Here is a 114,107-nt window from a genome sequence, read left to right on the forward strand (position 1 = left end):
CCTGAGCTCTGGGTCCAGAAGGCAGTGGCAGCTCCAGTATTCTGTTCCTGTAGAATAATCGAAACTAAACCTGCTTCCCTAAGAAAAATTTAAAATGTAGTCTTTTAACTAAATCGGACAGGACTAGTCTCCCTAATTTTTTTTCTAAGGTGAGGATTTGCTAGGTAAGAAAAGAACAGTCAACCTGGCATAGGTCTGCTATGAATATTGGGGTACATGGATCCTTTCAAATTATGGTTTTCTCCAGATATCAGTATATGCCCAGGAGTGGGATTGTTGGATCAAATGGTAACTCTATTTTTAGCTTTTTAAGGAAACTCCATACTGTTTTGCATATCTAATTAGATAAATTAGACTTCATAAAAATTTAAAATGTGTGTGTTTCTAAGGACAAAAGGTGAAAAGACAACCTACAGAATGGGAGAAAATATTTGCAAACCATATATATAAGGGATTTGTATCTAAAATATGTAAGAACTCTTACAACTCAAAAATAAAAAGGCAACCCAGTTAACAATGGGCAAAGGATCTGAATAGACATTTCTCCAGAGAAGATACACAAATAGCCAATAAGCACATTTAAATATGGTCAACATCATTAGTCATCAGGGAAATACACATCAAACCCTAATGAGATAACTCTTCACACACACTAAGATGGCTACAATCAAAAAAATAGACAATAGCAAGTATTGGCAAAGATGTAGGAAATTGGAATGCTTATGCATTGCTAGTAGGAATATAAAATAGTGCAGCTGCTTTGGAAAACAGGCAGTTCCTCAACAAGCTAAATACAGAGTTATTGTATGACCTAGCAATTCCACTCCTAAGTATATACCCAAGAGAATTTAAAACATTTCTACACAAAAACGTGTACACAGAAGTTCACAGCAGCATTATTTATAGTAGCCAAAAAGTGAAGACAACCCAAATGTTCATCAACTGATTAATAGATAAACAAAATTTATATTCTTTTTTTTTCTAAATAGTTTTTTTTTGTTTGTTTTTGGCTGCGTTGGGTCTTCGTTGCTGCGCGCAGGCTTTCTCGAGTGGCGGCGAGCGGAGGATACTCTTTGTTGTGGTGCGCAGGCTTCTCCTTGCCGTGGCTTCTCTTGTTGCAGAGCACAGGCTCTAGGTGCGTGGGCTCTAGAGTGCAGGCTCAGTAGTTGTGGTGCACGGGCTTAGTTGCTCCGCAGCACATGGGATCTTCCCAGACCAGGGCTTGAACCCGTGTCCCCTGCATTGGCAGGCGGATTCTTAACCACTGTGCTACCAGGGAAGTCCAAAATGTATATTCTTACAACAGAATATTATTCAGTCAAAAAGGAAATGAAGTACTGATACACATGCATGAATGGCCATGATATACATTATGCTAGTGAAGGAAGCCAGACACAATAGGCCACGTATTGTATGATCCCATTTATATAAAATGTCCAGAGTAGGCAAATCCAAGGAGATAGAAAGTCTGTTAGTGGTTGCCAGGAGCTGGGAGGAGGAAGAAATGGGGAGTGAATGCTAATGAGTATGGAGTTTCTTTTTGGAGAGATGAAAATTGTCTGGGATTAGATAGTGATAGTGGTTGTACAACGTTGTGAATATACTAAAAACCACTGAAATTTACATTGTAAAGTGTTGAATTTTATGGTATCTACATTATATCTCAAACCAAAAAAACTGACCTTTATCAGATGACTTACAGGGGCAACCAGGTAAGAAACTGTTTGTCACCCGACCAGGTCAGAAGCCAAGAATTTCATTTTATTTTTAATTATCTTTATGTAACTTTTTTTTTAATTTATGGAAGAGATATAAGGTTTCCTTTAAAAATACATTTACATTAAAAAGTGAAGACAATATAAATAATAGTATTAAAGAAAAAATTCAGTAAATAATGTACGTGGCAAACCTTGAAGTTTGGAAAAGTCTGAGTGTTCTCTACTGAGCATTTTTCAAACCCAGTAATATGTTTAGATTAATAATGAAGTAAGACTTAATATACCATTCAGTTCCCAGTGCCAAGTATCTCTTTAAATTAATCCTTAGATAGGTTCTTTAAAGTACAATACTTTCTTCCAATACTATTTCCAAGAAAATTTTCGGGAATTTGCTCCTTATTTACCCACAGATTTTTCCAAGGTTCCTAAACTGTGCAAGCTGAGGTGGCTTGGAGCATCATGGGAGAAACATTGATACTTGACATCTTTTGGATACCATGCAAACTTCTAGTTCCAGGTAATTGTTACATTAGATAGCACCACATTCCCTTTGATGATGTATCTTTGTGAAGCTGGGTTTTGGGCCATTGCTGTGATAAAAAGCTAGTACTATGCAAAAATCAATGTGAAAAAAATGAGGATGGCAGTGTCCAACATGATCCCAATTTTGAGAAACTGCAGTGCCCAAAAGGCACACTCATTCCATTAGTAGGTAATTTAAGAATGAGGTAAAAATTATCCCTTTGCTTTTCATTTGTGTTCTTTTTTTTCAAATGGCTACAACAGTTGCTAGAACCTAACTACTTAATAAATTTAACTGTTAGGTATTTCTTTTGGCCAGGGGACTCCATGAAAAAATTACTGAGATAGGGCTCCCCTGGTGGCGCAGTGGTTGAGAGTCCGCCTGCCGATGCAGGGGACATGGTTTCGTGCCCTGGTCCGGGAGGATCCCACGTGCCGCGGAGCGGCTGGGCCCGTGAGCCATGGCCGCTGAGCCAGTGCGTCTGGAGCCTGTGCTCCGCAACGGGAGAGGCCACAACAATGAGAGGCCCGTGTACCGCAAAAAAAAAAAAAAAAAAATTACTGAGACTAAAGATGCCATAAACCAAGAAAGTTTGGGAAGCTCTGAGTTATTTATTTCTCCATATATTAAATACGCTCCAAACTTTCCATAGTTCTTCAGTTCTCATGTAACATCCCTCTGATACACCAATCAGTATGTTAAAGGATCAGTCTCTCGGATTGGGGGTGTATATGTAGGAACACCTCTTGATAGGAAATGATTGTCTTCAGTGCCTGCCTTAAAGGTAACAGGTAAAAGAGAAGCAGTTAATCTTCCCAGTCTAACAAGCAGTCATATAGGTGCTAGGGAGGGAAAGATACACTACCCCCTAACTCCCGAGGGTCACTTCATAAACCATAAAAGTAACAGTGAGATAACAGAACCACTCAACACATTTTTCAGTCAGGAGTGCTCACCTGTCTGGACCAGAGAATTCAATACCATCTACCTCCCCCTGCCAGAACATCCCGGGTAAATCATGCTACTCCTGACTCCTCCTCTCAAATTTTCTACCCCAAAAAGAGCTTTCTATAACTCAGACCCCAGCTGCAGTTACTGTACTAAAGTATACAGTATGTTATGGGCATATAAATCCAAGGCATTACACTGTGATTGTTACTGCATTAAATATGTACTTCTATAAATATGTTTCCATAGTTATAATACCAAAACTATATTTAGAATTAATAAATAATGAACTTCTTTCCATTTGTAATCATTTAGCCCCCTCACAGAAATTTGGAAAAGGACTGAAAATCAAATACTTAAAGTTTCTACTCCTGAAGCAAGACACAAATTAATCAGAATACCCTTTTAAAAATGTTTAAACCAAATTCATATACACAGCATATATAAATGTATAGCACATTAACACATACTTGAAAGTAGTTTGCCCATAATCAAAACTTTATTGAAAAACTGACACCAAAATAAGAGAGCGCTGTTGTATACCTTACAAAATTAAACATAATTACATTATCTTGGTAGATTAACTGGAATTACTGAACTGATAAGGCTTTCTGCGATAGAACACAAATTCAGGAAGTTGTGTGGATCATTAGTGTTGCTTTCTTCTAAATGAACACCCTGCAAAGGAATCACAAGAGCATATTAAACACAAGTCTGTTCTATCTTTGGTACAGAGATTTAATGACAAAAAATACTTTTTACGTAAAAGCTTAAGTTTTAGAAATACTAGAGTAATATTCATATACAGGTTATTTATTTTTTATACCAGAAATTTGCTAAAAGATATCTTTTATATTTGAATTTACTCTGATGTGACTGTCACTCCCTGTTCTCAAATGTTATAAAGGAGTTCAAGAAAATAATTTTGATTAGAGTTCATTTCAGATCTTTTAGGAAAATTCTGGTACAGATGCACCCTTTTAATCTGTCAGCACATGGACACAAAATTCTAAACTCATGGCATGATATAAAGGTTTTGGCAATCTTGCAAGTACATTTTTAAGAGCAATACTGCATTTAAATATTGAGCTAATTTCACAGTTAGATCTCACGAAGTCACACCAAATAGATCTCGGATTTATTGCCAATCCATTTATAACTGTTCCAATGAGAATAACATGGAATTCACAGCTCCCCAAAATACCACAAGCAAATTTCAAGTATCACTATTGAACTGTAAATCTCTAAGTACTACTATGGAAAATTATATACATATGTATTATTTTTTCTTCACAAAAGTGAAAGAATTCAAATTAGACCATATTAATCATAAGTAGTTGCTCAGAAAAATCAAACCTCTGACATTTTCATTATAGTTATCTGTTGCTTAGCTAGCAATGATTAAAACTATCTTAAATCATATGTACGAAATACATTTGAAACAAAATATTTACAGGAGAAATTTTTAAATCCTATGTTTTTAGATATCTTATGTATTTATTCTTTTGCTCCATTCTGATTTATGTCTAACATTCCAAGTCAAGCAAACTGACTACATACAACAGAATCAGGTGCTCTAAACTAAGAAAAATAATAGATAAAGCAATTCTTTGCAAAGTCAAGAGTACAAACTTATCTAATTGAACAGGGCACTCTTTACTAAAAGAGCAATGAAAGATGAAAATTATTTTGGTAATTATGAATTTAAGATTTCTTTTAAACTGATTTTTAGTAAAGAGAGAGGTTTTAAAATCATAAAATCTGATCACTGGGTTAGAAAATACCAAATGATTTACCTTCTGTGAGTCTGGCCTTTCCTCCTGTCGGCTGGCACAACACGGTTGAACAACCTACACAAAGCACCACTGTCTGAGCATGGCTGAAAACCGTGGTAATCTTGTAGCAGCCTGAAACAGGTAAGTGTTAAAAGTGAAAAGCAGAAAAAAACACAGTACCTGTTCAACATATTTCTAGTAAAGACCTTGTAAAAGATTAGGAACTTCAGTGCTGTGCAGTAGCAAGCCACATATTTTACAAACTCTTCTAGTAGCCACATTAAAAACAAGTTTCTTTTAAAGGTGAAATTAATAATATATTCTGCTGAACTCAGTATTTCCAAAATATTATCATTTCACCATATAATCAAAGCCTTTTTGTTTTCGATGCTACATCTTCAAAATCTGGTGTATATTTCACACTTAAAGATACAGCATAAAAATAAAAAACAACATACAGCATGGTGACTACAGTTAATAATACCATATTGAATTATTTATTTATTTATTTATTCTGCGGTACGCGGGCCTCTCACTGTTGTGGCCTCTCCCGTTGCGGAGCACAGGCTCCGGACGCGCAGGCTCAGCGGCCATGGCTCACGGGCCCAGCCGCTCCGCGGCATGTGGGATCTTCCCGGCAGGGGCACGAACCTGTGTCCCCTGCATTGGCAGGCGGACTCTCAACCACTGCGCCGCCAGGGAAGCCCCATATTGAATATTTTAAAGTTGCTAAGAGAGTGTATCTTAAAAGTCCTTATCACAAGAAAAAAAATTTTTGTAACTATGTATGGTGACAGATATTAACTAGACTTATTGTGGTGATCATTTCCCAATATATACAAATATGGAATCATGAGGTCACACACCTGAAACTAATATAATGTTTTATGTCAATTATACCTCAAGAAAAAAAGAATGAGAATTTTTCCATTTTGACTAGCCACATTTCAAGTGCTCAGTAGCCACATATGGCTAATGGCCACCATACTGGACCCCGCAGCTTTACACTGAAGAATCAATATACTTTTCATTGCATCGTGAAAAAGAAAACTTATCATCTGAACAGCTTAAAGACTTAATAAGTTAAATGTCACGTCCCCTGTGGAGTCCCATCACACACGCCCCCCCCCCCACACACACCCAAATGTTTCTAAAGTGGTTTATTATGGAAATAACCCTTATGACATTCCAGTTCTGTAATCCCACTTCGGGACCTAATATCGAAACATACACAACACACTATGAGCAACCCTTACAGAAATCCTGTAAGTAATCCTTACAGAAATTTTCCTTAGGAAAGGAGTTAAAGTTTGAAATTTTACCTGGACATTTTACATCCATAAAATAAGAATTTGGACTTTGAACCAGCCGTTTCTTTTTATGTTTTTTCTTTTCCTCTTCCAAGGAAGGATGCAGTAAATCTCTAGCCAACTGAATAAAGAAGCACATTATTACTACTAGAATGATACCACAACTCTGGCCGATTTAACCATATGTGAAATATACATGCAAAAATAGGAATAACAGTCATATTCAGCAGAGACAACACTTTAGATGTTACTTATTTTAAAGCCTGTTAACTTTCATCAACACTTTTTATAATGCTTGTGTTCTCCAAGTTCCGGTTAAGGGGAACGATCAGGAAACATGTGGTAAGGTTAGCTCCGTTCTTCTTAACTAATAACAATCGCCAGTGAAAGTAAAACTGTGGTGCTAAGTAAGAACGTGATCCGGACCCTGGACCCGCTGAGAGTAGAAATCGCTGAGGTAGACCCGGCGAGTGCCAACACCGAGGTGATTTCTGCCCCCAGGGTTCAACATCTGATAAGAACTCTTAAGTGGCTGAGGCGAGACGGTCCTTGATAGTTAACTTGTAAGGCAACTGCGAAGACAGTTTTCAAAAAGGAAACAAGTAGGAAATCTCTTCCGAGAGAAGGCACAGGGGGCAAGACCCACGAAGCAAAAGGAGAGCAAGAAGACTTCAACGATCACAGCCTCGCGGGTTCCCACCGAAACCCAGGAGGGCTGACTAAGGTACCCGGGGAGCTGTCCCCTCCCAGCCATCGACTCCAGACTGCACCCAGGGCGGCGCCGGGTCCTCCCAGCTCCACGCCCAGGCAGGGCCCGACTTGCCGCGCCGCCGGGCAAGTCCCAACAAGTTAGCCACGCGCGAAAGAGCCGCGGGATCCGAGCCGCCGAACCGCGTTCGGTAGGGAGCCCCGGGGGTCCGCGAAGCCATCGAGCTAGCCCGCCCCTGGGGCCCCTCGGCCTACAGAGAAGGCAGACACAAACGCGAAGCCCGAAAGTAAACAACTCACAGGCATGTTGATCCTTTCGCAAGCCCAGCCCGTGCAGATCTCTAAGGCGACACCCCTAGCAAGCAGCACGCGACCCAGAGCGCGGCGTCAACTTCCGGGATAGAGGAGGCTGGGAGGAGCGGAGCTGCGGGCCCGTTGACTCTAGGCGCTCCTCTCGGTGGTGAGGGCTGGCTCCGGCCGGGATCCGCGGGTGGCGGGCGAGGGGAGGTGCTGAGGCGCTCGCCCATTCGAGTTCCGAAGCCCGCGAACCTAACGGGCTCCTGGGCTAAGGTCGCCGGCCCCAGGGCTTCGCCCTGGGCAAGTGGTGCCTGGGGCCAGGCTCAGGCGGTGCACGCCCGGATGTGAAGCCCCTTCGGGCTTCGGGAGCGCCGGCACCGCTGCAGAGCGGACCCGGCTGGGCACGCTGGGTCACTTGTCGTAGGTCCCGCCGCCAAGCCTTCCGCTCTCGGCTGCCCTGCGGGCGGGCACACGGGCGGTGCCTCTGTTCTGTTCTTTTATGTATTAAAAACAATATTATTAATTAAAACCATTAACACGTACCAGCGAGATTATGAAAGAGGCTCGTTTACTTGCGCATCCTGCTTCCAAGGTACCGGTACCGGTTATTAAGTTCTTTGCGGGATGTAGCTGTGCCTTGGGTTTGCTTGGCCTTGAAAAAAGTTTTTAAGAAGCACCGGTTCGCTGCCGTGCTTAGTTCTTCGTGTGGCTCCTTCCTGTCCTCCGTGGGTCACACTTTCCAGAGCAGACAGCTGGAGCCTGAAAAAAACAGCGAGTGTCGCCGATGGCCAGACTTGATATATTTTTGATGAAGAGGACCATCCTGTGAGCGCGTGTGGTCAAAAGCTAAGAAACCAAGGAGACGCTTCATCAGAAAATTGTCCTACGTAGACGTTCTCGATCAACTTTTATTTCTCTTCGAAAAGATAGTACATGTGTAATGTACATTTTGGAAAATGCAGAAAAACAGAAGAAAATTTAAATCACCATCCAGAGATAAGCATTGTTAATATTTTGACCTTTATCATTCCAGACATTTTTTTATTCACTTGCATGTAGGTTTGTTTTGGGTTTTGGTATTACATAATTGGTATCATCTTGTACATATTCTTTTATAGACTTGATCCCCTCCCCCCACAACTTACTGTATAATGAACATCACTCGATGTTATTACATGTTCTCCTACACTATGACTTTTAATGGGCACATAGCATTCATCCTGTGAATATATGTCCTTATTTCATCCATACACTATAATAGACATTAGGGGGACTTCCCTGGTGGTGCAGTGGTTAAGAATCTACCTGCCAATGCAGGGGACACAGGTTCAAGCCCTGGTCCAGGAAGATCCCACCTGCTGTAGAGCGACTAAGCCCATGTGCCACAACTACTGAGCCTGAGCTCTAGAGCCTGCGAGCCACAACTACTGAGCCCACATGCCACAACTACTGAAGCCCACGCATCTGGACCCTGTGCTCTGCAACAAGAGAAGCCACCACAATAAGAAGCCCGTGCACCACAAGGAAGAGTAGCCCCCAATCGTGGCAACTAGAGAAAGCCCACGTGCAGCAACAAAGACCCAACACAACCAAAAATGATAAATAAATAAATAAAATAAAAATTCTGTCTGGAAAAAAAATAATAAAGTAAAATAGACATTAGGGCTGGGTTTTAAATACTTAATATTTAAAATATTAATTAATATTATATACTTTCAGACAGATAAGTATATGGAATAATACAATTGTGTATGCAGAATCATGGCCCCCAAAGACTTCTTAATCCCCAGGACCTGTAGTTATATGGCAGGTGGGAATAAGATTGCTAATTAGCTGGCTTTAAACTAGGAAAATTATCCTGGATTATCCTTAAAAGTGGAAGAGAAAGAAAGAGAGAGACATGTGGTGATGAAAGAAGAGCCTGAGAGATGCCATGTTGTTGGCTTTGAAGATGGAAGAAGCGGGTGGTGAGCCAAGGATTGTAGGCAGCCTCTAGAAGCTGGAAAAGACAAGGAAATGGACTCTCCCCTAGAACCTCCAGAAGGAACACAGCCCTGCCAGTGCCTCAGTTTTTCTCCCACTGAGACCCAGGTCAGACTTTGAACTACAGAACTATAAGATAACAAATTTGTGTTGTTTTATCTATTTTTATCATTTATTTATTTATTTATTTGGATACAGTTGACATGTCACATTGTATAAATTTAACGTATACATGTGTTACTCCGATATATTTATGTAATATGGTTGCCATTGTAACAATAATTACCACATTACATTCTTACAATATTCTATGTTCAATAAACTGTACATTAACTCTTTATACACAAATGATAAAAAATCTGAAAGAGAAATTAAGGAAACACTCCCATTTACCACTGCAACAAAAAGAATAAAATACCTAGGAATAAACCTACCCAAGGAGACAAAAGACCTGTATGCAGAAAACTATAAGACACCAATGAAAGAAATTAAAGATGATACAAACAGATGGAGAGGTATACCATGTTCTTGGATTGGAAGAATCAACATTGTGAAAATGACTATACTACCCAAAGCAATCTACAGATTCAATGCAATCCCTATCCAACTACCAATGGCATTTTTCACAGAACTAGAACAAAAAATTGCACAATTTGTATGGAAATACAAAAGACCCCAAATAGCCAAAGAAACCTTGAGAAAGAAAAACAGAGCTGGAGGAATCAGGCTCCTGGACTTCAGACTATACTACAAAGCTACAGTAATCAAGACAGTATGGTAAGTATGGTATTGGCACAAAAACAAAATATAGATCAATGGAACAGGATAGAAAGCCCAGAGGTAAACCCACGCCCATATGGTCACCTTATTTTTGATAAAGGAGGCAAGAATATACAATGGAGAAAAGCCAGCCTTTTCCATAAGTGGTGCTGGGAAAACTGGACAGCTACATGTAAAAGAATGAAATTAGAACACTCCCTAATACCATACAAAAAAAAAACAACTCAAAATGTATTAAAGACCTAAATGTAAGGCCAGGCACTATAAAACTCTTAGAGGAAAACATAGGCAGAACACTCTATGACATAAATCACAGCAAAATCCTTTTTGACCCACCTCCTAGAGAAATGGAAGTAAAAACAAAAATAAACAAATGGACCTAATGAAACAAAAGCTTTTGCACAGCAAAGGAAACCATAAAAAAGATGAAAAGACAACCCTCAGAACAGGAGAAAATATTTGCAAATGAAGCAACTGACAAAGGATCAATCTCCAAAATATACAAGCAGCTCATGCAGCTCAATATCAAAAAAACAACAACCCAATCCAAAAATGTGCAGACCTAAATAGACATTTCTCCAAAGAAGATATACAGATTGCCAACAAACACATGAAAAGATGCTCAACATCACCAATCAGTAGAGAAATGCAAATCAAAACTACAATGAGGTATCACCTCACACCAGTCAGAATGGCGATCATCAAAAAATCTATAAACAGGGCTTCCCTGGTGGCGCAGTGGTTGAGAGTCTGCCTGCCAATGCAGGGGACACGGGTTCGTGCCCTGGTCCGGGAGGATCCCACATGCTGCGGAGCGTCTGGGCCCGTGATCCATGGCCGCTGAACCTGCGCGTCCGGAGCCTGTGCTCCGCAATGGGAGAGGCCACAACAGTGAGAGGCCCGCATACCACACACACACAAAAAAATATATAAACAATAAATGCTGGAGAGGGTGTGGAGAAACGGGAACCCTCTTGCACTGTTGGTGGGAATGTAAATTGATACAGCCACTATGGAGAACAGTATGGAGGTTCCTTAAAAAACTAAGAATAGAACTACCGTATGACCCAGCAATCCATTACTGGGCATATACCCTGAGAAAACCGTAATTCAAAATGTGTCAAATACCACAATGTTCATTGCAGCACTCTTTACAATAGCCAGCACCTGGAAGCAAACTAAGTGTCCATCGACAGATGAATGGATAAAGAAGATATGGCACATACATACAATGGAATATTACTCAGTCATAAAAAGAAATGAAATTGAGTTATTTGTAGTGAGGAGGATGGACCTAGAGTCTGTCATACAAAGTGAAGTAAGTCAGAAAGATAAAAACAAATACTACATGCTAACTCATATATATTGAATCTAAAGAAAAAATGGTTCTGATGAACCTAGGGGCAGGACAGGAATAAAGACGCAGACATAGAGAATGGACTTGAGGACACGGGGAGGGGGAAGGGTAAGCTGGGATGAAGTGAGAGAGTGGCATGGACTTATATACACTACCAAATGTAAAACAGATAGCTAGTGGGAAGCAGCTGCATCATTTGGGGAGATCAGCTCGGTGCTTTGTGACCACCTAGAGGGGTGGGATAAGGAGGGTGGCAGGGAGGCACAAGAGGGAGGGGATATGGGGATATATGTATACATATAGCTGATTCACTTTGTTATACAGCAGAAACTAACACAACATTGTAAAGCAATTACACTCCAATAAAGATGTTTAAAAAAATCTTTATGGCTATTTTAGTACTCGTTACAAGTTTGTACCCTTAAACACCATCAGTCTTATACCCCCACTCCCCATTCCTTGGTAACCACCATTTTACTGTGTTTCTTGGGGTATTTTTTACAAGTTTGATTTTTTTAGATTCTACATATAATATACAGTACTTGTCTTTCTCTGTGTGGCTTATCTCTCTTAGCATAAGGTGCTCAAGGTCCATCCATGATGTTGCAAATAAATTTGTGTTGTTTTAAGCCACTAACTTTATGTAGTAATTTGTTACAGCAACAATAGAAAATGAATACAATAATGAAGACCCCTCTACCCACCGCCCAACTCTGTCAAATATAACACTCAATACTCCATCCCCACAATTTTTCACTATTAAAATAACACTGTAGTAGCATTCTTGTAGATAAGTCTTGGTGTCCATCCTTGATCATTTCCATAGGATATTCCTAAAAAGGAATTGCTGAGTCAAAAGTTATGCACATTTTAAGATTTATAATATAAACTGCCAAATTACCCTCCGGAAAAGTCAAACCAATTTACAATCCAGATGTAAATATCTGAGAATGCCCCTTTCTTCACAACCTTGACAATACTGGATATTGTTTTTCCCTATCTCAGTCAATCCAAAAGAAGTAAATGGTATTTTGTCATAATATCATGTATTATGGAATAGTAAATGAAACTTTGCTGTAAGTCTTCGATGAAAATTGAGAGTAGTTGTTTGCAAGTGTCTGGACTTGTCACTGTCTTCCCCTAATTTGAGGGAGAACGTTGTGTTGTCAGCTCTCTTGTGAGCCAGATGCAGACATTTTAGAGACCCATGCACATTCTCTTTCTCAAAAAAATTATCTTACACTATCACTACAAATTACAAAAAAAAAACCTGTAATAACAAACAGGTGTGAAAGACTACGCTCATGGTAAACACTGAAAATGTTTAACTTTTGGAAAAGCTGACTATGCTGTCTTCTCATTTCCCCATAGAGTAGTAAAAAAAACTTCACCATCTACTAGAGTTTGGGAACTATTCTCTGGAAAGTCTCCAAACACATGCAGGGATAAGACTGAGTATTAAAGGAAATTCACTTTCCTGTAAGCTCTTTAATCTCTTCTTCCTACCTAAGATTTCAATTCTTTGCACATAACTATCCTTTTCCCTCCCATTTTTTATTGTAGTAAAATACACATAAAATTAGCCATCGCAAAACATTTTTTATCATATTTCACTGTTGTCTTCATTAATATTTTTCAAATGCTTATTGGCCATTAGCACTTCTAAAGTGAGATGATCATCTGTTTCTTCTCTATGTATCCTCCTAGATTAAGGATATTAACCACTGATCATAGATACTGCAAATATTTTTCCCAACTTTTTTCCTATTAATTTTTTGGCAATTTTTTAATCATAGAGGAATTTATATATATTTAAAATCTATAATTTTTTTCCTTTTTGCTATTGTGTTTAAACAGGCCTTGGCCCCCTTAGGATCAGCTAAATATTTGCCTATGCTTTCTTTTAATGCTTTTGTTGTAGTATTTATTCTTTAACTTTTTAATTAACCTGGAATTTTTTTTTCTTGACGTGCAGCTCAGCTTGCAGGATTTCAGTTCCCCAGCCAGGGATAGAACCCGGGCCATGGAAGTGAAAGTTCAGAATCCTAACCACTAGCCCACCATGGAACTCCCTAACCTGGAATTTATTTTGGCACTTGATGTGTAGTAGGTCTCAGAACAATTTCTAATCATCAGGCCTAGTTATTGCTTCAGTTACTTAACCAATGCCCAGTACAGTCACATTGTCAAAAGCCTTCAACTTCTGAGACACTGTAATAGTGTGAGAAATAAAACTCAAGGTCAAGAAGACCTGGACTCTATTTATAACTCTGCCTCCTCGTCCAAAGCTCAGTTTCTCCTAACATGTCCCCAGGCCCTTGCACTGATGGCAGATAAAGGGACATGCAGGCAGGTGCAGGGACACAGAGTCCCTTTGCCTTGGCAGCCTACTCTCAGGGCCTGCACAAGGAGCTCCTGCCTGGCTTCCCAAAGGACTGAGAAGTGCCAGTTGAAATTCTGTGTGTTGGGGACTTCCCTGGTGGCACAGTGGTTAAGAATCTGCCTGCCAACGCAGGGGACATGGGTTCGATCCCTGGTCTGGGAAGATCCCACATGCCACGGAGCAACTAAGCCCGTGCGCCACAGCTACTGAGCCTGCGCTCTAGAGCCCTCGAGCCACAACTACTGAGCCCGTATGCCACAACTACTGAAGCCCGCGCATCTAGAGCCCGTGCTCCACAACAAGAGAAGCCACCGCAATGAGGAGCCGGTGCACCTTAACGAAGAGTAGCCCCCGCTGTCTGCAACTAGAGACTTTCCATTTGTTCTATCTGGCCAGGTCTGAGAAGGTGCTGCTGAACCCTCCTTTTCAGCACTTCACCGTAGAAGTGTGCGGCCATTGCCACCCCCTTCCTCCTTTGCCAAATTTCAGATGCTGGGAAAAGTCACAGGTGTTCAGGGTGAGCCAGGAACCCACTGATGCTAAACTTCAAGCCGGCCAAAACCAGTTCTAAATAGGTCAGTTAGCCACTTTCCCCTAGGTTGGAGTTCCTCAGGCTTGTGTCCTCCTTTTCCCAGAAAGATGGTCAGAGGTTTAGTTTAGTCTTGACTTTAAGAAATTCAGGGTGTGAGGTAGGGCCCTAAAGTTAACTTTTCTTACCCCTGCCTTTCTAAGTATTTTTCTGAGAAGCTCAAAGAAATCCATGTTGTCAGCAAAACTTTAACAAGGAAGCATTCTTTTTCTCTTCCTTCTATTGTCCACCTGTTGGCAGGTTGCAAAGCACGTGTGGCTTATTCTCAACACGTTCCTGAAAGCAGCAGAAACTTTTTTTTTTTTTTTTTTTGCGGTACGCGGGCTTCTCACTGTCGCGGCCTCTTGTTGCAGAGCGCAGGCTCCGGACGCGCAGGCTCAGCGGCCATGGCCCACGGGCCCAGCCGTTCCGCAGCATGCGGGATTCTCCCAAACCAGGGCACAAACCCGTATCCCCTGCATCCGCAGGCGGACTCCCAACCACTGCGCCACCAGGGAAGCCCCAGCAGCAACTTCTGAAACCCACCTCTTGTCTGCACATCAGTTCTCCGACAGGTTCACAAACATTATCCCCAAACTTCTGCTGTTCAGGTTGCGATTCATCTGCCACTCATGAGGATCCTTGACACTTCAGGTAAGCTCCAATCTTAAGGGGTAAGAGTCTCAGATGCAAACGCTGGTGTCATTTTCTTTATTTTCCATACCAACTTAATTTCTGAATGAGGCTGAGCCCCCGTTGGGCTGGTACTATAGACCAAATGTTTGTGTCCCTCGCAAAATTCATATGTTGAATCCTAACCCCCAATGTGATGGTATTGGAGGGTGGGGCCTTTGGAAAGTGATTAGGTCATTAGGATGGAGCCCTCATGTTGGAATTGTTGTCAAACCCAAGTTCGTGTGCCCGACACGCAGTGAGGCCAAACAAACTGAAATGTTGGAGTTGGGAGCAAAGAAAGGTTTATTGCAGGGCTGAGCAAGGAGAACAGGTCGCTTGTGCTCAAAAGACCTGAACTCCCCAATGCTTTCAAGGAAGCATTTTTTTTTTATCTTTATTGGAGTATAATTGCTTTACAATGGTGTGTTAGTTTCTGCTTTATAACAAAGTGAATCAGTTATACATATACATATGTTCCCATATCTCTTCCCTCTTGCGTCTCCCTCCCTCCCACCCTCCCTATCCCACCCCTCTAGGTGGCACAAAGCACCGAGCTGAACTCCCTGTGCTATGCGGCTGCTTCCCACTATCTATCTACCTTACATTTGGTAGTGTATATATGTCCATGCCTCTCTTTCGCTTTGTCACAGCTTACCCTTCCCCCTCCTCATATCCTCAAGTCCATTCTCTAGTAGGTCTGTGTCTTTATTCCTGTCTTACTCCTAGGTTCTTCATGACATTTTTTTCCTTAAATTCCATATATATGTGTTAGCATTCGGTATTTGTCTTTCTCTTTCTGACTTACTTCACTCTGTATGACAGACTCTATGTCCATCCACCTCATTACAAATAGCTCAATTTCGTTTCTTTTTATGGCTGAGTAATATTCCATTGTATAAAGGCATGGTGAGGGAGGGGAGTCACAGGGTGTGTGAATCGAAGAATTGTGGTTGATGGTGAGGTAACAGGGTGGGGTCACAGGGATCAACATTATCAATCCTTAGGCTCCAGTAGGTCTGGGGGCTAAGTGCTCATGGTCATCAAGTAGTTAACTTCTTCCATTTGGTGGTGGTTTTAGCATCTGTAAAACACTCAGGAAATGTGCATCAGATATTGTTATCCAGGTACTTCAGGGAGGAACTAAAAATTCTGTGACTGCCATATGGCTGTTTGACTGTTTAAATTCTTAGCAGTTCTCCTGGCCCAACTGCTATTTTTGTCATTACATGTTCACATCCTTTCAATCATTAATTCTTGAGGCAGGCCTTTGTGACTCAGGGAAGGCCCGGGAGACTACAGCTTTTCTACAAACAAGAGGCGGGGGGAGGACATTGCGGGGGTGGGGGATCTGTTCAGGGAAGGCGCCTTCCCAGGTCCTACTCCTCACTCCTGTCGTGTAAGGACACAGAAGTATGCCATCTGTAAACCAAGAAGCAGGCTCTCACTAGACACCAAGTCTGTTGATGCCTGGATCTTGGACTTCCCAGCCTCCAGAACTGTAAGAAATAAATGTCTAGTGTTTAAACTACCCAGTCCATAGTATTTTGTTATAGCAGCCCAAACAGACTAAGATAGCTGGCCTGGCGAACACTTCACCTCATTCTTGAGGATTGTGCTAAGTTTCCTATATGTGTCCCCCACCAGGTCTGTGCCCATCCTTCACCCTGCTCTGTGCCCGGGAGGCTGACTTTGATGGGCCGTATCAGCTGGCTTCTCTTGCCCTCTAGTTTCTAGACCCCTTTTGAATGGGTCATCTGTGATCTGCCAGTATCCCCTGACAGCATATGCTCCCCTTTTAGTCTAGAAGGCTTTGCAGATGGGGTCCATCTGCTTCTCAGTTGTCAGTCTAACCAGGTCACTGCACAGATGTCTACTGTCCCTGTCTGTGGAACCCTTCAGGTTTGACAGGTCATGGCTCCTCCTATTTGTTGCTTTAGATGGATATGAGAATCTTAAGGGAGACGGCCTAGGTCTTGGCTATGCAGATCTTTGCCAGTTTGTGGACCAGCAGCATTGGGATCACCTAGGAACTTTTTGGAAATGCAGACTCTCAGGCCCCATCCAGACCTACTGAGTCAGAACCTACATTTTAACAAGATCCCCTGTGATCTGTGTGTATATCCTAGTGTGAGAAGCCCTGGCCACCACACAGCCACTCTCTCTGGAGTCTTCCTACCTCCCCCATGGGGCTGTGGGGAAGCCAAACCCAGATTCCTACTACTCCAGGGTAGCAAATCAAGGCTATTTATCTAGATTGGAGCAGGGAAGTTCCCCACCTCTCCTGTTTCTCCAAGATACTTTGTTCATTCTAGCAAATTTTGTTCTCTCTTATCATGTCAAGGAACCCTTTAAGTCAATGATACTCAAACTTGATTGCTCATTAGAATCACCAAAGGAGCACCCTAGGTCAATTAGAGTATTTGGGGGTGGGACCCAGGTGGCAGTGTTTTAAAAACTCCCCAGGTGATTCCAAGAGGAGCCAAGGTTGCGAGTTCTCTGGAGGGCTTAAAAATTTCAAAAGCAAAGTCCAGGAAGAACTCCAGGCTACTTTTGCTTAAAGGTAGAAAGAGGGAAAAATACAGAGACAGAAACATCACTAGTTAATAATTCAGAACATCCAGGCTCAGTAGCCACGTGAGCTGTCCCGGCAACATCTTGCTGGTCTTGATGGTCAGGTCTCTGGTCTTCTCCTCATCTCTCTGGCTACTTCCTGCAAACCCTCTCATGATCTGCTCAAGTCTCCAGGGGAGAAAGTGAGCTCCTTGGAAGCCAGGTGCTCTTTCAAACTTTATTGTCTTCCCACAGCTCCTAGTGAAGATGCTGAGGTCAGCATAAATTTATGCAAATATAATCGCTCCCTTTTCTGAACTCCTGCAATGCTTATTGCCTGCGTTAATCGTTTCTCAATAACCACCGCTGTCTTGTCTGCTTTTCCTTTTTACTCTCTCGTACTGCAAATTCACTTTCCTTATGTGTATGTGTCTCTGTCTTCTCTTCCCTAAAAGCCCATAGGCTTCTGAAAATCAGGATTTGGTCTTATCTCCCCCATGCCTACTACAGTGCTTAGTAAGCACAGAACTCTGTCCATTGAGTGACATACTCAGCAGAACTGACTTGTGGTCACTCTTTGAGGACTGTTTCCCTCCAGGTTTATCTAGAACCCTTTTTTCTGGTCATAACTTTACTAGGTTCTTTTTTTTTTATTGAAGTATAGTTGATTTACAATGTTGTGTTAATTTCTACTGTACAGCAAAGCGATTCAGTTATACATATATATCCATTCTTTTTCCTATTTTTTCCATTATGGCTTATCACAGAATATTGAATATAGTTCCCTGTGTTATACAGTAGGAACTAGGTTCTTCTTAATGCATGCCTTTGGTCTTTCCTCTGCCTTGATTGGTGTGATGAAAACATCAAAAGACAACCTAATTCCAGCTAAGTCTCCATTACTTGTTTCTAAAATTGGGAAAATAATTCTATGTCATTGTAGGGTTAATGAGATATTACAGGGAGCTCTGCCCTTAGAATGTATGTAGAAGCAAAATAAATGAAAATCATTCGGGCTTTCCATTAGATAAAAGCTGCTTAAAAGGCTAATAGGTCAAAGGGCTCAAAGTATTAAGAAGAATGGTGCTGTATTTATTCACATTAAAAAACTGATTCAACTATTTATGGAATGTCTGCTATATACAAAACAGTAGGCAATGTAAACCCTGTTTCCTAGGAGCACAGAAACTTTTTAACTCTAATAGCCACTTAACCACTTGAAGTTGTTTCCCCATCTGTAAAATGAAAATATACCTATTACATAAAGTTATATGAAGATAAAATGAGAGAATGCTTGTAAGGTACATAGTATACTGCGAGTGCTCAATAAATGCCGACTATAATTCCTGGAGCTTGTTGATGATAAAGAAACCAGTTGGCCCTGGGAATCTTGGGCTGATGGTGATTTCCCTCATAACAACACGTACAATGAGAAGTTTTTACAATAGTTCTGCCTTAAGGAAGATTACGAATATGGTCCATCTGCAGAAAATACTTGCTGGAGTCTTACCTTTGAATCAAAAGCTGAGAGATTGTTCTTTCAAAATCCAATAGGTGGCACAAGGAGTACTGGCCAGCGGAGAGCTTTATCTTCCCACTTCCAGAGGGCCTTCATCTTGGACATGTCTTCCTAGTCTGTCACATGGTCGCTCCACAAGTAGCTGTGCATAATAGACTTCAAATATACAGACCATGGTTATTATGGGTTTTCCTTAAAGAAAAAAGAGATGTGGTCTAGAAAGCAGTTGAGAATGAGTCCAGTTTTTCCCAAATACTTTCCCCTAAATATTCCACTCATCTGAAACTAGTTAATTACACTAAACTACTTAAATTCCAAATTGCCCTTATATGAAAGTTAAATACCGTTGTCTATAAATGTATTTCTTATAGAGACACATGGTCCAAAAATCCAGTAGAAGGTCTGTCATCATTATTAACAGTGTCAGCTCTGTCATCAGTGGGTGGTGTGGATGCTAAAGCAGTGGGCACTGGTCGATGAGCTGGGGGAGTGGGGGAAGATGGACTGCCATATTTGCTAATTTCTGTAGCTGTTTCCACCATGGCCAATTTCAAGTGCTAAGATGAAGTCCCTTACACAGAGTAGGGAAGAGATGAGCACAATATCCTGATTAGGTAATGCCGAAGTCTTATTTTAGAAATACTTCCATTATCATCAGAAGTGCTAATAAAATACCCATATTGACGATTTGGGGCTTCCTTTTTTCTTTCCTCTGATCAAAAAGCAGAGAGTGGGAATGAAAAATCGGAGGAAGAATGGACTACTAGACTCACCCAAATTGAATGATTGGCCTTAAGTAAAGAAGGGGTGACCTGCTTGATCGTTTTACCCACCTGAGCTCGACACATAACAGAGTCAAAGCTCTATAAGGTGTAGCTCTCTGACTTGCTATTAAAGAGGTAATATATTAAATACAGAATTTCATGTTAGGAAGGGACAATCCACTCCAGTTTTAGACAGCTCTAATTGTTCCTTTGTATCATGTCAATATCTGCTTGCTTCTATTTACAATAGCCAGGACATGGAAGCAACCTAAGTGTCCATCGACAGATGAATGGATAAAGAAGATGTGGCACATATATACAATGGAATGTTACTCAGCCATAAAAAGAAATGAAATTGAGTTGTTTGTAGTGAGGTGGATGGACCTAGAGTCTGTCATACAGAGTGAAGTAAGTCAGAAAGAGAAAAAACAAATACCATATGCTAACACATATATATGGAATCTAAAAAAAAAAAGGTTCTTATGAACCTAGGGGAAGGACAGGAATAAAGACACAGACGTAGAGAATGGATTTGAGGAAAAGGGGAGGGGGAAGGGTAAGCTGGGACGAAGTGAGAGAGTGGCATGGACATATATACACTACCAAATGTAAAATAGATAGCTAGTGGGAAGCAGCTGCATGGCACAGGGAGATCAGCTCGGTGCTTTGTGACCACCTAGAGGGGTGGGATAAGGAGGGTGGGAGGGAGATGCAGAGGGAGGGAATATGGGGATATATGTATGCATATAGCTGATTCACTTTGTTATACAGCAGAAACTAACACAACATTGTAAAGCAATTATACTCCAATAAAGATGTTAAAAAGAAAAAATCTGCTTGCTTTTAACTTAAATTCACTTATTGAGGTTCTGGCCTAGAGAAAGAACATAGAAAATATATGTCATTCATTTTCCAAATGACAACCCAGAGCTAATTGAGGATGGGGTTTCATTTCCTCTTTGGGTTTACTTCTCCAGGGTGAATATCATAGGCTCCTACAAACAGTATTTGCTGTTTCTCGTCACCCTTTTCATGTTTCTCTGGACATGCTCCAATTTGCCCATATCCCTCTTAAACTAGGCCCAAGGACTGAACACATGTCCTGCTCAGAATAACAGGGAACCACTATCCATCTTGTTCTTATCATCACATGTGTATCTGTACAGCCCAGAATCGCATAAGCTTTTTTGGCAATGCAATGGCATCACACTCTTGATTTATATAAAATTATAGCTGACTAAAATCCTACGTCTGGGCCTCCCTGGTGGCGCAGTGGTTGAGAGTCCGCCTGCCGATGCAGGGGATACGGGTTCGTGCCCCGGTCTGGGAGGATCCCATATGCCGCGGAGCGGCTGGGCCCGTGAGCCATGGCCGCTGGGCCTGCGCATCCGGAGCCTGTGCTCCGCAACGGGAGAGGCCACAACAGAGAGAGGCCCGCATACCGCAAAAAGAAAAAAAAAAAAAAAAAAAAAAAAAAAAAATCCTACGTCTTTTTAACTGTTATTAATCCTCATATCCCTTATGCTATAATTACATTTTAAGAAATCTAAGTCCAGTGAATATACTAAAAACCATTGAATTGTACCCTTTAAATCAGTGGGTTGAATGATATGTGGAAATCTCAATAAGCTGTTAGAAATATAAGTTCAAGAAAGAAAGACAGATGTGTTTTATTAAATGCTAAATTTGGTGAGGACTTTCCTGGCAGTCCAGTGGTGAAGACTGCACGCCTCCAATGCAGGGGATGCAGGTTTGATGCCTGGTTCGGGAACTAAGATCCCACATGCTGCGTGGTGCAGCCCCCGCCCAAAAAAATAGCTACTATATTTTGACAGGCACATTATCTCATAATATAATTCTTTCAACAATACCTTATACCTTTGAGTCCTACAGGCATTAAGGAACAGGTGCAAGTGGAGGAGCAAGGATTTGGACTCAGGTCTGCTCGGGATGCCCATGTTCATGTCATGTTCATTCCACCATGCCACCCTGCCTCCCTACCACCTTGCTGTGTGCAAGGCTTTGTGATTGGTGCCCAGCTGAAATCAGTGGAGTAGGTCTGCCAGGCAGGCAGAGCTGTAGGACCACATGGGTCCTGAGAGGAGTAACAGGTGACATGATAATTGAGAGAGATTCAGTGTTAGAAAGACCTAGAAGGTAGCAAAAGGTAGGTGTCCCATACGTGGAGCAAATATGATTATTGGCAGTGGTGAAAGTGGGGGTGGGGGAATGGGAGAAACAGTGGGAGTGACCCAGACTGGCAGTGTGGGACAGACAGGACAAGTGGCAGTTAGCAAGCTCCCAGCTCGTTCTGCCTTTCAGGGGTGTTACCTGGAGAAAATAGACGTAAGCAAGTTAGAGTCCTGATTTTGAAGAGACCAGGGTTCTGGTCAGGTTATGGAGGTAGGAGCTAAAGCCTGAGGAATCAAGGACTCAGGCTCTACAACAGGGAACTAGAACAGGGACTCGATGCCTGGTTGAAGGCAAAAGCCCAGAGGCCAGAACCAGGGCATTTGATCAGAGCAGGACAAGTCACAGGATATCCTAACTTTATCCCCTGAACTACTGAAACAGGGCTCCTTAAAGCCTTCAGCTAGAGACAGGATTGGGCCCTGAATCTGGGGGAGGGCCAAAGCTATAGATGAGTGTCAAGTGGCACAGTGATGGGGACTGATAGCTCCTTAGAAGAGACCGGTGCCTGTCGCGTTGTGTTTTGCTTTGTTTCCTGCAACATGCATGACCAATGACAGCTGTACGTACATGTACCCCTTTAAAAATATTCAGGGTTAGACACAGTTCTGGGTGTGCCATCTATAATGCCGGCTGCTTCCTACTACACAAAAAAGCATTTCAGGAAGTGACTAGGAGAGAACACTGTTTTGGAATAACTATGAATCTGTTCTATTCAGTATTATCATCAGCAAAAATTACCTGTATGCATGTCTGATTTTGACAGGCCAGTGTGATGGGATCCCCCTGGGTGGGCATCCCCATGTGGACCCCGCCTGGTGTGGCCTCTCTCTCTGTGCCAGCCCACTCACTCAGCCAAGCCTCCTTGGGTTTCATGTAACAGATACAGTTCAAGCTTGCCTGAGCTAAAACAGAGAGTGGACTGGACATGGGCCAGAGCCGGAAGGGCAGCTGGGCCTCAAGGGGGTTAGAACAAAGCCCTGAGAGGCCCATGGGAATGCAGAAAGCTATTCTCTTGCCACCTCCCCTTTTCTCCCAGGGGCGACCTGGTTTCTCATCTCTACTTCTCCCTGACGTTTTTAGTCATCTTTTGCTACATTCCAGTTTTTTCTGCCTCCCAGAGTACATCGTGAAAATGGCCATGCCAGCCCCTTATTGTATGCTGTCCTAGATCTAGGGCCAATAGTGACTGACCAGAAGGGCTGTGTCCGCATTCCAGACGTCCTGCAGACAGAATCTCAGCTTGGGTCAGGAGTGTCTCCTCCAATCAGCTGTAGGCACTTGGGGTGGTAGTGACTCCTGGGGCCCGCTCCTGTGGAAGCGGATGCACAGAAGCTCTTTAAAAAGGAGGCATAGACTGAACGAAGACCCCCTAAGGTGCCTACTCCCTCCAAACTGTTGTCAAGGCAGCCAGTGGCTCTAAGTCCTCCCGTTCAGGCTGCCTCACTGTAGCTCTGCCTTCTCCCTGAAACACTGAACAGTACCTAAATATAGTTTGTTAAGTGAAAAGGCCTTCATCATGAACTTCACTGATGATGAATGTCTGCAACAAAAACTTTTTTTTTTCATGTAGAATAATCAAATCTAGGGACCACACATTAAGGGGAGAAAACAGTTTAAACAAAAGATCCACCAAGGACATTGGAAATGAGCCTGTTTACAAGGATCTACATTGCCTAACGATATATTTTACAACCAACAGAATTACTTAGGCATATGTACAAGTAGTTAATTTGCAAAGTGCCTTTTTAAACAGCCCTCAAATTATGTCTGAATGAAAACTATCTTATTCATACTTCTCTAGGTATCCAAAGAATAAAACCTGAAATCAGAGACTAGAAGCAGAAAACCTGGAGGTTCTGACTTACATGGGTTCCTGCTTCAGATTAATAAGGTAACATTAATGGAACCATGGGACAGTTTACTAAATCTGAAGGCTGTACTCTTAGGCTCTGAGAGCAACCAAGACTCCTTCCCCTATAATCTCTAACGATGAGGATGAGGAGGAGGAGGAGGAGGATGGTATTATCTGAGCACTGATTTTGTGCCAGGCACTGTGCTAAGCACTTTGCATAGATTATCACATTTAACCTTTATAACTTCTCTATGAGATAGATTAGGGGTCCCCAACCCTGTTAGGAACCGGGCCTCACAGCAGGAGGTGAGCGGCGGGTGAGCGAGCGAAGCTTCATCTGTATTTACAGCCGCTCCGCATCGCTTGCATTACCGCCTGAGCTCCGCCTCCTGTCAGATCAGCGGCAGCATTGCATTCTCATAGGAGCGCGAACCCTACTGTGAACTGCGCATGTGAGGGATCTAGGCTGCGCGCTCCTTATGAGAATCTAATGCCTGATGATCTGAGATGGAGCTGAGGCGGTGATGCTAGCGCTGGGGAGTGGCTGCAAATACAGATTATCATTAGCAGAGAGGTTTGACTACACAGAGACCATAATAAATCAACTGCTTGCAGACTCATATCAAAACCCTATCAGGGAGTGGCAAGTGAAAACACGCTCAGGGCTCCCACTGATTCTGCATTATGGTGAGTCATATAATTATTTCATTATATATTACAATGTAATAATAATAGAAATTAATTGCACAATAGATGTAATGTGGTTGAATCATCCCGCAACCTTTCCCCCACCCTCCGCTCCACATCCCACTCTGTGGAAAAATTGTCTTCCATGAAACTGGTCCCTGGTGCCAAAAAGGTTGGGCACCACTGGGATGGATAGTATTATTTTCCCCACTTTATAGATGAAGAAACTAAGGCACCATGCTAGTCAAGGTCCCACGAATGGTAATTTGCAGAACAAGCATATAAGCCCAAGTCTGGCTGAAGCTGAAGACCTTAACCAATATAAAATACTTAGATCGTCCAACAAGAAATTTTTGTAAAAAATTGAAAACGAAGCTCCCTAATGGACAGTGGGAGTTCCTATCATTTTTTTTATCTCACAAGGAGTTTTCATTTTCAATGCACCTGAACAAGTTGTTGGGAGTTTTGTTTTTGTTTTTTGTTTTTGTCTCCTATATGGAAGGCACTGATGTCAAGGGCAATGCAAAAATGATTACGACCCTCTTGGGTTTCTCAAGGAGCTCAAGGTCATCTAATCCTTAATAAGAGGCTGTACAAAATAGTTAGAGCGCTGAATACGGTGTCTCATCCCAGTAACATCCTAGCTCTAGGAGATGAAGGGAAGGAATGATCATGTCTACTAAGTATATAAAAGTTACGATTTGCTGCTGTTAGCTGAATCATGTCAGGGAACAGAAATCCCCTGTTAGCCAAAGTAATCAACAATTCTCAGGTGTGATTCTCAGCAGAACCAGTACAACTTCTGGTTAATCATGTACACGTGTCTTTAAGTGAACTGTGGGTTGTGATCCTTATGAATAAGACGCAAGACTAACGGAAGAAATGGATCCTAGACAGGATTGATCCTTGTGGCCTGTTCTCAGTAAACACTGTCCCTGAAGAAAACACCTCTGCTGTGAGCTGTCAGCCAGCAAACTGAGGCAGGGACAACAGGGAGAAGGGCAGGGGAGATCTTTGGAAAGAGCTCTCCCCTCAACGTGACACTTTCAATCTCAAGGATCTTTCCAGAACAGTCCCAGGAATAAATGGGTACACCTGTTCTTTGTACTTTGATTGCAGAAACCAGTCCATCATCTGCCGCCAGCTGGACCCAGTGGATCTCAGTGCTGCCTGCCATCAGAAATCTGAACCATGCACCGATTGCTTGCTCTGTGCTCCACTTCCATGACCAAACCCTGCTTTCTGTTCAGGTAAGGCGAGCCCAGCTGTGTTTTTCTGCACCCCTGAAGTCTGCAGCGGTCTGTGATCAGGACGTAAAGTCTTATCGATGGTAGTGGAAAGCAGGATGCACTCCAGATTTTGGATAAAATAGCTCCAATGCTCCTTTTCATTTATATATGACTTTACATGACAAAGCCCATCACAATCATCATTAATTAAACCCGCCGCTTGGTGCCCTCTGAGGCAGGGCTGAAATAGGCTGCTCATTTTACAGCTGACAAAACAGATAGCAAGGCTTAGGGGTTCGCTGAAGTGAAGTGGTGTTCAACCGAGGAAGCCTGCCCCAATTCCCTTTCTAGTTCATTCTTTTTGGCCTGGAAGAGGCCTTCAAAGTGCGCAGCTCTTAACTCCAAACAGCTTAAGGAAGTCAGCTGGGAAGAGTTGCTTGGCAGGGGAACGGCAGCTGTCACAACCAGAGCACAGTGTGGGGCTTGAATTCTTTGAAAACAGCCAAGTCATATTTTTCTGGCTCTCAGTGGATGTTAAACACACATGCACGTAAGGTTTCTCCTGCCAGGCCAGAGAGCAGGCCAGGAAATGTGGGCAGTTGTAGCAATGTCACATTTGACCTGGTGGAAAGCCGCCTACCCACTACCCACACTTCACCCGTCTCTTACCAGATCCTTTATATTAAAATTTTAAATGAACTCAGAATTGAACCTATTCTAAGAGCAGGCCTAGTCCCATATTTGTGGGATGTGGGGAACAGGAAAAATGGAGGCCCACATATCATGTGTCTAAATATAAAAAAATTATAGCTGAAGCTAACAAGTTAGCCTTAACAGGCCAGTTAGCCTTTCCTACCTTGACAGATATATGTTTATAATGACCTATAAAATCAGTTTGATTGATGCAAAACTCCTCAGAGCTCCACACCAGAATGTGGTGGTTCCAGGAAAGCACTTTTGGCCTGGCCTGATGTCATTTCCCACCCGCAGGCCTGGCCCATATCATAAAAGGCCTTATATACACACGACGATGATCCCACCCCACATATGTTCAAGCTCCTGCCACATTGGCACCCCCTCACAGCCACCGCTTTGGGCCTGTGGTACCACACCAATGGCACAGTCTCCCTTTGGAAGGGTAGATCAGGAAAAGAGGTTCATACCAGTCCTGGAAGCAGGGACTTTGGCAGGGAATTCTGGACCTAAAAGCAGGGCAAGGCTCTGAGTGAATAAATCACTTGGCCTGTGGATTCCTCACCCAGTGAAGAGGAATGACCAGAAGAGAGCAAGAGTAGGGCTCTTTATTAAAGAGCGGGCCCCAGGGAGGGGCCTCTTGCCAAGACCTAAGAGCAAATGCTATCTGGCCAAATAATAAATCAGCCAAAAGTGTGAGTTAATACTGGAGACAGCACAAATCTGGATACCATAAATAATTTCACTTCAGCTACAAGGCACAGAGGCATGAGCTGTTTCAAGTGTTATGTCTGCTGCCTCCCACAAATAACTTACTTACTCTGGGCAGTAGGCATGGTCTCCAGTAGGTGTAAAGGCCAGAAACCAAATGAATAAGCTCTGTAATTAAATACTTTACTCAAGAGGCTGAGCTCCCATAAAAAAACAGTTACCAAAGCTCTAGGTGGTGACCCTAGGTTGGGTACCCCTACTATTGCCTCCCCAAAATGGACCAAGTGGGTAGAAGGAGAGATTCCCCGGGCCCCTGGGCGTGTGCTGCATTGCTCTTTGTGGAGAGGTCCTTGGGTCAGCCGAGGTTTCGAGGAGCCGTGGGACAAAACAGATCCCTCTGTCCACATCGTTTCCCTTAGAGTCAGAGTCATGATCCCAGTCCTGGGGCTTGAGATGCAAAGAGGTTAACATTACAAGCTCCCGTAGTAACTCATAGATCAACTTTGTTTAAATTAATGATTTACAACATTTAATTTTAAGGGAACCATGTCCACATCTAAAAAGTATTTTTATCATCAAATTCTCAAGGCAAAAGATGTAAATAAGGAAATGTGTAAGATGTATATTTTGATGCTAATTTGTGGCTGTGCTCTATGTCAATGGTAACAGCATTGAATTCTGGATTCTTTTTTTTTTTATTAATTAATTAATTAATTAATTTGTTTTTGGCTGTGTTGGATTTTCGTTTCTGTGCGCAGGCTTTCTCTAGTTGCGGCGAGCGGGGGCCACTCTTCATCACGGTGTGCGGGCTTCTCATTGTCATGGCTTCTCTTGTTGCGGATCACAGGCTCTAGACACGCAGGCTCAGTAGTTGTGCCTCACGGGCTTAGTTGCTCCGCGGCATGTGGGATCTTTCCAGACCAGGGCTCGAACCCGTGTTCCCTGCATTGGCAGGCAGATTCTTTTTTTTTTTTTTTTCTTTTTCTTTTTTTTGCGGTACGCGGGCCTCTCACTGTTGTGGCCTCTCCTGTTGCGGAATACAGGCTCCGGACGCGCAGGCTCAGTGGCCATGGCTCACGGACCCAGCCGCTCTGCGGCATGTGGGATCTTCCCGGTCCGGGGCACGAACCTGCGTCCCCTGCATCGGCAGGCGGACTCTCAACCACTGCGCCACCAGGGAAGCCCTGGCAGGCAGATTCTTAACCACTGCGCCACCAGGGAAGCCCTGGATTCTTGATTCAAAGGCTTTAGTCCAACCTTCTCTGACAGCACTGTTCCTAATATATGAAGGACATATTTCCTTAATGATCTTTCGATGGTGGTTATATAAATTAATACATCAATTTTTTTTCTTTTAAAATGGAGATAAAAATAGAGCCCAAATCAGAATAAAAGAGTCAATTCACACCATCACATAGTGGTCACATCTGTGGAGTGGACAGACAGGTCCTCTTCCTGCCCCTACAGCCTTCTCCCCCACAGATCTACTATCTGTTCAGACAGACCCATTCTGTAGAGCCAGGGATAATCTGTGTGCCTATACTGACCCCATTTCTGGTTGTCACTTGATAACATGGCCCATCTACTTTTGTGTTGCCACCCACACAAGTATCCAACTTCCTGAAGGCATGCCCTCAGCCTCCCCACCACAGTTCAAGTTTCCACATTATCTGATCCATCCTCCTCGCCCATCCAGATCAGGTGAATTGTATGTCCAAAGAAGGTGATGTGGTGCTGTCAATAAGACCTTGCTGGAATGGTACAGTCCTGTCATTGAATGAGAAGAATGACTCTCAGACAATGCTGATGGCTGCTAGTAATACCTGATGTCACTGATATCGAGGAATGTAACCTTTCATTTATCCAGAATAGTTAGGGAACAGGGAGTTCTAATATACTGGATAATCTGCTTAACTATAGACTACCAGTTTTGAAAGAAAAGTAAACTAATTTGGAAAGAACTATAAATAACACAACAGCACATTATTGGCAGATCATAATTTTACCTGGCATTGTAATTATTTACAAGTGTGCTCCACCTCCCCTGCAGGGCCATCAGCTTCTCTCTGGTTTTTTTGGCCCCGCTGTGTGGCATGCGGGATCTTAGTTCCCCAACCAGGGATCGAACCTGCACCCCCTGCATTGGGAGGGCAGAGTCTTAACCACTGGACCACCAGGGAAGTCCCACCACCGGCTTTTTTTTTTTTTTTTTTTTACCATCCTTATTGGAGTATAATTGCTTTACAATGTTGTGTTAGTTTCTGCTGTATAACAAAGTGAATCAGCTATATGCATACGTATATCCCCATACCCCCTCCCTCTTGCACTTCCCTCCCACCCTCCCTATCCCACCCCTCTAGGTGGTCACAAAGCACCAACTAGCTATCTGTTTTACATTTGATAGTGTATATATGTCAATGCTACTCTCTCACTTCGTCCCAGCTTACCCTTCCCCCTTCTGGTGTCCTCAAGTCCATTCTCTACGTCTGTGTCTTTATTCCTGTCCTGCCCATAGGTTCATCAGAACCTTTTTTTTTTTTAGATTCCATATATATGTGTTAGCATACGGTATTTGTTTTTCCCTTTCTGACTTACTTCACTTTGTATGACAGACTCTAGGTCCGTCCACCTCACTACAAATAACTCAATTTCTTTTTATGACTGAGTAATACTCCATTGTATATATGTGCCACATCTTCTTTATCCATTCATCTGTCAACCACCATTGGCTTCTGAAGAGATGGTCTGGATCAGTTTCATCTTTATTACCCTTATAGTACCTGGAGAGTTGCTTTATATATTGTAGGTGCTACAAATTTTTTTTATTAAATGAAAATATAGTTGACCCTTGAACAATGTGGGGGCTTGGGGTGCCTGACCCACACAGTCAGAAATCTGCATATAACTTTTCACTCCTCTGAAACTTTTCCCCCTTGAGGGGCTGTTAAAATATCAAGGGCCATGCAGTTTTGTAGGACCGCTTTTTCATCGTAGAAACTTCTGAGTTCATTAGACTGACAGCCTGATTACTGTTGTTAAGGCTTGCTGGGTAAATTTTGTTAAAGCCTCTATGTGAGTGATGATGACGTCCTCTCTGTTTGATTTCTATTTTTTTTTTTCTTTTTTTGGCCACACCATGCAGCTTGCAGGACCTTAGTTCCCTGGCCAGGGATTGAACCCCAGGCCCACTGCAGTGAAAGCTGAAAGCACCAAGTCCTAACCACTGGACCACTGGGGAATTCCCCTCTATGTTTGATTTCTAAAAGCATTCCTCTCCTCAATGGCCAAAGCAGATGTACAATGCATGTTCTACAGGCCACAAAACAGGCCATCCTGGTCAGTAAAGTTTAAGTTAAACCATGTATAAGCCAGCATGACTTCCCCATATCTCAATATGAAGATTTTTTTTTCATCATTTCCCCTCTTGATTGAAAGTCTTTCAATAGACAAAAAAATTTGTCCCTTGATGCCAGGATGGTTGCTGCCTGCCCTGGGTTCATCATGTCTCTTGGTGCTAAGCCTCCTTTTTGTTAATATATAGATATTCTTCTAGTTATCCACATTGGGGGAAGTTAATCAATATTGTGAACAGGCTCAGAGGTATGTTAATGGGGAAACATTTTGTAGGTTATATGTACATTTATCCATTATACCAAATTGTAACACAAACATTGTACATGTGCTTATAGCAGTAGACTTAAAGCAAGCAGTGATACATGTCATGAGTAGTTACACTCTGTGATAACTTCACTAGATAATTTTCTTTTCCTCCTGAACATCAGGGCAAACATATGGCTAACACAATAACATTCAATTTTGATAGGGCCTTGACATGGGGCATCTGATCTTCTTCTAAAGACACATTGTTGTGATAAGCTTCAGAAACAAAATTAGAGTGTCTTTTTAGCAATTCATTTAAAATTTACAATTATGTAACGTAACAATAAGTAGCTCTCTGGGAGGTGAGTCTCAGGCAGTAAATACAGACCTCAATTAACAAAACTTGATTTTAGTATCCACTGAAACATAATTTTTCTCTAAAATTACCTTCATTTTTAGCAAATGTAGCCAAATTAAGACTAATTTGTTTGCAAAATAAGTCTGATTAATTGATTACTTAGGCTCTTTTAAGTTGGCTTGGCTGGAGCTTTTCATAAGGAATCTCAATTGAACTTTTGAAAGGTCTCTTAAAGCCAGGAAAGCCATGCCATGGGCCTGTCACAGATTTCACATGAAATATTTATAGATTTGAGTGAATTCCGCCCTTTTCAAGGTCCCCAAAATACCTTGAGGTTCCTGTACCTTTTAGGTGGTGGCCTTCTTTATTTACCTGATAATGCTTCTGGGAACTTAAGAATTTATAATTTTTGGAGGGATCAGGTAGAAAAAAAAAACACAAATGTTCCTGTTTTACTTCCAAAGGTATAATTTACCAAATTGCTGTTAGTCATAATTAGCTTGAGCGAAAGGGTTTCTTTATATCTGGAAAACACAGATTAAAGCCAGTAACATTTTAGACAAAAACCATAAAAATTATAACCATATTCATTAGTTCACTCAATAGCTAATCCTTTTTGTTAACAGTTTTATGAAGCCATCAGGTTTTCATTAAGATGTTTAAATTTCTTACCCAGTTCAGTGGTATGATCAGAAATTTATCAGAGACCTGTACTTATCAAAACATCCTTCCTAAGAATCTTCTTGAAGATGAAGCACTTTTGCAAAACATCAGAGTATAACAATAACTGTCTGTAAATGACAAGACTTAAAAAGGCGTGATTAACACCTGATTACAATGTAATTGACAAAGAATGTTGGTTACTGCTGTGACATGTGACATACAACATTTAAAGATAATACCTAGAATTACGACAGATAACATTATATACCAGGACATATCCAAATTTTAGAAATTTCTTATAATTTCTAGAGTGTCTATATTAATAATATATTAATAACATTTATCCCTACAGTATAACCTGAGAAAGCTTACCACTCATTTGACAATGCTTCCCATGTAATTTAACATACCAAATAATCCTAGTTAATTTAATATCTTTCTCTGAGGTGCTTCAGGGGTCCTCTGAAGCATCATAGTTAGCTGGAGGTCAAAAGAACTTCAGTTAGAATTTGATATTTGGGGGACTTCCCTGGTGGTCCACTGGTTAAGACTCTGCACTTCCACTGCAGGGGGCACAGGTTCAGTTCCTGGTTGAGGAACTAAGATCCCACAAACTGTGTGGCATGGCCAAAAATTTTTTTAAAAAGAATATGATATTTGGGAATTCTGTCAAAAATATCAAAAGGGGATGGTGGAGTCAAGATGGCATACTAGGAGGATGCAGAATTCACATCTCCTCACAACTAGGGCACCTACCAGGCACCGGTGGGGGACCACAGACACCTAAGGGGACAGGAGGAACCCCCAGCGACCGGGTAGTACGTGGGGCGTGAGGGGAGTGAAGTGGGGGGAGAAGTGGAGGTGGGATGGGACTTGTGCCCATGAGGGGCGGCTGGGGGAGGGGAAGGGCTCCCACGCCCAAAGGGGGAAATTGGGGGACCACTGGAAGGACAGAGGATCAAAAGGGAACGTGGCCACACTTCCCCTGCCCACTTGGGCCCCCAGGAGCCTGCTGAGATCTGGGGCCTGATCCTCTGCCCACCGAGGCCCCCTCCTGCTACGGGTCCTGAGGGAGTGGGAGGGAGGGAAGGGGAAACAAAAGTAAAGGCCGGACCTCCGGGACCGGCACCCCTGAGGGGCAGCTGGGGGAGGGAAGGAATTCCTACAGCCAGCGGGACCTACCCACGGTTAGGGGCCCAGCGGCGATGGGGGAGACCCTGGGGGAGATGATGGGTGAGGGGTGCAAAGGACTGGAAGGGAACGCGGCCAGTGCTTTCCCTGTCCACTTAGGCATCACACCACGGGCTCCCGGGCCTAATGCTCTGCCCTCGGAGCCTCCCTCCTGCTGCACAGAGTCCAAGCCCCGCCCCTACACCCCCACCCAGGGCCCCATCTCTACACTCGGAGACATATGTGCACTCCAGCTGCGCTGGGCCTGAACCCCACCCACACACCCTCACTCAGGGCCCTACCACCAAACTCTGGAACCCCACACTCCAGAGGCCCTCCTTTCCACATGCTGCCTCTCCTCTTCTGCGCAGGTCCTAAGCAGAGGCCCCGCCACCCACCTAGGTCCCGCCTCACCCTAAACCCTGCCCCTGCCTAAGTTCCACCCCCACCCCCCCTAAACTCCATCCCCATAGCCAAGGCTTTTTTTTTTTCTTTTCTTTTTTCCTCTTTTAGATTGGGTTTTGTTTCACCTTGTTGATTCATTGTTGTTGATTCTTTTATATTTTTATTTTTCCTAATAAATCTTTTATTTTTCTAATTTTATTTTATTCTTTATACTTTATTAGTGATCTCTCCTTTTGGCTTGTTCTCCCCCTCCCCCCTTTTTGTTTTCTTTTTTCTGTTGTGGTTTTATTTTACCTTGTTGCAGTTGTTTCAATTATAGTTTTATTTTTCCTAATTATTTTTTATCTTTCTAATTTTTTGTTTTTTATTCTTTGATATTGTACTGCTCCTTTTTTTCTTTCTTCCTTTTTTTTTTTAACTGTGCCATGAAGCTTGCGGGATCTTGGTTTCCAAGCCTGAGGTCGGGATTGTCTGACAACTCCTCAGAGTCCAAGCTAACCTGGCCAGACTGTCACCCAAAAGCTGGGTTTGCCTCTTGGAGGGTGTCAGGTCAAAAGACACAACAAAACCAAAGACCAGGAGAAGGAAGGATTTATTACTGGGAGCAAGGAGAACACTGAGGATCTTTCCCAAAGCAGTATCTTCCTGAACAGCAAAATTAGGGAATTTTTAAGCTAAGCATACATGCATATTCATGAATGGGCTTAGGTGGTAGGTAGAGTCCAAGCTTTAGTTGATTGAAGTCATGAGGGTCAGAAAAAGTCAACCCTATCATCCTTTAGATTCCAGTTGATCTGGTGGTTGAGTGCCTGAGGGGGGGATTTAAGTTTTTCAAAATAGCTCAAGATGGTGCTTCAGGCTAGTCTTTACCATTGAAATAGAACTGGGAGTCTTTACAATTTGTTATCTTTGCTATTGTTTCTTCTCTTGCCTAAGTTTGTCCTTTTGTTCTCTTAAGATCATTATTACTGAGACCTGTTCAAGGACAAGTACTGTTGCCAGGCTCAGATAACAAAATGGCTTAGGCCAAAAATGGCTTCTCTTATGTCAAGAAAGCCATGCCTGGTTCTCTTTCTCCAGGGATCCCCTACCCTATCTGCTTACTGGACAAGATTAACTGCACAGTTCTTGAGTCTTTCTTGCTCCCCTGTTGAGATGGGGACAGAAGCTGATTTGTTGGGTGAATGCCACTCACTTCTTCAAAGGGACCCTCCAGATCAAGATGTCTGGAGTAGCCTCTGAGTCTGACAAGTGAGTTGAGGTGCATGGACCTGACAACTCAGGCACCAAGAGGGATTCTCCTATGCCCTTGCCTGCAGGTCCCCAGCAACATAGAGCTGGGAGAACCCAAAGGGGCTAGGCGAGATGTCCCTGCGTGGTCGCCAAAATTTTTACCAAAAAACTGTGTTGGCCTCTTGGTGGGGGTCAAGCCAACAGATACAACCAAGCCAAAGATCAGGAGAAGGAAGGATTTGTTACTTGCAGCAAGTAAGGAGAACACTGGGGATCTTTCCCAAAGCAGTGTCTCCCTGAACAGCAAAATTAGCAAAGTTTTTGTTGTTGTTGTTGTGTGTTTTAATATGTATTTATTTATTTATTTTGGCTGTATCGGGTCTTAGTTGCAGCATGTGGGATCTTTGTTGTGGCATGCAGGATCTTTCGTTGCAGCATGCAGGCTCCTGGTTGAGGCACGTGGGCTTCTCTCTAGTTGTGGCGTGCGGGTTCTAGAGCATGCAGGCTTAGTTGCCCTGCAGCATTTGGGAATCTTAGTTCCCTGACCAAGGATCAAACCTGCATCCCCTGCATTGGAAGGCAGATTCTTAACTACTGGACCACCAGGAAAGTCCCAAAATTGGTGACGTTTTAAGCTGAGGGTACATGCATATTCATTCATGAAGGGACTTGAGCAGAGAATTCAGCATACAATTGGGGGTTGACAGAGTCCAAGCTTTAGTTGATTGAAGTCACCAGGGTCAGAAAAGGTCAACAGCATCATCCCTTAGGTTCCAGTTGATCTGGTGGTTGAGTGCTCCAGGGGAGTTTAAATTCTACAAAACAGCCCAAGAAAGTGCTTCAGGCTAATCCTTACCATTGAAGCAGAACTGGGAGTCTTTACAACTGATATATTACCTTTGCTATTGTTACTTCTCTTGCCTGATAACAGTCATTTGCTCCTGCATTCTTTTGTCCCTTAAGATCATTAATTACTGAGACCAGTTCAAGGACAAGCATTGTGTCCAGACTTAGATCACAAAATGGCTTAGGCCAAAAATGGCTTCTCTTATGTCAAGAGGAGCCATACTTGGCTGTCTTTCTCCGGGGACCCCCCTACCCTATCTGCTTACAACACTAGACATCAAAAATGAAAAGATAATGTGAAAAAGAAATTCATATTTATTTACAGATAAAATGATTCATGCATTGATAACAAAGAAGGAACAATATGATTGCTTTATGGTAGCCTAGTGTAATTGATACTATTGCTTCACTGTAACTTAGCATATACCCACATGAATGGTTATACCATTTTTATGGCATACAGTATTACAGTCATATTCATACTATAGTATTAGAAACATTGTTATATATTTTTAAAAACCACATACCCGTGATGATAGGCAGATATGCAGTTTCTCCAGTTACGAGAGAGAGACAGAGAGAGAGGGAGGGAGAGAGAGGCATACTATATGGTCATGTAATTCTTTGAAAGCAAAGTTATGAAACAGTAAGAAAACTAACATTAATTTTGTATTAAATATCACTCACTGGGCTTCCCCGGTGGTGCAGTGGTTGAGAGTCTGCCTGCTGATGCAGGGGACACGGGTTCGTGCCCCGCTCCGGGAAGATCCCACATGCCGTGGAGCGGCTAGGCCTGTGAGCCATGGCCGCTGAGTCTGCGCGTCTGGAGCCTGTGCTCTGCAACGGGAGAGGCCACAGCAGTGAGAGGCCCACGTACCACAAAAAAATAAATAAATTAAAAAAAAATAATAATAATTAATAAATATCACTCACCTCATGCTTACGTAAGGATAGGCTATCTACTTAAAGTCTTGCACAGGATGTTCTATATGTATATTTTTGGATATTTATTGAAAAAAATCTGCATGTAAGTGGACCCATGCAGTTCAAGCCCATGTTGTTCAAGGGTCAACTGTATAGAACACATACTATAATTTATCAACATGACTTAATCCTTCTTTGAAGGATTAAGGCCCTCCAGGATCACACATTTCTTCAGGCTTATTATTATGTGTTTTATCTCTGGGGATGTTTATAGGCCAAGTGACGAAAGCAGAATTCTGTAATGACTGGAAGACAGAACTTGATGTCCACTGACTCATTCCAATTCTAAGTCTATGTGCATGTGTCTCAAAGTCAAATATAGAAGTGATCCCATTTATTACTACCTAAAAGAAACACCACATCACAGTGCAATTGTTTATGAAAATAGGTTACAAATAAGGAGCGTTAACCAGCTTCTGATTATAAACCTTAACCAGGGCAAGGAATGTATCTTAGAGATCTTTGAAAAGGTAGGCTATCATTAATTAGTACCATTAATATGTTATTACCAGGGTCCTCCCCCACCCCCGTCGGCCGGGGTGCTCTAGATGCTGCACGGAGACCCCCTGCGCCCCTGCGAACATGGTGCTGGAGCATGCGGGCCGTGGTCTGCAGCCTGCACACCATCTCTGCACCCAACGCGCCTTGCTCGCCGCTTCCTTGGGTACTGCGGGCGGGCGCCCTTCGGGCGCTGCGCACTGGCCACAATCTGCTGTCGGTGCGTAAATTCACAAACATGAATGGGTAACAACAGAAAACAGTGTTGGGATAGTGCGAATCCGCAATTTTGCACAGGAAGCTTTGGGAGATGTTGTTTACTGTAGTCTGCCTGAAGTTGGGACAAAATTGAACAAATGAGGAATTTGGTGCTTTGGAAATTGTGAAAGCTGCTAGTGAACTCTATTCTCTTATCAGGAGAAGTAACTAAAATTAATGAAGCTCTAGCAGAAAATCCAGGACTTGTCAACAGATCTTGTTATGAAGATGGTTGGCTGATCAAGATGACACTCAGTAACCCTTCAGAACTAGATAAACTAAGGAGTGAAGAAGCATATGAGAAATACATAAAATCTATTGAGGTGTGAAAATAGAACCTCTAAATATACTAGTTTGAAACAAACAAAAATATGTTATTACCATTATTTTATTAAAGCCTAATCATCAGATTATAATCTACTAATTAATGCAAACATATTTATCATTATGTGCCTGATATATGCCAAGCCCTGTGTTAGTCATTAGGGATACAATGTAAATATAATTCATGCCCTCAAGAAATTTAAGTAATTCACCTTTAAAACCATTTTATTGTGCAGATCATTTTACAGAACTTTAGATGTCACTGTTACAGAGCTTTAGATGTCACTGTAAGAAATTAGCCTGGGCGTGATGGGACTGTCTAACACATCCTATAACTCACTCAAAATATAGAATAATAGAAAAGAAAGAATGCGAATGTTAGCTTAATTACTTAATATTCGCCTTTTTTTCTGAAAAACACAGCATCCAGAATGTTCCTTTAAGGATCTAGTCTTTTGCACTTGCAGAATTCTGGGTGAATTTGCTTCTGCACATAAAATGATTTTCATTTCAGTTAGTACAATATCTGCCAGTCCCCCAGGACTTGAGGGTAAAGCCCCAGGTGGGAGGGGAACAGCCATCACATTGCCCCCACCCCTTGGCTGGCCTTTCTGTGGGTGTGATGGTGACAGAGGCAGCATGAGGGAGCCCTGCCCTGGGAGTCAGGAGAAACCAGGAGACAGAGACAGGTGCTCTCAGTCCAGTGTGTCAGGCACTCTGCTAACGGATGCTGCCTTGCTTCTGGACAGCTTCTTGTAAACATGCTGATTCTCATCGTGACAGGAGGACTTTACAGCTTAGATCTTCATGTCGAAAACTAAGGGTTTAGGTTACATCAGAGTTTCCCAAATTAAATTCCGCAAAACACAGGTCCCATAAGATATTTCTTCAAAAAGCAGCCTGGGGCAGCAGTGTAGGAAAAGCCGCCCACCACACCCAGTGGTGGAGAGTCACAGGCACAGCAGCATATGAAGGGTTCAGAGAAGCTGTACCTTCAAAACACTTTGATAGAAGCATTTCTCAAACGAGTTTGACCATGAAACCCTCTCTTCTAGTTTCACCTACTAACATCTGCTGATTCACTTAGTATTCTGAGGTACAAACTTTGGAAACACACAACGATCTCTTAAACGCATTGATTTTATAGCATCTTAAACCAGAAAATAGTCTTAGAAATCAGAGGGCCATGAGGTTAAGATCTCATAGCTAGTCAATGGCCAAACTAGGTCCCTTTCAGTTGCCAATTTTTCACATTCTATGTGCTAACAATCACAGTGAATGAAATTTTACTGTGAGGAAGTTTAGAAAAAGCGTCAGTAATTGAAATCTACAGATAATCTTAAAGCTCCAGGGTTTCCACTTTTGGTGAAACTCTGTTGTTTGAAGTTACTCCTGATGAAGCAAAACTAATGGTGTGTGTCCATAGGCTGGTGGAGATGCTACTGAGCAGAGAATTATCCACAATTCAAGAAGCTAATGAGAATGGGGGAAGGAGAAACAAATGGCACTAAGTCCAAAGCCAAGGTAATTAGCTCCTGGGTGACTAAGAGTAAATTATCTCTTTTTTTGATACTGAGCTCAAGGAGATCCTTGGCTTTTTTTTTTTTTTTTTTTTTTTAAGTACTGAGTCATATATTCCTTTGGTGTCAGAACTAAGAAAAGAGAACCGATGCTTGCTACACTGACCTCAATGTCCTGTGCTCTGGATAGTGTCTCCTTAATGCCAACTCAAAAAAGCCTCACACATCACTTCACAATGGTCTTTGCCTCTACTTAAAGGGACAAAGATAATTTTAGGCTTCAATTTCTTTTCATGCCATTTGCTTGAAAAGAATTCTTTAAGTTGGTGGCTAAGTAAACAACAGTATTCTCCTAGCAGTGAATTGGCTGTCCCACAATCCCAACTGTAGTGTAGCCTAACCCCAAAGTAATTAAAGAACCAAGCGATTTGCATTCTTTTTCTATAAAACTACTCTTGAGTAGCAGATGGCAAACACAAATGATTTGCTCTAGAGACATATGGAAACCTCTCTGTTTCGTAAAAGCCTCAATGAATATTAAACGCCGAGTGATGTCACTCACTGCAGAAATAAAATGTTGTGATAATCCCCCAAACAGGCCTAATTAGGCCATACAGCTACTTGAGTTTCAGAAAGTAATAGGAGGGAAATTACTATGTGATTGGGATTTCATTAACAGTTCTTCTTAATCTGAATATTCATCCTGGCCCCAAAGAATTACCTATTCAGCCTTATTTCTTCAGCATTCTATTAGATTGTACCATAATTTATAATTGTAAATCTTAAAAATGAGTAATCAAAGAGATCTGCTTGATTTCATGTTAACTCTTCAGTTCTGACTGAACAGCAAGAGCAAAAATTTTGAGAGAGATAGGGTGTTTTATCACAGGTTTGGGAGCATTCAATGTGCTTCCTGATAAACTCCATTTTATAAGCCCTTGCTGCTGTTAAATTGGTGGTGGGAGTGAAATCTGTGTTTAAGGTTATTCAGGAAATGATTATCCATATTAAGCAGGAATTGGAGGCAGGAATCTGATTGAATATGGCTCAAAATACAAAGGAGAATTTCATTTTTCTCTTCATCCTGTAGATTGGCAATCCAATAAGTTGTTGGCAACCCAGTAACTTGTTCTCGTCACAGAAAGGACTGAAACTTTGCACTCTTTGGAAAGAGAGAAGTACTGATAACTGAGTCATAGGATGAACTGAATGCTTTTTAGAATAAGGAACTAGGTGTCTTGGGCTCCTTTCCAGCCCCACACTCTGCCTGGCCTCCAAGGCCTCCTAGGCCTGTTGATGAATCTCCTCAATTCACTAGGGTGTTCAGTTGGCCTTGGAGACCAAAGTCTGTAAGACCAGAACCCCTAAGGCAGATCTCAGGACATCTGTTAGGAGCTTGGGTTCAAGAGCCAAAGGATTTTATAGACAGAAATGGATTCTCTAGTCCAGCCTCTTTCATTTTACAAATGAGGAAACTGAGGCACAGAAGGGTTGTTGTCCTCTTTTAGGTCACAGAGCTAGTTAGGGGCGGAGCTAGGAATGGAACCCAGGTTACCTGATACTTTGTCCAATCTTCCTTCCATTACAAAATCCCAGGACAGGCTTGTCAGGGCCTGATAGAGAATTTAGAAAGTTCAAGGCTATCGAAGTGTTTAACCTTAGCTGGTTGCTGAAGTGGGGTAGAAAAGGGACCAGGTGTCTAAGTGCCTGTGTTAATTCTAGCTTTGGACCATCCATCACCTCCTCAAGGAAACAGTATTTCTCTCTTGCCTCTTCTTTCCAGTTCAACATCAATCCATCTGTTTAAGAGAAAGACAAGTCAGAATTTTCCTGGATTCAGCCCCATGACCTCTTCAGAAATTTCAACATAACTGAACACAATATGAATATCTATATGCATTTGACACTGAAACAGGTTGTAGTTTTCATTAGTTGCTTCTACAGCCTTGTTGCCTCCTGTCTTCTCTATTTCTAACAGGATCCTGTGATTTAGGGTGAGTTTGACCCTATATTCAGCTCGAATGACTTAAGCCAGTTGGCTTATGCCATTCTCTTGGACCCTAGGATTGGTTCACGGAAGGGCAGTCAGGGCCCATGGAACTGAATTCTAAGGTATTTATTTGAACTCCTGAGAAAAGGGGATTCTTTACATTCTGCTCTCTTTGAATCTAGGTGTCCCAGGAGTTTCAGCAAGACATTTTGCAACCACATAAGGCCGGTCAGTTGAAATCAGTGTTACTTTGAGGAAGCATTGCTAAGAAACCAAGGGAGAGAAACCAGGTCCTGGGCATGTCATTTGAGCTGCCGGATCACTCACCTGTCGCTAGTTCTAGATATGATTATTTTAGTATATGATTAAGTAAATATTTTTATTATTTAGCCATTTAGTATTCTATTATTTACTGCCACACGTATCTCAATACCTCTTATGATGCTGATTGTGAGTTTCATAACATCTTGACTTTGCCATTGAATCAAAGTCCATTTTAAAGTTGGTTCCAAAAGGCTTTCTTTAATCACTCATTCTAACAAGAAACTCTACCCAAAGCACATAGTACTTACTGTGTATGTGCCTTATTTGACACAAAATCCTACATAGCAATGCCCAAGCTAACGAAAGGAATGAATTTCACTAACATATTTTATTGTCAAAAACTTCATTATTAGAGAAAGAAATAATACAAGTGTATTAGAATAGATTCCTTCCAATCCACCCTATAGTAGAGTAAATTTCATGTCGCCATTTTTTGGTATTATCATGTCCTTTTTCTTTAATTTTTACATTCAGTGGAGATACGCAAAATATTTAACAATCAGTTTGGCATAAGCACTTGACCTGTCAGATTGGATGTCTGACCAATCCGAATGAAAAGCCAACCAATCAGAACAGACACCTGACCCACCAGAATAGATGAAGTGTGTGTCTGCCAGATATCTGCCTCCCACTTATCACTGAACTTTTCACTTGTGGGATCTCCCCTCAATTACCTGGGAAGCAAACTGAGGGCAGGGACCACATGACAGATACCTTTGCATCCTCCAGGTAGGCCTTGCTGAGCTGGTTTCACAGTGTGAGCTTGCTTGAGTAGACATTATTCAACCAGTGATTGCTCAGGAAACGTCAGTGGGTGGAAAGAGTACAGTGTGTCCCTCTCTGATGAAGATAATTGTAGAATTATCCCACTGGATTATCACTAAACAAATAGCATGGTTTGGGATGACAGACAGTTGATAAGAGAAATTGGTATTTTTGAGGAGTTATCATTCAATATGGTCTTGACAAGCTAGAGAAATAATATATAATCACACTGATTTTTTAAATATAACAATAAATAGTATACTTACAAAATGAATAACATATAAATACAAGGTAAAGTACGACCAGAAAGGTATTGGTGAGGCTAAAAATACCTACGTCTTATAGCAAATAATAAACTGAAGGTGTCCCAGATGTTTTATAAATACTTAGACTGGGGACTTCTAAGTCCCACTGGGTGGTCCAGTGGTTAAGACTCCACGCTTTCACTGCAGGGGGCACAGGTTCTTTCCCTGGTCAGGGAACTAAGATCCTGCATACCATGCGGTGTGGCAAAAAAACAACAACAACAACCTAGACTTCTGGCATGATAGTCAGATGTTCATTCATTCGCTCAACAACTGAGTACCTACTATGTGTAAGGCATCATTCTAGGCATGCTGGCGACACAGTGAGAAATCAGCAATGTCCCTTTCCTCAAAAGGCTCAAGTTTTAAGGGAGAAGACAAAGAAGTACACAAACTTTAGATAACAGAGAGAGATCTTATTCGATGACTGAGTCATCAGTCATTGAAAATAATCACTATGAAGGACATCTCTGTAGCCCACCGGGACAGCTGTGCTCAACAGATAGCAGAGGACCAGAACCCAAGGGTGGTTGGACAGAAGCATCAGCACTGATGGGTACAGACTGACAACCAGAGGTTGCTTTGTCCCTAATTTTTCAGGACCATGTAAGCACCTGGATTCTTGTAGGATACAGTTAAGGGGAGGAAAAGTCCCAATAATGTTTGGTACCAGTTTTGCCAGCCCTTGACAAGTAGGGGTCTCAGCCAAGTTTAATTTCACTTAAGCAATTAAGAAAGGTGACATTTCTCCCATTCAAGTGTCATGGAACAATTTAAACCAGTTAAGGAATGCTTGAATTAATTTGAAAATTTGCCTAGAGAACACACAGACCCTCAAGAATGTGTTTGTAGATTCTTGGGGGTTAAAGACCCCCAGGATAAATAAACTACTGTAAGAAGTGAATAATGGCTCTTGGAATTGTACAACATGGCAGTCCTGCTTGCTACCGTGAGGAAAGCCAGACTGAGGACAAAGTAACCATATAGAGGAGGGCAGCAACAAGATAATACAGGAAAATGAACTACATTCTGATCAATCATCCTGAAGCTCATGAAGACCTCACATCAGCGAGAACTCCTTTCATCATCACCCCACCTTCCTAGAAAATTCACGGGTAAGAACTCAGTTTGACCTAGCCTGGCCATATGCCCACCTCTGTGGCTGAAGGAATAAAGTACCATGATTCACAGCCACCAGAGGGGGAGGAGCGGCTGCCCAAAAGCAGGAGGAAAAGAATACTGGCCTGACAAAAACCACAGAGGGTAAACTCCTTGGACAGCTAGATTCCTGTTACGTCAAGCTGCCATGTACATGTTAAACTTATCAAAGGCTTCAATAAACATTTACAGAATTAAATTGAAAGTGCTGGTCTGCTTAGTATCTGCAGTGACATAGCATTTTAAGGGTGGGTTTGGACAACTGGCAAAAAAGTATTGATGCGGTTTTCTCAGAACATAGTAACGTGCCACTTGTAGAAAGAAAAGAAAGTGGCAGCCAGCAGCCTGTGATCTGTGGGACCCTTAGGTCTACAAATACACTTATTGTCCAGTCTTTTGAGCAAAGTGCCTTGATTCAATAGTAGTTACTACCACCCAAATCTGACCTCTAAGTAACATGTTGTTATACAAAATATGAAAATTCATAATTCACAAAAGGAAAATATTGGATTCTTCTTGAAGTAGTGTCAGTATATCAAAATGCTTGAACGGTTCAACAGTGGTATACAAACTTATCAGCTAGAAAGTCCCAAATGTTATACACACTTGCTAATAAAGAAAAGCCAGGGAAGTGAAAACAAGACAAAAAAATTTTTAATTCCCATCAATTAACAAAATTCCCCTAAGGAAACTTAGGGACTTTAAAATTCCTAACCCTAGCTTCTCTTATGAACTTAAGTTCTTTGCCACATCAGTGTGTTCTTATTCATACAGAGAGAGAATGCCAATAGTTGCATGCAGGTAGTGGAACTAAAAGTTATTTTAATCAGTACACGTTTTACAGAAGAAAGAGGATTCCAGTGGTCTTTGAAGATTTTTTTCACTTCTTTTCCAAATGAAGAGGAAGGTGCTGTCCACATTTGTTCAGCCCTGGCTGAGGCCAAGTTCACAGACTTGCCCAAGAACTGGCTGGGACAAGGAGGCTCAGCCTGTGCCAGAGGACAGAATCCCTCCTCATTAGGGGATAGAAACTGTGACTCTGACCTTCTTAGAGATCTGTTCCCATCAAGTGGACTCTAGAAATTAGACATTAGATTAGCAGCAACCCTCTGGGTACTGTATGATTAAGAAGTGTGAGTTAATGACACATTTTATCTTTTTTTTTTTTTTTTTTCACATAGAAGGTGAAAGCAGCTACTAGGCCCAACTGAATTTTCTGGTCTTTCTTGTCTCACAACAAGACAAAGAATGGAATATCACTGGCATTGAACATAAAGTCACAAGGCACACAAGTTGTGTTTCAGAAAAACCTGCTGTCTTGTTCAACTAACTGCCCAAGTTTTCTCCTTAGTCTACTAATGGTTGAGTCCACTGGTTCCCTTAATAACCTTCTCTAACCTTCCAAAAGGTGTTTCCTTAGACCTAAGAACCATAGACTGTGGTTCTCGTATATTTTGGCCTCAGGAACCCTTAATCCTCTTAAAAATTATTGAGGACTCTAAAAAGCTTTTGTTGGTATTTGACATGTTAGAAATTAGAAGGGAAAAGAGATGAGAGAGAGAGAGCCCTGAATGGATAGAGCTTCTGGTCCCAGACCTCCTTAGCTATTCGCTTGCCCTTCTGCTTTACCTGAGCCATTAAATCCCCCTTTCATGAGAGCGTGATATGGTTGGGTTTCTGCCCCTAGCGACTGAAAGAGGCCTGAATCATACATCCACAAAACAAAGAATAGGCTAAGACAAGAAATAAAGGATTAAATTGAGTATAACAGAATGCTGCTTTTCCCCCATTTGTTATCCGTAAAAGTGAGAGCCTACAGAGGGTTGAAGAAGGTAACCATCACCACTAACATTTTTCTACATTGCCTTAAGGATTTCAAAGTGCTTTCACATTCAGTATTTCACTTAATTTTTCCTACAACCTTATGAAACAGCTTGTTTTATACCCATTTTACAGATGAGAAAACTGAGGTGCAGAAAGCCTATGTGCTGTTAAGCAGATGAGCCAAGACAAAATCCAAATCTTATCCTCCAGATTCCCACGGTCATAGTTCCTGCCTCGCATGAATGCTTGCAGTTTTATAGGGCACAGGCCTGCAGCACAAGCCTTGAAAATTTCAATTCCCAGATTTCTTGTCCATCTTCCTGCGGGAGGAGGTAAGCGGTCTGCATAGCAGATCCTCTAAAATACCCATGTATTTCTCTCTGCTCTGGAGGCGTGAAGAAGAGAACAGGAGTGGGGTTCAAGCGAGAACCGCAATCATTCTTTTCGAGCTCCGTAACTGACGGCCTGCGGGAGGGGGCTCAGACGTGGTGCTGGGCAGCAGCTGGCGGAGAAGCCAGATAAGGCACTCTGCAGATAATCCACAGCCTGCGCCAGGGCAGCGGGAAGGAAAGAAAGCATCTCAGCTGCGGGTCGCGGTGGAAGAGATGCGGGATCGGCTGGACTCAGATCCCGAGGTCCTGGATTTGAAAGGCACCAGCACACAAAGAAACGACGAAGTTAAGTTCCGGTGGTAGGGCACGCAGAGTTGGAAACCGGCCCTCCCTGCCTACCTAGAGTGGAAACGCCTAATCCCCGATCACCCAGCCCAGAGCGGCTCTTCTTTTATCCTTTGGGGCTGCGGGGACAGCCTGCCCCGGGCACGCCCGAAGCTGCTCAAAGGAACTACAAGCCCCACCAAACACTGGGGCGCGGGCGGCGATGACGAACCCTCCGCAGATTGGCCATGCGGGGCGGGGCGCGCAGGCCTTCTCCGAGGAAAGGGGCGGGGAGCGGGGCGGGGCGAGCGGCGGCGGCTCAGCGGGCACGCCCCCTCGCCCGCGGCCCCCTCCGCGCCTCTCTCCGCCGTTCCTCTCGCTCCGCGGTCAGAGGGCCGGAGCGAGAAGATGGCGAAGACGTATGATTATCTGTTCAAGCTGCTGCTGATCGGCGACTCGGGGGTGGGCAAGACCTGCCTCCTATTCCGCTTTTCCGAGGACGCCTTCAACACCACCTTCATCTCCACCATCGGTGAGGGAGGGGCCGCGGCCGGGGACGGGGAGTGAGAAATGGGGAGCGGGTGCGAGGGGGCCGGGAGAGAGCGGTGGGAGGGCTTGGGAGCCCCAGGGAAGGGACCCCGGGGACAGCAGGGCTGCGAGGGCAGTGGGAGAGGGTGAAGCCATGAGGGAGGGGGGGTCGGTGGGGACGTGAGGCTGGGGGGGCGGGCGGTTGAAAGGAGGAACTTGGGGGCAAAGGAAGGGGAGGAGGAACCAGAAGAACAAGGACTAGGGGTGTTGAGAGAAATGAGAGGGTTGGGGGTGTGACAGGGAGGGGCCTTAGAGGGACAGAGTGGGGGGCAAACAGGAAATCTCATGGAGAGAGAGAAGGGAATAGTGGGTGTGAAATGGATTAAAAGACAGGAAAGAGGAAGGAAATGTGAAGGGGGAAATGAAGGGTTGGGGGAATGGGAATGGGAGGTCCATGAAGTAAAGGACAGAGGACACAAGGGACAAGAGAGGTGAGAACCCGGGAATCCGGAAGGAGTTCGGAGGAATGAGTGATCAGGAGGTAAGGGATGAGGGGCACTGGCTACAAGAAGTCTGGTCATAGATATCATGGGAGGGGCCAGAAGAAAATTGCAGGTAGAAGATGAGTTCAGGGGCCAGAGGATGGAATGAGGATACTTGGTGGAGAAAGTAAAGGAGAGCTGGCTGTGAAATAGAAAGGAAAAAGGAAAGCAGAATATACAGTAGAGAGGTTGAGCAAAGAAGAGAGAAGATGGGAAAGGGAGAGGAACTGGAAAGTAGGACTTTCTCTAGTAACTGGGAGCACTGGTTACCATTTTCTCTCTCTTTACTCCCTTTGGATCAAGTGCAGGAGAAAGAGCAAAAAGTGACTAATAATGAGATACTGTCTGTGGAGCATTAAATTGTTCTGTGAGTGTTAAGGGGTGTTAAGAGGATGGGTGACTTTGGGAATGGTGTGGTCAGGAAAATGTGGTTCATTCCTTTACTATCTCCTGTGCCACAGCACTTCTCAATTTTTAAAGTTCTTAGCCTTGAACGTTTAATAATTCTCAGCTGGGGAATTGATCTTACATTGTGCCTGCCTCCCTGTATATTTTCCTTTGGTTTTAATTATTACTTGCTAAACGAATCACAACATGCAATATACCCCTCAGTTACTTTCAATTGATTCTGATTTTTCTGGTCTTGGCTGGGAGCTGTCCCTCCTACTTTTGGAAGACTCTGGTCAGGTAACAAGATCTCTAACTTAACATAAACCTGAAGAAGAGCAAATCAGAACTGGTTTTAAGCTGCCTGTACAAGTGACCTTAACATCATTTCCCTTGTTAAATAGCTGCGGTTAATTAAGTACCTTAAGAATCTTAGCTCTTGGTTGTCTGGATAATGTCATGGCTTCTCATAGCGGCTCACTTAAGCATCTTTCAAATGGTTCTTACAGCATATTTCGCCATGAATTGCTGGGATTATTAGGGGGCTAGTGCTATGGTAATGAGTTATGTTTTAAGGATAATTTAGCATTTATAAAAGAATATTGGGGTTTAGAGCACTCTTCAGCCAAGCACTAGGAAAGGCTATGGTTTGTTTGTTCTGGCGTCTTTCATATGGATTGAGTGGTCTGAAACGTCCCGGGTGTTATGATGTCTGGGGGCTTAGGGAAGTTTGAGTTGCAAGTTCTTGGCAGTCATTCTTGAGTGGGACTTTTTCTCTTCGGAGGAAGCAGATTTTAAATGTCATGTCTCAAGTATATTCCTAAGAGATTTGATGGGAGCTGTTGCAGCAACCAAAAGGCGTTAATTTTTGATGCTGGTACTCATTTCAAAACCCCATAACCCTTTTTCATTGTGGAATGCACACTGCAGTCCAGATGGTAAAGGACGGTTTCTAACAAGTCGAGTGGGTCCCCTTTTGTCCGTTCTATGAGTGACCCTCCCAGAAGTATTCCCCTGCATTGAAAGTGACTGAATCTCACTGATGCTGTTTCCATTTAAGCTCCTTAAATGACTTTTGCTTGTTTGTAATAGTTTTATTAGTTTCCTCTTTTTTGGTCTTAATTTTTGTCCCACCTTTTCTGTGAGGGTGCCTGCTTCCTTTTACAATAGTAGCTTTGAAAAGTTACCTTTCGTTCTGAAGGAGTACAATCTTTCTTCCGTGGATTTTTAAATTTATTTTTTTAATGATTGAAATTTGGTTTTGTGGAGGGTTGCAGCTATTAAGGCAGGAAAACAAGTGTCCTGAAAGAGCTTAGAACTGGAGGTAGATGTTAAATGGGGTGAATCTCATGTGTCATGTTGGCCTTTGTATTTTCCGTGGGGTGGATGTGGTAAAGAGAGGCTCTGAGCTGTGTCTTCAGTTGACATGGAGCGGGGGGAAATCCCATGCCTCTTATTTAGCCCCAGAGCTCTGACAGGAAGTGGTGGCCCACTGCCTTCAAAGAGCACAAAAACTGTACATACCTGCAACCTAATGCTTTGGAGTTGAAGTTAAGCTAGGAAAATAAGGTGAATGTTAACATCATTCTAGTGAAAAGTTCCACACACACTGATCACATAGGCTTGGAGTGTCCACATCTCTGGCAGCAATATCTACCCCCCTCCAGCCGTCACCCCTGTTTCCAGGTGATCTGAGGTTGCTGAGGGGAGAGTTGGTGGCCCATCTCCTCCCAGTCATAATTATTTCTTGAGGCACCTCAGTGTGGAAGCTTCCAGGGCTTTTCTGACTGCCACATCATTGCTGACAAAACTTGATAAGGTCTACGTCCCAGGAATTGTCCATTTCTTAATGGGCATTTCTTACTACATGGGGTTTGTGTGTGTGTGTTTTGGGAGATATGTATGGATGCCTGTTTCTTCCCTTGGAGATACATTTACAGTCTTAATTTTGCTCTATTGAAATTTAAGTAGTTTTAAAAAAGGACATCTGCCACCTCTAGACACTGTTTTGATAGGGGTTCTGCATTCATGAAAGGAAGGAGACAATTAGTCATTTTGATTACAGAAACAGTTGTCTCACATGCTTTTTTCTTTCATGTATCTAAGGTTCTGGTATCTTCTCTGATGTCCCAGCTCCCCTCATTTCCTTTCTGCTCTTGGGGGTGGTAAAGGGTACAGTGTTTTCAACTGACTTGTTGGGACTCTTTTCGTATATCAGTCAGATAATATTTAACTTTTGAGTAGGGATGTTTTCTCCATTTGAAGTTGTAGGCCCAGTGTCTAGGACCAACAACCAACTAGCATTTCAGTTCCAATGTTTAAGAACTGAAAAAAAATTTTTTTGATTGACTCCCCAAGCCCCTTACATGATCATTAATAATGATTAATTAAATGTATGTAAAATGTAGCATTAAGACAACTAGGAAACGGTAATACAGTAGCTCTGAATTATATTTCCTATGGGGTGTGGGTACATTTTAATATTGATGCGAGGGTCGTATCAATGTCTTGGAATGGCCTGTACCGAACAAGGTGCTGGGAGAACAGAAAGAGAAAACCCAGCCCTGTCCTCTAACAGGACAGTCTAAGCTTCCTCCCTTAACTGTCTCTCCCCTGCCCTGCCCCCTTCTTCCTGTTAGGGTATTTCCTGAGTGGTTTTATTATTTAGTATAGTCATAGTTTGACAGCAGAGTCTTAGAAATTATCTACCTTATGCCCATGGCCCAGTTTTATAAGTAAGAAAACTGAGCATAGGTTGATACTGTCAAGATCACACAGCTGGTTGTAGAAGAGCCTCTAGTGAAACCCCAGATTCAAGTCTGGATCACTTTTCACAACTGAGCTGCTGCTATTTCTGATCAGTATGATCACCACCATAAATTCAAGTCACCATCTTTTCCAGGGAGGAATTCGATTTTGCACATTTGCTTTTATGTGAGGAAAGTTAAGGTGTTCCCATTTGGAGTGCTGTATCACTTTAGGGAAACAGTAAATGCTAAGACAACTCAGAGTCCTATAGGAGTTTATATGGGCTAACTCGGCGTGTTATAACTGTCCTTTGCCCTTTCTATGTCTGTAGTTTCACATTAGGAGATCAAAGTGTATCCTGCCATTAAAATTCCTTCCATGTGCAAAATACCTAATGACGTCATATTAATGTGTGCTGATAATCGTTGCAACCTCATGCCTAACATTTCATTCCCTAACATTTTTATTCCCTAACATTTTTTTCTTGGATTCACTTAACTTTCATTTAGGGGTTGGCAAACTATGGCCCACAGGCCAAATGTGGCCTGCGGCCTGCAGCCTGTTTTTGTGCAGTCCACAAGTGAAGAATGGTTTTTACATTTTTAAAGGTTATTAAAAAGTAACGCAAAACAAAGAATATGCAACAGACACCATATGTGTCCCACAAAGCTTAAAAATATTTACTAACTGTTCCTTTACAGAAAGAGTTTGCTGACCCCAGCTTAAAATTAAAAACTGTTTTTGGTTGGTAGCAATTCAAAGTTTTAATCAAGACTGATTGACTGAAAAACAAACTTTGTCATATTTACATTTTTATCCAAGATGATATCAACATTTGGCTGAGCATAATCCAGATATGTAGTACAAGTAGATTTAATTTTCATAGTTGTTTTCCGTGGTTTCAACCTCTCAAACAAAAATATGTAAGGGACAGGCAACTTCAAATTGAACATTTTGTACATAAAGCCTTATTTTAATGTCACTGTCTCTTTTTTTTTTTCCTCTTGTGAGTGTCAGTACTTTATTTTGGCATGAAGACGGGAAGCTGGAAAATACACTGTATTTAAAATTTTCTTGGTTCCCCCTCACATTGTGGAAACCCCCTCCCCCCAGAGCTAATCTGTTCAAACTCAAATACTTAAAAATTACAGCAGCAAAACAAAAGCACAGAAAAAGGAAAACCGGATGGAGAAGGTAGCCAGGCCAGTAGTGTCACTTGGTGTGGACGACTGAGGTGCTGAACAGGAGCTTCTGTTTCTGTTTTTTCTTTTCTTCCTCCTTTCTCTTCAGAGAGGGGATCTGAAGTAGCCGGCGTGTCCAGTTTCGTGAAGGCTGCTTCAATAGCTTGGCTGAAGGAATTCTGGAAACTGGGCACAGGAGCACTGTCTGCGTTATCACTCTCCCCATCGCTTTCCACAGTGGCAGGAGGACCTAAGCTGTTTTCATCTTTCTTTGGAGCAGTTTTGGACCACACATCTGCTTTTGCTTTTCCAATTCTCAGCATCTGGGCAAAGGAAGGGAAGGGAGAGTCTTCTTCCAGACCCCCAAGGCAGAATGAAGAACTGCCCTGACTGGCGGTGGGTGACAGAGGGGTCAGCAGAAAGTCTGCTTGGGAACCTGGACTTCTGCTAAGAGGAGAAAGGGAGAGAGCCCCATGGCCCTTTCTTTAAAAGCTGTCGATAGACTTCCTATCTAGGTGATAGCTTTGAAAAGAACATTGTTTAAAGATTTTAATACTTGATCATAAAGGGTTAAACTCATCTCCTCAGTTAGTGTTCTAGCGAATGCAAAAAGCTATTCAACAAATCAAGGATGGAGATGAGTCTTGGAGACAGACCTAGATGTGTCTTAAGAATAAGCATACTTTAACAAAGAGCTTCACCAGCTGTTCCGCATGGCAGCAAACCAGGGAGGAGGTTCTCTTGGCAACAGCACCAAGATTGTTTGGATCCTCTAAGAAAAGCTGGAGAGAGATAGGTTTGGATATTGTCTTAGAGGAAAATGTCTGGTCTTTGAAGACAAGGAAAAATTTAGCAGTTGATATTTTAGTGGAATCTGATAACTGAACCTGGAAGGAACCATGGAACCAGAAGTGGGAGACCAGGGAGCTGCCGACATGGCATGAGGACGTGGCTGGCTCTAGGTCAGACCTGCCTGCCTGCACACAGGACCATTCTGGAGACCAGCACTCTGGTGTGTGTTAGAATGACTACGTGGGAAAATTCGGCAGGAAAGAGTTTTCATAGCAGGATGAGAAGAGGGTAGGAGTGGGGAATGGGGAAGTAGCTGTTAGCTGGTGAGTAATATTGTGGAACATAACATAATATGGATCTTCTGAAATTTAAGTAGCCGATGTAGCAGCTTGGTTCATGTTTGGTGTTAGGGAGATTGCATGGTCAATTAAGAGCAATAGGTCTGGGGTCAGATCAGGGTTCATGTCCTGACATCTGCCGTTCCTACATCTCTGGCCTTTAGTGAGTCAGTTGTCCTTCTAGGGCCTTAGTTTCTTTATCTGTACTAGAGTATACTAATACTATACCAACTTTTCAGGGTTGATGTGAGTTCCCTAGGGCAGGAATCAAATCTTATTCACCTTTTAAGTCTCCAAGGCCTCTATTAAATGACTAATCAATTGGATGAATGAATTATGAAAGCACTATATGAGCTATAAAGCATTGCTTAAATTTTAGTTATTATCTTTCCTAATATTTTAGATAACTAGACGATGTCTGAGGCAAGATTAAAAGTGCTTAATTTGGGGTTTCCCTGGTGGCGCAGTGGTTGAGAGTCCGCCTGCCGATGCAGGGGACATGGGTTCGTGCCCCAGTCTGGGAAGATCCCACATGCTGCGGAGTGGCTGGGCCCGTGAGCCATGGCCGCTGAGCCTGCGTGTCCGGAGCCTGTGCTCTGAAACGGGAGAGGCTGCAACAGTGAGAGGCCCACGTACCGCAAAAAAAAAAAAAAAAAAAGTGCTTAATTTGAATTCTCAATACAAGAATGGTATTTCCCCCACTGTAAAATGCTGCCTTTCTATAATCAGTTTTAAAGGGATATTTTAGACTCTGAAAGATATTTCACTTGTCTTTCAGTCTCCATAATAAGCTATTTAACACCCTGCTTCCAACCCCCCACTAACATAAATACCAAATAGAAAATGAGTGAAATCACTGGGTTTGCTTTAGAAGAGCCATTTCAGCTTTGTCTTTGCCCATTAGCTTCAAACAATGCAACAGATGCCTATTAACAGTTTCATGCCCAGTTTTAATTAGCAGATGGAGCTATGTTTGTGTCTGTGTTCTGGCCAGCACTGTTTGAGTGACAGGGTAGTGAGTGGTTTGGAATTGGGCTGGGCGTTTGGGTTGAATAAAGCCAAATTCTATTTTTAAAAAGATGAATATAAACATTTATTATATAGAACCGCTTGTGTATCTCAGTGGAACAGCATAGTGTCTAGAGTAAAACTAATGTTTGCAGTTATGTTTTCTCCTCTTATTATCCTTTAGAAATTACATAATATGGAAAAATACCTTTTTATGGCTTAAATGAAGGTTTTTGGATAGTCTTGAAACTATCATGTAGTGGCTTTCTCTGAAGATCTGTTTCAGTATTTTGGTATAGTGGGTTGAGGACTGTGCAAAGCTGGGACGAAATGGGGTTCAGCATGAACGTCGATGCTGATGGGTTGGTAGCTGCCTCCCAGCATGCTGTGCTGTATAGAGTTCTGAGGTCCTGTCTGAGCTCAGCAAGACCGAGGGCTGTGATAGATTCCTGATGTGGGCCATGGGCAATGGACGTAGAGAGTGGATGGCAACATCCTACATATTTGCTATCTATTTTCTTTTTCTTTTTCTTTTCTTTTCTTTATTTTTTTTGGCTGTGTCGGTCTTAGTCGCGGCACACAGGATCTTCGTTGAGGCATGCGGGATCTTTCATGAGGCATGCAGGATCTTTTGTTGCAGCGCTCTGGCTTCTGTGTAGTTGTGGTGCACGGGCTTAGTTGCCCCGCAACATGTGGGATCCTGACCCAACAGTTCCCTGACCAGGGATTGAACCCATGTCCCCTGCGTTGGAAGGCAGATTCTTTACCACTGGACACCAGGGAAGTCCCTGCTATCTATTTTCTAAATTGAATATGTAGTATCTGCTGTCCAGTGTGTCATGGTTAAATTTCAGTATTAAAATATTATCTGCCAATGACTATTGCATATATATATATATTTTTTTAAATAAATTTATTTTTGGTTGCATTGGGTCTTTGTTGTGGTGCGCGGGCTTCTTATTGCGGTGGCTTCTCTTGTTGCGGAGCACCGGCTCTAGGCATGCGGGCTTCAGTAGTTGTGGCTCGTGGGCTCTAGAGCATGGGCTGTAGAGCACAGGCTCAGTAGTTGTGGCGCACGGGCTTAGTTGCTCTGCGGCACGTGGGATCTTCCCGGACCAGTGTCTCCTGTACTGGCAGGTGTATTCTTAACCACTGAGCCACCAGGGAAGTCCCTATTGGATACATTGTGTCTGGAGATGTGTCCTTTTCCTGTGTTCAGTTTTGACTTTTGGGATTTTCCTTATTTTGCGTTGAATTATTAAGAACCTTAAAGGAAGTAGGTGCCTGGTTGTCCTTAGAGGAAGAAATGTCTGCACTGCTTTTTTTTTTTTAAAGTTACTTAGTTACTTAGGACTTCCTTAGGGAAGCCACATAAAGTGATGGAAACAACTTGGAAACAGTTCTTGTAGCACTGTGACAAAGTGTTTTCTTGCTGTCTTGCCTGTAGCATTCAGCATCAGTTTAATTAGGCACTTTGGTATTTACCTGTTGCTGAAACTTTGGACATTTTCCACAGAGCTCTCATCTTCCTCAGCCCAGAATTTTAATTCTTGGCTCCCAGGAGAAAGAGCGAAAGCTCTGCACGTCCTCATGTTCATCAGGTTAGGCTTGCTGTCGCTAAGACAGGCTGGATGACAGTGCTGCTTGCAGTCCCATGACGGCACTGCAGGATTTCAGAGCACTTAGCAGAAGCTCGGTTAGGTATGGAATCCCACCTCATCATGGTAAAAACCAACCACAAAGTCGTCAAGCAGTATGTCATGCTTCACAGCTTCCTGCTGGCAAAGTTGGGACTGGCGTGACTTCCCCACATCATGTTGTAATTCTGCATATTTGAGGGAAGAACTTGGCAGTAATTCGTTTAATAATTCATAGATATTTTCCTGATGTGTAAAGTAGAAGGGCAGTCTCTAAAATGTATGATCAACTTTTGACCTGAAATATAGGGTGGTCTACTTAAAAGTTGAATTATGAGAGTGCATTTCTTATGACCCTATGCAATATTTGTTTAGCTGGAATAGGTATTGCAAAATAGTTTAATCTCATGCAAATCTCATACACGAAGTCCATTACGAAAAAAATAGTTTGCATTGTGAGATGTCAGTGACTAACCCTACTGTAATTTGTTGCTTATGAATTTGGATGGGATAGCTGTTTATGTTTTTCAACAAGGAATTTTTTTTTCTTTTCTTAAGGTCTCTGAATAAAATCTTGAGATAGCATGGAAAACAATTCTTTATTGAGAGTTAACTGTTCCATTTTTGGAATGATTCAGACCACTTTCTCATTTCACTCTCCATCCAACACCTCACCCCTATCAGGGTTTGGGGAGAGGGGAATGGATTGGGGAGAGAAGAATGAAAACAGCATTCCACCCTCCTCCTGTATCAGTTTCTTTGACTACTTGTTCAGTCTCTTTTGCTTTTGTTAACAGTTGGAGTAAACTGTTGGGTGAGGAGTTAGAAACTTCTGCCTAAGATATAGTGACTTTTGACTGCACTGCTTTCTTACATTGTTTAAAACTAAATAATAAAAAATGGTCATAACCATGTCTCAGTCATAACCAACAATGAACAGAGTAGGATGTTGTCCATGAACAAAATAAGTTGAGTGAGTGCATTTCCTATTTTGTCTACTTACTTTTGTTTTGAAAATGTCCAGTCTTATAGAAGCATGAAAAATTAACGAAACAAGCAAAATAATTTCTTTCACATCCACAAAATTCCATAACAATTAAATTTAAAAACATGTATATATAAATATCATCAGAGGTGTGTCTCTGTCTTGGCCCTTCAACTTCGATAAACACCATTGTATTTTATTTTCTGTTGGAATCTCATATGATTTACCACATTTTTTTGGTCAGGTCATCTCCTTTTTATTGCAAAATAACGTATATAGTACTCTGAAAAACAATTGTTGCACGTTTCCAATCAGAGATGGCACAAGTCCTTCCTAAGGACATTAGACCAGGCCTGTTTTCTCATTGTGAAAGGCAAGTTCAGGCTTCAATGGTCTTCGGTCTCTTCTGGCTGCAGCATTCTGTGAGTCTATGAAATCAAGTAGTGTCTGTAAAGAAAAAAAGGGTTTGTCCTTTTTCAGTTAATGTTTGTGGGGAGGTTTCTTTTTGCAGGTACACGCTAAGGTTTTGATGACATGAAGACAGAAGGAAGAAGAAGTAGCATTAGTTAATTCAAGCTGAGCCTATGTTGATCTTGTAATTTGATTAAACTTTTTATAGTACCAAAGAGACTGCTTAATGTTTTTGAATCCTGTCCTTAAAAATGTCTTGGTTTAAACAATAAAACTAAATGTCACCAGAAAAATAACTATAGTCAGCCCTTTGTATCCATGGGTTCCACATCCACAGATTCTACATCTGAGGATTGAACCAAACTTGGATTGAAAATACTCAGGAAAAAAAACTCCAGGAAGTTCTTAAAAGCAAAACTTGCATTTGCCATGCGCCAGCATCTATTTACATAGCATATACATTGTATTATTAGGTATTTTAAGTAATACAGAGATGATTTAAAGTATATGGGAGGATGTGCATAGGTTATATGCCAAATACTGTTCCATTTTATATAAGGGACTTGAGCATCTGCAGATTTTGGTATGCATACTCTTTGGGGCAGGGGTGTCCTAGCACCAGTCCCCCACAGGTACCAAGGGATAACTGTACTTGAAAGCTGTAAAAATATTTCTTTGAGATATATAAAGTATTTTCAGATTACCTCATTTTTGTCACATAAAACATGGCAAAGTAGGTGAAAAATAAACTAAAATAATAGGAAGCCTTTTGCTTCTTAGGTATGCTGAAGCTAAATTTCTGTTTGACAGTTGGGGGGCCTGAGACCCAGAGGTATGGAGATTGTTCAGGGTCACACAGAGCCTGGCCTTGAGCAGTAGTTTTCTGATTTCAAGTCTCTTTTCTCTTACAACTCCTCTACCTTCAATTCTCTTGCCATGGAAAGACATTGATGGTATAGCATAAAACCTGGACATAGTAAGTATTTTGTGGGAGAAAAGTCAGAGATTGAACTAGGAGACGTAGGGTGATTAGCCATTTGCTTTTGGGCAAGTCTTTTAGCTTCTCATGGCCTTTGTTTTCTTTGGTCTTTTTTTTTTTTTTTTGGCCTTTCTTGTCTTATCAGTAAAAAGGAGAGGCTGGGGTTGGGAACTGTAGTGATTTGTTAGTAGGCTACTAGTGTCAGACACTAAGTCATTTTCACTAAATTCACTCATTCAGTGAACAATGTTTTTTAGTCCACGAAATATTGAGAGGAGAAAAGAGTAGCGAGTATCCAGGCAGTTTGAACACAATGATGAAAAGGGCTTCAAAGGGATTAATGAAGATGTTAGGAAAGCATAGAGGAGAGGTAGAGGAGGGTGTCTAGGAGGGAATGACGTGGAAGTTAAAATCAGGCCCCCAGGACGGGTTAGTTGGGTAGAATGTGGAGTGTCAGGAGGGAGGGCTGTCCCCTGCAGGTGTGGGAGTCACAGCCCCTGGAAGAACTCCTCAAGTGACGGGCATGTGACGAGAAGTCAAGTTGAAGGGTAATTAGAGGGCAGATTGAGAAGGGACTTTACACCTGTTCAGGAGTCTGGACTTATATCCTGAGAGCAGTGGGGAGTCACTGGGGATTTTGCACACAGAGACCAGTTAGGAGATAAGCAGACTTCCTCAGCTGCCCCTTCGCTTCGCTTGGACCTTCACTGTTTACAGAGTACTTTCACTTACGTCTCTGTTTAAACTCCTCCGTAATCACGTCCATGGACAGAGATTGTCTTCCTGTTCTAGGCAAGGAAGCTAAGGTTCTGAGAGGGGGATAGACTCTTGATCAATCAAGTAGGTAGGTGCAGGAGCCAAGACTTGAGTCTTGAACTTCAGTTCTGGACTATAGTCTGTCCACAACAACCTGCTCCTCTCAGAATGGGCCCTGAAGTTTTCCGTGGGACTCAGTGCCCTGGCACTTAGCCTGTCTTAGCGGTCACTTCCAGTGGTCTGTAAGAACTGTGTAAACTGACCAGCAAACCCTTGAGAAGTGTGTTGAGTGGAAGGGTGAAATCAGCCTCTCCCTGGACAAGGCCCAGTAACAGCTGATACAAACATGCATCGTCTTGCCTGTTGGCCTGGGACGTCAGTGAACTGTGGTTTCAGGTTGTCTCCTGGTCTCTAACCCAGTCCCTTAGGAAGCAATCAAATATATACACAGCAGAACGGGGGCAGGAGGAGACAGAGTTTAATTGTGAATCCAGCTCTTTTGTGGAAAGGGAACTAATTATGTCAGAAATCTCAGCATTGCTTCTCCACATGGGGCCGATGGTTTGTTATGCTTGTATGTATGTTGTTGGCCTCAGATAGACTGTAGTGTGCTAGGAACAGCTGCTTTAATTGTGAGCTTCCTTCCTTTGACAAATTAAACTTCTCGTTAGCCTGTCCTTTCCTTTCTTCCAGGGTGAAATTGTCTCTACTCTGGGTTTTGTTTGTAAAGCCTCGTTCGGCAGTTTTCCTCGGATTCACAGTGACATTCATTGTAGGCCATACTGACACCTGATTTGTTTGCTAACCCTTAGTCTCCAGAACGCTGCTGTGAGCCAGAAAGCGGAAAGGTCCAAGCAGCAAAACTGGATATAACAAAGTCCATTTGCTAATGAACTTGCCTCACTGGGGAGCCCCTGGGTCCAAACTTAGCCTTTGCATTTGATTCATTAGCCTTTGATTCATAGAGTGGTCGTTGGAGCCGTGCTGGGGGCCTCCTAGAGACAGGCCACCGGCATCCAAGAGGAAAAAGCAGCAGCGTGGCACCGTGGTGGTGACATTGATTATGTGACTTCGGGCAAACCAGTAGCGAGCCTCCCAGGCTTCCATTTTTCTTCATGAGCAAACAGGGAATGTGCTAGATACACTCAAAAGTCCCTTCCAAAACTCCAATCCTAATTGATAGCTGTGGACTCACCAACACAATGGGAAAAGTAGACGTAAGAACTGAAGATAACATTGTGTAGATAAAAGAACTTGGGCTTTTGGGACAGAAACTCTCAAATTCCAATCCTGATTCTGCTACTTCCTACTTGAGAGCCTTGGGTGAATTATTTAACCATTTTCCTTATTGATAAAAGGAGGGTACTGACTCTCTTGCAGGAATTTTGTTATGTTTTATTTCGAGAATGAAATGCATTGTTGTGTGCATAATGTCTTTGGCACATGGGAGATACACAAAAAGGTGTGTCTGTGTGCGACTGTATGTGGGTGAACTCAGTCTTGGTTCCCTGAGGGTGGGTTCGCTCCGAGAACCTTCGTGATCCATGGAGCTTCATTGTTCTAACACTTGCTTTTAATGATAAGAGCTTTTACATTTACCTAGTGTTTACTATATATCAGGTACAGTTCTAGGCATTTTACATGAATTAACATTTTTCATGGATTGACCCATTTAATTCTCACAACAACCTCTCAGGTATATTCTGTTATTATTTCCACTATTTCCAAATGAGGTAATTGATGCACAGAGTGGTTGAATAACATCTTAGTGTCACACAGCTGGTAACTGGTGGAACCAGCCCCAATTTGAATCCAGGCAGTCTGGTTCCAGAGTCTATGTTTTTAACCACTATGCCTTTCTGCGCCAACAGTGACTCAGAAATATTAAAAAAGAAACAACAAAAAAAGATTAGCTATCTTTAAGGAGGTGATGTGGTGCAAGGTGCACTGTGGCACTACTCCTTACCAGCTGGGTGACATCATCACATCCTTTAAACCTCCTTGGTCCCTGTCCCCTCTTCTACAGAGAATTGGCGTGAGGCAGTTTAATGAAGTACTGTAGGGAAGCATTTGGCATAGGGCCTCGCACGCAGCCAGGGTCAGTAGGTGGTGAGGGTTTGGTTTTTCTCCAGGTGACTTAAGAAACACCTGCTAGAACAAGTTCCATAAAAAATATGAACGGGGACATTTTGGTTGCTTAATGGGGTGTGCTTTAGTTTTCTAGAAAATTAGTCCTTAAAGTTTAGGACTACATACGTTTTACTAAGCTAGAGTGAGAAGTATTTCTTTAAACTCATTTCCAAAGTGAAGGTGATTGTCCTTGGCCTCAGCTGGTGTAAGGAGGTGTCCAACACAGCCCTTGACCTTGGGTGCAGGGTGTCAGTATGATATAAGCAGCAAGTTCTTCAGAACCTTTTAGCTGCTGCAAACTCTCAGACATCTTGAATTCCTCCTTCTGGTGAAAACAAAAACAAAAACAAAATCAGTGTCGAATGCCCTGTCTAGAAAGGACAAATGTTTCAATTTAAATATTCCAGCTCAATGTCCTCTGTTAGGGCCCTGAATTTTAAGTGCAGTGAGTTTCTGAGTGAGGTCACCTGAATTTTAATGAGTTTGTTTGCATACATGAATTTGAACAATACATTAAATCTTGAAACATCGTAGCCGATTTTAATGGAGTAAATTACCCTACTTGAAAGTTAGTTAATAGGCTTTTCTTTACCTAATAATCAGGATGATGATACTTTCATCTCAAAAAAGTCATTAATCATATTTTTGCAATATTGATACATGCTATTATTTTTTTTAATCATTAAACTGTCTCATCAAGAGAATTAGGGAAATAAATGTGTCAGTGTGAGTGTAAAGCGTGATCTTCCCCCCTTTTAGCCCTTTCCCCCCCTGTGATATTTAGTACATACTGAATGCTTAAATGTACATGGTAGGAATAAAGCCAAAACTGGGTTTGGTTTTGTACAGTGCTTGCTTGGACCAGGAAGGTGAAGTGTGAGATGCTCTTTACTAGCTTAAAAATTTTTTTTTTTTTTTTTTTCTTTTTGCGGTATGCGGGCCTCTCACTGTTGCGGCCTCCCCCGTTGCGGAGCACAGGCTCCGGATGCGCAGGCCCAGCGGCCATGGCTCACGGGCCCAGCCGCTCCGCGGCATATGGGATCCTCCCAGACCGGGGCACGAACCCGTATCCCCTGCATCGGCAGGCGGACTCTCAACCACTGCGCCACCAGGGAGGCCCTTAAAAATGTTTTTAAACATTATAAAAAAAAAATCACACACACACATGCACACACACACACACACAAGGATGGTACAGGAGGTGACAGGGAACAAGTCATGAAGGGGAAGGGCTAAGGAGGATAGCTTTTATTGTGACTGTAGTTGAAAGTACATATGTAGTGTTATGTGCAGGGAAGTGACACATTTAATTTACAATTTTAAAAGCTGCGATGAAGAGGGTTCATCTTGGGGTTTAATGGCACTGAAAAACCATGCCATGGAACTTTCTGGTCCAGTCCATTCCCTAAAATCGTGTTGCATCCAGAAAAGTATTTGTTAAAAATGTTCAGATAGCCGGTCTTACCTCCTAATGAAGCATAAAGATTGTGAGGGTTGGTTCAGTTAATGTTCTGAGCACTCAGATGTGCCAAAATGTTGGAATGAGCGGAAGCTTTCAGGACATCCCATCTGATGGTGACCTTCTGGAGGACAGGAACCATGGCTCGCCTCTTCAGAGCTCATTTGTCTGATGTTCAGGCATGCAGTATCTGTGGAATAAATGAACTAACACCATGTATTTCCTTCTGAGGAATGGATTTGGGCTCCTGTAATAGTGAGATCTCATCCATTAGCACATACATAAGCTTCAAAGGATGTGTAATTGTCACCTGTTACTGCTTATGGTCTTTTTTTCTAGATGTGAGAATGATAAAATCAACCTGTTTCTCTTTTACCCAGAGTATTTGCCTATGGTAAGAAATGCCTGCTGACTTCACTTATGCCCATGTGTAAATGCACAGTTTTTGGTGCCTGGAAGGCCCTCCGTAAATGTTTGCAGTGTGAATGAACAGTTGGTGGCCAATGGCACTTTCCAGCTGTTCATGTCTCACTCAAATCACAGCATGTGTCTCCCCACTTTCCCCTATTTTCCAGCAAAGACCCCATGACCCCATAACAAGAGCTTCCTCAACATCCTTTCTTGCCATTATAATTTCTGCGTATTTTCATCTTCCCCTTGTTTCCTTTCCCCTTCTCTCCAAGGAGCCGGTGCTGACCTGTTGGTTGATGTTCTTGATGTAATACCCTCCTACTCCTGGGGCTGGACCCTGGCAGTCGTCCTCCTCCTCTCTTACATCTTCTCTCTCCTCTTTCTCTTTCTCTGCTGGCCCTTTCTGCTCTGCTTTCAATCCTGTTGAAATCATCCGCATTTCGATAAAGAGATTGCTTAAACTCACCCCTTCCTCAGGTCACCTTTCTCCCCATCGCCTTTCCTTTTGTCGTTTAACTTCTTGAAAGAGAAGTCTTGTCACTTGCACTTTTCTACCATCTCCTCACTCATTAACGCCTTGAAATCCTGCCCCGCCTGCTTCCACACTGCGCTCAGGTTGTCCTGTCCTCAGTGAGCAGGCCAGTGGCCTTTGCTCATTCCTCATCCCCCTTGGCCTCTCAGCAGCACTTGGCACCGTTTGTCACTTGTTCCTTGAAACTCTTCCTCCACCAGCTTCCAGGAATTGTCTGCTCAATTTGTTTCCTACTAACTGCCTTCTGGTTCCAGTGGCAGTCTCATTTTGCTTTTTAATTGAAGTCATTTTCCAAGTATCTGTTCTCTATTTTTTTTTCCTTTTTCCTCTTTTGGAAATTAGACATTCTAATGCAAGTTATAATCACAAACTGCCTGTGTGATTACTGCGTGAAAGTTTGTCTTTCCTGCCAGATTGGAGGTCCATGAGTGCAGGTCCCAGGTCTGCTGGTCTTCAGCATATCTGTAGCACCTAGTACAGTGCCTGGCATGTAGTGAGGGTTCAGAGATGCCCAAGTGATGCAGGAGGTAAGCTTGCCCCCTTCCAAGCCTTCCATGTCTGACTCTCCAGCATCCTGTCTCATGTCCCCACCCTTTCCCAAACTCCTGCCCTGTATGTCCCACCCCAGGATGAATTCATTTCCTCCTCTTATCTAGTCCCCTAGATCTAGTACCCTTTCATGAATTTTCATATATCTGTTGATAGTACTGTCATTTTTTTTTCATGTATCTAGGTTCGAAATCTGGAAATCTCTTTGACCCTGTCCTTTTCCTCAAATCCTATTCAATATATGTAATCTGTTGCTAAGTCCTCTCCATTCTTCCAGCACCCTGCTATAGGCCCTCAACGCCTCTCACCTGGACTTTGCAATATTCTCCTAGGTGGCCTGAGCACTTCCAGTCTCACTTGGGCAGCAGCACCCCCCCTACCCGCTCCGTTCCATCCCACACATTTTGATCAAATTAATTGTGGAGCATAGCCCTGATTATACATCATGTTCATCCCTTACCCCTCCCCGAAAAAGTCTTATTCTTCACTTTGCCGAATTGAATATGTCTTCCTCAGTCTACCATTCCAGATCCCTACCATGTGGCTTCACCTGTATTTCCTTCAGCTCCTTACAGGAGTCCTAGACTCTAACCCACAGACTCCTACTAAACAGAGGTACCCGGTGGGTAGTGACCAAGTTTTCACCTGACCAGTGTAAGGTTACTAGCTGCCCTTGCATGAGAAGGAATGCCATTTTTAAGTTTCTGAGACGATGTGCTTCCTACATTTTTGGAATGAAAATGCTCCTTTACTTATAAAATGACGAGGCTAATAGATAGCCATTATTTATTTCATTATCATTTGCAAAACAAAAATGCAGTAGAATTCTCTCTGTTTTGTTTCTCTGGGGGAGAAAAATCTTTCCAGTCCAGTTTTCTCCCCAAGCAAATTTTATGGAATACACAGTTCCTAGCTTAGTATGTTCTGTCTTTTAACTTCTTTCATTCTCCCTACAACTACCCTTTTTTTTTTCCTGAGGATTTTACTAATTCACAAAATTAAAGAGTCTAAGAATCACTGCTCTGCCAGAATGGATGGTTCCACGAACACACCTCGTTCTGCCTGTTGACATCCTACCTTTCCTTCCTGATGCTCCTCAGGTGTTAACTTTCTTTATGCTGCCATGTCAGAGCCTTCTTTCCGCCCCCTCCCTGCACTAGAAGATGCTTTCTCTTTCCTCAGTGGTACTTTATGCCCTGTAGTACTTCAGACTTTTGCGTGGCACTTCCCGTGTTCTTCCTGTGTTAGAAGTAGAGCCGGCTTCCTTCTCCACTTTCCCAACTTCCCACTCCCATGATAACTTCGTTTGGGGCAGAAGCTTGTTTTATCTTGGTGTTCTCTGCATTGCCAGACATTGTCCTTGGCACATAGTTGGCGCTTGGAAAAATTGTCATCAAACTGAAATTTCAGGATGATACAGATGAAGTGATTAAGTAAAGCTCTCATCTTTGGGGATAGGGGTCCCCTAAAGGTACTAGTTCAGAATTTTTTTCTTGATGATTCCAAATTACAGTCACTTACTAAAACACGTTAAGAATGATTGTCCGTTTATCTTGTAAAGATAAAATAATCTTAGACTGCAACTCTAGATATCTCAGTGTGGAGTGAAGGTCTGCTGTGGTTGAGTTGAGAAATTACACATTTCATTTGGCCTTTTTCTGTGAAACTTTTTTTGGAACGTTGATTTTGATTTCATTTTGACAGAGGAGGCCCTGAAAATCTTCTTTCTCCCAGGTGATAGGCTACAGTTTCTTTACCTCTGGCTTTCTCTAGAGCTGTCAGCAATTGGCCTGATCTAGACAATGAGGTTTTCTCTGTGTCTGTGTGAAAGCCATCTTTGAACTATATACAGGCCTGTCACTTTTATTCTTCTTTAAAAAAATTTTTTTGTATGAACTTGGTTTTTCTTCCCACTTTGTCTACATCTACACTCTCCCACCGAATCTTTTGTTACTGAATTTGGATTGTGGAAAGTAAACCTGGCTGGGAGATAGATAGGTAGCACCACAGCTGGGCCTCCTAGTATACACGCCCGAGACAACCTTCTGTGCAAAGTACCTTCTACCTTGACCTCCTATGCTGGAGCCATTTTTCACCTTTTTCCACAGAAGCACTGAGATTATTTTGGACTTGGGGAAAATGGCAGGGTTTTTAACATGGAAGACCCTGAAAGGAGAAGGAAGAGGAAGCCACTGCCTCTTCTGTCTTGTCTTTTCTACTGAAAAAGGGCCGGAGAGTGTGGTGAACAGTGATGGTAATGGTGGTGGCTGCAGCTGTGGGTAGTTCTTGGCCTTCTTTTTCTCAACTGGAGTCTGGATTTGTGTTCTGAGTGACTGGTGTGTAAATAGAAGATGAGAAATTGAATTATCTCTTGAAGAGGATGAAAGCTTGACATCATACGACAGGCCTGTTCTTGCAGCGTGCTGAACAGTGCTATGTGGTGTGGTTCTAATTAGCTTTGAAGAGCCAGGACTTAACTCCTCCCAAGGAATGTTTTGGGTTTTTTTTTTTGCCGTAAGATACCACTGCATAGTGACCCATTGGAGTTCTTGCAACATCAAAAGATAAAAGCAGGAGTAGAGTTTGGGGAGCGTTCTGTGCTTTGTTTGAGGTGTGTGTCTTATCTGCAAAAGCCCAGATAAAAGTGAATGATCAACTCTGCTCTCATTGGCTTAAGTGTTTTACATTTAAACCTCTTCTGGCTTTTTTGGCCTAACTTTTCTGACAGGGGAACAAATGAACAGTAGATCACAAGTATAGAAATTACTGGGGTTAGGGGGAAATGTTTTACAGATGTTCCTGAAACTCAGCCACATTGAGTGAATTCTTGCCCCTTTACGTGTTGGGAGCTTGAGAGTACTGTCTCGCTTACTGGGCTATTATAACTGTGTTCTGCTCCAGGCTGCATTCACTCACTGTATCTCTCATTGACAGGCTTATGTAACCCCGTCATACCTTAACAGTGATGGCCTTTTGAACAGGAAAGAATGTGTAAGACTTTAGAGAGAGTCATAGTTTGAAAATTTCCTTATAAAGCTTCTTGATATTGTATTTAGCAAATACTTCCTTTAAATAGATCTTGTTAAAAGTTAAAGTGAATCTGGTAGAGTTCAAAATTAACTTCCACTTAAATCCAATTATGGCTTTGGTGGATTTTTTGCCAGGCACCTACATTTTCCTTAGTCTCACCACATATCAACTGACCAGTGCATCTCATACGTACCAGATCTGAAGATGAAATGCCCCTAGTTGATTGTTCCACATCATTCGGAGCCCTGTCTTCCTAGGACAGTGCATTGTGGTCCTGCCTTCTAAGTTGTCGTGGAAGCATCCTTGGTGCAGGACAAGCAGAGCATGCTGAACTAGTTCACAGCAAAAAGCAAACAGCAACAAAAAGTTGATATCCAGGTTGTTGCATAGGTCACCATGTTTATCATTTTTAAGGATAGTTTTTTGGGGTTTTTTTGTTTTTGTCTTTGTTTTTTTGCGGTACACAGGCCTCTCACTGTTGTGGCCTCTCCCGTTGCGGAGCACAGGCTCTGGACGCACAGGCTCAGCGGCCATGGCTCACGGGCCCAGCCACTCCGCAGCATGTGGGATCTTCCCGGACCGGGGCATGAACCCGTGTCCCCTGCATCGGCAGGCAGACTCTCAACCACTGCGCCACCAGGGAAGCCCTTAAGGATAGTTTTTAAGGGAGGGACTTCACCAGCACATTTGCTGTTTCAGTTCATTTTCAGCTGTGACTCATATTTATTCTAGTCTAACCTAATTTTTGCTTGGAAATTTTTTTGTAGTAGAAAATGTCACTATCAACAAGGGGAGGGGAAATGCTGATTGGGGATCAGAAGAACCAAGATACTGTAGTGATAATTTGGCATCACTTTTGACTCGAGGAAAAAATAGAGAACCCTTACAAAGGAGAGTGTTGAAAAGTACACAGTGATTCTTATAGACAGATAGGGGAAAGGAAACTCACCTCTGAGTTTTACTGAAGTGGGGGTGCGGGTCAGGGAAATTACTATAGAATTTTTATATGGGGTGGGGAAAGAACCTTTGGACTTCCCCACGTGTTTCCTCATTCACTAAGCCAGGTCTAGTGAATTGCCTCACGATTGGTGTATGAATAGAGAGAAAGACACTGGAACTCTCACACTTGATCTTTTTTTTTTTTTCGTAAACATCTTTATTGGAGTATAATTGCTTTACAATGGTGTGTTAGTTTCTGCTTTATAACAAAGTGAGTCAGTTATACATATACATATGTCCCCATATCTCTTCCCTCTTGCGTCTCCCTCCCTCCCACCCTCCCTATCCCACCCCTCTAGGTGGTCACAAAGCACCGAGCTGATTTCCCTGTGCTACGCGGCTGCTTCCCACTACCTATCTATTTTACATTTGGTAGTGTATATGTGTCCATGCCACTCTTTCACTTTGTCCCAGCTTACCCTTCCCCCTCCCTGTATCCTCAAGTCCATTCTCTAGTAGGTCTGTGTGTTTATTCCTGTCCTGCCCCTAGGTTCTTCATGACCATTCTTTTTTTTTTTTTAGATTCTATATTTATGTGTTAGCATACGATATTTGTTTTTCTCTTTCTGACTTATTTCACTCTGTATGACAGACTCTAGGTCCATCCACCTCACTACAAATAATTCAGTTTCATTTCTTTTTATGGCTGAGTAATATTCCATTGTATATATGTGCCACATCTTCTTTATCCATTCATCTGTTGATGGACACTTAGGTTGTTTCCATCTCCTGACTATTGTAAAGAGGGCTGCAATGAACATTTTGGTACACGACTCTTTGAATTATGGTTTTCTCAGGGTATATGCCCAATAGTGGGATTGCTGGGTCGTGTGGTAGTTCTATCTGTAGTTTTTTAAGGAACCTCCATACTGTTCACCATAGTGACTGTATCAATTTACATTCCCACCAACAGTGTAAGAGGGTTCCCTTTTCTCCACACCCTCTCCAGCAATTATTGTTTGTAGATTTTTTGATGATGGCCATTCTGACCGGTGTGAGATGATATCTCATTGTAGTTTTGATTTGCATTTCTCAAATGATTAATGATGTTGAGCATTCTTTCATGTGTTTGTTGGCAATCTGTATATCTTCTTTGGAGAAATGTCTGTTTAGGTCTTCTGCCCATTTTTGGATTCGGTTGTTTGTTTTCTTGTTATTGAGCTGCATGAACTGCTTGTAAATTTTGGAGATGAATCCTTTGTCAGTTGCTTCATTTGCAAATATTTTCTCCCATTCTGAGGGTTGTCTTTTGGTCTTGTTTATGGTTTCCTTTGCTGTGCAAAAGCTTTGAAGTTTCATTAGGTCCCATTTGTTTATTTTTGTTTTTATTTCCATTTCTCTAGGAGGTGGGTCAAAAAGGATCTTCCTGTGGTTTATGTCATAGAGTGTTCTGCCTATGTTTTCCTCTAAGAGTTTGATAGTGTCTGGCCTTACATTTAGGTCTTTAATCCATTTGGAGTTTATTTTTGTGTATGGTGTTAGGGAGTGTTCTAATTTCATTCTTTTACATGTAGCTGTCCAGTTTTCCCAGCACCACTTATCAAAGAGGCTGTCTTTTCTCCATTGTATGTTCTTGCCTCCTTTGTCATAAATTAGGTGCCCATACGTGTATGGGTTTATCTCTGGGCATTCTATCCTGCACCATTGATCTATATTTCTGTTTTTGTGCTAGTACCATACTGTCTTGATTACTGTAGCTTTGTGGTATACTCTGAAGTCGGGGAGCCTGATTCCTCCAACTCATTTTTTTCTCAAGATTGCTTTGGCTATTTGGGGTCTTTTGTGTTTCCATACAAAGTGTAAAATTTTTTGTTGTAGTTCTGTGAAGAATGCCATTAGTAGTTTGATAAGGATTGCATTGAATCTGTAGATTGCTTTGGGTAGTATAGTCATTTTCACAATGTTGATTCTTCCAATCCAAGAACATGGTATATCTCTCCATCTATTTGTATCATCTTTAATTTCTTTCATCAGTGTCTTATAGTTTTCTGCATACAGGTCTTTTGTCTCCTTAGGTAGGTTTATTCCTAGATATTTTATTCTTTTCGTTGCAATGGTAGATGGGAGTGTTTTCTTAATTTCACTTTCAGATTTTTCATCATTAGTGTATAGGAATGCAAGAGATTTCTGTGCATTAATTTTTCTCACACTTGAACTTGAAAGGCCCATCTTCATATATAATCATCCACAGATGTCTGTGTGTGATTATATATTCCCATAGTGAGGGAATGATAAATGTAAATGAGAACCATGATAAAATTTTGCCTTGCTTTCTTGCACATTTTCAGAACATGATTGAAAGCACATGCCACTGTCAGTAGTTAACTATGAGGTTCACGTTAAGTTTTTTGTTTTTTTGTTTTTTTTTTTTTGCTGTGTTAAGTTTTTATAAGACTTTGTCAGAAACCTAAAGCATGTTTTAGTGTCAGAGTCTTCCCTCTCCCCTCTTTCCTTCCCTCCCTTCCTCTCTCCCTTCCTTCTTCCCTTCCTCCCCTTTGGAATCAAAAGGACACTCTCATAGGTTCTGACTAATCTCTTTTCAAAACTAGGGACAATTCCAGCCTGGACACAGATTAAATTAACTTTCATTTCTCTGTTTCCTAACTAGTACCTGAAATTGTAACTGAGTTATACTAGATAATTGCTCTCTGACATCTTTCTTCAAATAAAATCTGAAGGATAAATGTTTGTTAGACACTATTTCGCTGCCCCAGACAGGTGGATACGTAGGGAGGTGGGCTTGGGAAGGGAAGCACAGCTTAGGTTAGGGAAGCAATCATAATATGACTTAGGTCAGTGGATCAGTGTGTGGTAAATCTTTTTCCTCCAAATAGTGCCAGATGCCCAGAAAAGCCACTGTACCGCCTGAAGAATGTCTTGTTCACTTAGTAACTCGTACTTATGCTTAAAATTAATGTGTGCCTCTTTTAAATTCAGTAGGCTGTGCATTTATGACTACCGATAAAGCAACTTTCATTTAAAAATGATGATAACAGCTTATGTTGTAATAAGGACACTTAAAAAAAAAACGAGGAAACAAAACAATCTTCCTCTGATTAAGGGGAATTCTTGCACGAGGTCTCTTTCCAACCCCTTTTGCTTATGAGTACTGAAACTTAAAATGAGTAAATTGTCTTCCAAATAACATTTTACATTTTCCATTTATCCCTATCTCTCATATCTGCTCTCAAGAACAAAACAAATGTGGCTTCCTTCTCTCCACCAGTTTTGTATAATGTAGAAATTTCTAGTGCTTAAAAATTCAAAGTGGTCATTCCTTTCAAAGCATTACAGTGTGGGGGTAAAGGGTCTGTTTAATGTAGTCATCTGAGAGCTTAATTCCAGTTTGGAAAAGAATTCTGCAATGGTGTTGAATTCCTTGGAAATGGGTGTGCTCAGCTGCTAACACTTTACAAAGCTTGTGCATTTGACAATGGATGTGACCAGGGCGGGCATTTCCCGCCTCCAATTTCAGCAGCATGTCATTTCTCTTTTCTTATGTAACAATCGAGATTCGAGTTTCTGCTTTTGAGAGTTCACATTTCCTTTTTTTCCCTCCTAACTTAAAAACTGCATTTTTTTATTTCTAAAGAAAAACATATTTTCTGTGGAATATATATAGTATTTATTTTTCTTGTTTACTGAGGTCTTTAAAATTGAAGAGCTCTTATGTCCTCATACCTTCCACCTCATTAGTGTAGAGTCAGGTGTCTGCAGTCTCTATAGGATTCTGAGCTGCTTCCCCGTTCCAGACGGGCCACATACCTACTGTTCCTGTTTGTGACCAAATACCATGTTGGTCCCAAACCACCAACTGGGGCTCAGGGAGTCTGGAAGTTGAAGACTGATGTCTGCATAATTCAGTCCCAGGGCCCTTCCTCTCTCATACCCATCCCTCTTCCACTCTCTGATTTAGACTCCTGCCTTCCTCCATCTGGACCTCAGTTTCCTCTTGTGTAAAATGGGAATAACAGCCCCCATGCAGGCTTGTTTTGAGACTAGTGATAAGGTATATTAAGTACTTAGCACAGTCCTAAAGTTGTCATATTTTTTCCTCCTCTCTCTCTCATTAAAAAGTGAAGCTGGAGTGGCTTTTCCTTATCAGCAAAGGATTTTTTCAAAGGAAAGAAATGGCATGTAACCTTTGGTTGACTTCCAGAATCTTCTTTAGGCCAGTGTTTTTCAGTGTGGATTGCAAGCCATTATTGGGTCATGGAGTCAGTTTAGTGCGTCCAGACTTACTTTTTTTTTTTTTTTTTTTTTGATGGAAGGGAAGAGAATAGATCATAACATAAGAATAGAAAATAAAGTACATAGAAAAGAAAGATAGTTTCCAAAATATACAAACAGCTCATACAAGTCAACAACAAAAAAATGAACAACCCAATCGAAAAATGGGCAGAAGATCTCAATAGACATTTCTCCAAAGAAGACATACAGATGGCCAATAGGCACATGAAAAGATGCTCAACATCACTTATTATTAGAGAAATGCAAGTCAAAACTACAATGAGGTATCCCCTCACACCAGTCAGAATAGCCATCATTAAAAAGTCTACAAGTAACAAATGCTGGAGAGGGTGTAGAGAAAAGGGAACCCTCTTACACTGTTGGTGGGACTGTAAATTGGTGCAGCCACTATGGAAAACAGTATGGAGGTTCCTCAAAAAATTAAAAATAGAGTTACCATATGATCCAGCAATCCCACTCCTGGGCCTATACCCAGACAAAACTATAATTTGAAAAGATACATGCGCCCCTATGTTCACAGCAGCACTATTTACAATAGCCAAGACATGGAAAGAACCTAAATGTCCATTGACAGATGAATGGATAAAGATGATGTGGTATATATATACAATGGAATATTGTTCAGCCATCAAAAAGAACAAAATAATGCCATTGAGCAACATGGATAGACCTAGATATTATCACACTAAGTGAAGTAAGTCAGAAAGAGAAAGACAAATACCATATGATATCACTTATATGTGGAATCTAAATATGATACACATCAACATATCTACGGAACAGAAACAGACTCACAGATACAGAGAACAGACTTGTGGTTGCCGGCAGGGGTTGGGTGGTAGAGGAGGGAAGGAATGGGAGTTTGGGACTAGCAGAGGCAAACTATTATATATAGGATGGATAAACAACAAGGTCCAACTGTATAGCACAGGGAACTCTATTCAGTATCATGTGACAAACAATAATGGAAAAGAATATGAAAAAGAATATATATATATATATATATATACACACACACACATATACACAAAACTGAGTAACTTTACTGTTCAGAAGAAATTAACACAATATGGTAAATCAACTATACTTCAATAAAATTTAAAGGAAAGAAAAGAAAGGAAGGAAGGAAGGAAAAGAAAGTACAGAGTCCACTGCATATACAAGAGTAAGCAGGGGTAAGGGTCAAATGTGATTTTATGAAGCCTTTTCTTTTAAATATTTTTAAAAATATTTATTTATTTTTATTTGGTTGCACTGGGTCTTAGTTGCGGCAGGTGGGCTCCTTAGTTGCAGCATGCAAACTCTTAGTTGCAACAGGCATGTGGGATCTAGTTCCCTGACCTGGGATCGAACCCAGGCTCCCTGCATTGGGAGCACAGAGTCTTAACCACTGCGCCACCAGGGAAGTCCCAATTTTATGAAACTTTTGTTTCAGTTATGTAAGTATATATAGATGTGTTGTAATGTACTGTGATATAAAAAGTATTTCTAAACTGTGGGTCAGAAAAGCTAGAAAGCCACCGGTGTGGCTGCTTTTGCCACTGAAGACTTTAAAAAAAAATTTAAGCCAACTCTTAAAGGAGGCTGTATTTAATTGGATAAATCCTTTTTTTTTTTTCCCCGTGAAAGAAAATTGGGCCTTTTAACTGTCAAACTTTTATTGATGGAGGGCTTCCACTGATGGTTTGACCTGCTGTGTCTCTGTTAGGGTCTTTTGGGTAATCAACCTATTGTCTCTCTCCTTTTCTTGGCTTTCTGCTTTTTCTCACTCTAAGTGGACTTAGTGGAAGCCATTCTAATTGTTGGAGCAGTGGCAGAAGTTCCCACACAGCAGAGACATCTGTAACATATGGTTTTGTGGTTGTTGCCAAAGTTTTAAGAAAATTATGGTTTCTGAAGAAAGTAAAACTCTCTAACCAACATGAAATATTCAGTTCTTCCCCCTTCCCCCCACACCCCCACTGGGTGGTATATTGGTCCTCCTAATATAACTACAGAATTGGTATTTATTTCACTGTGTGTGTATTTTTAAAAATCACCTAGATTCCTAAGCCTATCTAAAGTGACATGTGATTTTAAGGGTTAGAATTGAGACCATGGTAAGAGAACCTCATTGCGGTGGCTTCTCTTGTTGCGGAGCACGGGCTCTAGGCGCATGGGCTTCAGTAGTTGTGGCACGTGGGCTCAGTAGTTGTGGCTCGTGGGCTCTAGAGTGCAGGCTTAGTAGTTGTGGCTCACGGGCTTAGTTGCTCCGCGGCATGTGGGATCTTCCCGGACCAGGGCTCGAACCAGTGTCCCCTGCATTGGCAGGCGGACTCTTAACCATTGTGCGTGGTAACAGAACCTTTAATTCAGTTCCACTTCTCTAGAAGAGACTGCATTGCTGTCTCTTCTTCATTCTAAAAAGAAAAGACCTCTGTTTTATGTGTGCTTAGTACTGTGTTTTTGATATTTTCTTTTCTCAATAATTTAGTGTTTGTGTCTCTCTCCTTTTTTCTTCCCTCCCTCTCTCCCTCCCCCTCTCTCTTTCTTTCTTTCCCCCCCCCCCTCTCCCCATCTCCCTCCCTCCTTCTCTCTCTCTCTCTCTTTCTTTATCACCTAAAGTTTTCCAAATATGTAACTTAATTGTTACCCATTAAGATGCATTCCAGTAGGATCAGTTTGGAGATATGTGACCCTAATTGTTTTCAGAAGTGATTAATCAATGTCAAGAAGTATTTATTGAGTGCCTGTGATGTGCTTGGCATGGGAGGGAAGTTTACAAAGAGAATAGCTTGTAAAAGATGAAGCTTAACTTTCATTCATCTCTTTAAACATGTATTGAGCACCTACTTAATCAGCTGCATACTGTGCCAGATGCTGTGCCTAAATCTAATCGGGAAGGCAAAACATCATATGAAACAAGAATAATTAAATGCCACTGCTAGTGATATTCTAAATTCAGTAGGAGTTTAAGGTAAAGATTAAGCAGGGCTGGCTGGGATATCTGGAGGACAGAGGAAGTGGAGTTACTGAGTCTTAAGTCACTGTCAGGATTCCAGTGGGAAGGATGGAGAATGTTCCAGATAGTGGGGGAATCCTGGAAAATGCTTTGAGGCAGGGAATATCAGAGTGGAACTTGAGGGAGACATTTCTGAGGGTGTGCACTGAGGCACTGTGAAAACTAGGGTTGGATATGTTGGGTGAGGCTGTGTACTTTAATGTGGGTAATTGTAGAGATTCATAAGCTCAAAAGGCACTCCACATACTGTGGGTGTGTACAGTGTACTTTGGGAGAAGGGATTATAAATAACTAACCAGGATGTCCTGTGCATACTGTGATGGAGGCTGGTACCATGATGGAAGTAGTATAAGGAAAAAACTTGGAGCCACCATGTCAGTGGCTACCCTTGAGCTATATTGGTACTGCTCTGGCTTAGGGCTTAGCAACATTGCTGACTCAGTGACAAACTTCCTTTTTGGAAGCCTGGCTCCTGACTTGCCAGCATATGACACTCTAAGTTCACCAGGTCTTCCTGTCCCGAACTGCCCAGTTGATTGTGAAACTGCAAGATAGTAATAGCCAGGTAGTAATAGCCAGGGCTGCTTTCTACTCCCAACTGGAGATCCCGAATGTGCTTTTCTTTCAAGACCAGGGAGTGGCTAGGGATCTATACAGGTGCTTGCCCTCTGCCTCAGGCTCACATATTAATGGTGGAGATGTTTTCCTTAAAGGAATTATTGAAAACAATTATTCATATGATTTCACATTTGAGTCTCCATTTATCTGACACTTCTGTCTGCTTATTTATTTACCTACTTGGTGTTGTTTGTGGAGGTATACATCAATCAACTTTTGCTGTTACACAGCCCCCAAATCTCAGTGGCTTAGAACAGTAACACACATTTAATTCTTGTAGCTAAAGGCTGATCATATCCTTGGTCAGTTTTCCATCAAATCCATTTCCTCCCTCTTCCCCTGCCCAGGCTCATGAGTCAGCTGGCTTTAGACTGAGTTCAGCCAACTAGAGACACTGGAGGGAGCTTGGAGGGGAAGAGAAGGGGAGCAATCAGGGCATTTCTCCTCCCTTTCTGCCTCAGGTGGCTTCTTCAGCAGAGACTGTTTCTCCAGCTGGGGCTCCAGCTCCCACTGGACAGGGCCACCATGGTTCCACCCTCTTGTTATTATAGGCCTTCAGCTCCAGTAACACTATCTCCTTCTTTAGTCTGTCTGGCTTGGGGGTGGTAGTGGCTCCCTGCTGTTGCTAAACCTTTTACCATCCCTTCTTTGGTGCTCCGCAACTTCATGGCTTGTGTAACCAATTCCCTATATTAAATTCCTCCTGTGTAGATACTTGAAGTGGTTTATTTTTTCTGGTTAGATCCTGACTGATACATTTTTCCAAAAAAGGAGTATTTCTTTTGTCCTTTATGTTTTTCTTTCTATAGTGCAGCCTCAGAAATAGGTATCAAACAACCCATTTTATTATCCCATAAAACACCTCCTAGTAAAGCAGTGTAATGTGAAAAGAGCACTGGGTTTGGAGCCTAACTGATGTCACAGAACAGTCTATCAGCTGGTCCTATTTTAATTTTTTGTGATCATTTGTAGTTATTTCCAGCACAGTTTCTTTCTCATTATAAATTCAGAATTGGAAGATGCACCTACAATTATAAAGTTATATAAAGCATTCATGTCATATTGGAAGAAATTTATGTGCATTTAAAGGGTATTCTCTAAATGGCCAGGAAATACATTTGACCACTGATGATACCCTAGGTATTCCAAATTTTTTGGTTCTTCCTAGCTTTCCTGTGGAACCAAAAGCATGTTTCCTGGGGCAGCATGAGTGTCACAATCCCTGTCTTGCAGGCCGACTTGAGATGGATTTCCATCTCAGGAGCAAAAGTTGCCTCTTGCCCCTTCTCCTGAACATCCACTATTTGGGGCCTTGCTGGAGGGGAGAGGTTTGCTTTGATTCAAAACAGACTTGCTGTGATGGAATCTTTTCCAGTTTGAAAGATGCCAGGATGATCAGATCTATTTTGTATTAATCTATCAATAGAATAAGAATTCTTTATGGAATGGCTATACTAAACATACTGAGAGAGCTCAAAGAACTAATACCTAGTATTCAGGTCCACCCAGAGTGGACCCATTCTCCTTTTGTGATCTAGAGATGACCTAGAGCTAGGTTCAACTTTCAGTGCTCTGTTGGAAACTGGTTCCTCCCAAATCCTTTGTAATCTGAGTTGGTACCTTCAAGGCTGACTCTGAAGGGTGATTCCCCTACTAGTGCCGCTTGAGCCCCAGAATTCTCATAGCGTATAGCCCAGTGAAGGGAGCTAGGCAGGCACAGATAAATATCCCAGCTCTGCTCTTACTAGCTTGTCATCTCGGACAAGTTACTTCTTTGAGCCTCAGATTCTTTGGTGGTGAAATGGGGGATAATCATGGCTATTTCTTATGGTTATACCTGGCACATAGTAGGTACACAGTAAATGGTAGCTCTTTAATATCATTTCATCATACTTATCAGACAAAAGACTTTTGAGTCAGGGGCTCAAGACTACAACTGAGCTACAGAGGGTAGCTGAGCCCTCTAGCCTTTGCTAATATAACTTAAAAACTGACAGTTTTTATTTTTAAAAAATTTTAAATTAATTTTTTTAATTGGAGTATTTACAGCGTTTTGTTAGTTTCTGCTGTCTAGCAAAAGCTGACAGTTTTTAATATTACCATTCTTCGTAAATGTGATGTTTGCTCATTTTGACTTTTAGCTGGTCATCAAAGCTCTTAGAGTTCAGAGAAAATGTCAAACTTGACCAAGACTATCGTTTATATATTGGAGTGCTGGGAGGGAATGTGAAGGTGATGGTAGAATGAGTCCTTTTTTTTTTTAAAAACTGTTTTAAATCCTAAGCCAAATTGGCTTCTAAACAACAGTGAAAAATTGCTGTTACCATTTTTGCCATTTGTGATAGACAAATGCCACTTGTTTACTCTCAGCCTTTGGGAGATAATTGTGTGCCTGCTTGTAGAAAAGACAGAATTAAAGCAGGCAGTTTCATATCTTAGGAAATCATGTTTTCTGTTGGTTTATCATCTGTTGTTAGTTCCTGCTCCCGAAGAGCAAACCTTATAATGTTATCTTTAACAAAATATGTAAGTATGACGTGGAATTTTCACATTAGGAGATTTTAGTGCCTACTGGCCTGGGAGCTCCCTGAGACCCATAAATTTTCATCTTTGTATTCCTCAGCACGTAGCGTCATGTCAGGCTCAGGACTTCTTGTCAAATTAAATTTTGAAATTTGCCCTTTCATTAGTCAACTTGATTTTCATTAAGTGTGACTTAACATCTGACTAAGCTAAACTTCATTGTATCTATCATATGTGGTTGAGCACTCTTTAGCCATGTCTTTTATGTAGCCAAAATGAAGCAGTCTCAGTCAGTTTTCTGTTTTATAATTTGCGTCGTGGATTATACTTACTGACAGGCTGAGGAACTGGTTTCACAGTCAAAAAGGGGGCCATGTCTGGCACTTCTCTGCCTCAGTATCATAATTTCCACACATGGACTGCAGCCTTGAGGTCCGCAAAGACTTATCTGAAGTAGATGAAATATCAGTTTTTCTGAATGCACGACTTTTTTCTGGTTTCTTCTGTCACTTTCAGAAATTCATTCAAAGAACTGCAGTCCAATGGGTGTGATCTCTTCTGTTCCCAGAATGGCCAGTGACATTATTCTTCACCCTCCTCAATTCTGCTGACAGACCATTTGGGGTTAAAAATACACAGTCATTGTGTATCATGTTTCTTAACTTCTTTGCATCACTGTCGTATGCATTTCCGGACCTAATGACTACACTGTCCAAATTGGGAGCACTGACATTGTGACCACCAGATGTGGAAATCCTGCCCCAGGCTTGCCCGAGGACATCACTGAAATGACAGTGTGTCTATAAAATGATCACATGCATGGAGAGTTCTGTTTTTGTTTTCCACTTTAGTAACTGAGGGTTACAGTTAGGGTGTTGCCAGTGTACTTTTGGATCAGTCAGAAACTGGGTAGATGAATTTAACATTGTAAAATACCACCTTTTCAATTGCAGAAGTAAAATTTTCAGCTTGATGATCAAGTTTGTTTTGTTTAGTTTTTTCCCAACCGTTTATATGTAGCAACACTGGCTTGATCCACCCCTACACACCCAAGAACCTGGAATTATCTACCCTCTGTACTCCTGAGTTTACTTTTAAAATAATCTGTATATACCTGCTGTTTCTTTTTTCTAAACCACATTGTAATATGGAGCCTTAAGTAGAAAGATGAGTTAAAAATATACAAAGCAAATTATTCACCAAGGCCACTCGTGCCCTTTGTGTGTGGGAGGGACTTCATCGTGAGCCTCAGCTGAGCAGCTTTTAAAGTCCAGTGAGCTCCCTTTATTAAAGCTTGCACTGTTGGACTTCCCTGGTGGTGCAGTGGTTAAGAATCTGCCTGCCAGCGCAGGGGACACGGGTTTGAGCCCTGGTCCGGGAAGATCTCACATGCCACGGAGCAACTAAGCCCGTGCACCACAACTACTGAGCCTGTGCTCTAGAGCCCACGAGCCACAACTACTGAAGCCGCGCGCCTAGAGTCCGTGCTCCACAACAGGAGAAGCCACCGCAGTGAGAAGCCCGCACAGCACAACAAAGAGTAGTCCCCAGTCGCCTCAACTAGAAAAAGCCCGTGTGCAGCACTGAAGAGCCAACACAGCCAAAAATAAATAAATAAATAAATTTATTTATTTTTTAAAAAAGCTTGCACTGTTGCCTTCTCCTGTTTTACAGCTGCTTAGATTAATTGAATAAGATGAATAAATTATAGTACGGCAAACTCAGAATTATCTTGTTAATTAGGGACAGGGATAGCATGGGAAAGTGAAACCTGCCGATGATGCCTTTCCTCCTGTGTTTGCTCTGCCGATGCCACTAAGAAGCATCATGTGAAAGCAAGCTCACATTTCTTTATCCCTTTCTTTGCCTTCCCACACATTCTGTTGCAGGTGACAGCACATAAACTGGAACTGAAGGAATTAGGGGACAAGGGACACATTTGTCCAGGCTGTTTGGTAGATAATGGTTGCAGTCTTCAGTTAAAGACTCTTTCAGGAGCATATGAATTACTTATTTGGTGTGCATTTTTATGCTTTTTTTCCCCCCATAGAAACAGTATTATATTCATGGGTAAGATTTTGTAAGAGCAGTCTCTCAAAGCTTCTTTAATCCAGAATTTGAAGTATAGTTGTAGTGAGTACTACTTCATCTATAGCATAAGTAACATTTTCTTCAAAATTGCTTAATACAAAGGTAATACAGGAGTATGTGAACATTTTAAGTTCATAAATGTGAAAATCATCTCATGGTAACATACCCTAACATAACTGCTTTATTGCTTTATATGTTGCTTTCCATATATATTTTCTTCATAGTTACAGACATAGTGCCTTTTATATTTTGCTACTTTGATCAAATTATAACATAAATACTTTCCAAGTTTCTGTGTAATCTTGATAATGATCAAGGATTACTTTTTTTTTTTTTTTTTTTTTTGCCGTACGCGGGCCTCTCACTGTTGTGGCCTCTCCCGTTGCGGAGCACAGGCTCCGGACGCGCAGGCTCAGTGGCCATGGCTCACGGGCCCAGCCGCTCCACGGCATGTGGGATCTTCCCGGACCGGGGCACGAACCCGTGTCGCCTGCATCGGCAGGCGGACTCTCAACCACTGCGCCACCAGGGGAGCCCAAGGATTACTTTTAATAGACTTAAAATACTCCCTCTTGGTGAAAAAGATGCAAAGACTTCAGTGGCTACTCTAGCATAGGAAATAGGGGAGGAACTGTCGATGGGGGGATGGGCAGCAGGCAGATGCTGTTTTCAAGGAGGTGTGTCTGTGTTTGTACCTGTCTAAGAGAAGATGTAGCTCTTGGTCACTCACTCATTCTGGTCACTGACTCCTGGTGTTCTGTTGTGGGAAATAAGGGGCATTGCCCTCCAGGACCCAAGGAGACTTCTGAATGAGTTGTTTGTATCTTACATGGCCTGTTGGTTGGGGCAACTGCCTGTTTATGACCTGTTTAAAGAAAATACTTGTATTTGTAACTTTGAAACACTTGCCCGAGAAAGATAGGTGCTAACGGACATTCTTTGATCCTTAACGTGTTTCTCCAGGATTTGGAAAGAGCTGTCTATTTTGAAAGAAATGGGTAAAAAGAAGCATAAGGTAAATAATTCTCCTATCCAAGATTGAGGACCAGTCAGAGGAAACTGTGCAGGTAGTTTCTTGCTAGAATGCTCAAGGCCTTAGTTATTGGGGCTGGGGGTGGGGTACCTTGAATGGGATATTCCACTTTGAAGTTGGTTTTATAAAAATACGCCGATAAAAATATAATTTGAAATAGATTTTTTGTCAGTTTTAGAAAAGTTATTTTATGTGGCACTGGATGAATCTCCCAGCCATTAAAGTATCAGGATGACTTTTAAAAAATGGTCTCTTGTCAATATTGTCTAGGTTTCCTTCTCCCCAGGCCCCTCTACCACTCCCGCCCCCACCCCGCCACCAAGCACCCCCCCTCACCAAAACACAGGGCTTTGGAAGTAGGGAGAATAATGACTGAATGTGAACCCCCTGTAGCATATCTTGACAGCCCACTCATTTTATGCTTTGAATATAGTTATTACTCATTCTTTGCATATTTGAAGTTTAAAGTGGCAATTAGCCCCGGGGGACAAGGGAGAAAAAAAATAGGACATGTTCTAGCTGCTTCACTGGTCCAGACTATAGGTTAGAGAAGATTTACCAGCCCAGTTGTAACATTGTATTCTGTTTTAAAAGTCAAGCCAAGGGCTTCCCTGGTGGTGCAGTGGTTGAGTCTGCCTGCTGATGCAGGGGATAGGGGCTCGTGCCCTGGTCCGGGAAGATCCCACATCCTGCGGAGCCTGCGCGTCCGGAGCCTGTGCTTCGCAATGGGAGAGGCCACAACAGTGAGAGGCCCCCGTAACCGCAAAAAATAAAAATAAAAAAAAAATAAATAAAAGTCAAGCCAAGGAAGTAGTAGGCGGCATAATCCTTTATCACCCTGTAAAGTTACAAAAATGTCTCAAGTATTTAGAGGTGGATGGCTGTATATCTATGAGATATGCATAATAGGCTGGTAGAAGTGTTTATTACATGCATGAAGGTTATAGGGTGTTGTCAACTTTAAACTTTTGTCTCGTAGGGAAGTGTGTTTACAAATCAGAATGATATAATCACCTGAAAAAGTTTTTCATTTTTGATTGGGAAAACTGTATTCTGTTTGTACCATTTTTGTTGATTTTTGTCTCATCCTTTTGCTTGCATATACCCCATCTGTCTTTTTAAATCCTACTCATTAGCAATAGCTTATTATAATTATCCATCTGCTACCCTGGCTCCAATGAGCTGTAAGTGCATCTTAATTTTACTGTACTTTTTGTGGCATTGATGTTGGTTTTGATCAAGAAAAGCCTTTTTTGCTAACTAGATTCAGAGCAGTGTGAGTTTGCAGTTATGTTTGTTTATTTTATAATCTCTGATCATCTTCCTTTTATCTAAAGAAAAGTCAGTGGAAGAAGAGGATGGGGGAGGGGTGAAGTGGGTACTGTATGACTTTAGATGATTCTTCTCTTCCAGCCTCCAGTAATTTGGTTCAGACCCTTACCTCCTCCCCCATTATACGTTGATCTGTATTAACTGGCTGAGGAAAATTACTGAATTTTTACACTGTAAACCAATATAAGCTGAAACCTTAAACAAGTGATTTGGGTATTTTCCAGGAAAATAATAAAATCGTAGCTAAAGTTTATTTCAGCCCTAGTTGCTAACTGGTATATTACATTGATAGCAGTCTTTTTTGGGTTTCCTCTTCTAAGAGCTCATTCTCAAAGGGAAAATACATATCATTTGTTTTTAGTTAGCTGTACCATGTAATATTGTTGCTTAGCTATTTTTTTCTTTTTAGCTTTCATTTACCTCCAAACGAATGGAAAGTATGATACATAGTCAGTACTTGGAAAGATTTAAAGGATCAGTTTTGCTGCATTTTTGGTGCAACATCATTGGAATGTAGTTGTAATTTTTTCCAGTGGTAATTCCAGTGATTTGGCAGTATGGTTTTCCCATGGCAATAATATGTAAAATCTGGGGTTTGCTTTTTTTTTTTTTTTTTTTTTTTGCTGTACGCGGGCCTCTCACTGCTGTGGCCTCTCCCGTTGCGGAGCACAGGCTCCGGACGCACAGGCCCAGCGGCCATGGCTCACGGGCCCAGCCGCTCCGCGGCATATGGGATCCTCCCAGACCGGGGCACGAACCCGTATCCCCTGCATCGGCAGGCGGACTCTCAACCACTGCGCCACCAGGGAGGCCCTGGGGTTTGCTTTTTTTATCTACATCTTTTGAATAACCACAGTATTCCCTTCACCCTTAAATGAAACAGACCTGACCCTGAGTTGTCAAAGTACACACAAAGAAATTCCAGGTTTAGGACTCGTACTGGAGGGCTTTGCCTGTTACAAAGGTACAGTTTTTCAGAAACAGTGAATAGAGCAGAGGAGATGCAGCTGGTTTCATTGGGGAGCAGTTTGGTTCTTGGAGTGGTCATGAATTAATAGCGGGAAAAGAGATGGAAATCTCAGAGGCATTCTGAACTTTTACCCTTCAAGGAAGTCTAGTTCATAAATTAGGCTTTTTATGAAAAGAGATTTTATTGAAGGGAAAACATCTGTTCATTGAAAGCCTTTAGAATCCACATTTTGACAACTTCAAGCACATTGCTACTTCCAGATTGAGTAACACTTAAAACACATTTCCTTTTGAAAGTGCAAGATTTGCAAAAGAGACTTGTGCATTCTTTGGCCATTCTCAAATTGTCAGTTGAATGCTGGGTAATCACTGCTGGCTTCTTAATCAGATTTAAAATTCTCAGTCCTTCCTAGGTGTTTCTGCATACTTTATCTGAGTTGTTGTAGCTGTGTTATTACACCTTATTTGCCAATTCTGTTTTTCTCTCTTGACATTTTGGCAGCTCTAGCATTAAAACCCTTTCATTTGTAATTCAATTATATTTTAGTAGTTATCATTTGGTATTATAGTGATTTGTTATTTTGCCCTTTCGTTGCCCAAAGACATTTTAAGGGTTAATTAAATCTTTATATTTTAATTTATAAAGCCCTTTGAGACTCGCCAATATAGAGATTCCTTAAAGCTATTCTTTTTTTTTAAAATAAATTTACTTATTTATTTATTTTTGGCTGCATTGGGTCTTCATTGCTGCGTGCGGGCTTTCTCTAGTTGCAGCGAGCGGGGGCTACTCTTCCTTGCGGTGTGCGGGCTTCTCATTGCAGTGGCTTCTCTTGTTGTGGAGCACAGGCTCTAGGCGTGTGGGCTTCAGTAGTTGTGGCACGGAGGCCCAGTAGTTGTGGCTCGCGGGCTCTAGAGCACAGGCTCAGTAGTTGTGGTGCATGGGCTTAGTTGCTCTGCAGCATGTGAGATCGTCCTGGACCAGAGCTTGAACTCGTGTCCCTTGTGTTGGCAGGTGGATTCTTAACCACTGCGTCACCAGGGAAGTCCCTAAAGGCTATTCTTTTTTTTTTTTAAGAATTTAAAAAAATATTTATTTTATGTATTTTTTTAGCTGCATCACGTCTTAGTTGTGGCATGCAGGGTCTTCATTGAGGCGTGCGGGATCTTTCGTTGAGGTGCGCAGGCTTCTCTCACGTTGTGGCATGCGGGCTTTCTCTCTAGTTGTGATGTACAGGTTTTCTCTCTCTAGTTGTGGCGCGCGGTGTCCAGAGCGCATGGACCCTGTAGTTGCAACTCGTTGAGGCGCGCGAGCTCAGTAGTTGTGGTGAGCAGGCTTTGTTGCCCCGCTGCCTGTGGCATCTTAGTTCCCTGACCAGGGATCGAACCCACGTCTCCTGCATTGGAAGGTGGATGGATTCTTTACCACTGGACCACCAGGGAAGTCCCTCTAAAGCTGTTCTTAAATGCACTGTTTTTATATATGTCAGGCATATGTTTATGGTTCAAAGAAAAATTAGTAAATCCTTCCTAATTTCTAGAATTAGTTTATGAATTTGTTATCGTTTGTTGGCATGATTAGATTTTATGGGTTCAGCTGTCTAATGAAGAATGCCAAGAATTGAATTTAATTCAGTAACAAGTAGGAAATTCCAAAACAGTGTAAAGATGTGCAGCTTTTTCAGCAGGAAGTGGTGATAAGTGTTACTGCTGATTTACACCATAAATGGGGTTTCATTTACCACTTCCTATTCACAGAGTAGAGGAACCAACGAAATCTGAAAACTTCTAGTCTGTCTTCTTTTTAGTATATCAGGTGTCCTTTCCTTTAAGGGCAAATAATATTCGCAGACCACTTGTTAGTCCATCTTTAAAAAAAAAAAATCCCCCTTTTCTAATATTGGATTTAACAAAATTAACATATTTGGCTGCCAGCGATCATTTCATGCTGTTGTCAAAACGTCTTCTAAATTTACTTTTAATGTGTTTTTCCTTTTGAACTTTAGATTTTCTAATTCTCAAATAAGAAAACAGATAGTAAATTTGAATATAAGTGAATAAAATAAAAAATAGTTCTAAATATATGCAGCAAAGTTGGCACTTGGTGGAAATGTGCTTTTATGAACTTATAGAGTGTGTTCTTAAAAAAGAACAATGCCTTGAATGCCTCTCTTTCAATCTAAGTAACATTCTTAACTTTATTTCTACTTTTACACATTTTTTCCAAGTCCCTTCTTTATTTTGGAAAAAAAATAGTTTAAAGCTTCAATCTATGACTCACATTTTATCCTATTTCATTAATCTGTTTTTCTAATTAGAGCTTTTAGCTAATTATCCTGAAGTTAGCTACTCTAAAATTTTATTATTCTGCATGTTTAAAAGTCCACAGAAAAAACATAAGCAAAATATGGTTGTCAAAGTTTCAAAACTGGCAGGATCCAGCTATACTGTATATTCATTATTAATAATAAAAGTCTTGAGTAAGGAAGTGAATGTAACATTTCTTTAAAGTGGATTTCAATATTTGAGAAACTTTTTTTCTATTCCTGGAGTATCTCTGAAATGTAAATAGAGAAACCACAAAACTCATATTCAGATAGCCTGGAATCACAGATGTTTTTTGTTCCCAAATGTACTTTTGAAACAAAGTACATTTTTTTCTTTTTAATTGTAAAAGTGCAGTGTTAAACTTATACTTCTTAAAGTGGGTCAAAGGGGATAGATGACCCGTGTTTTTTCTCCCTCCATGTGCAACACTGGGGTAAACCCAGCATTGGAATCTTACATTGCTGTCATTCATTGAAAGGCTCAGTATCCCAGAAATCTGATTTTATTTTTTTCATGGCTCTCTTGACTTCAGCCAAATTGGACTTTTAGACGAACATCAGTGGGAACCACATGTCTAAAACTTCAGTTGAAGGAAGGTCCCTACTGTTTCTCCACCCCTGATTTTCCTGGGCCGGGCAAGGAAAAGCGACCAAGTGACCCAAGATAGAAGAGAGAGCTGTGTGTGTGTGTTCTAACCTCCAGCACCCATAGAGCAAAAATAAATCAAGTCACAGCTTAGGCTGAAGGTCGAGACAACTCCCTGGCCCCCCAGAGTTAGTTCTGAAGGCCGGGAAAAGTCCTTCTTCGTACTCTTTTCCCACACTTAAGCAATGGTATCCTTTTACCCATTCACAAACCTGGGCAACCTCCCTGTTCTCTTGAAACAGAAAAGGTTTTGTTATTATATCTGTTGGCTGACTAATCTGACTTCGGTGTGAAAGAATTTTGTCCATCTGTTCGCTCTCCATGTTAAATCGTATCTAACTTGCGGAACGAAAGGAGGCCCAAGAGTGCTTATTCCAAACTCCTTTTCCCTCTAAGGTCTGTTAACTGTGGACTTGGGCCAAGTTCAAAGTTTCTGTCCCTTTCTTTTGCTGGTCAAGCCCTCCCTCCAGGTCCACCACTGGTTTCTGAGAACTATGATTGATAAGCAGTGCTTTGGGCACGTGCTTGGTTCATATCCCTCGCTAGAGCCTCACTGCCAGCCTCTGCCAGGTCTTGTTCCTGTGGGTCGCCCTGAACAATGCAGAAGCCTCAAGTATACTCCACCTTCTCCTCAGAGGTGTAGGGCAGACCCCTGCTCCCCCAGCCGAAGCCTCTTCCCTGTCGCATTAGAGATGGAAAATCAGAGCTCCTTTGTTCCTCTCCCACGGTACCATTCCCAACAGTGACCACATGTGTATTCCTCCCTTGTCCTTGGCCCACATGGAAGCTCCTTTTCCTCCAGTTGGGGAAGGAAATGTCCTTGATACCCCTACTGGAAATCTGAGTGGCCAGCACTCCTTGCAGCCCCAAACCACTCATCTGCCCCCTCACTTTCTGAGCTTGATCCAGTCTTTCTGTCACCCCGTAACTGGTCACCAAGGGCTCAGTCTATTGAACTGAGCACCAAGGCCCTCTTTGTATTGAACAAGTTGGGGAGGGGGTGGTGCCTGTTCTTCCCTGGCCTAAATCTTCTCGGGTGCCTTTCATCTCTCAAATTTGGTTTGATTTTTCTCCTGCCATGAATAAATGTGCGCCTCCCTATGTCATTTTTTCAGTAATTAGCCATTGCTTTTAAAAAATCATGAACAGGGCCTCCCTGGTGGCGCAGTGGTTGAGAGTCCGCCTGCCGATGCAGGGGATACGGGTTCGTGCCCCGGTCTGGGAGGATCCCATATGCCGCGGAGCGGCTGGGCCCGTGAGCCATGGCCGCTGGGCCTGCGCGTCCGGAGCCTGTGCTCCGCAACGGGAGAGGCCACAACAGTGAGAGGCCCGCATACCGCAAAAAGAAAAAAAAAAAAAAATCATGAACAAATTTAGGCATACAAAAGTATACCTAATAGAAAACACTCCCACGTTCATGTAACCACCCCTCACTTTTAGAAATAATAAATAACAAGTAGAGCTGAAGTCCCTGTGAACCCCTGCCTAATCCCTCCTCTTCCATTTCTCTCCAGAGGTAACAGCTATCCGGATTTTGTTGATAACCATTCTTGCGTATTTTTTTGTATTTTAATTACACATGGATGGATGTATAAATGATCCATACTGTTGTTTTTGGTATTGAAATTTTACAGAAATGGTTGGACTCTGTGTGCATGTCTGCAGTTGCTCTTTTCACTGGATGTTGTTTTGAGCTTCATTCATGTTGATACACGTGACTCATGTTCACTGCTCCCTAGTATTTCCTTATATACCAAGGTATTCTTGGCCTTGTATACCAGGGCATTCCTGTTGTTGCTAGTGCTTTGCTACGACCCGTTAAGAGGAGGCCTCCTCAGGGAGATGTGGACATTCTTGTATGCATCTCTTCAGGAAGGCCTGATCTTTAAATACCCAGATTTGATTTTAACCCCGTTTTGAATTGGCCTTTGTGAATCTGGGTAAGTTGCTGCGTCTCCCTGAGCCTCAGTTTTCTTCAGCACAGGGCGGGGACTGGACTCAATGGTCACTAGAATTCTGTGATTCCTTTCATTTTTCCCTCGGTGCCTCCTTATGCTACATAATATGTATCAGTGATGAGCAACCGTTTAGCATGAGAATCAATTCAGAAAAAATAAAATCTGTTAGTGAGTGTGTGTGTGTGTTGTGTGTGTGTGTGTGTGTATGTATTGAAATTCAGAATGAAAAATGGTTTTGAGTCCCTTGCGAATGTTTTCGTACAATTTAGATTTCCTATTTTATTGACCAGATAAATATTAATGAGAAAACTGGCGCTTCTTTAAAGCCATCAAAAAATTAATGTCAGGGCATATTCAAACAACATGGAAGCAACGATGGAGTCTTCTCTTGAGCATAGATGTTGGCTGTGCTGCCAGCCAGGTAGGCTGCATGAAGCCTGGTGGCTCATGGATTGCTCATGAGGTGGGATGACTCAAGGTTGTCATTTTGAACATGAATTATTGTATTATGTGCTGCCAAAAAATGATGCTTTCTAAAAGACTATTGAAATACAGGGGGCTCTGGACTTCCCTGGTGGCGCAGTGGTTAAGAATCTGCCTGCCAACGCAGGGGACACAGGTTCGAGCCCTGGGCCGGCAAGATCCCACATGCCACAGAGCAACCAAGCCCATGCACCACAACTACTGAGACTGTGCTCTAGAGCCTGCGAGCCACAACTACTGAGCCCGCGAGCCACAAATACTGAAGCCTGCGCGCCTAGAGCCCGTGTTCCACAACAGGAGAAGCCACCGCAATGAGAAGCCCTTGCACCGCAACGAGGAGTAGCCCCCGTTCGCCGCAACTAGAGAAAGCCCACGCGCAGCAACGAAGACCCAACGCAGCCAAAGATAAATAAATAAATTTATTAAGAAAAAAGAAATACATGGGGCTTTTTGACCCTAAATGTAATCCTCTTCAGGAGCTGTGTTTTTTGAGATTGTGTAGTCCTTTTAAAGGGAGGGGGAAAAATTGCTCCCTTACTGCTAGGATGAGCTTTGGTTCTTGCTGCTGCCGATGACTGCCTCCTCCTTTGCAATCTCTAACTATCTGGGGCTAGAGCACAAGCCAGGTCTTTGGAGCTGTGGGCTTGGGAACTCTCCTAACAGTGAAGATCATGGTTTAGCCCAGAGATGTTGTGGCAGCTACTTGGGTTGCTCGTTGTCCTTTTTTTCCTTCTTGTTCATGGCTGAACATGAGAAATTACCTTCAGAGAAGTACTATAGTTATCATGAAATTTAATAACATTTGTGCCAGAGTAGTAGTGATAGCTGTTAGGATCTCTCTGTTTCATGTAGCTATGAATATAAAATTTTATTAAATAAACTTGTATTATTCTAACAGATATTATGATGGATCCAACAGCTTTCCCCTCTCTCCTATTTTTAGCAGGATCAGGGGGAGTGACCCAGCCCCAGGGATGGGCCTTGATTAATCTCAATTTAGGGATGGGTTTAGACTAATCCAATCTTGGTAACTGCCCAGGGCAGTGATTAGTTGAGGAGTTCAGTATTGGCCCCCAGAACATGACATTCCCTTGGTTATAGATCCAGAAATGAGGCATGAAGGAAAGGTCACTGGAGGCTTTGGGGAAACATTTCCTCACTTTTAAGAGAGAGACACAGGAAGATGATCTCTTTTCTTCTCAGTCTTGCTGTTGTAGTCAGGAACTGCTATCAGTCAGAGGATGAAATTGATACTCCCATGAGGGCAGAGCCAAAGGAGGTACAGAGAAATGAGCCAGAACTACTGAATTGAGCCATCTCTGAACCGGACGCGCAGGCCCAGCGGCCATGGCTCCCGGGCCCAGCCGCTCCGCGGCATGTGGGATCCTCCCGGACCGGGGCACGAACCCGTGTCCCCTGCATCGGCAGGTGGACTCTTAACCACTGCGCCACCAGGGAAGCCCCTTAAGCTAGTTTGATTTGGGGTTTCTGTTATTTGCAGCAGAAAGCATCCTAATTGAGAAAATTGTATTATCATTCTTATGACTGGTTATTCTTTTAATCCTGGAGTAGCCTCAGAAAGTTGTCTTTCCTTTACAGTAAGTATTAATGCACTATATATTCTACTGATATTATTGTCAAAACTAATTGTAGAGATCTTCATTTTCTTAGTGTCATAAGATTTCTCAGCATCCCTGCTATTCTCATGAGAGTATGCTGACAAAACTTTGAACTTCCAAGGTTTTCTTAGCTCTCTCCACACTTAGTAGAATTTAACCTTTACTTAATTACACAGGGGTATTTAACCTTTCATTTAGGATCTACTGCATACATGTTTCTGTGTGCAACCTAACTGGCAAAGAGGATGGAACCCTTGCTTGATGTGAGAGCGATTCAGGACAATATGTTAATAAACCCAGTAACACAGTATTGAATTGCTCTGCAAAAGCCAGGCCTGGAGGTAGGGATGGACAGGCCTGAGTGGAGAGGACCGCAGGGTAGGGTGGCGCCCTCAGAGAAGGCTGCCAGAGTGAGGTAGCCATGCACGGGCAGAGGGGAGGAGGTGCGGGGCCCAGTGAGAGAAACACAGGCCAAAGTTGGAGAGAGGCTGGGAGGGTGGTGGCGTTGGGAGAGCGGTGCACCTTGGGGGAAGGCTGGATTGCCAGGCCTAGGAAGTTGGATCCATGGCTTCTTGAATAGGGAGGTGACATTACCACAGGGATTGTTGAAAACTGTTCTCACAGTTGCATGTAGGGGAATTAGACCAGCAAGAGGTGTTGGCACAGCGCCCGGGGAGGCTATTACCATAATCCATGCATGAGGTGACAAGATCTGCCGGATAACAGCATCTGAATGTGTAATATCTTACATCTGTGTGGAATTTCAGAGTTCCCACAGCACAATCAAGCACATGATCTAATTTATCTAATGAGATTCTCTCAACCTTTTTTTTTTGCGGTACGCGGGCCTCTCACTGTTGTGGCCTCTCCCGTTGCGGAGCAACAGGCTCTGGACGCGCAGGCCCAGCGGCCATGGCTCACGGGCCCAGCCGCTCTGCAGCATGTGGGATCTTCCCGCACCGGGGCATGAACCCGTATCCCCTGCATCGGCAGGCAGACTCTCAACCGCTGCGCCACCAGGGAAGCCCTCTCAGCCTTTTTTATGGATGAGAATGTGGAGGTTCAGAACAGATAGGCAACCTCCTAAAAGTCGTTAATGACAGAACCCAACCTACAGTCTAGGTCTTTTGACTTCCAGGGCCAGGGCTTTTCAATAATAACATAAGTGATATTTCCCATTTTTAGTGAAATTCAAGTTGTGCTAATTTGACTGTGCTCTGCAGCATTTGTCTGTCACTTGGCTCTTGATAGCAGCGTCAACCAAAGCTAAATACCAGTTCACAACTCTTATAAAATGTTGAAAACCTCTGAATAGTAAACAGACGGTTAAGTATCACAGATAATGGTAGACCCTCCTCCAATAACAGAAAGGTAATCCTTCTAACAAATACAAAAAACAAAAGGCTGGGTCAGTAGAAAGTTTCCTCAATGTTTCACATGAATGGAGAGTAACTGAGACTTAAGGGCGCCTCAAAATGGCTTTGTTGAATGAAGGTGGAAAAGTTGCCCATGACTCCTGACTACAGGTAAAAAACAACCTTGAAAGAACCGGAGTTACATCTTAATAAAATAGAATAAGGAAAAGTATTCTCATTTGGCAGGCATTTTGACAGACATCATCTTTTACTTAAAATGTGAATGAACTATTAAAAGATGGAATGTTGGATGACTTTAGTCTTCCAGTTAAGAAAGTTATTTTCTGGAGATACAGTAAGTATTTTGAAAGTCATGAATTTTTCTTCTTTTTTACTGTGCTAAAAAAGCCCCATACACACACATAAAATAAAGTTTACCATCTTAACCATTTTTTCAGTGATCAGTTCAGTAGTATTAAGTATATTCACATTGTTGTGAAATAGATCTCCAGAACTTTTTCATCTTGCAAATCTGAAACTTTATGCCCAGTAAACAACAGCTCTCCTTCCCCGCCCCCTCCCTTCAGCCCTTCATAACCACCAGTCTATTTTCTGTTTCTATGAATTTGGAAAATTGTGAATTTTTAAAAAATATTAACATCAAGAAACATTTATTTCTTGCCTACCGCGTGTTCGGCATTGTTCTTGATGCGAGGACCAAAAAGAGATAAAGGCTAGAGATAATCCCTAGAGGGTCTTTGTTACACTGGATTTGGAGATATATAAAAAGATAAATCACAGTAAAAATCAATGTGTGTTGAATCTTAAATGAATGATGGCCACAGTGAATTCTGTGTGATGCTAACAATAATATTTGTGCTGTGTTGCTCAGTTTTGCTTCAGTGAGTGCAGACCCTGCAATACTGAGGTACCTTAGAGGAGGAAATGTGAGCCGGATAACCTGGGGGTATTGGGTATGAGATTGTATTTGTTAACATTACATGGTTATTAGTGAAGGGAAAGAGTAAGAAGCTGTTCTGCTGGATTAGCTTGGGTGTGATTGTTGTGTATTTCAAGATTCACAAGCGTACCTGAAAAGGTTCCCTGGGGGAAAAGTGCCACGCAGAGAAGAAGGGGCAAATCCACTTGGTTTATGCCTCTGCCATATATGGAGCTGGAGCCGGCAAGCAGCCTTTTTTGGGTGTTCTCAATGTTAATTTGTAGAAATACTGTAATAATGTAGCCGTTGAAGGCTTTTCTCCCTCGAAATAGCTGCAGTTAATGTTTCAGTCACTTTAGAGGATGCATAATTGACGTTTTCTTGAAATGTCTTGGAAATCACTTTAAGGCGCTCTATAGAGAATGTGAAGGAGTAGAAACATCTGAAACAAAGCTGAGTAGCCAGATGATGAGGATTTAGCAAATTGCAACCGAGCTGTATTCACTAACTGGTCCCTTCAGAAAGAGCAGCAGCCTGTTCCTGTTAAATGGTAGAGGATGCCGATATTTGTCAGGGACTTTGTGGTTCTTTGTAGTTGAAATTGCTGAGTTAAGTTTTGAGCTACCATAGTGGGGGGAAGTAGGTGAGGGAGGGGTTGAACTGTTGAGTGCTGGAGCCACAAATGACTTTCACATGCTACCTGTCAGGCTGGTTGAATGCTTCTTAGCTTTGGCTTCAGGTTGGAATCACTTGGGGAGCTTTTAAAATTACTAGTGCGCAGATCCCATCCTTGACCAATTAAGTTAGAATCTTAGAATTTGGGGAAGGGAGCAGGCCTAGTCATGAGTATTTTTATTTTTCTTTTAAGTTCTTGAGGTAATTCTAAAGTGCAGCCAGGGCTAAAAGCCCTTTTAGCTATTTCAGCGCTAGCCAGAAAGATGCAGGGAACATTTATTAACATGTATGTAAAGTACTTGCTAACTGTATAAAATAAATCTGCAGGCTTTCTCATCCCTGCCTTCAGATAGGTGGGTTTTGTTTTGTTTTTTCTTTCTTTTAGCCAGTTGCAGATTCTAAAGAAACAAATGGAAGGAGGTGGAAATAAAACAAAAAGAGGCCTCACGGCCTTCTTTAGGGAAGGACGGGGCACGAGGGGTGGGTAGGAAGCTTTGTTTATCTGTATTTCAGGAAGTGGAAAATATGGCATGTTCTCCATCTATCTAAATTAGGTACCTTTGAGGGATGTGTTCCATTTGTGTCAAAATAATGAGGCATATAATACGTTTCATTTAACATGTGTGGGAATTCTTTGCAGAGTAATTAGCATTCCTTTCTTCAGCCTGTATTCAGAGGAAACATACCATTCACACCCTCTCTGTGTTCACATTTTCCAGTGCGTTGGAGAGCTTTTTTTCAAAAGAAATCTTTGTCCTTTTCCTAATAAGACTTGGATTATATTTGAAGAAATTTAGCATGTCTTTCTTTCTTTTTCTGGCAGGAATTGATTTTAAAATCAGAACGATAGAACTAGATGGAAAGAAAATTAAGCTTCAGATATGGTAAGTAAAAAAATATATATGCACACAGAATTTCTACCTTAATCAGGAATTGAATGTGGGAATTAAAAGGTGAATTGTGGTAAATTAGAGGTATCGTTTGGTAGCTAAAACTTCTTTATCAGAACCAAGGGGAAATGGGTAGGTGTTCAAAGGTATCTTCACCAAGAGTGGGATGGTAAGGATGATATCACTAAGTCTCACAGCCAGGAGAAATTTGAGAGCTCATTCTTCCAAAATGCTAATTTTATAGGGGAGGAAACTAAATTCTAAAGCGTGTCAGTTATTTTTCCATTGTAGTTGTTGCAGCTGTGAAATCAGATAAGGCAAAGTAGTCAAGTGGTAGGAACCCCAAAGTTCCTACCCCAGAGTGCTGATGTGGAGTCCAGCCTCTAAATTAGACTTGGTGTTATTTGCTTCCCTTCTTAGGGACTACTTGTCCTCATTTGTAAATTGATTGGTCAGACTGATGACATCTGAGTTCCCTTCCAGCTCTGATATTTTCTCATTTATTTGCATATTTCTTCTCCATAAATAAAAAATGGGGAACACTGCACTGGGGAATAGGAAGGGAAAAGGCATGCCTGTCATCTCTCATGTTATAATATGCAAGGCAAAGATCTTATGATCAGCCAACTCCAACTGGTTAATTCCTCAAGAATTTGTCATACTACAATGAATAAATATGGTTCCTGCAGATTGCCTGGTTGAATATTTTTGGCTTGAACTCAAACTCTTAGATTTTCTTTTTTTTTTTTTTTAACCTCCTTAATTGCTTTCAGTGTAGGGCCTTCCATGGAGCCACATAGATTTGGAGCCTTGAGGAAGGTTTTTGATGGTGTTTACTGACCTAATGTGTGACAATAACAGCAGGAAACAAAGCTTAGAAATTTAGAGCATCATAGACTTAAGAAGGAAGCAGGGCAAAATAATAAAGTAATACATATATATCAGCTTTTTCCATTGGCTGTTTTTCTTGTTTGAATTTCAGAACCGGGATAGAACTAGAACCTTATATTGAAATCCGCCAGCCTTTCTTTTATAGGAAACTGGGACTTAAGAGTGGTTAAGTTCATCTGAAGGCGTATGTCTGGGTTAGTGATGGAGCTGGGACACCTACCCAAACCTCCTGGAACCTTGTGTCAGCTTCATGTATTAGCCTTATATAGAGGTTCCCCGTATACTTCACTGGAAAACATTGTGTAGGTCACCACAAGCTACTCTTCTCATCTATTGGTATTTAATAAGAGTCAAATATTTTAAAGAGAAAAATTTTTTTAAGGGGTAAGCGAAGAGAATCTCTGACTCTGTGCTGTACAGTCCTGATCATAACAATAAGGAATGTTTCTAGGAGCCTGTGGGTAATCAGCTAATTGGAACCCCATGGCACTATTTATCAGTCCTCTTGGCAGCAAAGTAGTCTCCATTCAATCTTCATGACCTGCATTTAGGATGGTAGGGTTTCTCCTCCATCCTTGCTGCAGAGTTGGTTCTAAATCAAGTAGCATGTTAGAATCAAAATACGGTTATTCTGTGCTTCCCTGGTGGCACAGTGGTTAAGAATCCACCTGCCAATGCAGGAGACACTGGTTCGAGCCCTAGTCCGGGAAGATCCCACATGACATGGAGTGACTAAGCCCGTGCACGACAGCTATTGAGCCTGCGCTCTAGAGCCCACGTGCCACAACTACTGAAGCCGGCGCACCTAGAGCCCGTGCTCCGCAACAAGAGAAGCCACCGCAATGAGAAGCTCGCGCACCACAGCGAAGAGTAGCCCCCGCTTGCCGCAGCTAGAGAAGCCCGTGCGCAGCAACGAAGACCCAACGCAGCCAAAAATCAATCAATAAATCAATAAAATATGGTTAGTCTGCTCAATGGTGTTTGGCCCCTGTTTTCCTCATGATTTGTTTGCTGAGTCCCAAACAAGTGCCTGCGTATCTATTCCTGATCAGTGAGAGGATGGCAGGCTAAGATGATGGTAGTGTGAGGCCAGGGCCTGCACTAAACAGCCAAGGTCTAGAATGCTTGAGTCTCATTCAAGGGTATGAGCTGTTTAGTGGCAGAACTGGGACCACAGCCCACCTGAGCCTGTTTCCTCTTCTGCAGAACAAGGGTGATGGTAATACCACCAAATTGGGCTGTGGTGGGCATCATTTGAGCACCATGTGAAAGTATTTTATGTAAGGTATACATTTTATGTAAGGTATACATAAATGGTAAGGTATTTATTAATGTTTTAAATTTACTATATTTCCCTTAGGCCTTTATCTCATTTGGGTTTGGTGTGTGTTAGATTTTTAGTATATTTCCACAAATGCTTCTTTTTTAGTGTATTTCCACAAATGCTTTTTTTTCCTTTTAGGAATATTGATTTTTCCCAGATATCAAGGAAATTTGACTTCCTTTATAGGGATTGCTTTGGTAAATGTAATTCGAAATGTTGGCATTTTTCAGAATGTATTTAAATGGTACGTCATCCTCCAGAAAACCAAGAATAAATGCAAGTTGATGTAATTTTGAGGTATTGTTCATATTTTGAAGTCTTTGTCAACAATTATGTGTTGAACTCCACACTCTCATTTAATCACGGGCTCTAGAGCTGAAAAAGTTCTTGAAGAGACCCATTTTAGTGTGCTCTGATGAGCAGAATTTACACGGTAGTAAGTCCAGCCCAACTGCTTGCTTTGTACAGAAATCAGACTTTCAGTCAAGAGAGCAAAATGCCTTAATCATTGGGCATTTATAAAAAGGATTAGAACTGCCTCTAGGAGTCCAAGAATTTAGAACTATTCTCTATTCTGTTCCTCATCTGACTGACGAACACAACATGCCAGTTCCTAGTAGGACCATGCATTTTCCTGTTGCTGCTTTTGTCATCAAGGTCCAAGTTTTTCACCCAAGTCATTGTGAGCTCCCGACAGGCTTCCAGGGGCACAACAGGCTCCCTTTGGGTCTCGTTCCCCATCTCCCTGAAACCACTGCATTTGTGAGCAGACCACAATTATATCTCCTACAGCTTCGAGTGTCTCCTCAGCGATTCTTGTGATGACTTTGCAAACCACTCTCTCCTTTGTTTCAAATTTTAGGGACACAGCGGGTCAGGAAAGATTTCGAACCATCACAACAGCATACTATAGAGGAGCTATGGTGAGTGTGTTTTAAGGTTTTGTGGAAGTAAAACATGAATATTCATTTGTCACATTTGTAAGGTTCAAGCTAGAGTCTAGTACATTGGAGAAAATAGATTTTTTGATGTGCAAACAAGACATTTAAAGGGGTTTTTACGTTTTGTGTTTAGTAGCTGTGTACTCTACCATTGGTCTTCATTATATTAATCATGTAATTAGCTTGGAGCGGTTTTAGAACTCCTCCACACATTCTGAGTGATCGTGTATTTTTGTGCTTTGTCCTTTTATTAATACCTTTGCCAAATCTTAGCAAACCACAAGCTCTGTGACTAAATATTCATTTCTTGCACCCTCTCCCCATTCAGCCCTGCCACCATCATCCCTTAGCTCTCACCAGCTCCACAACATCCACTCCTATTGGCTCATCTCTCTGGAGTCTCCTCCACCAGCATTCTGCCAGCTGGCCAGGAAGTAGCCAAATGATCTGTGACTCTCTGAGGCTTAGAATCTGGTGAATCTTGACTACCAAGTCCTTCTGTGCTACATCCTAGCCTTATCCTTGTTATCATAACCTCATCACTTGGCTCTTTTCCATCCTAAGATGCTTCATCTATACAACCCATTATATTGTTGGCTCAGGGTAGATTCTGTGTAGTGCTGTGAGTACAGTGGTGAATAAGGCAGCTTAGAAGCTGAGCTCTACTGAACCAAGCCTAAAACGTCTGACCCAGAACAGGGCTTTATCTCTGGCTTTTAGGCCTAAGCCAGGTATAACTTGGAGCTTTAAATGATGATGAAACCCAATATGCTCAGAGTCTTGGAAGGTTGAACAGTTGAGATCACGTAGCCCAGCCTAGTAGACTCTGAGGTGCCAGCTGCCAACTTACCCAGCTCATTGCATAAAAGACCGTTGTGCTTCTGAGAGTGGTGTGGACATGATGGAGCTGTAGGGGTCTTAGCTGTTCCTTTGCCACAGGAAGGTGCGATCTGAATCCACAGATCCCTCTATTATGCTGCTCTCCCTCCTCCACTGCCACTCACCCTCCAGTATTTGAGTGCCAGTGACATCCCCACACAGAAGTTGGAGATTCCTTTTGGGAATTCCTTTTTGAAGCTCTACCACCTTGGGACTCTATACCACTAACCATTTTATATGTATGTGTTCTCCACCCTATAATACTTTGAAGATTGTAAAAGGTCATCCTTTTGGGGCTTCCCTGGTGGCGCAGTGGTTGAGAGTCCGCCTGCCGATGCAGGGGACACGGGTTTGTGCCCCGGTCTGGGAGGATCCCACATGCCGCGGAGCGGCTGGACCCGTGAGCCATGGCCGCTGGGCCTGCGTGTCCGGAGCCTGTGCTCCGCAATGGGAGAGGCCACAACAGTGAGAGGCCTGCGTACCACAAAAAAAAAAAAAAAAAAAAAAAAAAGGTCATCCTTTTAAGAAGGGCAGTTGTCAGCTACTCTCTACTTTGCTTAGATTGGAATCAAAGGGAAGGGACTTACCTTGTGTGGAGAAGTTTGTTTGTTGTTTATTTCCTCCAGAAAGGATTTTGGGGGTAAATAAGAACATCTTAACAGGGATGATTTAGAATGGTTTATAGGTAATTTTGATTAGAGGCATCTTATAAACACAGGCCTTTTTTTTTTTTTTTTCCTGTACGCGGGCCTCTCACTGCTGTGGCCTCTCCCGTTGTGGAGCACAGGCTCCGGACGCACAGGCTCAGCAGCCATGGCTCACGGGCCCAGCCGCTCCGCGGCATGTGGGATCTTCCCGGCCCGGGGCACGAACCCGTGTCCCCTGCATCGGCAGGCAGACTCTCAACCACTGCGCCACCAGGGAAGCCCAACACAGGCCTTTATATTGACCAATTTTTTTATTTTCTAGGAATGATGTATTGATACCACTTGCAAGCTTGTTTTCAATACAGAGTGGGCAAGAACACTTAGAATGTGGAGCAAGTGTCTTCCTTGGCTGTGTAGCTCTAGTTCATGGTATAAGGAAAGAGATCACTGAAATGTGTTCTTTAATTTAGATTTCATTTATCTACTGCCTAGCCTTTTTTCACATTACTGCAAATAATTAGAAATTTTTGCTGTTCTAAGATATCTTGTCCTTTTCATTTTGAAGGTAGGGATTTTTGTCTCTTGTTTTACTACAAATGCCAGCGCCTTGCACATAGTAGATGCTCAGTAAATACTTGCTGAAGGAGTGAATCAGTGAACAATTTCAGACCTAGAAACAATCTTAGATACATGTTCACGAAATCCTGCTCTACTTGAGTATTGGATCCTGCGTGTCATCTGTTCCAGTGGGATGTGGGGCCGTTGTGTTCTCATTTCAACAGGTGGTGGTTCTGGCAGGTTTAGTTTGGTTGGCTCAGGTATGCGGCGTTTTGGTAAGCACAGTACTGAGTCTGACACCGTGGCAGAGTCCTTTGGTCTATTTCAAACTATTCAGCTACATTTGTAGGCATAGCAGTAACCCTGACGGACAATCGGGCTTTGGGGGGAAAAGGGACCATATCATTGCATTATCACCATTTCTCAGTACTGTCTTGTGAACTCTTAGGAGGCCGTTGTTAAAGGTATGTATACCAGATATATAAAGTTTTTACTTGGTATACCGGAACTTGTATTTCCAGCTGATTCATAATATCAGTTAGCTTACAAACATAGGGAATAGTCAAAGGGTTTCTTCTACTGAAACCAAAGATATAAATTAATAATTGTTGCCAATTATTGAGTCCAAGCTGTGTCCTGGATTCTAGGTAAAGTACTTTACAAATAATATCTCAGTAGATCCTCAGAAATCCAGTGTGGAAGATGTGCTGTCCTCATTTCCCAAACACAGACTGAGAGGGATAAAATAACTTCTCCAGGATCTCCCAGGTAGCATGTGGTGGAGCCCAGACTTGATGCCTCTGACTCCGGAATCTGTGCCCTTAACCACTACACTGTGTTCACACTTCCTGTGCTAACCACCCAGAGTGCTACTTGACAGACGGCAGTAAAGATCAAGGTTGTCCACATAGCCCAAAGGGAAGTAAAGCTCTGGCAATTTTTTGCTTATTTTTACTATTGTAGGTAGCTAAGCCGTTTGAATCAGGAATTATTCAGATTGCATTTTGAGGCTTTTAAAAATTATGGTAAAATATATGTAACATAAAATTTTAACATTTAAGTGTACAGTTCTCCACTTTGATTGTTTTTTTTTAATTACCTTGGTAGTTGTAAAATCTACTTTACAATGTAGCCAAAGTTAAACATTTGCATTTGAGGCTAGGAGGAGGGAGGATAGAGAAGAATATTGTTTGTCATTTAAATTTAAATAATAATGTATGTTTTTCTGGTTGTCAGAGGGTTACATGTAGTATAGAAAGCTTTGAAAATCCTAAGAAATCATCTGAAATCCCACCACCATAAGAGATAGCTTCTGTTAACATTTTGCTATGTTTCCTGGATTCTTTTATCTATGTGTATTTTATATGATTTATATTTATTTACATTTATATTTTGTATTTATTTACAAAGTTGGAAGCCAGACCCTGAAAGATTTTGTCTGCTATTTAAGGAATTTTAATTATGAGTACAATGGCGAGATGCCAAAGGATTTTAAGCAATGAAATGATAACTCTGGTGCCCTTATGGAGAGTGGATTAGAGGAGGTTAAGAATGAAAGCAGGGAGACATAAGTCATCCAGGTAAAGGCTAATTGATGAGAATGTGAGTAAGGCCTTGCGTGTGGGGTATCAGACTGTGGAAATGTGGAGGTTGTTGAGTCTACAGGACTTAGTGACTGACTAGTGGTGGAGCAGATTACTCCCAGGGGTCTGCTTGGGCTGGCTGGCAGGGATGTATGGCCCTTCTTCAAAACGAGAGTACAAGGAGGAAGAGAAGATTTGAAGGGGACAAAGACAACTTCCTATTTCACTTAGTTGAGTTTTCGGTGACCACAGGGGCCACCTGGGAGCCGATGCCCTGTCAGTGTTCTCCAAGGCACACCTGACCCTGTCTATGTCTTCGGCCTCATCTTGTGCCCTTCTCCCATTGGATCTGGGCAGTCTTGCCAAGCTGACAGTCTTTTACTCAACCTAGTAGGTTCTGGGCCTTCCTGGTGAGCAAGATATTTATCACATTTCTGCTATGTCCCAGGCACTGAGGGCTTCCCCTCTTCACTCCAGCCTCTACCCCTTTGCCCAGTTCAAGTCTACTCAGCCCTCAGGCCTTGGCTTTAATGTCATTTTCTCAGGGAAACCTTCCCTGAGCCACCCCAGCCCCTCAACCAGATTAGGTTAGCATTTTTACTCAGATCTCCTCATGCTTCTTCATAGCGACTGTCTAAATTATAATTAATTATATAATTATTGGTTCATTGTTTTCTTTGCTAGCCATCCATGAGAAGAAGGGGCCTTGCCTATCTTATTCACTACTAGTAGCATTTGGTATACTATCAGGCACATGGTAGGTGCTCACTAAATATTTGTTGAAATGGATGGACGGGGGGTGGATCTAGCACTTAATATACAAGTGTGGTCTTGTGATACAGATTTTGGAATAGGTAGCATACAGGTGTCAGTTGAAACATTTAGAAGATAAACCGTTTAAAAATACCAGACGTGGGGTCTTCTAAAATATGATGAGGATGCTTTTCATTAAACTGTGTAACAAATGCATTATATTTTAAGTGTCTGTGATTTACTTAGACAAATAGTAACTTTTTTTAGTTTAGTAACATTTCAGTCAGTTCATATAAAAAGAAAGAAATCTAAAGCCATATGGTTACAATCTTAGTATAAGAGTCAGAAACAAGATAATTTCTGCTTAGAATAAACAAGTGCACAACAGAAACGATTACCTCTTACTCTCAATGTTATCTCTATTTTAACTTAAGTATCCTTTTAGCTTCAGTTGGTGCCAGTTTTATTATATGAGGCCAGGTAGAAAGGGTGTATCATCTTTACCATAATCACTAATTCATTAAAGGTTAAAAGTGAAATAAATGTTAACAGAGTATTTTTTTACATGGTGAGACAATGGAAGATTTTATTTATTTCTGTTTCTCTGTACTTAAAATTTTTATTATAAATTCCTTTTATAAAGATAGAAAAAGGACAAACACAAGCTTTCTGGAGGAGAAGAGTACATTGACATTATATTCTTTAACTTTAAATGTATAAAGTACTAAATAATGGTCTTTTTTCCTCTTATAGGGAATTATGCTGGTCTATGACATCACAAATGAAAAGTCCTTTGACAATATTAAAAATTGGATAAGAAACATTGAAGAGGTATGTATGGAAAGAGAATGGATACTAGAGAAGAGTCCTGCTGGGTGCTTATAAAGGGCTCCTCCCTTTATAAGTGTCTCAGGGAGACACTCAGGGAGTGTCTCCCTATCACTCAGCTGAGCTGCTAGGAAGTAGGGCGTAGGCAGGTCAGGCCCTCTGCTCTGAGGAGTGCCAGGGAGGGTGACATCTCTGGTACCGCCAGTCTGACTTCTCTGCTGGACTGGGGGGGTACAGACAGAGGAGCAGTTTCACAGAATTTTAAACTTGGCCCTTATCTTGAAAATAATTTAATCCAAGCCCCCATTTTACACACGAGAGGACTGAGGCCAGAAAGAGGTGAGTTGCATGTGCTCATAGAGCCTTTAAAAAGGAGAGCGAGGATTAAAACCTCTGGTTCTCAGGTTCTGTCTGTTCCACCATGCTGTTTGACGGACAAAAATATATCTTTATTCTGGCAGTTTATCATTTTGCCCTTCTAAGATTTTCTTCATCTTATATATTTAAAATTTGGTTTAGTTCCAGTTTGATTGGTATGAAGATTTTTTTAAATGTCTTTGACATTTCAGAAAGAAATCTGACTCTGAAATAATTTCGTACACATTTATATTAACCTACGTGAATTTATTGTTTAAGTAGTTCAGAATCCAGAATACCTTCTGCATTGGCTCACTTAGTACTGAGGTTTTCTCCTTTCTTTGACCCAAACTAACATTTGGAAGTTTTTTTGTTGGATAACTTTAAGTTTTATTTTTGTTTGTTCATGTACCAAAAAAGACATGAGAATGACTGCAAGCCTTTGGGAAAAAAGTTTGCATGGACTCTTACGCTGCAGCTTTCCCCTCCTCTCATCTTTAAAATTTTTCTGTGAATCAGGCCTTGTGTTGAGTGAAAGATTATTTGTCTTATAATTAAATTTCTGGATCTGTTTCTGACAGGTTAAGATTTGCCTATTGAGTAACTGTGTTTTTCTCAGGTTGTTTGTCTGACATACTGTTTTCTCCCTGCAGCATGCCTCTTCAGATGTTGAAAGAATGATCCTGGGCAACAAATGTGATATGAATGACAAAAGACAAGTGTCAAAAGAAAGAGGGGAGAAGGTAAATTTGAACTGAATGCATAAAGATTGGAATCTACTCACGTTAAGCATTCATTTTCTTACTATTATTTAATTATTGATTTAAGTTTTAAAAACATCTATATTTTAATCTGTTAAAAAAACAACAAAAGGGTTGTAATCCATACTTGAATGGTATGAATTAGTATTCGAGCTCCAACTCCATATACTGTGTAGTCATGACTCATTCCTAAAGAATTTGCTGTTTTCTGGGAGATACAAATTGGTCCTTTTTCAGATTCCTGCAGCTTAGAGTTCAGGCTATTTCTTCCATATCTGTGTGTAAATGCCCAGTTTTGAAGTTAAAACAGTTCATTCTCTTTGAAAAAAAAGTAGTAGGATAGGTGAAGTTTCAACAGTAATCATTTTTCAATTCATTTTTTTTTCTAAGAATATTTTACTACACATTAGATTTAGGTCATTATGGAGTTTTAAACTCTTCATTAAGCTACGGATATCATTTGTAGGCATTTCTCTATTTTATGTCCTGCAAAACAAGAGTTTATTACATGTATGTATTCATTTCTATGACATTTTCCAAATTGACTTAGAGGCTTCAATTTTTTGTCTTGGAATTTTGCTTTAGACTTCTTTTAGTGATACGTGCAAAATGCATTTTGTTTTTCAATCTGACTGCGAACTTTTTTCCCCTAAAAACATTCACTTTATCTTGGTGTTGCAAATGAACTGGGAACTCTTTGGAAATAGATGGAAATGTAGAAGAGTTCACAATTTGCCACAATCAATAGAAACCCAAGCAGTGAGTACTTAGTATTTTAAGCTTTTGTTCTTTTATGCACCAATTTATTAAAAAATAATGAAAAGTTACAATAGTAACTGTTGGAAGTTTGTACTTTGGGAGCAGATAAAAGGGGCAAATGTATCCCAAATTAATGATAGGGGTGAGCGTCTCATAGGTTTGCTAGTGATTTTATTAGAGAACTACAGGTATAATCGAAAAAAAGGGAAGTACTTAAGTTATGTTTTGAATGGAAGTGGTGCCATTTTACTTACTTGTGGTGATGAAGTTAGATATCTAAATTTCAAACATGATACAGTAGAAGAAAGCAAAGAAATTTGAGAACCACAGGAGTTCTGAACTAGGTACTCTTCCTTTAGGACTCTGAAAAACCTAAAAAATATAAATGCTCTATATGTTCAAGAAACTTGCACTGAATTTAAATGTCTCTCTTTGTCTTTCAGTTAGCAATTGACTATGGGATTAAATTCTTGGAGACAAGCGCAAAATCCAGTACGAATGTAGAAGAGGTGAGAAGGAATTTTTTGGTGACTTATTACGTAGTAGCATTAGTGTCTTAGGTGCCTGTGTTCAAGCAACTCTCCAAGCCTTGATATTTTTCTGACTTAGTGAATGCCTTGTGGGAAATCCACTTCCATTCTGTAAACGTTTATGCTTCTGACTTTTATGTGGATCCTTGTTGTTGGATTTCTAACACCCGTCCTCCACATGGGATATATTAGATTGCTCAATTAAGAGTCACTGAACAGGGCTTCCCTGGTGGCACAGTGGTTAAGAATCTGCCTGCCAGTGCAGGGAACACGGGATCGAGCCCTGGTCTAGGAAGATCCCATGTGCTGTGGAGTAACTACTGAGCCCTCGGGCCACAACTACTGAGCCCGCGGGCCACAATTACTGAAGCCCGCGTGCCTAGAGCCCATGCTCCTCAACAAGAGAAGCCACTGCAATGAGAAGCCTGCAAAGAGTAACCCCCACTCGCTGCAACTAGAGAAAGCCCGCGTGCAGCAACGAAGACCCAACACAGCCAAAAAAAACCCCCAAAATGGTCACTGAACAGAAGATGGAAGTTCAGGTTAAGTTCAGTTTTGCCCTTTGTTTGGGAAGCTGGAAATCCTTCTCTGGCCGACCAAGCACACTGTCCTCTGCTCATTTATCATTGTCCATGTCATCCTACAGTAGCGTGTAGCACAGAGTCTTAATTACTTTCATGTCTGCACTCTCTCAAGAGAGAATTAAACTGTTAGCTTATTGAACAGATTCCCTTAGTGTCCATGTTTGAAGTCGATTAAGCATGATACATTTTAACACTATGGCATTAAGTAGAAATAAGAAAGTGTGTTTATCAGAGAGTAGTTTTAATAAGTTTTCAGTAAGTTAACTGTTAAGACCAAATTATCTAAGGTCTTCTAAGAATAGATTTTCTTTACCAAGCGCAGAGTTGTTGATAATATTTTCTTTTTTAAAAACATTTTAAAAACTGATCATAAAAATAATACATGTACTATGTGTTAATACACATAATTTATTTAACAATAAAACTGATGGTTTCATAAACATTTAATTTCTCAAGCTATTCATTCTTCACCATGACATATGGCTAAAAATTGAGACTTAAGTGACTCGACTAGTGGACACTGATCAGAACATTTTCTTTCTTTTAAATAACTAACAGTCATTTTTTCAGGTTGGCTAATGGGTGTTAGGAAACAGGAAGCCTCTACTGATTTATTTACTCAACCATAGATATGCAGAAAAATGCTTCCTTCTGCTTGCTACAAAAGGATTTCCTTTCATCAGAAAGAGGGGAGCCTCTTCAGTCAGGTTTAATGGTGGAGACAGGAGAAAACCTTGCTCACTGAGATGGCCCACATAGGATTGCTGCCACAGAATGAGCTCTGTACCCTGGCTTAATGGAGCAGGCTTCGGTCTCTGTTAGTCCTTAGCCCTGATCATACCTGTGACTTAGAGAGAGTATTGAGTTGGGAATTCCCTGGTCAGGGAGCTAAAATCCTGCAAGCCGCTCGGTGTGGCCAAAAAAAAAAAGAGAGAAGAGAGCATTGAGCTATGGAAATATAGACCTGGGGATTGCCCAAGCTGCTTATTCTGGCCAGGTAGTCTGCAGAAGTTAGCAGATTTCCCGGGGCTTTAACTTAGCCTCAAAAACTGAGATGGGCTTACTTAGAAACTTTGACTCACAGGTGACCAGTGTGACAATGAGACACTGACAATGAGTGATAATAGTAGTTATCATATTGCTTCTTTTTGACTGGTTTAATAATAATCCTTTTGCTGAACATTTTTGGGGGGCATTAGGAGTGATTGGGAACAGACTGACATACCAGTGGGTTTAGCATGGAGACAACTGAGGAAGCCTTAAGAGTCATGTAGAAACAAAGTAGGGATGATAGTTTTTTTAAAATTATTAATTAATTTATTTATTTTTGGCTGCGTCAGGTCTTAGTTGCAGCACAGGGGATCTTTCGTTGCAGCAGGCAGGCTCTTCATTGCGGCAGTTGGGCTTCTCTCTAGTTGTGGCACGCGGGCTCCAGAGTGCACGGGCTCAATAGTTGCGGCTCATGGGCTCTGTAGTTGTGGCACACAGGCTCTCTACTTGTGGTGCACGGGCTTAGTTGCCCTGAGGCATATGGGATCTTAGTTCCCCGACCAGGGATTGAACCCCTGTCCTCTGCATTGGAAGGCGGATTCTTAACCACTGGACCACCAGGGAAGTCCCAGGGATGATAGGTTTTAAAAACGTTTGGCTTGGGTTTGGGTCAAGAGGCGCTAGGCATAAAATGCCAGTGAGATTTGTCCTGCTTCTATTTCACTGATTTCCACAGTGGGGAATTTAGCTGAGCTGTAGAAACTGTTGGGATTTTGGATTGTTGCGACACGGGAGGTTATATATTCTCAGGCATAAGAGTGAAAGCAATTTGAAAGAGAGGAGGTTGGGAATAAAAGGTGGAGATTTTTGTGAAAACAAATTTTAGAGCTATAGGGTAATTCATAATTATTCCTTCAGTTATCAAACAGATATTCAGCATCTCCTAGACCAGGAACTGTGCCCCACTCTGGGGATGCCCAGGAGCTTTAGAGCCTCTGCCTCCCAAGTGATCTTATTATACCCATAATTCAACAAGTGTCATATTAGGAACTTGTGCCAGATGTTATGTGCAGAAAATATTTGATGAATGACAGTTTGATTACACTGGAAAACCTTTATGATATGATAAATGAAAAGTAAGTTACAGTAGTCATGTGTCTACTGTGATTGCAATTATGTTCTTTTCTCAATTAAAAACCTCAAATTAATATATTTATATTTTATAATAAAATAATAAAAAAAGGCTACATTTCTATTTTAAAAGATATTATAAACATATAATAATGAAATCTTTGGTTTACCTTTAGGCATTTTTTACACTTGCACGGGATATAATGACAAAACTCAACAGAAAAATGGTTTGTATGACATATAATTTTTATTTTCCTTATGCTGTTTTTAAATTTGTTTTCTTATTTGTGTTGTTTATTTATTTAATTAAAGGGATAGGCCTGATTATAATATATTCACATTAACCCGTTTTCTCCCTGACTTACATTTTCACCCGCTTAAACTTTGATTCTTATTTCTGTTTCTTCAAATTTCTTATTTCAGAGCTGCAGTTGTTTCAGTTCTTTCCTCTGGCTCTTTAAGTGGTCTTTATTTTTATTATTTTTTTAACATCTTTATTGGAGTATAATTGCTTTACAATGGTGTGTTAGTTTCTGCTTTATAACAAAGTGAATCAGCTATACATATACATATATCCCCATTAAGTGGTCTTTAATTGAATTTTGATCAGAATAATTAAAGTAATAGTGGCAAAATTAAACTTTTTATCTCTCTATATATCAGTATATAATTATGATCTCAAAGTCGCTGAAGTTTGCTTAAATTTGAAACAATCTCAGTGATGAATCATTACGACGTCCCGGAAAGTTTGGTTTAACCTGAATCTTGCATATAATTGTATACCTTATGTTACCAACTCTTCTTACCTCCAAGAAAGGGGTTGCCTGTACCAGTATCTTAACATTGTTTCCATTATTACCCTTGAAACTTTATACTCTTTTGGTTATAATTTTTTTGAACTGGACTTAGGAACTTCCTAATATGTGGTTAATATATTAGGTGCTAGCCTTAAAATATTTTTCCTATATTAACCCACCGTTTCCAAAGAAACAGACAACATCAGAGCTTAACTAGTTCCCTTCCTAATTAACAACACTACTGAGGACACATTTATGGCATAGTTAGATATTTTTTTATTTCTTAGGTAATTGGGCTGAAACCATGAAACTTTGATTTCCTTGCTAACTCCATCTTCTGTTTTTTTTAGAATGACAGCAATTCATCAGGGGCAGGTGGACCAGTGAAAATAACAGAAAACCGATCAAAGAAGACCAGTTTCTTCCGTTGTTCGCTACTTTGATGAACTCTTTCTGAGAGACTGCAGCACACCTAGAGGACCCTTTCCTGCTTCTCTGAAAGCACAGGTCACCCAGCCTCAGAATCATCCTGTCTGGCTGCTACTGAGAGCACCGCTGAACCTAGACCTAGATTCTGCACACAGAATGTGCAGTGGATTCCAATCTCATGGCCCATCAAGATAACAGGCTTCTTCTTTCAAACGTGGAAACAATGAAGTGGAGACACGTGCAGGACTTAACTTGTTTTTCCTCTGTTTTACTGCGTGTTGCAGAAGCTGCTATCTTTTTCTTTTTCACTTTGCACATCAGTTGTTAGCCTTTCCTTGTTACAGCACAATCTGAGATTCATATCTGCACACTTCTGTCTGATGAGGTTCTAGACAAATTTGCATTCGGGAATGTTTAAAAAAAGAGTAGAACATTTAAAGCAGAGGTTAATATACGAAAATTATAGCATATCTGGTTAGGTTCATATGGCCAAATGTTATTGCATTGATAGCATTTATTTAAGGGCTCTGATTTTCTTAAATAAAAGAGTCATTAAATTCTGATAAAATTTATCTTAAAAATTCATAAAAATGCCCATCTGTTCATCAAAGGCCACAGTTTCTTTATTTCTTCAGATTGTTTAGAGTTTTGCTTCATTCCTGACTTTTTTGCCAGAGAGTCTGGGTAGCTGAATAAATCACTTTTTCAGGTGATTTATTGATTACCTCTGCCTAATCTATTGACACTGCATTTGGAAATCCCTTTAATGTCGCTTTTCTTGAGTTTTGTATTTGTTCTTCTTTCCTATGTTTGACCTATTATAATCACTCACCTAAAACATAACATATTGAACATTGTTGTCTGTTTCTAAGTGTAAGCTTCTTAAACTGAAATTTTACATAGACAGACACACTATTTAGGGTTTTATTTCAGCATCTAATTGTTGTTCTGTCACATCAGCAAACATAATATATTTTGTCTTAGATTCACTCCTTAGCTGTTGGTTTAGTAGTAATGCCCAATTCTTATCATAATCCCTGTCTACAAGAATTAACAAGAGTTATATTTAGACTTAGTTCACAGAACGCTTACCTATAGGGATAGAGATTAATTTGTGGATATAAATTTCATAGAGATAGCTCTTGGTAATGGTGAAAATAATGATTTTTTTTAAATTTGGGCGTTTTTTAAAAAAATAAGATTAATTAGACCTAGTGCAGCCTCTAGGAAAAGTCTTGCCTTTTCATTAGAGCAAATATGAGCGTGGTTTCAGTTTTACAACAGCTGTTGTTGAATGTGTAGAACCCAGTTCCATCCGTTCAGGTGCATTGTTATAGAACCTGGTCCAGCCATTTGGACCAAAGCCAACCAAAAAACTTAGCTGCCTTTCTCACCAAACACTGGTACTGGTATGCCTTTTGTAGATGAAACCGTCACATGAGAAAAAAAGGTATTTAGTGTTAAAGTGCCAAATTCATTGTTGTTATTCTAGCCTTCAGTGTCATAACACAGAAGGGAGTAATAAAGAGGTGATTAGGAAATAATAATTATTCTTCCTGTTTGGCCTGTTTTGTTTCACAAAGGTTACCATGATGCTTGATAGTTAAGTCTGGGAGATGAAAGTGGAAATGGATTGCTTGTTACCGCAGAGAATTCTGCTTCAAATTAAGATGTATCATTAGAATGCTTGGACCAGTCAACCTTTACTACTTGTTTGAAAACTTATGCACAATTTAGTGGCAGGAAATATATACCAGAGCTATTTTTGATGGGTTCACTAAATTTATTGTTCACAAATTTCAGTCTCCTTGATTTTTTCTTTCTTTCTTTTTTTTTTTGTACTTACTTATAGGCTTAAAGGCACCAGTTGGTGTCCCAGTAAAATCAGTAGTTCCTTGATCAAAAGTTGACTGTAAGTCTACCATCTTAAAATTAGATAGATTTCTGGAACAAAAAAGATAATTTCTTAGAAACATCTTGTATTCATTGATTTTCAGAAAAAGATCCCAGCAGTTAAGCTTTCTGGATGGTAACAAGGTAATTTCTAAAAGGCAAGTGCTATGACACCATGTATGAATGTAACTCTCTTAGTAATTTACCTCCAACTCTTTGGTGTCTTAACACTTTGGTTTATATCTCAGGGGTTGTCTGCAAACCAAAACTGACATATTCTGTGGTTAGCCTTTTTTTTTTTTTAAACAGAATGCTTTGCTTTTGTTTTTTTTCCCTCTCTCTTCTGTTGTCTCATATGGGTTAATAACTAGTCTCCATGAACTTCCCTTTGAAAGAGCCTATAAAAGTTAGATGAGTCTAAAAGTGTTCTTTGAAGTAGCAGCAAACTGGGGGTATATACTGTTATATAGAAATAAATTGTCCTTGCTATTTTCTTACATTTAGCTTTGCTAAATTGTATATAATTTGAGCTAAGACCATAGGAGATTCACTTTCTGCATGGTAAAATGCCCTAATAAATATTCCACTTTGCTTAATAATGTACATATAGTGCATTATTTTTTCTATTTGTAGATGAATTTAGTGGCAGATAATTGTCTGTTCCCTGCTGAAATCTAGTTTTGTGTGAACATTTTTGTGGTTTTATGGATAAAGGTACATGAAGGTTTATTGCAGCAGTATTAGTGGTTCAGTGGCTGCATTTTATTATCAGTGTGCTAATTTTTGACAATGATTGGATTAGATCTTTTCAAATGGAGTCTGAGGGTATCAGACAATGAAAATGTGCTGTAACTAAGTAGCATGTAAATCAGTTGATTGTAAAGCGTTTCACTGGGAACTTATTTTAGCTATATTTTACTTCAGACAGATTATGAGAAAATAATCCACCTGTGCATCAGTTAGGAGGTGCTGCAGGGTTTCTTACTATTTACATGAACATTTTGTGCAGTCTTTGTTATAAATTTTCAGAAGACTATACTCTTTACTTTGAAGGACTATTTTTTAATTATACCTCATTTAGCTAACTAGTATTCTAATACCTAGTAGAAAAACAGTGAGCCAGTCTTTAAGTATCCAACACAATATAGACTATATGTTTTGTTTTGAACTAAAGGCATCATTGGAAAAAGTAGCAGATAGTTTAGGATAGAACATACATGTCATATCCAGTAGCGCAAAAAAAGTATTATCTTCCTGTCTCCATTAATAAATTTAGCTGTGCAATATAGATAAATGTTTGCAGAAATTTCTAAATAAGAGATTATAACTCCATTTTACAGGTTCTGAATGCTGAGAATCTGTATTAAGGCTTATAGTTTTTCCTGTGAACAGTAAGTGATACGTGTAAGCAGACTTCCTTTCCTAGTTCATGACTTAGATTTCTTTATAAATTTAGTTCTTAATCTTTAAAGATGAGCTTCTAAGCTTAGAATTTTAAAATAGCATTTCATTATGTTGGTTTACTTTTCTCTGATTTTAAGCACTCATTTCTGCTGTCAGATTTTTTATAATTTTTCTTTTAACAGAAAGGACATTCCTTTTTCCTTCTTGTTATATCCAAAGAAGGGGGTGGGGGAATGTCTAAAAATGAAATTCCTTGTCCTAGAGGGACCTAGATGGACAGGATATACTAGTAAAATTTCAAATGCTAGCACAATTTTACAGTAGAATTGGTCTTTTTTCAGACTGATAAAATTAATGGGCGTCATGTTCAGTATAAAAAAATCTAAATGAAATTTACAGAAATGAAAATTAGCAAACAATTAGGGATATTTTCAAATTTTACTTCATTTTTTGAAATGCTTGTGCCATATGCAATTGCATTTCTTATTGCCAAGAACTAATAGAACTTCTTGTTTTATTTCTTACCTTTTTTTAAAATGTGAATTTAATTATAATTCATTCCTATGGCCTTATATATGGGTTTTGTTTATTTGCAGCTGACACTGTCCCTTTAAAGAAAAATACTGTAAACTATTTGACTAAAATCATGCTCTAATGGGAAATATCCATTTTTTCCATAGAATCATCCTACTGTAAGTTTCAGCATATTTTACTTTTGCTCCAATGGCTTAATGTGAAAAAGCTCCTGCAGATAAAGTGGACCTGTCATGTTGTTAATCTTGTTTAAGCCAATTCATTAACTGTGTACTGATAATGATGCTGTGTTTTTTTTAAGAAAAAATGGATTTTATTCCAGGTGAACTTTTTTTTACAATAATGTTCGTCTAAAATAAAAACTACATAATGAAAATACTTACGTCTCTCTGAAATGGATTGCACATTTTAAAAATGTTTCTTCTAATTTGCTAAGTGTGTGTCTCAAACCACGGTAGACTTGAGATATTTTAGCAAACTTTACATCTTACTTCGAGTTCTTCTTGGTTTTTTGTAGGGAAATTTTATTTATTTATTAACTGAAGTGTAGTTGATTTACAATGTCATGCTAGTTCCAGGTATACAGCACAGTGATTCAGTGATATATTTTTCTTTCAGATTATTTTCCCTTACAGATTATTACAAGATATTGAGTATAGTCCCCTGTGCTGTACAGTAGGTCCTTGTTGGTTATCTATTTTATATATTTTAGTATGTATGTGTTAATGCCAGCCTCCTAATTTATCCCTCCCCCCCCCCAGAGTTCCTTAAAGACTGAGAAAAATGGCCAGAGCTCCTGCTCATTCTTCATTCAGCATACATTGAGGTTATTTTGTTATAGAACTGCAGCCTTAAATTGATCGTCCTTCCCTTCTTAGTCCTTGCGTGTTTAGTTTCTGTTGTTTTCACTTTCAAATAACACAATTGGATGTCGATGTTCTGCCAGCGTTCTACCCCTGGGCTGGTGCATGTTCCCGGTAGCTTTAGCCGTTCATCCCCAGAACCATTTTGAACCTTCACAATTCCTCTCAAGCTTATTTTCCTTTCACTCTTTTTTTTTTTTTCTTAAAGGTCAAGTCTTTATTTATTTTTGGCTGCGTTGGGTTTTCGTTGCTGCGTGTGGACTTCCTCTAGTTGCAGCGAGCGGGGGCTACTCTTCATTGTGGTGCACGGGCTTCTCATTGCTGTGGCTTCTCTTGTGGAGCACGGGCTGTAGGTGCGTGGGCTTCAGTAGTTGATTTTAGCCTGGTAAGACTCATTTCATAATTCTGACCTCCAGAACTATAAGAGAGTAAATTTGTGTTGCTTTAAGCCATTAAA

General features: G+C 41.4%; 2 protein-coding genes and 1 pseudogene across 4 annotated transcripts; 2 read left to right on the forward strand and 1 right to left on the reverse strand.

Annotated features, from left to right (window-relative positions):
- Positions 1-3,666: 3,666 nt before the first annotated feature.
- Positions 3,667-7,625, reverse strand: RPS27L (ribosomal protein S27 like). Its single transcript, XM_082616679.1, has 4 exons — positions 7,283-7,625; positions 6,287-6,395; positions 4,986-5,096; positions 3,667-3,867 (listed from the first exon to the last, which is right to left on the reverse strand). Exons 1-4 carry the CDS (start codon positions 7,286-7,288, stop codon positions 3,839-3,841), a joined length of 255 nt encoding a protein of 84 aa, XP_082472805.1. The 5' UTR covers positions 7,289-7,625; the 3' UTR covers positions 3,667-3,838.
- Positions 7,626-22,087: 14,462 nt separating this feature from the next.
- LOC309802845 (glycine cleavage system H protein, mitochondrial-like) lies at positions 22,088-46,143 on the forward strand (annotated as a pseudogene). Its single transcript has 4 exons — positions 22,088-22,204; positions 23,998-24,070; positions 36,995-37,561; positions 45,994-46,143. The product of its transcript is annotated as a glycine cleavage system H protein, mitochondrial-like (transcript).
- Positions 46,144-46,439: 296 nt separating this feature from the next.
- On the forward strand, positions 46,440-113,165 carry RAB8B (RAB8B, member RAS oncogene family). Of its 2 annotated transcripts, XM_082617488.1 has the most exons (8): positions 46,440-46,636; positions 94,148-94,208; positions 97,292-97,352; positions 102,544-102,621; positions 103,629-103,718; positions 104,939-105,004; positions 107,907-107,957; positions 108,878-113,165. In XM_082617488.1, exons 1-8 carry the CDS (start codon positions 46,513-46,515, stop codon positions 108,968-108,970), a joined length of 624 nt encoding a protein of 207 aa, XP_082473614.1. In that variant the 5' UTR covers positions 46,440-46,512; the 3' UTR covers positions 108,971-113,165. The 2 variants fall into 2 exon arrangements, with proteins under 2 accessions (XP_082473614.1, XP_082473615.1); XM_082617489.1 differs by lacking the exon at positions 104,939-105,004.
- The last annotated feature ends 942 nt before the right edge of the window (positions 113,166-114,107 follow it).

This window comes from Mesoplodon mirus (assembly GCF_964341445.2).
Source record: "Mesoplodon mirus genome assembly, chromosome: 4".
Classification (NCBI taxonomy): Eukaryota; Metazoa; Chordata; class Mammalia; order Artiodactyla; family Ziphiidae; genus Mesoplodon; species Mesoplodon mirus.

Bases quoted from the DNA above. Each gene is read 5' to 3' on its own strand.
- RPS27L (XM_082616679.1), bottom strand. The intron at 5,097-6,286 runs GTAAAATTTCAA...TACCTGTTTCAG, and splicing joins TATGGATGTAAAATGTCCAG to GCTGCTACAAGATTACCACG. The intron at 3,868-4,985 runs GTAAATCATTTG...ATTCCTTTGCAG, and splicing joins AAAGGCCAGACTCACAGAAG to GGTGTTCATTTAGAAGAAAG.
- RAB8B (XM_082617488.1), top strand. From the start codon at position 46,513: ATGGCGAAGACGTATGATTATCTGTTCAAGCTGCTGCTGATCGGCGAC. The intron at 46,637-94,147 runs GTGAGGGAGGGG...TTTTTCTGGCAG, and splicing joins CACCTTCATCTCCACCATCG to GAATTGATTTTAAAATCAGA. The intron at 105,005-107,906 runs GTGAGAAGGAAT...GTTTACCTTTAG, and splicing joins CCAGTACGAATGTAGAAGAG to GCATTTTTTACACTTGCACG.